Source organism: Carassius auratus, chromosome 35 (genome assembly GCF_003368295.1).
Source record: "Carassius auratus strain Wakin chromosome 35, ASM336829v1, whole genome shotgun sequence".
Classification (NCBI taxonomy): Eukaryota; Metazoa; Chordata; class Actinopteri; order Cypriniformes; family Cyprinidae; genus Carassius; species Carassius auratus.
In genome coordinates this window covers 5047767-5191945 of record NC_039277.1, presented here as the reverse complement: position 1 = coordinate 5191945, position 144179 = coordinate 5047767, and the positions used below count along the sequence as shown (strand labels likewise).

The 144179-nt window shown below is 38.1% G+C and overlaps 6 protein-coding genes and 1 pseudogene across 9 annotated transcripts; 4 read left to right on the top strand and 3 right to left on the bottom strand.

Annotated features, from left to right (window-relative positions):
• The first annotated feature begins 30479 nt into the window (after positions 1–30479).
• LOC113054111 (activated RNA polymerase II transcriptional coactivator p15-like) lies at positions 30480–32558 on the top strand. Of its 2 annotated transcripts, none has more exons than XM_026219431.1 (5): positions 30480–30626; positions 30921–30990; positions 31183–31305; positions 31457–31565; positions 32097–32558. In XM_026219431.1, exons 2-5 carry the CDS (start codon positions 30922–30924, stop codon positions 32174–32176), a joined length of 381 nt encoding a protein of 126 aa, XP_026075216.1. In that variant the 5' UTR covers positions 30480–30626; position 30921; the 3' UTR covers positions 32177–32558. The 2 variants fall into 2 exon arrangements, with proteins under 2 accessions (XP_026075216.1, XP_026075217.1); XM_026219432.1 differs by having other exon boundaries at positions 30487–30626; positions 30906–30990.
• A 4418-nt stretch (positions 32559–36976) lies between these two features.
• On the top strand, positions 36977–47955 carry LOC113054110 (proline-serine-threonine phosphatase-interacting protein 2-like). Its single transcript, XM_026219430.1, has 15 exons — positions 36977–37226; positions 37873–37973; positions 38893–38967; positions 39638–39672; positions 39749–39855; positions 40380–40442; positions 41278–41376; positions 42858–42903; positions 44883–44962; positions 45242–45340; positions 45415–45511; positions 46630–46705; positions 46826–46860; positions 46951–47021; positions 47181–47955. The coding sequence occupies exons 1-14, from the start codon at positions 37194–37196 to the stop codon at positions 47004–47006; spliced, it is 1002 nt and encodes a 333-aa protein (XP_026075215.1). The 5' UTR covers positions 36977–37193; the 3' UTR covers positions 47007–47021; positions 47181–47955.
• Positions 47956–54235: 6280 nt separating this feature from the next.
• Positions 54236–67450, bottom strand: LOC113054109 (ATP-dependent RNA helicase DHX29-like). Its single transcript, XM_026219429.1, has 27 exons — positions 67173–67450; positions 66893–66966; positions 66480–66593; positions 66252–66381; positions 66020–66162; positions 65761–65901; positions 65552–65678; positions 65305–65460; positions 64363–64534; positions 64160–64280; positions 63477–64079; positions 62335–62478; positions 62091–62267; positions 61792–61932; positions 61536–61680; positions 61247–61367; positions 60196–60280; positions 59983–60071; positions 59764–59892; positions 59160–59235; positions 57148–57372; positions 56873–57009; positions 56694–56784; positions 55028–55345; positions 54783–54914; positions 54512–54608; positions 54236–54396 (listed from the first exon to the last, which is right to left on the bottom strand). Exons 1-27 carry the CDS (start codon positions 67306–67308, stop codon positions 54341–54343), a joined length of 4080 nt encoding a protein of 1359 aa, XP_026075214.1. The 5' UTR covers positions 67309–67450; the 3' UTR covers positions 54236–54340.
• A 531-nt stretch (positions 67451–67981) lies between these two features.
• LOC113053893 (exosome RNA helicase MTR4-like) lies at positions 67982–91946 on the top strand (annotated as a pseudogene).
• On the top strand, positions 81203–87387 carry LOC113054107 (exosome RNA helicase MTR4-like). 2 transcript variants are annotated; one of them, XM_026219427.1, is made up of 4 exons: positions 81203–81242; positions 83213–83343; positions 86320–86483; positions 86569–87325. In XM_026219427.1, the coding sequence occupies exons 2-4, from the start codon at positions 83329–83331 to the stop codon at positions 86624–86626; spliced, it is 237 nt and encodes a 78-aa protein (XP_026075212.1). In that variant the 5' UTR covers positions 81203–81242; positions 83213–83328; the 3' UTR covers positions 86627–87325. The 2 variants fall into 2 exon arrangements, with proteins under 2 accessions (XP_026075212.1, XP_026075213.1); XM_026219428.1 differs by lacking the exon at positions 81203–81242 and having other exon boundaries at positions 82871–83343; positions 86569–87387.
• LOC113054106 (phospholipid phosphatase 1-like) lies at positions 91800–105924 on the bottom strand. Of its 2 annotated transcripts, none has more exons than XM_026219425.1 (6): positions 105546–105924; positions 100434–100588; positions 96446–96726; positions 94872–94929; positions 93189–93365; positions 91800–92310 (listed from the first exon to the last, which is right to left on the bottom strand). In XM_026219425.1, the coding sequence occupies exons 1-6, from the start codon at positions 105601–105603 to the stop codon at positions 92191–92193; spliced, it is 849 nt and encodes a 282-aa protein (XP_026075210.1). In that variant the 5' UTR covers positions 105604–105924; the 3' UTR covers positions 91800–92190. The 2 variants fall into 2 exon arrangements, with proteins under 2 accessions (XP_026075210.1, XP_026075211.1); XM_026219426.1 differs by lacking the exon at positions 100434–100588 and adding an exon at positions 98158–98309 and having other exon boundaries at positions 105546–105907.
• Positions 105925–110244: 4320 nt separating this feature from the next.
• Positions 110245–129188, bottom strand: LOC113054105 (chondroitin sulfate N-acetylgalactosaminyltransferase 1-like). The gene is made up of 7 exons (XM_026219424.1): positions 127875–129188; positions 123820–124036; positions 122581–122682; positions 114855–115033; positions 112819–112913; positions 112207–112288; positions 110245–110863 (listed from the first exon to the last, which is right to left on the bottom strand). The coding sequence occupies exons 1-7, from the start codon at positions 128650–128652 to the stop codon at positions 110574–110576; spliced, it is 1743 nt and encodes a 580-aa protein (XP_026075209.1). The 5' UTR covers positions 128653–129188; the 3' UTR covers positions 110245–110573.
• Positions 129189–144179: the final 14991 nt, after the last annotated feature.

The window sequence follows — 144179 nt, the reverse complement described above, 5'->3', positions numbered from 1 at the left end:
TGATACTTGAATGATACCATGATGTGGTCTCTTTGTGATTGGGCGTGTTCTCTCGTGTCTTCCAGGGCTGCTGCGGAATCGCGCGATATTTGAAAGGTCCAACAAAGCAATGTTTCAGAATTCGTCTTCCTCGTGTGGAGAGGCGAATAGATGAATAAATTTAGTAAGGAAAAGAAAACAAAAACAATGGAGATGAAAGCTCCCGAAGGAGCCATGAGAACTGTTCTCTCAGCCGCCGTGCTGAGATCAACGGCGATAGGAGAGTGGACCAAGACCGCGAAGATGGACAAGCAGGGTAAGAGAGGAAGAGAGCGGGAGGAACTTCCTGGGTCAGTTCTTATGGCTTGACTGGTTCACGCCTCTGTTTGCGTGAACAACCAATGAACGTCCGCGATCTGAAGCGGGAAAAAGTTCCTTTGTCTCTGGGGAAACACCCACTCTAATAAGTTCTGGCCTATCAGATTTCAGCAGTGATATTCTAGAAAGTTTGTAATTCCAGATTAATACATTTTACCTTAAATTCCTTTAGGTGCATAGTTGGTTCACAACATGATAATTCCTCAGATACCAAAAATTACATATATACCTGATAGAAACACGATGTTACATTCATATGCAGAATTACACACATCTAAAGTTTGATTGACACACAATAAAATTGTAGATACTCCAATTTTTTATTATGGAAAACATCTAATGCACCTAAAAGCAATTCTCAATACATTTAGAATACATTGAGAAAAGGTACCAGTGAGCTGACTTTTTCCTGTACTGTTTCCCAGTGGGATCATAACGTTTTATGAGCTGGTCAGGAGTAGGGTTACAGAATCATGACTTATTTGAGAACATTAAATTAGGAGAAGCATTTCCAATTTACAAGTTAGCAATTTATAATCCTCACATAACATGGATTAACCATTTTATGCAAAACACAAACCTATTCAAAATACATATTATTAAGGACTAGAGCCCGACCGATATATCGGCCGGCCGATATTATCGGCCGATATGAGCTAATTGCATTTAAATCGGCATAGGCGTTTATAACGGCCGATGAAACATGAGAAACGGAGTCTCATGCTTCACTCATGTTATGAGTGTTGCATAGTTTGCCCACCAGAGGGCGGTCTGCAACTCCAGAGTTGACAACAGCGCCAGAAATTCACTACAGAAGAAAGCGATCAGCCACCCAGGTGAGTCTGTCGTTCGTCATGTGAAATGATTGTAGATTTAGTTCATACACTGTATATAAAAACGGTGTGGTAGTTCTAGCTAACGGTCCTATCATTATCACTTCTAAATATTCTGCAACATCACTTACAGCCGCTAATGCATTGCTATATTAGATTAGCCACAAAGCTAATACCATGTTTATCAGTGGAAGAGCGCGAACGTTAATAAGAGGTCAAACTATAACGTTAGCATTTAACTTATTCTTATTCTATTGCGGTGTGTTTCCCACATAATGACTGCGTAATGGTCCTTTCACACAGGACGCGGTATGCGCGGCGCTTGGCTGCTGGGTTTAGCGTTGCCCTTCAGATACAACGCGATTTGCGCTGCGCTGCGCTATGGCGTTGGCGGAGTTTTAAAAACTTTTAGCGGGAGCTCTTTCATAGTCTGTTGTTCCTCCTTTCGGTCGGCAGCAAACATGTATCTGTCCCGTTGTAAGAAGCGAGCGATAACGCTAGTCCTGCTGATGAAAATTAAGAGAGAAGCAAGGAAGAAGAGGCTACCCTCAGGTCCAGAGCACAATTTGGTGAATTCAGGCTGGTTACGTTACTCTAACGCTAATATAGCTTCCTTTTTAGCAGGCCCCTTAAATGCTTGCTATTAACTTGTTTGAAGGTGGTTCTTCTCAAAATTGACAGCGGTGTGTTCATGGCACTAACGTTAACCATTCAACTTCGAATTGATTCCGTAATCTTCCGGTAACAGTAGGCTAACTTTACGTTCGCCAGCGCATGACGATGTTTTGATTCAGACTGCACAAAGAGAAGAGGAGAATATATACGGGTCCGTTGTGAATGTGTCTGTGAGAGCAAATGTAGTGTAGTTATAGTAACTACAGTAGGTGCGTCAGAAATGATTAAACCAGAGAGGACATGTAAATAAATGTGAGCTGAACACGCGCTTTTTTCTTTTTTTCTTTTTTTTTTTTTACATATTGTTTCAAAGCAGCTTTACAGACATAACAGGGAAATGTTGAAATAATATAGTTAAATATAAGTAGGTAATACCTATTGCTTGACAAATAAAAAAATATATATATTTTTCTCATTTTTGCCTATGTAGGAGATCCCTGTTTATTATTATTATAATTCTAATGATGACATGAGTAATGATACATGGTGATATTATTAATACACATGCTTATTCTTTCTCTGTCTCTCTTTCTGCCCTACAGATGGCTGAAAAAGGTGAATGCTGTAGCAGCAAAGTGTGGGACTACTTCTGCAAATACTTTAACTTTAGTATTATAATTTATTTACAGTACACACACAGACTGTTAAAACCAGCTTCAACTGGAAGAAAGTAAAAGTGTTAAATGTTTAAAACCGGACTGTTTTTTGATCATTAAAAAATATATACTTTTGATGTGCAATTGTTTAGTCATTGAGACTGTAATCTAAGGCTTTTTTTTTTTTTTTTTTTACATAAATCATTTCTGGAAAATGGTTTATACAGCCCACATACATAGAACAGGCAGATATTTTGCTATTGAATGTTTTGTAAGTGCAGTTTATAGGAAATGGGTCTAATATCCAGTTTATTTTCAAAATCAAAATATCGGCTTATAAATCGGCTCTTTTCGAGTTAATATCGGCATCGGCATCGGCCCCCAAAAATCCATATCGGTCGGGCTCTATTAAGGACTTACATAAAGAGCGTAAAGAAAAGTTTGTTTGTGTGTGCTTATGTGTGTGTGTGTGTTGTGGAATGTGTTTCGTTTCTCCTTTGAGGCTCGCACGGGTATCCCTAGACAGTCTCAATAGGTGTAATAACTGTCACCCACAGCAGGATGTTGCCGACATCGCTGCGCCCCAAATGGTGAATTATGTTGGAAGATGTTGTAAAACGAAGGTCCTTGGGAGTCAAGAGTACAAAGAGCTCACTAACATTACAGCAAAACTAGGAAACAGAATGTAGAACGCCTAACATTTACAATTAGGCGGGGAAATAAAATAAGAATGTCGCAACAACGGTAAACAAATTCAAAGAGAAAGAGTGAACTAAGTCATGGAAACATATATGATTGTTCTGCAGTCTGAAGAGCGGTAGGTAGATTGGGTAAAGGGATAAATCTGCAAGCCTTGGAGAAGCCTTGAAGATTCTCAGGAACGAAGGTTTTATTGGCTGGACAGGCTACTGGGTTTTCGTTCTGCTCCCTGTGTTGTTGGAGTAGAGTCATGATATCCCATTGAATGGGAGCAACCACCACCTGGAACGGTAGTATGGGTTCTGTGACAGATGGAACGTTCTCCTCCTCGTTTTGACGTGAAAGGGCATCAGCTTTAGTGTTCTTGGAGCCGGGTCGGTAGGTTACCGAGAAGTCGAAACATGTGAAGAACAGGGACCATCTGGCCTGACGGGGATTAAGGCGTTTGGCGGTGCGTAAGTACTCCAGGTTCTTGTGATCTGTTAGTACCGTGAATGGATGTGTGGCCCCCTCTAGCCAGTGCCTCCACTCCTCGAAAGCTGCCTTAATGGCCAGAAGTTCCCGATCCCCTGCACTGTAGTTGCGTTCTTCCGAATTGAGTTTCCTAGAATAGAAGGTACAGGGATGAAGTTTAGCGGCAGGATCTGGGCGTTGTGACAGAATGGCACCAATGCCTGTGCTGGATGCGTCTACCTCGACTATGAAAGGCAATGTGGGGTCAGGGTGACAGAAGATGGGTGCGTTACTAAACCGTTGTTTCAGGGTTTGGAATGCCTTGTGAGTGGACTCTGACCGTTGTAGTCAATGAGTCCCCTTCTTGACTAGTGAAGTAAGCGGGGCGACAACAGTACTGAAGTTTCTAATGAACCTTCTATAGAAGTTTGCGAATCCCAGAAATCGTTGCAGTTCCTTAAGGGTTGTGGGTTGTGGAAGATTTTTATTAGTAAGATTTTAATCAATCAAGAATAATCAATGTGAATCTAGCCATTTTTGTTGCTAGTTGTTTTTCCATTATAATCCTATGGGAAATGGATAGAAAGGAATATGCTTACGTGCAGGAATGTACAGGGCTAATGAATAACATATGGTTAGACATACATTAAGGACCTCAACCTCCCCTCCCTAGGGAAAAGTTTTACCATGTGAAACCGCCCCATATAGTGTATATAAGGAGAAACGAAATAACATTTCGGGAGATCTTCTCACAGAGGATCTCGGCTTTGTTTCTCTCTGAAATAAAGTCTATCTTCTGGAAACAAAACCCCGAGACTGCGTGATTCCTCAGATGCATGGCAGACAAAAATACACTACATTTGGCGACCCAGATGGGACTGGAAAGGAGCAGAGTGGACGACTGCTTTTGAGCTGACTGATGAGCAACACACACACACAGTGGTGGCCACCATAGAATAAGGTAAGCATCTTTGCTTATATAATTAGTGTGTGTTGTTGACTGGTCAGTTCTGAGCGGTAAGGTCACTTAAAATCTGCTCTAGCAAATTTAGAACTAATTAAATAAATACAAATGGGGGGTTTTGTTTCCAGAAGAAAACTGCATACACATATTTGGTTTACTGAAAGGTATTTTAGAAAGGGCCTGATTTTAATCTGGATAGTGTAGGCAGAAAGACATTGTATGCAATGGTCTGTGTTTATTGGATAGCTGTGCCGGGTAAGGACAGTGATAAACGGATAAGCAGATTAGTTAAGGAATCGCGAGGAAAAGTCCCATGGATACCGCTTTGAGAATGTATAAGTGAAATTCTCAAAGGACTGAATAGATGGGCCCTTAAGGACGCTCTAGGTAGAGCGAGCTCTAGGTAGAGCTGTGTTTTGTTGTGTGGATGTATTTGTGTCCGGACGAATGAATGTGTGAACAAAGAAATTCCGTGTTGGGTGGGTAAAGGTTGCGCACCATTCTTGGACAGTCACTTCAGGGTGGCTGGGTGGAGTTGGACGCAACTAGTAGCCACTTGAGAGGGATGAATGTATGATGAGCCTTGATAATAAAAGGACAATTAATGTCTGATTATCCCTTAGATAAAGGGAAAAAGTATGCAAGAATAAGCACTCTGGCTCAATAAAGAGTGTAGAAAGTATGGATGAGTTTAGGAAAATAGTATCAATAAAGATTGAACCAAGATCTATAATAGATTTTTGCATTTTGGATGTCTGTGTGAAAGGGGAGAAAATATTCTGAGCCCAGTGCAGTGGGAGTGAGAGCAAGGGAGGAGGAGAAGCCAGCTGTGAAAACACAGAGACGGGCGTGGCTGATGTTGAGAAAGGATAAGTGTAGGAGCCCTAAAACAATAAAGTTAACTATATGAAGGTGGTTTTAGAGAAAAATAAATACAATATTCCAAAAAATGGACTTATATAGAGATGGCAGATATGGTGGAATGTAGAAATAATAATAAATTAAGTAAAATAAGATATGCATTTATTATTTAATAATTTATATTAATAGATGAATTATAAAAGATGCACGTGCTTAAAACTCTATATTGAATATGAGAAGACATCTAAAATTTGTATCTTGTTATCCCTGGGACAGTATGAAAGTTAATCCATTACAGAGTTTCAAAGATTGGGCTTGTGTAAAAAATAAATAAATAAATAAAATACATAACTTGTGCAATGTGGAATGAAAGCAAGATTGGGTGACCAAGTTAATAGACATTTTGATTTAAAAGCCATAGGCATTTTATAATAGGAAGGGAACTAGCTGCTTAAAGAATTAAATTTAATTATTTTATTTACAATAATAGGGATTATTTTATGTTGGTTAGGAAACATTAATTCATCAATACCAGATTATTCTAAATCATGTATGCAAATATAGAAGAAAAATTATGATTGAAGTCTTTATTTTACCATACGCATGTCATGCTTTTATAAAAGGAAGGTTTATTTTGTTTTATTGCAGTATACTTAGATAATAAAGGTAGCTGATTCCTGCATCTTGCAAAGAAGAAAAAATGCTTGCTATTTTCCTGCAATGAAGAACTTGCTTTACTAACATAGAATAAGAGAACAGCTGTTATCAACCAGATGATTTTGTTTTTATTAAGGGACTACTGAAAGTGAAAATTAGAAAAAAAGCTGATTGCTCAGACACAGTTTGGTTAGAAGTTATATAGGTACATTTGATTAATGCAGTCTCTGAGTGTTAAACTTTCAGATGATTTCTGGAACAGTGCCTTGACAAAGGAGAGCAATGAACTGGAGAAGTGGCAACGCAGCAAACACAGCTACACAGAGAAGAAGAGGGAGGGGCTGATGGATGTTCCCCTCCCCTCCTGAAAGAGGAGAACACACTTCTGCAAGGAGAAAGACTGAAGCGAAGCAGGAAAAGGTGAATCTTTCACTTGAGACTTTTCCTGAGGGTGAAAAGAACATTGTGAACTGCAAAACTCTGGCAGAAAGCAACTAGAAGCCAGACTGAGAAGAAGCAGAGAAACAACGGAGACAGTACGCCACAACATCAGGTCTTTGAGTGCCATCACAGACTGACGACCCAGTACAACAGCCCAGGCTGATGCTGTAACCAGAAGGACTTCCATACCTTCAGTGCATAGGTCCTGCAGATTCAATGAACACATAGAGACTGCTTCAAATGTTAATTATTTTATTTCATTATCTTATTTACTATGTTTTAATCTTGATTATTCACTGGTCTCACAGCATTTCTTTAAATTCTGTGTTTTAACTAACTCTTTCAATCTGCTTTTCAATAGGTTCCAGTCCAGCCTTATGTCTTAAAGAAAAAAATAATTTTGACAGACAGAAGTGAGTACTTGACTCACCAATCAGATAAACATGGAGCTGGATTTGGCATAGTAAGGCTGTTTCATTAACCAACTAGGGGAAAATGCATAACTGAATACTTGACAACAATGCTGAGCTCTTTGAGAAAGAAGAAAGAAAAAAAAAAAAAAAAAAAAAAAAAATATCTTGATGAACAATAGAAAAAATATATTTGGTTGAAAAAATAGAAATATTGGTCACTCCATTTTGTAATTTTCTAAGGTAAAACTGAATAAAATAATAATGAATAAAAAAAAATATTCCAAAGATCCAAAATCATGAAATTACATATACTGTCATCACTGGGGATAACAAGATGGAAATGGATCCTAGATTTACAGAGATCTCCAATCCTCTTACCAGAGCTGCTCATGAGCAATAACAATAAAAAAAAGTATTTGACTAAACTTTAAATTAGACACATGACATTTGAGAAATTATAATTGGCTCTCTCAAATGCCCAATGCCTAGGCCTAATATTCTAAACAAATTAATCTATTAGATTTTGAAAAAAGGAAAGAAAGAAAAGAAAAGTTTTGGCAAAAAAAAAAAAAAAGGGGTGTGAAAGTGTGAAAAAGTATGTGTGAAAGTGTGTGAAAAAGTATGAATGATGGTGTTGTATGGCATGAAAGAGAGTGTCTGACGAGACACTGAGGCAATTCAATCAATTTGCCCAAACAGCTGTATACAAATTTGAATGTGGGCCCACAGGCCAAACTTATGCCCAGTAAAATAATGACCATGGATGAATTTGGTTAAGTTTCCTGGTCAGTACCTAGGTCTTTGTTGTGGCAGAAAGAAAAACAGTGCCACACATGCGCAGCGAATAACATGGGAAGGCAGAGCAAAGCAAGCTTGCTCTGTCCACCCCACATCTAACTTTCTTTTCAGCATATCATGATGGAGCTGATTCTGTGTCAAAAGGATGAAATATTGTCTTTCTAAATGTTGAAATAAATAAAGTGGGTTGAGTGTTTTCCAGGGCAAAAGGCATATGCTACGGAGCAACATAGGCCTAGATAAAATATCAAGTGATAAAGTGGAACTCAGTTTACAAAACAAAGAGATAACTAAATAAGCAAATTGCTGAGAATAAAATTGAAAGGAATTAAAAAATAGTAAAGACAGCACTGAAATTGTGAAAACTCAAAAAGGGGCCAAGACAGCCCTCAACCCACATTACATTTCCACAGGTCACACCAAGAAGGACGACTAGCAGATGAACAAATAAGCATGCTTGATAACATTAACAAAAAAATTCTTAAGGTTTCCATTTACAGGTGACAGCAGTTCCAGTAAAGCCAAGGAATGCTTCGCTCCGTCAAAGAGAACCAGTGAGGGGTGCAGTTATGATCTCAAGAGAGCCTTGCATTAATCAGTAAAACGGTTACAGAGTGACACCTGAGTTCACATCTCTAACCTTAAAATATGCCAACCAGCTTCAACAACTCCACACAGCATGAAGTGAGGGATGAAGGGCGTGCTAGTAACGACCCACCCTTGCCAACGAGGGAAAGACCATTGCAACGACTCGCAAAGAGTCTCCCTGGTGAAGATGGAATGAGAGAGTGATGGGACTGCTACTGAGATCAAAATACTCGGGAGCAGATATGAGTCAACAAATAGAAAAGAAAAAGTGGAAAGATAATGTCAAGAAATGTCAGATCAAGAATTTGGAGGTTATTAGAAGGGAAATATAGATGTAGGAAGATTTGAAGGGAGAATAGAATGAAAGGAGCAAAATAGAAAAGCTCAAGATTTGTAAACTGAAGAAGGAAAAGTATGTGTTATGTTTGGGGGAAAATGCTGTATTTATAGAAGGGAGCATTTAATGAAGAACTGATCAAATTGAAAAGGCTAAGAATGGTAGATAAAGAAAATGTTGGAAAAGATAATAAAATGTAAGACTATTTTGATTTACAGTTAGGAGCATGTGGAGCATAGTTTATAACTAAATTGGGAAAGTTTTTAGGAATTGCATTATTGACAGGAGATTTACTATTTTAATGTATACTTCCTATATTGAGGTCACAAGTCAAAGCCACAGCTAAGCAAATTAAATTCAAAGATGTCAAGAAAATGGGAAAATGATACATAAAGTATCTAAGCTGAAGATCAACTCTCATAATATTGTGATATTCAATGTGTGATGTGATGTATGTATTTGTATGCCTTTTATACATAACTGTGATAACCAGGCAAATGCTGAACCATTTGCACATTCATGCTTTTAACAATGTTTACTATTAAAAGAGGGGTTAGGGAGACTGGATCTTTTACTCACTCCTTGTCAAATTAGGAGAGAGATATTTGGTCCAGTAATCCCTCAGAGTGGAATTTCATAATCTAGTCACTGGTAATAATACAATGTGACTTATTTAGTCATTAGGTAGTGTAACTAATATGACTGGATTATGGAGTAGCACTCTGGATAAGAATAATCAAATGTGAGACTTATTAAGTCTCAAAGGGGAGAATGTGGAAGATTTTTATTAGTAAGATTTTAATCAATCAAGAATAATCAATGTGAATCTAGCCATTTTTGTTGCTAGTTGTTTTTCCATTATAATCCTATGGGAAATGGATAGAAAGGAATATGCTTACATGCAGGAATGTACAGGGCTAATGAATAACATATGGTTAGACATACATTAAGGACCTCGACCTCCCCTCCCTAGGGACTTAGGTAAAGTGTAATCTAAAGGAAAAGTTTTACCATTAAGGAGAAACGAAATAACATTTCGGGAGATCTTCTCACAGAGGATCTCGGCTTTGTTTCTCTCTGAAATAAAGTCTATCTTCTGGAAACAAAACCCCGAGACTGCGTGATTCCTCAGATGCATGGCAGAAAAAAATACACTACAGGGTTCAGGCCAGTTGAGCACGGCGCTAACCTTCTCGTCCATGGCTACCCCTTTGGGACTGATTATGTATCCTAGGAAGGTGGTGGAAGTTGTGTGGAACTGGCACTTCTCAGCCTTGGCGTATAGCTGGTATTGGATGAGGCGTTGGAGAACTGCTCGAACGTGTTGTACATGTTCAGGAAGGGTGTTAGAGTAGATCAGGATATCATCGATGTACACAATCACAGACATGTCTCTGAAAACCTCATTAATGAATGATTGAATCACAGATGGACTATTGGCTAGTCCGAACGGCATCACAAGATACTCATAGTGCCAAGTGGTGGTGGAGAAGGCGGTCTTCCATTCGTCTCCCTCCCTAATGCGGATGAGGTTGTAGGCGCACCTCAGGTCCAGTTTGGTGTAGTACTGGGCGGTACGAAGTTGTTCGAGGGCTGAAGAAACCAACGGGAGTGGGTATCTGAATTTTACGGTCATTTCACTTAGTCCATGATAATCGATGCAGGGACGGAGACCTCCATCCATCTTTTCAACCAGGGGCCCGTTCTTCGTACGTGATTTTATAAAATATCAACATCAGGCTTGGCAACTTTATGAACACTTACACTCTAAAAAAAGCTGGGTTGTTTTTTTCAACCCAAATGCTGGGTTGAGACCACTGTGTAGGACTTTGGGTTGTTTTAACCCAAGTTTGGGTTGAAAATTGGTCTCAAATTTAACCCTAGGTGGCTGGGTTGAGAACGTCTCCAGTGCGAGCAGCCGCCATTTTCTCAGCGTGAAAGAAGCATAGACAGTTAGGGTTGCCACCCGTCCCTTAAAATACGGAATCGTCCCATATTTGAGAATAAAATAGCGCTTCCCAGCAGCACCGGAATCGAGTAAGGCAGAGGTGAGAACTTGTCGGTCGTTAATCCAAAACTCAACAGGAATGCTTACACTCTGGGTATCACACATGGAAGTGAAGGGAGTACTCACCGAGCGCTGAGAGAAGGTTGATGTACGAGTAGGACAGTTATGGCGTTGATGGCCGGGTAGTCCACAATACATGCATAATCTATTGGAAATGCGTCGATCTCTCTCCTCCGTAGATAGATGGTAAGTGTTGACCTGCATGGGTTCAGTAGATTCCTGAGCAGGCAAGAATGCTGGGTGCACAGTGTGACGGGAATAGTATCGCCGGACACGTTGCAGGTTGTCAATGGATATGGTCAGCTCGATGAAGCTGTTGAGATCTCTGCCCTCATCTCGACAGGCTAGTTCCGTTTGTAGATCATAATTCAGTCCTTTACGGAAGAGGACCTTTAATGTGTCGCTCACCCAGTTAGTTTGTGCCGCCAGAGTGCGAAATCGTAGAGCGTAATCTGCCGCCGTCATCCTGCCTTGTGACAACTCCAGTAAGCGATCTCCAGCTCTCTTTCCCTCCTTAGGATGATCGAATACGGCCCGGAATTGTTGCAGGAAGCCCTGAAAGGAGGTAAATGTGGATCCATCGGCCCCCGCACACGGCCGTAATCCATTCGAGTGCCTTCTCAGTCAATAGAGAACAAACAAAGGCGATTTTCCCAGTATCCGTAGTATACAGTGAGGGTTGTTGTTCCACAAACAGAGAGCATTGCAATAGAAATCCCTTACACTTGCTGGCGTCACCGTTGTATTTATCCGGGAAAGCAAGACGGGGATTGGTCTGAGATGGCGTTCCTGCCGCGTGGGCAATGGCGGATGCTTCCGGCGTTGGTGGGACCGGGGGAGCGGTATGGAGATTCTGAATGGCCTTGACGAGCTACTCCGTGATCGTGGTTAGACGATTCAGCTGGAACTGATTGGCCGCTATCTGACTGGCTTGGGCCGCCATGGTGGTATGAAGACCTTCAAAAGCCACTGAATCTCGTTGTGGCGAAGTCTTCTGTAATGAACCAGAACTCGACATAAGATCCATAATGCAGGCTTTATTATAAAGGCTCGTAGTCGTACAGGCAATGGTCGGACCCAGCAATATCAACAGCGTGGGCAGAACAGAGAATCAGTAATCCAGTAACAAGCAAGGGGTCGGTAGGCAGGCAGCAGAGGTACGTAGAGATAACTGGCAGAATCGGTAACAGGAAATCAAACACGGGTAATAACGCTCAGAAATGACAGACACAGCAAATCAAGACTTTGCGTTTGAACTGTGGTGGAAGTCCAGCTTAAATACACAGTCTGATGACGATCACCTGTGAAGGTGATCAGAGTCCAAGGACGGGGCTTGTGGGGCTTTGTGTGTCAGTATTCAGGTGAGGGTGCCCTCCGCTGGCCAGCAGAGGGAATCACAGGGTTCGTCTCCGTGACACACACATGCTATACAGATAATAGAGTCATGCATTATTTTGAGTGATGACTGCTATTATAAGAGTGGCTTTATGGAGCAGAGGAGATCCAGATAACATGATATTGACCCTTAAGAAACTTTCATTAATGCTGTCACGTAACAAATCTGTCCAAATATAAAATTAAATGAATAGATAATTTCTACATTGAAATAAAAATGTAAAGACTGCACAACTATTATAAATTGCTTATCTAAATAATTGGGAATCATGAAAAAAAATATAATAAAATAAAAACATGTATCTATTATCTGTTTCATGTATCTATTATAACATTTATGTAGTTTTGTTTGCTTAGCTGTTTCCTTATGAAAGTCCAGAAATTTTTAAAAAGTTTTTCGTTGAGTGCCATTTTAAATTATATGACGTCATTACATTGCCGTCTTGCAACCAGCCAATCGCTGCACTGCTGATCATGGTTTCGAGTATCGATACATATCCCATTTTAAGCCAACACATGAACGCGCAATTATCTCAGATAACCAGTAGCGGTTTTAGGCACGGGCGAACCGGGCAGCTGCCCGGGGCGTCATTTTTTCGTGACACATTGGGGGCGGCAGCACGAGCAGATAAACAAAAAATCCTCTGTGTCGCGAAGCGGTTTTTCATCATTTATATAATTTCACTGTGTGTGGAATTGGCGCTCCCTGCAGCTGCCGGCGCCCCTGCTTGCTGAAAATGTACACTGAAAATGCACACATAAGCTTTGTGTTGTGAGAGAAGTGTAAGGGGGTGGGGCGAGAGGCGCGTGCGACACTTCACCTCTGGGTCTCTCTCAAATGGAACGGACAAGGCGGGGCTGGACGGGGACGGGGGATCCACACTAGTAATATAATTAATAATAGGCTAAAGTCAGTCACACACCTCGACTTTCTTCCAAATAACGCACATTTCATTCATAATGTTATAATACAGGCCTATAGTTCCTGCAAATGAAACTAGGTAATACAAAACGATTATGTGGTCATCAAGGTGAATTGGTTTAGTCTTGACTTCTGGTCCTGAGTGACAGTTGGGGGGATGGGAAATCTGTTGATTGTCCAGTGCCAAATCAACAGAGATGAAGAAAAGATCAGAGCCATCAGGTGCCCAATTTCGAAAAAAAAAAAAGAAGGGGAGAAACAAGCAAAAGATAAAGGTATGCAACTTGTCTCTGTATGATTACAGTATCCATTTCATGAATGAAGGGCTAATGTTAATTGGTGGTGGGTATAACTCTTTGTTAGCCTTTTTGCTATAATGCTTGCTATTCTTATACAACAATTATTTGGTTTCAACTCAATCACGAGATCTAATTTATAATATTGTGCTTTGCAATAAAACTGTTACAAGTTCAGTTATCATTTCCATCATTTTTTTAACGTTAGGCCCTGTAAGTAACCAACGGCATTTTCAAATCTGTAGGTTAAAGATGAACATTTGCTATTTATTTGCTACACAGTATGCTAAGTATAGTTTCCTAAGTATAGTTTTACAAGTCATAACTGAAAGTGTGTCCTGCGTATAATTTGAGGCAGTAACCTAATGGCTAATGGTACCTCCATGAAAGTTAAATTAATATACAAATTTTGGTTGAAAAATATCCTGAAACCCAAAAAGTTTTTGGTGATTAAAAAATAAAATCCCATTGTTTTTGCCTATACATATAATTTAAAGTCATTTTATTTTTTAAACAACTGAGTCCCAGTGACCATAGCATAACATGAATAAAATATAATTTTTCAATATATATATATATATATATATATATATTTTTTTACTATTTGTTTCTATGCTCTAAACAATGTGATGACATGGGGGGGGGGGGGGGGGGGGGGAATAAAATAAATAAATGTTTTTTTCCGGGTCTAGGAGGATATAGCGTGTAATGACAGACATTTATTGTGTAAGAGCATGTTTATGTAACCCTTCTATTATGTTTTGAGTCAATTTGACCCCAGGCTGTTTTAGCTTTATAAAACATTATCCTATGGTCTTTTGATTTCAAATGCAGTTCAATTGCAATTTCAGGGGCACTTCTAAAATATTTTGGAGCATCCTCTACCACTGGTCAGGATGAGCCAACCACCTCCTCCGCTACACATGTCTTCACAAATATCTGATATTGAGGATGAAGACCTCTTTTCCTCTACTTCTCCCCAGCATGAGCTTTCAGGTGTGCATATCGTGTGTGTTTGTGTGTGTGTGTGTGTGGGCTACAAGACAACTGGACAACTGCAATTTAATGTAACTTTAATATTTCTGATAATTTATGAGTAGGACTGTGTTTTTTCACTGCTATGTGTTTTGAGTAATATGCCAATATGCCGTCTGATAGAATTGCCTGGATCTGAACCCCCACTTAGCCCCACTGGTGAGGATGAGCCTCTGTCAACCGACCCTGCTAACTGGCCCTCACAGTGGGGGGTGGGGGGGAGGGGTAGGTGATGGGGGATTGCTCGAAAGGGGTCTCGCCCAGGGTGTATTTCAATGTAGAACCGACACTGCAGATAACTCAATCCAGCGATACTAATCATACACAACAGGTGTGTTCGAAGAACCCAATTAGCCGGATCATGATTAGCACGATGATATCATCTTGGATGTGTCATTTGATCTCAGATTTAATAAGTGACGTACGAAGAACGGGCCCCTGTTCTTCGTACGTCTGCCCGTTCTTCGTACGTCGCTAACTAAGTTAGCTGAATTTGAATGTTGACGATTTGGCGTGATCTTGGATCATTTGGTTCTTCGAAGCTCATCCCGGAGCTGCTGTCATAGCAACAGGTCCGTAAGCTCAAACCTGCTCTGGAGCAGGCTTATTTAATGTAAACAGGATTAGATTGCTTCTTTTCAACTAGGGGCCCGTTCTTCGTACGTGATTTTATAAAATATCAATGTAACAGATATGCAGGTCACCGATTCATGGGTTAAATTCTGTTTTACAAATAAACCCTGTTGGTACTAGATGCCTGGCCTGGCGCCAGCCTGGCTGGACTTAAATTATTTTACGACAAGAAATTCCAGAGTCACGTGGGCGAGCCTCAAAGAAGAAATGAAAACCCCCAACCCAAATTCCTCCAACACACTGGAGACAAAGGAAACCTTTCGTATAAGTTCCTTACTTTCATTTTATTATTAATATGTATTTTAAATATGTTTATGGATTGCATAAAATGGTTAATCCTTGTTATGTGAAGAGTATAAGTTGCTAAGCTATACTTTAGGAAATGTTGAATTCATTCTCAAATAGTCATGTGTATGTAACCCCCACTTTAACAGGTCGTAAAATAATTTACGACCACCCTGGACAAACAGGAGAGGAGAGAAGCCAAATCACTGGTTTCTTTTCCCCAATGCATTCTATGGAATGTATTCATTACCTTTTTGTTTTTATGTTTTATAAATGTATAACGTATTCCCTTTTGGTACATTTAGATGTTTCCCATATAAATTGGGACTATTTGCAGTGTTATCATGTGTTAATCAAATCTTTAAATATGTGTAATTCTGCATTTGAATGTAACTTCATGTTTTGATCATTTATACATATGTTTAGTATCGTTGTGATCGTCATGTTCTGACAAACCCATTTATCTAGAGCAGAGTAATGAAAAATGTATGTAATCTGAATTACAAACTTGCTAGAATAATCCCTTTACGAAATCTGACAAGTCCTAAATCATCCAGGGGGTTGGTTCCCGAGACAAAGGAACTTTCCCTCCACTTTAGATCGCGGATGTTCATTGGCTGTTTACGCAAAAAGGGGCGGGAACCATCTCAATCTATAAGGGTCGACCGAACAAGGCCCGCCTAGTTTTAGTTTTAGTTTTAGTTCTTACTTCTTCTTCTGATCTGCGTCGTTCTCGGACACGTCGCTCCGCGTGGCCTCGGGCCGCGCTTGGTTCTCCTCCCCCCTCAGCACACGGACTGAGGAGAGGAAAGCCATTTTCATGGCTCGTTTGGAAACTTTCATTTTCGTTGTTTTGTTTTCTTTTCTTTAAGTTTATTCAACTATTCGCCTCTCCACACAAGGAAGACGAATTCTGGAACATTGTTTGTTGAACCTTTCAAATACCGCGCGAAGATGAACGAACATCTCTTTGCAACAAAGGACCACGCCAAGATCCAGCGCAGCTTGCACGCGCGTCACACGGCCTCCGGCCCACGCGCGCAGTTTTCAAAGGACCACGTGACATCACACGTGCGTCGCCGGTACCACGCTCACCCACTGGGCCATGCAAGTATCGTTTTCTATGGAGATTTAAATGCTGCTTTAAAGTGTTGCTATGATCTGATCGTTGTTGGCTGCCAAAAAGGTTACTGACTGATTTTCATACCTGAGCTCATTCTGTGATCTCTCTCGCTTTCTCCATTTCTCTCTCTCTCTCTCTCTCTCTCTCTCTTTTATTTGGATTCCGTTATGTATTGTACGTTTATTGTCTGTATTTTCGTACGCATATTTACTCTGTGTGATTTGTAGTTTGATGTATTATTAGTTGAATTATTAAAAACCCATATATAAATGATTGGCTTGGACTCCACCCCACTCACATTACGAGTCACTGAAATGTTTTGGTCTTTAGCTACAAGCTTTAAATTTAGAAACTAAATTTATCATAATGATAGGATAATGTTTTCGTGGCCAGAGAATATTTTTTTCCTTGAATTATAAAAAGTGATATCTTTATTGAAAATTGATAGGTCAATCTGGCTTGCTGGACAATCCACTGTTTGATCTGCAGTAATTTACAGTAAGAGATATCACAACAATTGATATGAAGAATGGAATATTGACATATTAATGAGTAAATTACAGTGCCCTGTGATTAGTATTGGTATAGGCAATTGAGCTATTTTTCATGATCAATAAAATTTAATGTAACTGCCATCTGAGATATATATTAATCAAATTCCTGATTAATTATTCAAATTCCCTATATATCATTTGAGTTAATTACTACGTAAAACTCATTGTTGTTACATATTAATGGTGGAGATAACGCGGGCATTTCAAACTTCGTTTTGTGAGCAATCAATCTGTGTATATGGTTTTTAATAATTTCTGCACGTGCGCTATGAAATTATTTAACGTTACTTGTGAGATAAGTCGCAAGACGCGAACTCACTCCTAACTGACTGAGGCAAAAAGCTGGTCACTCAGCACGCTAGGTATTTATAGAAACTTAACAGTATAGTCACTGTTATTTTTAATGAAAGTAATCTGCAGTATAATGTTAAAAGTATCCTGTTAAGAAAGACCAAAATCTTTTTACAGTGAGAACATTTTAATATGAATAATTAAAAGATGAGGAAATCTTTTATTAGTTGCAACATGTAAATCTGAACATGAGCGATGTTCCTCTGATTCAGTTAAAAAGGCCTTACTTAAGTATCGTTATTGAATTTGTGGTGAACCACATGATATTCAAAAATAAAACGATAAAAACTCCTGGTCTAAAATTGGCTTAGCTACCCGATTTTTAAACCTAAAACATTTAAATCATAAGTGCTATTTTGATAAATGTTTATGGGATGTCAACAGATGGAAAATTCCTGTTTCGTTACATTTGTGTTTTGGAAGTGAACGGATCCTTCCTTCACCCTATGTTTAATATAGCACCACAGAATCAAAACTTTCTGTTTGTTACTTGTGATTTTTGATGCAGAAAATCAGCCAAACGAATGATCAGATAATTTTTAGATCATAGTGAAATTGTAATTCCGCTATCTAAACACCAGAGGGAAAGCGTGGTTCAGAAATTCCAGGTTACGCCCTGCTTTCTGATTCCAGCTTGCATGAGTGCAAAGTCGCCATCCCGTGGCCGTTTCAGATAATGCGCTCTGATTGCTAATTTCAAATCCCCTGTGATGTATTTGAATTAGATGTTTAAATTCTCGGTAATTATTTGCATTTACAGCTTTGCTAGTGCGAATATTATTACAGGGAACAAAACATTTTTCCCTGCCTTTGATTGTTTACATTTACTTTGAGTTTGGTTCAAACATGATTTGAATTAAAATGTAATTGTTTAATAGTGGAAATCTAGATGTTTCAGGTCAACTACTGATTGACCCACTTAGAAGGTAAGCCATCTAGTGGCAGTCCCCTGTTAAATCGACTAACAGACCTCTGTCTTTTCCATTCTGTTTTGAAGTGCATGTCCACTTTTACCCTTTTGATTAATCTCACTCTGTTTGATTAATTTCATAATTATTAATGATAACTTACAAGCTATCATGGGTTATTATAGGATATTATTCAGATTTTCCTTTTAATTCTTACATGCTTATTTTAAATTTTGATTTAAACCAGCTTTGAATTTTTAATTTGAATTAAGTTTTCTGCTCAGCAGGTTAAAGACAGAGAAGCAGTACTCCCCCCCCCCCCCCCCCCTTGTGGTGATAACCAGCTACTCCTTCTCCCTTGTTTCATTCCTGTCTTTTATTTTGATTTTTATCATTTTTCTTCTCTCTTTTGATTTAGGTTATTTTAATAATTACCATTATTATAATTCCCTTTCTTTGTTTTATCATTATTAGGTAAAGCTGTTACCTTTCCTTTCTACATAGTTACTCAATTGATGTTAAACAAACCAAACCTTAATTAACTTAAAGTTTCCTTTGTTCATCCTTTGTGTATTTGATTGTAGAACTCCCTTGTTGATTGGACAGTCATCTCCGGTTTCCAGTGAGCAAGGGGGCCGACCGGCGTTACCAACACTGGCTGTGAGTGAAACTCGGTCCCTCTTATCTCTGTTCGTTTGCGGCACGCAGTGGAGACATCAGCAATTTGGCACTCCAACGGTGATCAATCAGTCCAGCCGACACACGACGCAATCTCTGGGACCAGTACCTAAACCGGGGGCTAAATCGGGGCCCACTTTCTTTTCGAAGAGAGGGTTCTGGGGAACAGCCCAATTTTGTAGTGCTGTCTGGCGGTTGACATCTTGGTGTTGCCGGTTGTGTTAAAAGTCACAAGCTGTTTGAGAGGGCGCAGCGTCAGAGTAACGGAGGGCCAGGGACACTGCGGTTGAGTGTTTGGGAGCGCCAGGGAGGCTGACCGTGTTGCTGGATTCCACCCAGGTGAACCAAATGTGATAAAACCCATCCACTTATTATAAGCCACAGAATATTAGATATTCCCCCGGATATATTTTAAGTGTTTGACCCTTGTGCTTCTTTAAGCCACACCATATTTCTAGGTTTCCTACCCAGATAGCCCACTCACCTGTTAGCCCTATCTTAAAACCTAGCAGTAGGCTTAGGCCTCCTTATTCTCACTAACACATTGTGTTTCTATTGTTTTTATCTCATTTCAAGTGTTGTTTCACTTTGATCTTTTTCTATCCTCTGTTCTGTTGTGATTTGTTTCTTTCATTTCACATAGAGACAGTAACCTGTGAGCCACCAACGAAGTGAAATAGTAGAGCGACCACCAGCAGCCGGTGTCATCACACGACCCGCTAGGCTACTGCCTGTCAAATCTCCATTTCAGGTCCTTCGTTGACCCAAGTTAATTGGCTACTTAACTGTCTGACTGTTTGCATCAGTTAGCCCCAAAATTCTCATAAACGGCACAGCCCGTATGAGTATAGCTCGTTAAACGTAGAACGAACTTGCATTGGTCTTTTTGTGTGTGTGTGCTGTGCTTCTCTCACCGACAGAGAGTCAGGATGTTCCAGGCATCCAGTCCAGCAGTCCATGGGGGCCACCTCTCGACATGGTTGAAAGCAGTGACGACCCCCTTCCTGCCCAAGGACGCCAGTAACCTGCAGCACCCAGAGCAACTAGACACCGAGCTAGATGAACTGACGGCACACGATCCAACCCAAAGCGACTACTACAAAGAACTTGCCAGGATCTTCGGAAGCCTAGTTCACATTCTCGTCGCCCAGGCACGGCTCAGTGAATGGAGCAACATCGCGGAGGAGGCCTGGAAGGACCAGGCCCCAACCCAGAGTCATCTTGATCAGCTCCTCCTCGAGACCCAGAACCAGCGCGAGAAAGAGGACGACACAGATCCAGAGCTACAGAAAGGAGTTGAAAGACTTCACAATGCCCTGCAAGATCTTCGCCTCGACACAGACCAAAAAGAACAGCTGGAGAGAGAAGCCAGAAAAGAACTCAACAAAAAACTCCAGCAAGGTGACGCTCTCCTAAAAAGAGCAGAGAGTGAACTGAAAGAAAGAGACTATAAAACCTGGGCCTGCAAAACACACTTGCAAGTGGCCCGAGCTAAAATCAACGAGCTTACTCTGCAGAGAGATGAGCTCCAAGATGAACTTGACACTGTTCACACAGAACTGAGACAATCTCACAGATTACAGAGTGGCTGCATCGGAGAAACGCACACCACAAAGTTTCTCCCGGCCCGCCACTCCAACCCTTTCAGCCAAGAACCCAGAGCTGAAAAACGGGGTGTAAGCTCACTTCTAACGAAATCACCAGCCAGCTTACAAGAACACCTGTCAACAACGGAGGGGAGAGAACCCTTCCAGAGAACGCATGTCACTAAACCCTGCACTGCTCACAGAGAACTTCACAAGCTAGCCAGAAGCACCTCTACATTCAATCTAGATCCTGCAGGAGGACATGACGTTCATGCTTCTTTACAAGCCATTGACTTTCATTTGCAAACTGTCACGAACGTGACAGATGTGAACACATTGTACCTGTTAAAAATCACGTCCAGCCGTGATGTGCACTGTCTTCTGGATCGTCAACTAGAGACTGTCAAAGCGTACTACCAGCAACTGCTACAGACTTTGATTCTTGAATTCTCTGATCCAAACTCAGACCATGGGCTCCTTATTGCTATGGACCTCAAACAGGGCCGATTTGAAAACCCACAGACTTTCTGTAATCAACTACGAAAAGCCTACTTCGGAGCATGCAACGAACCAGGTATGGAGCAGGATGTCAACTTAAAAACTCTGTTCCCCCTAAACCTACATGCCAGTTGGAGTTTTCATCTCAGAGTCCCAGCGTGTCCACGTAACAGGACTACACAAGAGTTACGGAACTTAGCCCACAAAGCTTGCACCAAGCAAAAGACTATTTGTGAAAAGACTGTGAAAAACCCCAAAATCTCTGTCTCTGAACACTGCTTGGAGTTATCCCTAGATGGCGCCCTACAACACCACAGTCACATACATTTTCACAGAGAGTCAATACCGTTCCAAGCCAGCAGAGGGCAACACAATCGTGGTGGTGCTCATCCAACGCACCAGAGCGAGCGATTCCTACCAGCCAGGACACAAAGCCCCAACAGCTGGCAGTGGAACCACTCTCGACACGACACTGGTAAGCTCAACCCTGAGCCCAGGTCAGAAAAACACAGTGCAGCCACGTCTGAGACAGCAGAGATCCTGAGGGTGCTGAAAGAGCTTCTTCACATGAAAACTCACAAGGAAGATGAGCCAAGCACCCAGAACACTGCCTGTCATCTACAGACCACAGAGCTAACCGTCACAGCACAAGGTGACAACATCACCCAAGCTCCACAGCTGACAGCTGCACACCCTGAATGAAACAGCACAGGTCCTCACACCAGGTACCACAAACACAAGGTACCAGAAAATGCTGTTTTGACTACCTGCCTTCGCAGCGAGCTACACAAGACCGGTCCTCACCACCCACCGATCATCACACCTGCCCTGATGCCAACATTCCTGGGCAGCCTTGTCAAAAAGGGGGTGGGCCGAAAAGGAGTCAACAGGGAAGACCTGATCGACACAGGATTAAACCTGACGGTGATCTCATCTCACCTTTTCAAAAGACTCCAATTTGAAGCTAAGAGACAAGATCGAACTCTTACACCTCAAACTTATGAACTGAATGTACAGGCGTACAGACAGAATGACATCCCGTTTGAACAGGTTGTTTCCAGTCACCTGACAATCGTTCTGATGAGTCTAATACATCCCATGTATGTCCCACTAATGAACACTCATACATTTCTCATCAACAAAGACCTGCTAGAACACTTTGACCCTTTTCTGAACTTCAAACAGCTAAAAGACTTTGCTCAAGTGCGAGAACTTCTTTCTCTCCAGCCACACAGGTTGCTAGAGCCAGACGGTCAGGTCACAGAGGTCACGGGAACCCCAGCAGCCAGCCATGAGTACAACGCCCTAACGACAAGCTCAAGTTCATGCCTCTGTACCTTAATCAACAAACAGGGTACGGTGGTACCAGCTTACACCAAAGGGGTCACTGTTCGGCTTAACCTGCAATGTGTTCAAACCTTACACCACACGCTGGGTTTCTTCCAATCCTCACCTGAATGTGTGGAACTCGGACTCACACTTGCAAACAACAAGCATGTCAAACACCAACACCTGTTCCAGCAATGTGATAACATCACAAAAACACACAATGTGATCGTGTACTGGAAGAAGGCAAAAGGACACTCGAAGATACCAAGTCTAGACAAGGACTTTAAAGATCACACTGACACCCTTGCCAAAACTGGCACACTAAACAACATTCTGTGGTCACTCCCAACCCACCCACCCACATTCAAGGTTGAAGTGATTACACACAGCATAAGAACTTTGCTAGCTAAACTGCCTACCTCAGAATCGCTTACGCTGGCTCCTTTGTCTATACAGACCAACAAAGCGGACATGCGGGCTTCTGAAACCTCGATAATGACTTTGCTTTACCACCTCTTAGACCCCTCCATCCACCCTGGCAACAAGTCTACAGTCCCTGACAACCAAAGCCACAGACCACTGCAGGGTACACAAAACATGCTGCGTGCACAGAACAATATTGTGGGTTGTGCACCGTCTGACATCACAATGCTAGGGCTTGTAATGCCACGGAGCAAAAGGGGGATAATGCCAATATATTTCCATGACGCAGCATGTGCTGCACCACGCAGCACCAGAGCCACTGACAAAACACTGAAGCAAGCGTCATGCCAGCAGCAAAGAGGCTGCCCTGTCCAACCAAAGACAGCCCTCGTTTGTTTCTTTCTCCCCTTTCTCTCTCTCTCTCCCTATTATCTGTACCAGGATGCTGCTGTGGTTTGCCGTGCCGTACTGTCAGCCAAAGAGAGGACAGCTGCCACCGAGAAAACCGCTGAGACTCCTGATCACCGATGACAGGACACACTACCCCAGCACTGTAACGGAACAGCTGTACAGCTGTACAAGGTTCCGATGGAGAGAGGACTCCCTCACTCACACTGAGGCCGATGTCAAACACATGTTCAGCCAACATGAGAAAGAGACTGTTACACAAATGGAGTTAAGTGGACACCACCACCGCTCCAAACAGTTCCCGGGAGTTTTGCTTAGAGCCGCTGCTGCCGCCAGAATGTTTAACATTGTTATGTCCAGTGTCAATGCAGCGAACCAGACCGTAAACTCCTTGAAACCACTGTTTACTGTCTTCCAGAAGAACTTTACCCAGACTCAGCTGTTTACAGCGTTAACAACAGACATGCTGTGGGAGGTTAGCTCCTCCAATGACAGCCTAACCACGAGTAAAACCCCACCATACATGACACCTTTAAGCCTTGTGTCAACTGTGCTGTCTTACGCCAGCGCCATGCCAGCTGACCTGCTACACATACACCTGGCCAACTCTCTGGATTGCGCCTTCCTACGGCACGTCAACCCCAAACAGAGAGAAGTGAATGCGCTCCTGAACCAACCCATCAGCGAGTCAAGCCAAGTCTACAGACCTAAAGACATTGTCAGTGTCAGGTTTTGGAAAAGCAACCCCCACACCAAGACACACATTCCAAATGTGGTGGCCTACCACGACAGCGACACACAGCTGTACCTGGCCTCAAACATGTCCATGTGTACTTTGTCCAAAGACATTCATTATCTCTGCCTTAGCAAACCCTTCCTCAGACACAACTCTGAAGGAATCTGCGAGCTGCAACCCTGGGTCAGCGATACGCGCTGCCCTGCCGAAGCCAAGCCTCTTACACAAGTCACAGAAACGCAAGCAGAGATTGTGGGTAACAAATGGCTCGTCAACACTCCTGTGTGCTCAACTACACTGAGCTACAACCAGCATGACACCGCCACCCGCGCCAACCTGCTTGACCAAGTACTGAAGGATACCACCCAACACATTGACATCACTCCCGTCGACACAGCCCTCCAGGCACTGTCTCGACAGCCCGTTCTGAACCCGTCACCTGCGGTCCGAGCCTGGACTGCTGCCGACACTGCACGGTGCATCTCCACCGTCATTGGTCCCGCCCTTACTCTTGGCGTGACCTTCATCCTATACAGGATACTCAACGAGATGCAAACCTCTACAGCCAAACTCACGACAACTGTGGCTGGAGGTCTCCGATGGAATCCCCGGAAAAGGGGGTGCCAAGTCAAAGACAACACCGAACCTCATCAAGCTGAGTCCTCAGCTTCAGGAACCACCTGCCATCATGACCCACCTGCTACATGACCATCACGATTCACCTGTCATCTGCCCATCCTGATGATTGCCGTCCGATGATGTCCACACAGGGACTTCATCTGACGAAAGGGGGAGATGTAACAGATATGCAGGTCACCGATTCATGGGTTAAATTCTGTTTTACAAATAAACCCTGTTGGTACTAGATGCCTGGCCTGGCGCCAGCCTGGCTGGACTTAAATTATTTTACGACAAGAAATTCCAGAGTCACGTGGGCGAGCCTCAAAGAAGAAATGAAAACCCCCAACCCAAATTCCTCCAACACACTGGAGACAAAGGAAACCTTTCGTATAAGTTCCTTACTTTCATTTTATTATTAATATGTATTTTAAATATGTTTATGGATTGCATAAAATGGTTAATCCTTGTTATGTGAAGAGTATAAGTTGCTAAGCTATACTTTAGGAAATGTTGAATTCATTCTCAAATAGTCATGTGTATGTAACCCCCACTTTAACAGGTCGTAAAATAATTTACGACCACCCTGGACAAACAGGAGAGGAGAGAAGCCAAATCACTGGTTTCTTTTCCCCAATGCATTCTATGGAATGTATTCATTACCTTTTTGTTTTTATGTTTTATAAATGTATAACGTATTCCCTTTTGGTACATTTAGATGTTTCCCATATAAATTGGGACTATTTGCAGTGTTATCATGTGTTAATCAAATCTTTAAATATGTGTAATTCTGCATTTGAATGTAACTTCATGTTTTGATCATTTATACATATGTTTAGTATCGTTGTGATCGTCATGTTCTGACAAACCCATTTATCTAGAGCAGAGTAATGAAAAATGTATGTAATCTGAATTACAAACTTGCTAGAATAATCCCTTTACGAAATCTGACAAGTCCTAAATCATCCAGGGGGTTGGTTCCCGAGACAAAGGAACTTTCCCTCCACTTTAGATCGCGGATGTTCATTGGCTGTTTACGCAAAAAGGGGCGGGAACCATCTCAATCTATAAGGGTCGACCGAACAAGGCCCGCCTAGTTTTAGTTTTAGTTTTAGTTCTTACTTCTTCTTCTGATCTGCTTCGTTCTCGGACACGTCGCTCCGCGCGGCCTCGGGCCGCGCTTGGTTCTCCTCCCCCCTCAGCACACGGACTGAGGAGAGGAAAGCCATTTTCATGGCTCGTTTGGAAACTTTCATTTTCGTTGTTTTGTTTTCTTTTCTTTAAGTTTATTCAACTATTCGCCTCTCCACACAAGGAAGACGAATTCTGGAACATTGTTTGTTGAACCTTTCAAATACCGCGCGAAGATGAACGAACATCTCTTTGCAACAAAGGACCACGCCAAGATCCAGCGCAGCTTGCACGCGCGTCACACGGCCTCCGGCCCATGCGCGCAGTTTTCAAAGGACCGTGCGTCGCCGGTACCACGCTCACCCACTGGGCCATGCAAGTATCGTTTTCTATGGAGATTTAAATGCTGCTTTAAAGTGTTGCTATGATCTGATCGTTGTTGGCTGCCAAAAAGGTTACTGACTGATTTTCATACCTGAGCTCATTCTGTGATCTCTCTCGCTTTCTCCATTTCTCTCTCTCTCTCTCTCTCTCTCTCTCTTTTATTTGGATTCCGTTATGTATTGTAAGTTTATTGTCTGTATTTTCGTACGCATATTTACTCTGTGTGATTTGTAGTTTGATGTATTATTAGTTGAATTATTAAAAACCCATATATAAATGATTGGCTTGGACTCCACCCCACTCACATTACGAGTCACTGAAATGTTTTGGTCTTTAGCTACAAGCTTTAAATTTAGAAACTAAATTTATCATAATGATAGGATAATGTTTTCGTGGCCAGAGAATATTTTTTTCCTTGAATTATAAAAAGTGATATCTTTATTGAAAATTGATAGGTCAATCTGGCTTGCTGGACAATCCACTGTTTGATCTGCAGTAATTTACAGTAAGAGATATCACAACAATTGATATGAAGAATGGAATATTGACATATTAATGAGTAAATTACAGTGCCCTGTGATTAGTATTGGTATAGGCAATTGAGCTATTTTTCATGATCAATAAAATTTTATGTAACTGCCATCTGAGATATATATTAATCAAATTCCTGATTAATTATTCAAATTCCCTATATATCATTTGAGTTAATTACTACGTAAAACTCATTGTTGTTACATCAACATCAGGCTTGACAACTTTGTGAACACTTAAACTCTAAAAAAAGCTGGGTTGTTTTTTTCAGCCCAAATGCTGGGTTGAGACCGCTGCATAGGACTTTTGGTTGTTTTAACCCAAGTTTGGGTTGAAAATTGGTCTCGAGTTTAACCCTACGGGGCTGGGTTGAGAATGCGGACGTGAAGGTGAGCACACACGTCACGTTAAGATCGTACGTCTCCAGTGCGAGCAGCCGCCATTTTCTCAGCGTGAAAGAAGCATAGACAGTTAGGGTTGCCACCCGTCCCTTAAAATACGGAATTGTCCCGTATTTGAGAATAAAATAGCGCTTCCCATTTTGAATCAATACGGGACGGGGTTTGTCCTGTATTTTCTGAGTTGTCTTCAATGCAGCATCTCATACAAATCATCCCACCAGCATTCTGTGAAGACTCGTCCTATTCTGCCCCTGATTGGTTAAGACTCACTGCCATCGTTGGATTGATTGGTTTGTTTCAGTTTCACGGCCAATCAGAGTCAAAGGAGGGCGGGTCAATTTGTCGGCGAGTGTTCTCTGTTGCACACAGTGGCTTGTCAGATGTGCGACCGCATGCCTCGGGAGAACTCAATCATCTCCTGAGGCAGATAGTGTAATGACAGTTTTTTTTATCACCTCAATCATTTTCTGATTGATTACATTAGATTTCATAGGTTGCCTATTTGTTAAGAAATAATGTTAAAAATGTTAAAGAATCATGTTATGGAATGATTTGTTGGTAACACTTTACAATGAAGTTAATTTATTAAACATTAATGTATCAACTAACATGAACTAAGTGAGTAATAAGTAATACATTTGTTCCAGAATTACTTATGTTAATGTTAGTTAATAGAAATAAAGCTGTTCATTGTTTGTTCATGTTAGTTCACATTGCATTAACTAATATTAACAAGATTTTAATAAAGTATAATTAAATGTGGAAATTAACATGAACAAACATGAACAATTGCTGTATAAGTGCAGTTCATTATTAGTTAATGTTAATTAATGTAGTTAACTAATTAACCTTATTTCAAAGTGTTAAAGATTTATTAGGGTTAAGGTGTCAGACAAAGCATTATTTTAATAAGAGATAAGAGGGATATAGTTAATAATAAAAATATAGTGCCTATGTGAAGCAAATAAACAACTTGTCACGACCGTTGATACAAGGATACACGGTGAGAGATCCAATTGCAGGTAAGTCTTTATTTAAGGGGTAGTCCAGAGAGAATAAACAGTCCAAGCAGGGGTCGATACCAGACAAAACCAAATCAAACATAAACAAAACATGAACACAGGGCAAGAGCACTACAAGAAGATGGAACTGAATTAACAAGGACTCTGTGACACATACTAAGACAGACCGGGTTAAATACACAAGGAGAGACAAACGCTAATGGGAATTAGACCAAGTGTAATGATTAGTAACTAGTGACAGCTGGGTGCAAATTAAGCAGAGGATGTGAGGAATGTGATTAATAAAGTGACAGACACCGTGGGGAAGGAGGACACCTAGTGGATTCCCAGGGAATACAACCCAGACACTGTGACAATACCCCCCCTCTACGGAGCGGCTCCCAGACGCTCCACGACAAGACATAAAACAGAGACCAGGAGGGAGGCGGACAGGTGGAAGCTCAGGGGGAGGGACGGAGGGTCAGAAAAGAAACATGGGAAACAGACACCAGAAGTGTAAACACAAAACAGGTAGACCAGGAGGGTGGTGGACCGGAGGAGGATCAGGGGGAGGGACGGAGGGCCAGGCTAACAGAGGGGAACTGACAGAAAACACAACAGAAAACGAAAAACACAAAACATAAGTCCATGAAGGACATCACGTGGCGCCCACCAGGGCGGAGCAGAAGACCACCACAACCGTGTGGTCAGGGCGGACGCTCCCCAGGGCGGAGCAGAAGACCACCACAACCGTGTGGTCGGGGCGGATGCACCCCAGGGCGGAACAGAAGACCACCACCTCCTTGTGGATGAAGCCGGAGTCCCCCAGGGCGGAGCAGAAGACCACCACATCCTTGTGGTCAAGGCGGAAGCACCCCAGGGCGGAGCAGAAGACCACCATATCCTTGTAGTCAAGGCCGAAAGCCCCCAGGGCGGAGCAGAAGACCACCACAACCGTGTGGTCGGACCAACGGGAAGACGAAACTCTGGTAATCCCATGGTGTTTACACTGGATTCCAGAAGATCGGTGCTGACTTGACGCTGCTCATGAAGATTATTGGTGACTTGTATTTGTACATGAAGATCATTGGTGACTTGTATTTGTACATGAAGATCATTGGTGACTTGTATTTGCTCATGAAGATCAATGGTGACTTGCCTTTGTTCATGAAGATCACCGGTGACTTGAATCAGTCCTTGAAGATCACCAGTGACTTGACTCTGTCCTTGAAAATCACCAGTGACTTGACTCAGTCCTTGAAGATCACAAGTGACTTGACTTAGTCCTTGAAGATCACCAGTGACATGACTCTGTCCTTGAAGATCACCAGTGACTTGACTTGACTCTGAAAGGTCAATGGTGACTAGCCTTGTCTCTGGAAATTCCATGGTACCTAGCCCTGGCTCTGGAGGGTCATCGGTGACTAGCCCTGACTCTGGAGGGTCATTGGTGACTAGCCCTGACTCTGAAGGGTCCATGAACACCTGACTCGACTCTGGAAAGTTCACTGGAACCTGACTCGACTCTGGGGGTCAACAGGAACCTGACTCGACTCTGGGGGGTCAACAGGAACCTGACTCGACTCTGGAGAGTTCACTAGAACGGAGTCCTTCTGTCACGACCTGTGATACATCATAGTAAACTGCTTAATTTCCCATTGCATGATTTCTGAATTCTTAAGACTATGAAATAAATTAGTCATAATAAAGTTATAGCCATAGGTAAATGTTGAATGGTACAATTGTAATTAGTCAATAATACAATTTATTCTTTTACTTTTTTATTTGATTAAAGTTCTATTTTCACCCCTATAGTAGGTGTTTATTTTCCATCATCATATTTGAGGAAGGGGGGCACAACAATACAATCCTGCTGTCCTGTCATCAGTGACTTTGCCTCCTGAAAAGCTAGGAAGGAACAATTTTGAGGTCATTGTTGTACAACTGTCATTGTTGAATCCTAGCTGTTCTTATGTTTGCTTTCATTATTTAAGTTTTTAACTATTTGTAGCATTATATTTTTTATTATATTAATGTTTGTCTATTTTGGTTTCATTTAAAAGGTTGCACATTTAATGCACATTTGCATTTGGACATTTGCAAATTATTTATTTCATGTTTTGTGACAGTTTGTATTCAGAAGCTTAAGAGTGAAGTATGTTAAGTATTGATTTTTATTTATTTATTTTGTATTAATACATAACCTCACTGTATTCATTTATAATGTAACATTATAGTGTGACATTTGTGTCACTAATCTTGAAGCACAGGTGACTCCGCGTGGTGGGAGGGGGGCCCCCCAAATCAAATTCTGCTTAGGGCCCCCAAGAGGCTCGGGCCGGCACTGGAAAGACGTCATATAAGTAGCCAAGTGATCGATTGCAAAGACCGCAAGCGTGGGTCTTTGGACAAGGCAAGTAATTTTGATCCATACTCCATACCAGTTGGTGGCGGAAGTACTAAATTTTGTTATTTGTCAACCGCCAATAAAATTTAAAGAAGAAAAATAAAACTACACTTCCCATAATCCAATGCTTCAAGGATGCTTCCTGACCGCGTCCCCGCAAACGCGCGCTGCTCTGCACAGGCTTCGCAGAAACGGACGTTTCCAGCGCAATCGAATGAGCTTCTGTTTAAACTTGGTTAACTTACGACACCACGTAAGTCATTTCAAACATGCAGCTGTTTATTATTTTCGAGCAAGACTACAATATCAGCATTCATGTTGCAATAACAGATTGTTTCATTGAAACAATTTCGCTGCGCGTTCCTGCGTACGGCCTTTTTGGTTCTTGTAGTTATTAACGAGCGACGCTATTGATACTTTTCTGTTTAATACAAGCTAAATTTTTGCTTTAAGGAACGTAGGACTAACGTTATATGTATTAGCGTAAATGGGATTTTCACAATTGTGTTCTTTTTGTTTTGCGTTTAAACAGCATTGTCCTTTTCAGAATGCCAAAGTCAAAGGAAGTGTTGTCTTCCACCTCGGGCAGTGACTCCGACAGTGAAGTTGATACGAAGGTATGAAAACCTCACATTACACTTTTAGCTAGCTAAAAGCACTTCACAACCAAGAATATTTACCTCTCAAATTTGTACATTAATTGAGAATAACCAACAGTTTTGTGTTGCAAGAACGGTACGAATATCATGTAAAATCCACTGTTCCTTTGTTACTTGCTTTGCATTCAATGTAAAAATTATGAAATTCAGGCCAAGCGCAAGAAGCATGCAACACCCGAGAAGCCATCAAAGAAACAAAAAAGTGGAGAAACCTCAAAAGTATCATCTGCATCCAAAAGCAGCAGCAGCAGCAAAAATGACAATATGTTCCAGGTGAAGAATAATTTGACACGTTTATTTAGCATCATTTATTTGTATTTAGCATGACAACATACACACACACACACTTCTCGTTTCACAACCACCGTTCACTATATTGTGAATCTGTATTATTCAAATGATTATATTGTTTTCTTATTTTAAGATAGGAAAGATGAGGTATGTGAGTGTTCGGGATTTCAAGGGAAAAGTGCTGATTGATATCCGGGAATACTGGATGGACCAGGAAGGTGAAATGAAACCAGGCCGGAAAGGTAGGTGCTGTGGGTTCAGATGTGAAAAAAAAAAACTACAGTGTGAAATGTAATACACAAATTTAGAAGCACACGCACAATATACGGAGATGATCATGTGGTTAACCCATGTTTATGCTTCTGGTTGTCTAGGCATTTTTGGTAATATTCAATATCCAATTATAATTTTGATTGTTTATTCTTAAAACAGACTTGGGTTGCATGTATTATGACTAAATTGACTTTCCTGTAATCTACAGGGGAATACACACACACACACAAAATAAAATTGTATATATATATTCCATCTGAAGATGCACAAGCAAAAAAAGCAAGGAATAATTGTGAATCTTTTTCATATGCACCAGTATAACAATACCTTATCACAAACATTTTCATAAATACATTTGTTTACTAAAGCATTCTGTTTAATAAAAAATAATTAAAATTGAGTGCTGTAAACATAATTTAAGATTTTACCAACCCTAAATGTTCAAAAAAATGGATGTCTTGTGTCTAAATGAGTTCTTCTGTTTGATTTGCTTATTACAGGTATTTCACTGAACCCAGAGCAGTGGAACCAACTAAAAGAGCAGATGAGTGAGATTGACGACGCTGTGAGGAGAATATAAGACCTGCCTGTAGTTCACTAGTAACCTGGATGCATTTTAAACACAGATTGTTGCTCTGCAGTTCTGTTTCTGTTGCACCTCAAAGCCCAAACACAGTATCTACATCTTCTCTGAATCAGCCAAGGGACAGATCATAGACTTAGAGACCTGTCATAAGTCTGACAAATGTGTAATGTCTTTGTAGAGCGGCGTGCTTCACAAGGCAAATGTGACCAGGACACTTTGTATGTACATTTTAGATTAGGTTTTATTGAAGTAGTTGATCATTGTATTTGTCTTTTTATATTTGAGATTTTCATGGTTGGGATTTTGAAAGGGGTTGGCAAGAGACAGGGTGTTTGTGTCCTTAATTTTAAATAAAGATGATAGAAATGCACACAAAGACCTGATTTTGTTTTATTTTGTTACAAGTTTCTTGCAAACAACTATTAAAGTATAGAAAAACTAATAAAGTATGGAGAATATATAACTGTATGGTTTAAATTTATTTATTTATTATTATTATTTTTTTTTAAAAAGAAGCTAAACTAGACTGCAGTTTAGTGTTTTTTTTTATTTATTTATTTATTTTTTATAGATGTTGAGATTTATTATCCATATAGGCTGTATTTTTCTGATAGCCATGTCCATTAGAGCAGGTTAGATTTATTTATATATATATATATATATATATATATATATATATATATATATATATATATATAATATGATAGGTAAAAATTGGTAGCCTGAATGCACTGTAAGTCACTTTGGATAAAAGCATCTGCTAAATGCATACATTTAATTTAATATATATTATTTTAAATGTACCTTAATTTAAATAATTTGAAATCATTGAATCATTTGAAGGCAACAGTCAACACAAGTATTTAACAACACATCTGTTTTCAACCTGATCTATGAGACACATATTCTTTCACGACAACTCTTGGAGAGTTCAGCATATTAATTTACATGATCATGGCATGTTAATGGCAGGATTTGGTTAAAAAAAAAATTCTTATGCTGGTTTAAAGTCACTTCACACCCTGATAACAATCACTAAGTTAAGTGCATGTATTTATATCATCTGTGAAACATAGATAAAATATTTGTAAAATCATATCCCTCGGTCCAAGTGCTAAAATAGGTTGTCGTACCTGCCTGTCAATGTATGCATTTGCATGTCAAGGAGGCGTGGCTTTGGAGAGTGATTTGCTGGGAGGGTGTGATCTCATGCATTCAAGGCTAGTTTGGTATTGCTAGCCTCTCCAAAATCACCTACCCTATCTTTAATAAGCACGGCCTTGGCAGAATAGGTCTGCTTTTCTGCTGCTGTGGCAGAACAAGTACAAAGACTACTACCAACACATCCATAGGCATGCTGCTTCGAGCATGTAGGAAATAACTGCCCATATAACACATGAAGTAACCCCCATATATAACTACATGAATTTAACCCATAGTAAATCTATACAGTTGGAGCTGGGGAAGGTGGACTGTTTCTGAAGTGTACTGCAACTGCTACAGCTAGCACTAGCCTATTATTTGAATATCGAGCAGCAAGCTCATTGGTTGCTGATGCGAATACAAACCAATCAGTTACACCATGTGAATAATGTGATGATATCAGATTGAGTTAGAACCAATGAGCCTGCCCCATCTAGTTTCTTGACAGCACTGTGTATTTCTGTCATGACAATAGTCGGAGAGTTTGGTCATTTACATGACAATGTTAATGTGTTTGGCCTTGGCAGAATAGATCTGCTATGCTGCAGCAGAGCAAGTACTGAAGTTGCTACTGCAGTGAGCATGTAGGAATTACTGCTGCTGCACATATAACACATTTTGAAAGATGAACCTTCCCTTACTGTCTTTGGAGGGTTAGAAAGCTCTCATATCTCATAAAATTCTTAATTTGTGTTCGAAGATGAGCGAATGTCTTACAGGTTTGGAACGACATGAGTAATTAATGAGAGAATTTTATTTTTGGGAAGTGCACACCACGTGTAGTTAACAAATAGATAAATTGCAAGCTGATAAGAAACTCCACCAACCACCTGAAACAAAATAACTAGAAGTTATTTGAAAATGGTCACTAGCATAACTTTTAAATCCTTATTTGTATAGTAAAGTCGCTAGGAATAAAGAATGTGACTGCCACTGCATGCAGCTGAAATCTACCGCTCAGCAAAGCTGAAGATATCCAACATGCTTATTTCATTTAAACCTGTTTTCATCTCCATAGCTTGTGAGATATCCTCATGAAAAAAAAAAAAAAAAAAAAACAGTGGTTTTGACCACTTCCTTAGCTGGTCAGGCTGGGAGACCAGCTTTGCCAACTAAACCAATTAAGACCAACTTAGATACATAAGTTAGACTTCTTGTTGCTGCAGTCGCGTAAATGCTAATGCTTATAGTATTTTGCTCCTGCATATGAATGCAAGGCTGTTAAACACAATGCTTAAACTAGTTTGTGGTTGGTCAGTTTAGGCAACCACACAGTATGCACACTGAAAATGGAAATGTGAGCGTTCGCTTATCTTAGATGTTTGTTTTCTGAAGCTTTCTGAATCTGAAGCATGCAATAAGCACTAGCAGAGTATTTGAATATTGAGCAGTAAGCTCATTGGCTGCTGATGTGAAAAGAAATCAACCACCTGGGCCATGTGAATAATAATGTGATGATATCAGATTAAGTAAGAACCTATCAGCCTGCACCATCTAGAACTTTGTACAGTCATGGCCAAAAGTTCTGGCAGTGACAAAGTGTTTTGCAACGTTTGCTGCTTCAGCATTTGTAGATAATTTTTGCTTTGTTTCTATGGTATACTGAAAAACAGTGATGAGCATATAAGTCTTAAAGGCTTTTACTGGCAAAAATAAATAAAATTAGTCAATATTATTTACAGTGTTGACCCTTTTTAATAACCTCTGCAATTAACTCCTCAAAGCTGGATATTAGCTTCTGGGCCAAATCCTGACTAATGGCCGTCCATTCTTGCCTTATTAGTTCTCAGAGTTTAACACAATTTGTGGGCTTAGCTTGTACACTCATTTTTGTGGACTTCTTTGATGCCCTTCTTGACACCAGGCTGTTGTCCAAAAGTCTTGGCCTCACTGTGCTCTCACACCAACCTGCTGCCATTTCTGAGCCAGCTCTGCACTCCTGGAGACACGATTCTGTAACTTAGGGGGAGACGGTCCCGGTACTAACTGGACAATCTGGTACATCCTGAAGACTTCTTCACTGCAGTCAAACCTCTCGCCTTGAAGTTCTTGATGATTTGGTAAATGGTTCTATCAGGTTAAATATTCTTCAGGTTAGCAATTTCCTTGCATGTTAGGCCATTTTGATGCAAAGTGATAATTGCTGCAAGTGTTTCTTTGGCGGTAACCATTGCTAACAAGAACACAATGATTGGAAGTGCTTCTTCCCTCCTTATAGCTAGCAGTCTGCTCACACCCTGAGTATGATAGTGATTTCACCTGACTAGTACTAATTCACACTTTCACATGTGCTGCTGATATGATTAGTCAATTAATGTTAGCTGGTCATTTTTTGTCAGGATCAAAGAAACAGTAACTGTACTTGTTTATTTTGTGAAAAGTTCATTTTTTGGCCAATTAAGTTTTTAGCAATCATTTAAAATGCATCTGAACACTCAAAACAATAATCTAGAAACAATGTGAATGAACACCACAACACCTTAAGCAGCAAACTTTGCAAAACACAAAATTTATGTCATTGCCAAAAGTTTTGCCCATGACTGTATATCTACCAGTTTAGTCACCAAAGTCATTTAGTAGCAAGTTGCACAAAAATAAATTAGAATGTTGTGGAAAAAAAGACAATCATTGACACCCTTCAGGGTAAGCCACAAACATTCATTGCCAAAGAAGCTGGCTGTTCACAGAGTGCTGTATTAAAGCATGTTAACAGAAAGTTGAATGGAATGGAAAAAGTGTGGAAGAAAAAGATGCACAACCAACTGAGAGAACTGCAGCCTTATGAGGACTGTAATTTTTGATTTTCAAATTGATGAAATTGGGTGCACTGTCACCTGCTGGTGTTGGTCCATTGTGTTTTTGTAAACCAAAGTCACTGCAACCTTTTACCAAGACATTTTGGAGCACCTTCTGCTAACCAGCTTTTTGAAGAAGCTGATTTAATTTTCTAGCAGGATTTGGCACCTGTCCACACTGCCAAAAGCACCAAATGTTGGTTAAATGACCATGGTGTTGGTGTGCTTGACTGGCCAGCAAACTCACCAGACCTGAACCCCAGAGAGAATCAAACAATGCAGATGAGCTGAAGGCCACTGTCAAAGAAACCTGGGCTTCCAGACCACCTCAGCAGTGCCACAAACTGAACACCTCCATGCCTCCCTGAATTGAGGCAGTAATTAAAGCAAAAGTAGCCCCTACCAAGAATTGAGTACATGTACAGTAAATGAACATACTTTCCAGAAGGCCAACTATTCACTAAAAGTATTTTTTTATTGGTCTTATGGAGTATTCTAATTTGTTGATATAACGAATTGGTGGGGTTTTGTTAAATGTGATCCAAAATCATCACAATTAAAAGAACAAAAGACTTAAAAACTCCAGTCTGTGTGCACTGAATTTATTTAATACGCGAGTTTGTTGCATTACTGAAATAAATGAAGTTTTCAACGACATTCTAATTTATTGAGATGCATCTGTAGTATAGTATAGTATAGTAACACCGGTTGCACCGCCCTAGTTAAGGACGCCCAGGTTTATTTTCCTTCCTCACAAGAACTGCGCCTTCACCGTTCGCTCACTAGGTGGAGGGAAAGACAACTAAATCTTGCAGGTCCAGTTTTCTGTTCAACAATAACTTTCGCTCTTTGGACAGGCGTGAGAGATGCGCGTTTAGGACCCCGAGGCGTGTTATTTTAACGCTTGGCGTGCATCAGACCATCACGCCTGCGTGAAATCAGTCACAGTGTTATTTCAGCCTGATACGGAACTTCACAGTCACTTTCTGAGTGAGCAAACAGAAGCCGACACAATGAGAGAACTGCATTTCAAGGATCATTTTTGGGTGAGGTTTCCTTATTTTGATGGGCATACTGTCAATGATTAGAGAAATGTAGTGGGCATACTGTTGATTGTATAATACAAAATGATAACCAACATGCTCTGATTTGATATTAGTTTAATAAATAGTTAAAGCTTTTATTTGGAGCTCGTCTTTCACATTATCGAAACAGGGCTGATTTCCTTTAAAGGAAGTTTGGTCAGCACATACTGAATATCCAGGTCCTCCAGCAAACAACCTAAAGAAGTCACTTTCTTATAAAATCATAATAATTAAAAAGTTTATCTCAATGTGCTGAATTGTGTCTTCATGTTATTTGACTATTGGCCATGGCACCCTGAGAACTCATTAGGCAAAGCAAGATGCAATTTGGTTTTGTTTTCTTCGCTTTTATTTTGGGAGATATTCCATGTGAACTGTGGTTGTGGGTATGATGCTATGTCTGCCCCTCAGACTTCTAAATTACAGAGGTTGAGCTCTCATGGTTGATGATGGTCAACAGTCCACACCGTCATGTTTCTGAAGGCTGCAATGAGGAATTGGTGATACATGTGGCACTTTGTGGATTACTGGCTTGCGCTTTCAGATTACTAAAAAAACTTGTTTTGTGTATTGCTTCTTCTACATTATTCTTCAATTGTGATACCAGAACACAGATGTGACCAGCACAGTTGGATATGACAGCATCATCCAGCACTTGAATGACGGCAAGAGGACGTGCAAAGAAATCGAGGACTTCTTGAAGGCCAGGTGAGACGTAGAGTCACTACCTAGTTTGCCACTTTCACCTCAAGCGCTTGATGGTTTCACAGCAAAAATTCATGTGAAACCTCCTTAGTGCATTCGTATATAACTGAAGGAAAGTAACAGAAAGTGAAGTCTTTAAAAAAAAAAAAGAGAAATAATGCCTCATGACGTGCATTGTTGCAAGATTTCCTGTCATTGGTGTGAAAATGATTTACATTTGTTACTTTTCCCATGCGTAACTGTTTTAAATCAACAAGTTACAGCAACAAATAATGAAAGTTAAACTCAGCATTAAATGAAAATGGACCATTGTACTTTCTTAAAGGGATAGTTTGCCTGAAAATTAAACCTCTGTCTGTATTAACTCACCCTTAAGTTGGTCCAAACCTGTATGAGTTTCTTCCTTCTGTTGAACATAAAGATATTTTGACGCATGCTGGTAGCCAAACAGTTGATTTATACGGAAAGTCAACGGGGACCAGAAACCGATTGATTTCCAAAATTCTATTAAATACATTTTTTTGTGTTCATCAGAAGAAAGAAACTCATACAGGAATGGAACAACTTTAGGGTGAGTAAATAATGATAGGATTTCCATTTTTGGGTGAACTATCCTTTTAATGCATGATTAAAAATGATCAAATCATGTCAATGCCCTGAATACAGTTGATTTATGATCTAATTTCTTAAATCTTATAATACTACCAGACTGGGAGGGATACTCAAACAAACAATTAAGCGTCTTGATGGTGTTAACTTATAGAAAAATTTTACAAATCTCAATACTCAAGCCTTACACAATTAGTTTAATATTTGATTTAAAAAACTAATACATTTCAGGCATGCAAATCGGCAGATTAACTCAATAACATGTCATTGTGTACGAAACATTGATCTAAAATATAAGAACACTTATTTTCAGAGCTGCGATAGAAGAAAAGTATGCCAAGGAGCTGCTGGCTTTGTCCAAGAAAGTGTGTGGAAGCAGTGAAATGAAGTAAGTACCGATGTATGATTACAGTTATTTCAGTTAACATTATGGATATATTTTACAAACTGCTGTTTCTTGAAAGGATTTTAAAGGTGCATCGTGTGGTCTCTAGTTGAGAGGTGTGCCATAAATATTTGAAGCAATCAGACTATAAACAGAAGAATCTAAACCATATCAGATACTTGGAGGCTGTCAGTTTTGGGTTAAGCCAGTAAACGATAACCAAGTAACCACAATTACTGTGTTTTAAAAACACATTAGCAAATGTGTAGAAAGGCCGTGTAACCACCCACAACAACTTGGGCAAGCATTACTTACATTTCTAATGCATCTTCATAGAGGTTCAATTCTTTGATTTCTTTAGCAAGAAGGTTCTTTAGTGAATATGACATGTTATTGTGTTGTTCTGGTTGGACACTGAGCCCCCTTAAAAAGATAGCATTTAAAAAATGCGGTATTGATATGGTATATTAGATCATTTCAAAGTACTAACCTAAACAGTCCCTGGGTTGGTCACATGTTTGTAGTTGGTCTGTGGTTAGTGCTTTTCCTCTTACTATGGGGTGAGAAAAAGAAAAAGAAAAAAAGAGTTTAACTGAGTCCTATACCAGTGACTGATGTCAGCAATTTTACAATGGTTTTATTGTTTATAACGTTTTTGTTTTTCTGTGTTTAGCACCCTGAAACGGTCGCTTGATGTTTTCAAATTACGTAAGTAAATACTGCAAACGATTAATGATCGCAGTTTATTGTGGATGGAAATTTTATGGTTAAAATGTGTGTTTAGAAACAGAAAATGTGAGTTTGTCCCATATGCATTTGGCCCAAACCATGAGAGAAGAAGCAAAAAAGTTAGAAGACTTCAAAGAGAAACAGAAAGAGGCCCGAAAGAAGGTAAGACATACAAACAGCATTTCATACTTTATTTACTGATTGAAATGTGGTGTTGCCGACTTTTCAATCTTTTCATACCTGGTTATCGGTTAGCATTCGATTCAATGGTAGTTGCTCGGCTGATGCAGGACCTTTCGGAAAGTATGCGATCTGAAATCTCCTGCCTTTGCTTATGGGTGTTCAGTTTTGGACACTGTTGTGTTCGTGTAGGTGTAAATGTGGCCGATTGCAAGGAAATGACAACACTGAATTGCTGATAGCACTACAAAATCACACGCCATCTCCAAAACTTAACTTTTTGAAAAGCTGTGACATAAAAAATAACTGACAGGGAAGAGTATATCCGAAACATCTGCGCCAGTAAATCATCTACTGTAGTAAAATTAATTATTAGCAATATATTGAGTAGGTTTTTTGAACAAAACTCGGTCATACGGACACACCATTGGTTGAGCCTGTGTTGTTATGCTGTCTGGTAGGAATTCTCAAAACATGTAGCTTCTTAAAGCTGTGCTTTTTTTCAGGTAGAACAGCAAATGGATGCTCTTCATAAGCAGAAGGCCGCTCAATATAAGAAAACGGCTGAGGTATGTATGAAAGAGAGAGCAAGGTCTCTCAGTTGTCAGTGCTGTTGCTATAAAAGGTGGTTTAGCTGCCCACTTTTCTATGGCACCTTATTTTCTTTATGGGAAGTATATGGTCTGATTCAGTGGCAGGAGGGAAGTGAATAAGTGCACCTGATTTTAGCTGCACAAAATGGGAAGTGATCTGTGCTGAATGGCTTTGTTCATTAAAAAGACAGATTCTCATTCAAGCTTAAATAAAGCATTCTTGAAAGTGGTGATTTCAGGTTGGCAAATAAACCGTTTCCCTTAAGTTTATTAGCATCAAGGTGTCCCATGCTGCATCAGTATTTATTAGTTAGGAACTGAAACTTTGTAGTACCACATCTGTTGTTGCACACAACTCTTGTAGAAACAAATATATCTGTGCACCAGTTATCTGAAATAAATGTTTACAATTACAACTTTCCACAGTTAAAGTAATAGTAATTTCAGCAAAAGGATGAAATCATACAGATTGAAGTTGTGACCAAAATGTTTTTAAGGAGTTGGGCACTTGCTTTTTCTTCAGTATCTGCTCATATGTTTAAATAAATAAGAAAGAGGTTAATAGCTATGGATGAATTATAATTATAAGAGTCTTTAAATTAGTGTTTTTGAGGGAAATGTTCAGTGAAATGTGTGCACTTTTAGCCGGTTGTGTAGTAGTGTGTGATTCTATATACACTATAACATCAGTAGCATATGTATATTGACTTTTGTAGCTCATAAAGAATATATATTATAGTTACATTTAGGCACAAGTTGTGTTGGTCACACCTTAAATGCCAACGGGTTTTTTTTTTTTTTTTTTTCTAAGGCGAAGAAGGCGTATGAGCAAAAGTGTCGAGATAAAGAGGAAGCAGAACAGAATATGAACAGAAACGCTACCACTAGCAGTTCCAAGCAGCAAGAAAAGGTACGCAAGTAAAACTGGGACATCGCATCTGTTTATTTTTCTTCTGTACTGCATGAAATGACCTTTAACTGCCCTTCACATTCAGCCTCAACTGATTTACATATAGACGTTTTGTAAATTTCATACATTTAAAGAACTTTAAGATTACAGTTGAAAAATCTTCCAATCACATAGATTGATAAAATGTCAGTCCACAAATAGTACTACCAGACACATGCACTTATCCATAGACTACAATGGTTATTACACATGGAGACACATTTTGTATGTTTTAAAACACTCTTGAAAGAAAAAGTTCAGCCAAAAATTTACATTTTGTCTACATTTACTCACCTTCGAGTTGTTTTGAACCTGTGTGAGCTTCTTATGTTGAGCACAAACTAAGATATTTTGAAGAATGTTGGTAACCAAACGGATGCCGGTAGCCATTAACTTTCATTGTATGGAAAAAAATACTATGGAAGTCAGTGGCTACCGGCAACCGCTTGGTCACTAAAATTCTTCAAAATATCTTTTGTCTTCAACAGATGGAAGAAACTCACACTGAGGGTGAGTTAATGACAGAATTGACCTTTTTTGGTGAACTATCCCTTTAAGACTTTGCTATGCTTAATCTTTAAGACTTTTTAATGTTTAATGTTCATTAATGTTCTACGAATGGTAAAGCTTTGTTTAACTACTAAAAATAAATAGTGCTTACACACTGCTATTAGGAAATGTTGACCTTTTTAAGTAAGGAATCTAATTGATAGATTTGCAGGGCAGTGCTGATATGATCTGTGTGTATGAGTGTGTGGGGGCGAGTGTCAAAACGGAAATAAAGCGTGCTTCTGTAGATGTTAAAAGGTGATTATTTGATTGTTATGTTGTAGCAAGAATAGATTGGGGATTTAAACCTAACTGGAACTATCTGTGCAATAAAGCACACATTCCAGCCAATCAGAATAAAGCATTCTGGAATGACGCGGTAGAATCAAAGTGTAAAGCTATAACACTATTCTTTCGCTGCCTTGCATGCACATTATAGATTTTTTTTTTTTTTTTTTTTTTTTTTAACCTGAAACACTTTCTTTTATAAATGGAGAAAAAAGCAAATAATTCAGGCACAAATTCCATAGAGATGCACCTCTTGAGAGGAGGCAAATGAGTTACAGAAAAGCAGCATGCAAAACAAACCACGAAGGCCACGAATGGGTACGGATGACTGCCAGAGCATGTACAGTGCTGTCAATCATTGTAAAACATGTCAGCAATGTTGGAAGTATTGTAATCCCCCGAGGACAAGACTCTGGAGCTGTTGAAAGCCTGTAAACCTTTTGTAGCGAGTTAACTATCAATCTTCATCTCTTCAGAGACAGTGCTGGTTTTAGAGTATGTACATACTCTTTAGCTGTTTTTATTATGTATTATTCTTGTAAGATGTGAATGACCGTACAAAGAGATTCTGTTGTATAAATAATGTCCCTCCCTTATACTTCAAGCTGTACGCCAAAACACAGCAAGCCAAGCAGACAGCAGAGGAAGCTGGTAAGAATGTCAGCAGACACACATACAATATGCTCACTTATAATAATATACTTTAACTAGGACTGGACAATATATTGAATATTTAAGATGATTCTGTTGGCAATATACAACTAAGCAATATTAAATATGATAGACTTATATAGTTAGTTCAGGCGAAATTAATCTGCTGAGATTTGGCCATTTTGAACACTGCTACTAAATTTACAGCGAAAAATGTACAGATCTGTCAGTGTAGTCTGATTCCTGATTGATTCTTGATTGAGTCTTGTGAGTTGGTTCTCTTTAGTAAATCAACAACTTACTGCTCAATTAGGGTGGTCTGATTCCCAAACGATTAAGCCATATGAGTCCGCTATTTTTAGTGAACAAAACACATCAGGGTAGTCTGATTCCCAAACAACTGAGCCATATGAGTCGGCTCTTTCTAGTGAACCAAGCGCATCAGGGTAATCTGATTCCCAAACGATAATGAGTCGGCTCTTTTCCAAACGATAATGAGTCTGCTCTTTTTAGTGAAACAAACGCATCAGGGTAATCTGATTCCCAAACGATAATGAGTCTGCTCTTTTTAGTGAAACAAACGCATCAGGGTAATCTGATTCCCAAACTATAATGAGTCGGCTCTTTCTAGTGAACCAAACGCATGAGGGTAATCTGATTCCCAAACTATAATGAGTCGGCTCTTTTTAGTGAACCAAACGCATCAGGGTAATCTGATTCCCAAACTATAATGAGTCGGCTCTTTTTAGTGAACCAAACGCATCAGGGTAATCTGATTCCCAAACGATAATGAGTCGGCTCTTTTTAGTGAACCAAACGCATCAGGGTAATCTGATTCCCAAACGATAATGAGTCTGCTCTTTTTAGTGAAACAAACGCATCAGGGTAATCTGATTCCCAAACGATAATGAGTCGGCTCTTTCTAGTGAACCAAACGCATGAGGGTAATCTGATTCCCAAACTATAATGAGTCGGCTCTTTCTAGTGAACCAAACGCATCAGGGTAAACTGATTCCCAAACGATAATGAGTCGGCTCTTTTTAGTGAACCAAACGCATCAGGGTAATCTGATTCCCAAACGATAATGAGTCGGCTCTTTTTAGTGAAACAAACGCATCAGGGTAATCTGATTCCCAAACGATAATGAGTCGGCTCTTTTTAGTGAACCAAACGCATCAGGGTAATCTGATTCCCAAACTATAATGAGTCGGCTCTTTTTAGTGAAACAAACGCATCAGGGTAATCTGATTCCCAAACGATAATGAGTCGGCTCTTTTTAGTGAACCAAACGCATCAGGGTAATCTGATTCCCAAACGATAATGAGTCGGCTCTTTTTAGTGAAACAAACGCATCAGGGTAATCTGATTCCCAAACGATAATGAGTCGGCTCTTTTTAGTGAAACAAACGCATCAGGGTAATCTGATTCCCAAACGATAATGAGTCGGCTCTTTTTAGTGAAACAAACGCATCAGGGTAATCTGATTCCCAAACGATAATGAGTCGGCTCTTTCTAGTGAACCAAACGCATCAGGGTAATCTGATTCCCAAACGATAATGAGTCGGCTCTTTTTAGTGAACCAAACGCATCAGGGTAATCTGATTCCTAAATGACTGAGTTTTTATGGGTTGGCTCTTTATAATGAATCAAACACATACTTCTCAATCAGTAATGTCTGATTCCCAATCGAAGGACTCTTATGGCTCATGTAGTCAGGGACTGGCTGCTCACATGTCAATATGAGTAGTACCAGATAGGCTTTATCAGTTTTGTCAGTAAATTAATTAATGAAATACAGTTGTTTAGTCTTATTAGTATTGTTTAATATATATTTAAGGTGAATTATTGGACTGTATTCAAAAGGTTTAAAGAAAAATGTTATGTGACCATTTAGCTGTATTGCCCAGCCCTAAACACCACATAACTCTTCTATTCCATTTCTAATTTTAACGTCCTTTGTATGTTCAACTCCAAAATAGACAGGCTTTATAGTCAGAATGTGTCCTTGTTGGGCAAGATGAGAGAGGAGTGGCTGAACGAGCATGTCAAAGCCTGTGAGGTGAGCTCTGCGCCCCAGCCTGCATCACACACCCCAGCACCAATGATGATGACAAAACAAACTTGATCATGTCAGGTCATGTGATGCTCATGCACCTCTTTAAAATGGGTTGTAAATGGCTTTTCATGTAAATTTGAATAACCATTAAAGGTCAAACAAAACTAGTCAATTACACATACAATGCCTGAATTAAAACATGCTTTAACAAGTTGAACTGAATAAGTTTATGGGGCTATTTTGATCTTTCTACTTTGACATCTCATGTGCATGTTGCCACAGTTTCTTGAGAAACAGGAAGTGGAGAGGATCAACAACCTGAGAAACGTGGTGTGGACCCATCTCAACCATCTCTCCCAGCAGTGTGTCACCAGCGATGAGGTAACCTGACTGTGTGGCACCATGTAGGATGCTCATGTGGAACCCGCCTAACTATGTGTGTCTGTGTCACGCAGCTCTATGAGGAAGTGAGGAAGTCACTGGAGCAATGTAACATTCAAGAAGACATCGAGCATTTTATCAACCTCAGAAGAACCGGAGACAAACCACCAGGTACTCCCGGCAGCAGGTTAAGCTGTGGTCACGTTCACTGATGAAATCCAGCCTTTTTAAATGGAATCCTTGCAACAAACTTTGAATGAGGGGGAAAGATTTCCCAACGCAGATTTTGCATGAAGCTGGTCACATGAACCAACAGTGTTGACCAGCAGAAAGTTCCTTGGTATGAAAGTGCAGTTTTTGTGTGCTGTGCTATATTGCAATACTACTGACAATGGATCTTTACAGTGCAAAATTTGGCAGAAACTACTCTGTGAACACACCTTTTACTGTGCATTTAGCTCTAATTTCAATTGGAATAGAAATACAGTTCATTTTATTATAAAAGGTTTCTTTTTCTTTCTGAAATGACAAAAAGCATCATAAAAGCACTGTACAATTAGTCCATATGGCTTTGTCCATGAATAGTTCGATGGTATTATTAACTGAAATTCTCATTTATGATTCCACATGTTCTAATTTTATGCATTGTGTGCATTAAAGTTCTGAAAACCTAGACTACTCCAAACTAAAATATGCTCATGGACAAATTAAATTTGAGGTTTACATTTCTTTCTTAAAAAAAAAAAAACTATCATACATCTTCTGTCATATGGTCTACTTCTATGCAGTGTAATTTTAGCATCATAGAGGTACTATTATATAGTTTTTATTAATATTTTTAATCCGTTTTAATATTTGTTTTCCATTTTCATTTTAAAGTTTTAGACATTTTTAGTAGTTTTTTTATGTTTACATTTTTTTTATTCATTTTATTCCAGTTTTAGTATTTTAGTAAATCAATGCAAAGTAAATTAAAATAAGAAATGTTGCCTTGGCATTTAGCTAAAAAAATATATATATATATATATAATTTTTAACTTTTTTTTTTATTATGGTCAAAGCTTTATTTTAAGTAAAAAAAATATGAATGGTTCCATTTTTTAGTTTTAGTTTAATAATAACCCTGCTTTTATGTTGCCTTTTTGTCCTTATCAGAGCTTGACGGTCTGTTGTAAAGAAATTAAATGCATGAACTTTCTGTCTTGAGTTCCACTCAGATATGAGTCTAATGACATTTTACAGTGGGTCGAACTGTCCTGTAAACGTTTATTAAAATGATCTCTTCTCAGCACCTGTTCCCTATGAAAACTTCTACAACAATCACAGATCGGCTCCCACTCGTTCACTTCCCACAACATCTGGCAGGTGAGCCCTCACTCCTTACAGATGGAGCTCGCCGATTTATCATTCAATTATTAGTTTATTTCATTTGAATATGACCATCAGCTTTTCTATTACCTTACATCTTGCTGTGTATTATTTCAGGAGAGCAGCAGCAACTCCACCATCAACTGCAGAAAGTATGAAAATATTCTAAGCAATGTGTTTTTTCTTCCTAGTCTGCATGTTTTTTTCAATTCTTAATTCTTGTTGTATCTTTCACCGTTCAGATGATCCTTTATACTCAACCGTAGCAGAACCAGGGTACAGCCTAATACGATACTAATAAGATCATGACTCGGTAAGAATTCTCGCAGGAATGTAACCTTGACTTAGAATTTACAAACAGTAATATTAATGTCGGCCCCAAGTATTACACGGTTAATAATGTTGTTTATAAATCCCTTGAATGCTTCCTTGACGAAATGGTGTTCATTTGTTTTTGTTTTTTCTTTTTCAGACTTTGCAAGCCCTTCTGCTGCTCAGTAGGAATATAGTGAAGGCATTAGAAACTTTTGTTTTTTTTGCCTGCTTCCTCATACCATGTGGTGAGAATATACTGTTGCCTGACATGAAGGGTGTCCTTGTCTCTTAATAAAAAAACATCGGTGTGATGAGGTGGGCGGGGCCGAGAGCTGTGGGAACGGCGCGAGTTTGGTGATGCTCATTATCGCTCCGCCCCCCTCGTCACAATCATTAACTTGCTAACCTAAAATCCACCTTTGCAAACACCGTGAGCTTTGACACTATTGCGTAGTCCTAAGTCAAATCCTGAAGTTCTCACTACACTGATGACATCAACAAAACAACATTGTATAAATATTTGTATTTTATTTAGTTAAAAAAAAAAGTTTGAGTAATATAGATAAAGAAGTTTAAAGGTGAAATGTACAATTTTGCACCACTCATGGCACCAAATGGAATTGCAGTGTGTTTGAGCAGCCTGATTGGGCTCAACCAATGAGTAGAGTTTGGGGGTGGGGCTACACATTTGGCCACCCAATGGAAAACAAGAGAGGTCTTATATATATATATATATATTTAAATTTTAATGAAATTTTTTAATTCTGTTTGGTGCAGCTAGTTGTCTAGAATTGACACGCTTCACTTTTAAATCCGCTTAATAAAGGCTACAAAGGTATAATTTATTTCTAGTGTAAAATTCTGCACACTGTCAATATACAGTCCTTCATCACTGGATATATTGCTTAAATAAATGTGTATATATTATTTGATCTCCTCGTCCTGTGATTAACATTGTGGTATGTCCGCTTTCTCCCTCTGTTGAGGAGTGCCCGTTTAAGACATTCAGAGAAAACCATTTCCCAGATGACTTTAGAGATTTGAAATCTTTAAGTGAAACGTGAAAAATTTTGTCTTGCTGTTCTGCTATAAAGAACCTTTTGTGCATTGGAATGGTCAATGGTTGTTAAAGGTTCTTCACGGAAGCCAATAAAGAACCTTTTTTTTATGGGCTTTTTATGCCTTTATTTGGACAGACAGTATAGAGCTGACAGGAAAGCATTGGGTGGAAAGAGAAGGTTGGGATCGACAAGACGGGATTCGAACTCGGGTCGCCGCTAGCACAGTTGCACTGTATTTCAGCGCACTAACCATGTTCAGATCGGTTATGATGGATGGGGTTTCTGTAATCACCTGAAGCCCATTGAACGCACCAAATATATTCCCCCTCTGAGAGCACTCAAGGCTTTGATTCTGGGTCAGGCCTGAATCTTCTCTCAGTTGCTGGGGAACCCGTTCATCCTGGTCCAGCTGGACCTTCAGATGCTCCAAGTCTATCTGTACAAGTTGATTTTCAAGCCTGGGCTGCTTGGAAGCAGATGGACAGCTCAGCTTCTTCACACAGAAGGTCATTCCCAGCTGGACCAGAGCTGTGCCAGCGGTGGAGTTAGTGAAAGCTGTGGAAGATGGTTCTGATGGCTCTTCTTCTGTCAGCAGAGAGATCCCCTGTTGGCCTCACAGGAGTGCAGTGAGTTCATCCTGTTCCCTCGATGTTGTCAGGGCCTAGTAGACAGGAAGTGAAACTGACAAACGGTCATTCGAGGGTGTGACGCTGAAAATGTGGAGGTCTTACTGCCCTCTGGCTGCTGAAGTTTCACAGATTGATGTGGATTGTAATGTAACCGTTAATAAAACTGATAGTTTGCAGTCCTGACTTCAGAATGGTCAATTCAGCATTTATGTCTCAATTCTAATATCAAAGACATAGTAATATTTATAATGCGAAACCTGCATATAATTCCCATTTCACCCATAAACTATTTTATATATATAAATATATTATAAGTATATAAATTCTGTATTTTAATAAAAATGCTTTTTTCAATGCATTTTATTTCAAAATATGGCAAATTCAGGGTGGAACAAACAGAGTTTCATACTGTAGTGGGGCAAAGACAATCATATTTTTTCCTTTATTTTTCTCCGACATAAACTCACAATTCTGAGAAAAGGTCAGAATTGTGAGATGGGGATATATGGAATTCTGATGTATTTTCTGAAAAAAGAAAAAAAAAAAATCTCAACTGGTCATTCGTCTCCTTAAGGGCATATATTTCCTCTTGCTTTCTCCGGAGAGAGACCTGATTATTATTCACTAATAGATTTAGTCAAGTATGTGAGCATCAGAGAGAATGTGATTCACATGGTGATCTAGTCAAACATGTGCCCTCTAAACCTCATGCACAGAATGAGCTCATTCACAGTCATTCAGTTTGCATGCCTGAACAAGTGAAGAATCATTATCACGCTCATGCATTTCCATAAGATACAATGTATCGGACCACATGCAGCAGAATCGGAATAGATTGCTCCGTTATTTGAATTACAAATATAGGGATGCATTGACAAACTGTGTTCTGAACAGCACTTGAGAAGACAAAATAATCATTTCTGAGTCACAAAGCACTATAACGCAGCAAAAAGAGAAGTGGTCAACATTTATGTCACATAGAATTTTTTTTATGTGGAAATCAGCAGCTGCAGTTGTTTTTCATCTAGTTCTTGAAAATGTTTTATTCCCACGGGTTACATTTGCGGGCGAAACTTGGAAGAAAGCGATTTAATTCCAGTCTGCCTCTGAACAATTTTGTTACGATTTAAAAAAAACAGTCAAATGTAACAGAAATATTATTTTTTGTTTTACAAACATTTGGCTTTTTAAAATATTACGTTACTTTAGTGTGTGCAGCTTTGTAGATTTATTTGGGTTTTGTTGAGAAACTGAGCATATGTTGGCTCTGTAGTTTCCCACTGGTTACAACTGTGACCAAAAAAAAAAAAAAACAACACACTTTGACTTACTTCTAAGAAGCTTCTTTTTTTCTTTTTTAGAAAAGCCTAGCAGTTTCAGTTTCAAATGTTGCATTGGCAAATCCAAGGAGTAAAATACATGTAGTAGTCTATCTGAGGACGATTTGGGAATAAATGAGCTCTTAAGTGGAGTACTTTGGCTGATTCTTGGGATAGGGCTGTTTTTGACATCAATGAAAGGAAATCTATGTTCATTTATCACATATCTTGGAATAAATAATGAATCATGGCATTGAAGAACCTTCAGTCGAACTTTGGTATTATGTGTGACTTTCTTTCTTCCATTTTTGGTCAAACGTTTGGATAAACCTTGGAAACGTGGCCCAGCAAGTCTGCAGTCAGTCAATGACCTATAAATTTGTCACAGAAATGAACTGCTTCTGTCTGTTCAGAACTAGAGAGAGATCCAGATCTGTGTGGTCTTCATGTGTCCGTGGATTGATACTCTCCTGTGAACAAGAGTGTTTTCACACTTGGTCCTTTTAAGGGTTATCATTTTTGGCCCATATGTGAAGACTCCAAATGATCTCGGACCCCTTAGAAGGGAACCGTTGAAATTAAAATAAACGAGTGTATGTTGTGAACAAATAATTAGTAGAGATCTGGCAGACGCAGTAGCCACTATGAACAGCTGATCTGTATAGAGACATCTGACGACCAAACTACACTGGAATTCGTGAATGTTAAAAATCAAGTGAGCCCGGGCCGATTTGCACTTTTTTTAGCTGACCGTACTCAGACCACCTTCCGAGATGGTCTCAGCTTGTCAACAGTTTCCACCTATTCTTTCTATTCTATTCAACAAACAATATACAGCCAAACACCACCAGGGTGGTAAGAAGGTTTTGTAGTTGCATTTATTTTTGCTAAAATTATCTTACGCATCTTCTTACCAAATAAACAAAATGTTGATTCGAGTTGAGGACCAGAGTTATTTTATTATTATCAGTATGCTTGTATAGTATTTATTAACATTTAAAGTTAGCTTATATATTTAAAATTTCATTCCATTTTCATTTAAAGGGGAGGTGAAATGCTATTTCATGCATACTGAGTTTTTTACACTGTTAAAGAGTTGGATTCCCCTGCTAAACATGGACAAAGTTTCAAAAATTAAGTTGTACGTTTGTTCCAAAAATACCTCTTCCAGTTTGTCACAAGTTTCGGAAAGTTTTTTTCGAGTATGGCTCTGTGTGACGTTAGATGGAGCTGAATTTCCTTATATGGGTCCTAAGGGCACTTCTGCCGGAAGAGCGCACGCTCCCGTATAGCAGAGCAGAGCGAGAGCGAAATGTCACAAAAGGAGTGTGTTTTTGGTTGCCAGGGCAAGACAACCCTGCACAGATTACCAAAAAAAAAAAAACAGCATTAAGGGACCAGTGGATGGAGTTTATTTTTACAGAGCATCAACGGAGTTGTGCAAGTGTTTTTGTTTGTTCCCTGCATTTCGAAGATGCTTGTTTTACAAACAAGGCCCAGTTTGACGCCGGATTTGCACATCGTTTATTTCTTAAGGATAATGCAGTCCCAACGAAAAAGGGTCACGATCCTGTGTTGAAACTGCAGGCGGTGAGTAAAACTGCTTCAAATATCTCTGTGTTGTTAACTTAGCTATCGGTGCGTAAGCACACCAAGTAAACAACATGCGATGTTGTCATCAAACTGCACTTTCCACATGTACAGCTTAAAAAAAAAAAAAGACGACATAAAGTGGAAATTTCAGTCTCTGGATCTGATTCTGGATCATAAATAAACGGCTGAATCTGACTATTAGCCATGGTTTGTTTTGGATGATGTTTTTCCTCACGGTAATGTCACAGCTTCCAAACGCTCTCAACGCAAAAGCTTACTGGCGCTCGTGATTCTTTAGCTCCACCCACACGTCACGCCTCCAGCCGGTCGTGTTTTTCCGGGAAAAATCGGTACAGACTATCTTTCTCTTATGAATATAATAAAACCAAAGACTTTTTGGAGTTATGAAGGATGCAGTACTACTCTATAGGTACTCAAGATTAACAGGATATTGAGTGAAAACGAGCATTTCACCCCCCCTTTAAGTTTTTGATTAGTTAAAAATATTTTATTTAGCTTTCAAATTTCACTTAGCTTTTTAGTACTTCAGACATAATTAATAAACAAATATTTAGTTTAGTTTACTAACTAAATATCACTGTACAGTAGTTTACTAATATACAGTCTTGTTCAAAATAATAGCAGTACAATGTGACTAACCAGAATAATCAAGGTTTTTAGTATATTTTTTATTGCTACGTGGCAAACAAGTTACCAGTAGGTTCAGTAGATTGTCAGAAAACAAACAAGACCCAGCATTCATGATATGCACGCTCTTAAGGCTGTGCAATTGGGCAATTAGTTGAAAGGGGTGTGTTCAAAAAAATAGCAGTGTCTACCTTTGACTGTACAAACTCAAAACTATTTTGTACAAACATTTTTTTTTCTGGGATTTAGCAATCCTGTGAATCACTAAACTAATATTTAGTTGTATGACCACAGTTTTTTAAAACTGCTTGACATCTGTGTGGCATGGAGTCAACCAACTTGTGGCACCTCTCAGCTGTTATTCCACTCCATGATTCTTTAACAACATTCCACAATTCATTCACATTTCTTGGTTTTGCTTCAGAAACAGCATTTTTGATATCACCCCACAAGTTCTCAATTGGATTAAGGTCTGGAGATTGGGCTGGCCACTCCATAACATTAATTTTGTTGGTTTGGAACCAAGACTTTGCCCGTTTACTAGTGTGTTTTGGGTCTTTGTCTTGTTGAAACAACCATTTCAAGGGCATGTCCTCTTCAGCATAGGGCAACATGACCTCTTCAAGTATTTTAACATATGCAAACTGATCCATGATCCCTGGTATGCGATAAATAGGCCCAACACCATAGTAGGAGAAACATGCCCATATCATGATGCTTGCACCTCCATGCTTCACTGTCTTCACTGTGTACTGTGGCTTGAATTCAGAGTTTGGGGGTCGTCTCACAAACTGCCTGTGGCCCTTGGACCCAAAAAGAACAATTTTACTCTCATCAGTCCACAAAATGTTCCTCCATTTCTCTTTAGGCCAGTTGATGTGTTCTTTGGCAAATTGTAACCTCTTCTGCACATGCCTTTTTTTTAACAGAGGGACTTTGCGGGGGATTCTTGAAAATAGATTAGCTTCACACAGACGTCTTCTAACTGTCACAGTACTTACAGGTAACTCCAGACTGTCTTTGATCATCCTGGAGGTGATCATTGGCTGAGCCTTTGCCATTCTGGTTATTCTTCTATCCATTTTGATGGTTGTCTTCCGTTTTCTTCCACGTCTCTCTGGTTTTGCTCTCCATTTTAAGGCATTGGAGATCATTTTAGCTGAACAGCCTATCATTTTTTGCACCTCTTTATAGGTTTTCCCCTCTCTAATCAACTTTTTAATCAAAGTACGCTGTTCTTCTGAACAATGTCTTGAACGACCCATTTTCCTCAGCTTTCAAATGCATGTTCAACAAGTGTTGGCTTCATCCTTAAATAGGGGCCACCTGATTCACACCTGTTTCTTCACAAAATTGATGACCTCAGTGATTGAATGCCACACTGCTATTTTTTTGAACACACCCCTTTCAACTAATTCAACTAATTGCCCAATTGCACAGCCTTAAGAGCGTGCATATCATGAATGCTGGGTCTCATTTGTTTTCTGAGAATCTACTGAACCTACTGGTAACTTGTTTGCCACGTAGCAATAAAAAATATACTAAAAACCTTGATTATTCTGGTTAGTCACATTGTACTGCTATTATTTTGAACAAGACTGTATATATATATATAGTTGTATTAAATTACCAAGGCAACATTTTTTATTTTTTTCCATCTGTTTATTTCATATCTAAATGTTCATAATTATATTTATTTTAGAGCCTTTATTTCAATTACCAAAACATATTTTTGTAGCACAAAATGATGCTTATTCCATTCCATTCTATTCCATTCTATTCTATTCTATTCTATTCTATTCTAGCTTAGCCTAGCCTAGCCTAGCCTAGCGGTGAAGTACTGATCCCTTTGTGGTTGAAGATCTTTCCCTGCTGGAAACAACCATGCTGTAAATGGGTTTGTCAGTATGTACACTAATATAGTTATTGATTTAACAAATACCACAAACTTTTTTACTTTTTTCTTTGTCATAAAATAACTTTAATTTTGCTTTGGCATGATACTTTACATTTTCAGGCCTCAGTGAGGTTTGTCAGCGTTTCAGTAATTCATGATTGAGCACTTCCTCAGAGCATGTTTTCTGACTTGATCAGTTCTGTGATCATTTGTATGGTTTTCTCATCTGAAAGGGATAAAAAAAAAAGGCATCATGTGTGTTCACAGCACAAAAACGGCACCATTAGTCTACAAATATATAATGATGAAATATAACAAAGATTTATTCAACAATAAGTTACCTTCCAAATTCATTTTGGGGTTGGCCAGTTTCCTCTCCAGGAGGGAGTCGATTAGTTTGCGAAGGTGTTTGAAGATCACGCCAATTCTGACCGGAGCCTGATGGGAAATTAAACTGTTATCTTACTGCTAGTTGAGTTATCTTACAGTTTGACAACCATTTTCTGATGCACCAGTGCTCTCGCCAATGAAGCGATCAATGCAAATCAGGCAACTAACCATGCATGGATAACCAATGAGAAACAAGACACGCATTCAAGAGCTTCCCCTCACCTGGAAACAGATCCATCCATCCAGAGAGATGAGTCTCTCCTTGTGCTGCACGTCAATATCACCTCCAAACAGCAGCATTGATAACGGAGAGATCAATGTAGTGTCTCTCAGAAACACTTTAGTGTACTTCACCTGCAGAGAGGAAGAGGAAACAGTGCTAGTATGAATGATCAGGGTAATAAGAGACTTCTTTCAGAAAGTGTCATGAAAGGTCACAGTAATGTATTAAAGCGAGTCCAACACACCTTCTCCTGGAAGAGCAGCCAACCGTGGGTCTGTAGGAAGCGGTTGACTGAGGAGGGGTGAACGTGGGCCTTTCCCTGAGCCGTCTCAGCCACACACACCACCCGCTCCTGAACGTCCAGAGAGGGGCTGCAGAGGATCCGCCCCACGCTGTCATACAGACCCGCGGTCAACACGGCTTTGAGGACAGAGACGTCCTGCGGCGAGAGCGAGCCGAGGGCTTTGGGTTCAGCGCCGGGCCGAGAGCGAGGGGTTCGGCTGGGCTTGGAGGAAACGAAACCGGCCTGCTCCACCATCCTGATGAGCTCCTGCTTCACATCCTGAGGGGGTTACATACCTTGTTAAACACCACATGGTAATGAGTCGGTTTGATGTACTGCGGCTACTCCCTATTCTAAAATGCATTCAAAATTCCTACATTTACTTGAACACACTTGAATTTGTGAATTCAGTCATTTTGATATATAAAAAAAAGCTGTGAATTTTTCTAGAGATCACAAAAAAGTCAAATTTTTGTTTTAGTATTATTAGCATTTGAAAACTGTTCTCCAACAATGACTGACTGCAACATAGGAAAAACACAAAGAAATAGGATATTTTAAAAATGTGTATTCTAAACGTTTCACTTGATGGATAAACTAAATCTAAAAATAATACAAAATGTTTGCTGGAATTGCAATAAAGCTGAGAAATAAAAAATAGAAATAATAGATCAAGATTAGAAATGTAAAAATATAGTTAAGTTCAAATGCTAAATTTAACTCAAGTATTAAAACAAAAAGTGGAATCAAAATAAAGCAATATAGAAATATCTATTAAAAAAAAACAATTAAAAATGACAGAAGAATGTATAAAATGACCAAAAAACTAATTAAAATTAAAAAGACTGACACACACACACATATATATTTATATATTACACACATATGTAATATATACAAATTCTTAAAAAGTATATAAATATACTATAATAACACTATGGTTACACCACATGACATTTTAGAGACACTGATCCAATTTTGCTGATAAAAGACTCAACAAACAACAAAGACTACATTAATTGATTATTGATTATATTAATTATTAAAAATCTGTTAGATCCGCTTATTATTTTAAAAAACACTTTTTACCTGGACAAATATGGTTAAAAAACCTTTTACCACAATAACAAAAAAAAGTTTTAGCTAAGTGAAAGAAACATAAAACAATCTAAATATTAGAAAACTGAAAATGCAACTAAATACGTTTAAGTACCAAATTACTGAACTAAATAAAATAAATTGAAAATAAATTGAAGATAGAAAAAAAAAAAAAAGATTACGAAAATTACAGAAACATGTAACAAAATGACTATAAAAAAAGTTATACTGCAATAACTCTGGATAGTTACCCCACATGACATTTTAGAGACATGAATCTAAAATCTCTATTGGTAAAAATGATATAATAGTATTTAAAATATGTATGCAACCAACAAGAATACATTTTTTAAAAGTCACTTTAAACTAATTTTTTTTTAAAGCTTTCTCCTTTTATTCTTTTCAATTTATCATCACCCCTTAAAATAAACATTTAAAAAACTCCTTTTTGCCCCCATGCAGTACATTCATCACTGAATCATCATGACTGTTAATGAATCAGTAAGTGTGTTAGGATCTGTGATGTCACCTCGATGGTCATGAGAGCGGTGCAGTTCAGGAAGTGTCTCCGGCAGAAAGTCATCTCAGCACGCCTTCCCTCGCTCCGAGACCTCTTCCACCTGTGACCAGAAACTTCATTACAACGACTTCACTTCCTTTCTACACATACAGCCATGCAGTGCTGCTCTGATGAACATGTGTGATTACCCGAGGTAGGCATTGTAGATGGTCATGTGATCTGAGCTGGCGACTGCTAGAGCAGATTTAGCCAGATTGGCCTCCTCCTTCCTGTTCATAGGAGTCACAAAGGGGGACTTCTCAGACATGGCCGCTGCGATGGTGGCCTGGATATAAACAAAACAAACTAAGATTAGCTGTTGTTCAGTACATCCTTCAACAATATTACACAGAAGTAAGTCAGTATGCTTGGAACGACATGAGGGTGGGAAATGATGACAGAAATTAAGCAAAAAAATGCTTACAATGGGTTCCAGGCAGCCAAAGATGGCGCCAAAGATGAGCATTTTGCCGATCTTGACATTGACGGGAAGGGCGGCCAAGTGATGTCCGAGTGGTGTGAGGGCGTAGCTATCTTGTTGACAGGCGCCGATCTTCCTCAGCAGACTGACAGCGTTACACACGGCCTGCTGCTGAGGCGGATCGAGAGCTCGACACAGGAAATCTTCTGGAGAACCATATTCACACTTCTGTTCACACACAGAGAGAGGTGACAGAAGTCAGCTTGATACCAGTGGAAAACAGACGCGTCATGTACACCAACACTATCATTCAAAAGTTTGGTGTCAGACTTTTTTAAATGTGTTACATTTATTAAAATGCTTTAATAATGTTAAAAAGATTTCTTTTTCAAGTGAGTCCTATTTAGAAGATCGCTTCTATTGTCCTCATTTGTAAGTCGCTTTGGATAAAAAAAGTGTCTGCTAAACGACAACATTTTTATATAAATGTAAATAAGACTAAACTGAAATTTTAAAACAAGCCCCAAATCAAGTAAATAAGTAACACAAATAGAAGAAACCTCTTCGTATAAACAAAATAAGACTTTGTTGGTGCTCTTTCCATTTAAAATGAGAGGCAACCACTGCATTTTAATCATGATCCAGACAAAGATGCTGCATGCATGCAACATGAGCAGTTTTTAATCTTAATTAGATTGTATAATTTTGAAATTTGAAGCAAAAACTGAATTATTGAAACATAAACATCAGACGAGCTGAACGAGTCGCAGATTCACTCTCTGCCAGCAGGTGGAGCTTAAAGTATTTCCTTGGTTTCCGCTGTAAACAAAGCAGCGCTGCACTTATGAACTTTAATGTGAATTATACAGAGGCAAGATACAAGGAAAAAAATACCGTCTAAACTTTTCTAAAGACAGTAAGTTCCCTTCAGACATACATTCATATAAACTCCTACCTCTAATTTGAAACAATTTGTTTAGCATCTCATCCGATTTGAATCGTCACATATTTGAATCAATTTTCAACTGGTTTTAGTTAATCATTACCTCTCTAATCCCAGGAATAAATTACATTTAAAAATATATTCACATAGAAAACAGTTATTTTATAATGTAATAGTATTTCACAGTATTACTGCTTTTTACTGTTTCTGATCAAATAAATACAGCCTTGGTGAGTCTAACTGTGCGTTCACACTGCCACCGTCGAGAGCGTCAAAGTGGACAGAAGTCATTCATTTTCAATGTGAGCCGGCGTCGATCAGCGGCGCGACTTGGCCGTTGAGAGCGCCGAGGAGAGTTGAAATCAAGGCAACTTTATGTTAATGAGCTATGACGCGGTTCGGCAGCAACCAATCGGAACGTAGAAGTCCACCGCTTGAGACGATTCCAGAGAACCCAGCTCCGACCACATTAGTTCCCAAGCAAAAGGTTGATTATTGCTGTGGTGGGTTTGCAATAATCTATGATGTAAAAAATTTAATAATGATACATGGACCAAGGTGTCTTAGATTGTTCATGTTCCTGGTGAGTTGCTGATGTGCAGTAATTATAAAGGAATAATAATCTAATGATATAATAAATAATAGTACAGTAGTCCCAGTTTACTTTTAAACACATTTCCCTGATTATACGTACATTAAGTAATGTTTATACTTGATTATATTTACTTGAGTAACATTTTCAATGCAGGACTTTTACTTGCATCAGAGTATTTCTACAGTGCTTAATAAAAAGGATCTTAATACTTCATCCACAACAATATTTAATGAGGTTAACTTATAACGTTACCCTCATTGTGGTTAGTCTGCACAAGATCAACAGACTTGTTTGCTCTGCGGCCGCTTTAAATACAAGATAAGCTTTCGATCTACGTCAGAGCGCTCACGAGTCTTTCTGCAGGGTAGTTTTAGCAGAGCACAGTTAGAGACCTCTTGTGAAAAACAGTAAAACTAAATCTTATCGACCACAAACTTTCACAGTAAAGTAGTTTCAAAAGACAAAGTTGGTACTTAACATAATATGAAGGCAGAGCTCCTCCAAAGGCACTCGGAGAATCTCAGGAATGGAGTAATCAATGAAGCTCTGAAATCTGGTGTGGGGAAAACAGACATGTGCGGCATGACCGTATATACACTGTACATTTATAAAATTTAGAAGTCTATCAATTTTTGCACTCTAAATACTTTTAACATTTAACCCTAAGGACACATAAAGAAAGCAATACATTTGTAACAGTATTTCTTTATTAATCTTTGTTCAATGTTGAAATTGCAGATGTTCTTTGCTAGTTCATGTTAATTCAGATCCATAATATAATATTAAAAGATACATGCATTTTGCAATTTTTGGTTTTAATTATGTATTAATAAATGTTAAAATTGTAGGACTAGGACTAAAATGGTTTAGAAATATTTTCCACCGTTAGTTCAGACATTCTTTTTTTTAAGTTGAAACCAATGTAGTTAACGAATGACAAGTAAAAGCATATTGTAAATTGTTACCAAATAACTATATAGTGATCAAAATTTACTCTTACTAAATCTCCTCCCTATAAATATCTTTGTTGACCAACCAAATGGAAGGCTGCGACTCTGTGTGCACCTCAGTGGCTTTGTACCTGAATTTGGGGTAAAGGCGGAAACAGAAGCCCCCTCGGACACGTCCTGCCCTCCCCTGCCTCTGCAGAGCGCTGGCTTTACTCACAAACGTCTCCACCAGAGAGCTCATCTGACTGCTTTCGTGATACCTGAAACCAGAAACAGAAGATCAGCGCTAACATTCAAAACCATCAGATCATAGACAGATTAGATTTCAGACGTGATCTGGCCCGGCTCACCGATTCTCTTTAGTTTTTCCTGTGTCGATGACGAAGACCACATCAGGAATAGTGACACCAGTCTCAGCGATGTTTGTGGACAGAACGATCTTCAAGAGAATATCAAGATGTGAGAGTGATATATACATATTACATACTGCAGAAATAGTAATAGTATGTACAGTAGTATGCTGTTCTGAATGAAGCCCCATTAACAGTGATATAGTGCAGTACCTTTCTGACTCCAGGAGGGGGCACTGTGAAAGCAGAAGACTGGTCCTGAGAGGACAGTGTGGAGTGGAGGGCAACCAGCTTATATCTAGAGCAAACAAACACAGTATAAATAAACTAATATTAAAAAAGCTTTATGCCATATCTATTAAACAAAAATGATAAAATATGAATTTTGCCAGAAAATCAAGGACACTCAGGTTGAATGGACAGTATTTCTGTCCCTCAGTATGTTTTGTTCTTGTCAACTTGAAAATGAATGAAAGTATTGAAAAGTGAAACATTTGCCGCTTTCAGGCCATCCAAAAATAGATGTGGAGAAATGTGGCTTTACATCGCTTGCTCACCAGTGGATTCACTGCAGTGAATGGGTGCCGTCAGAATGAGAGTCCAAATGTTCACTTTATTTATAATACAACAAATGTTGACCACAGTGCTGTACTTGAGACAACGCAGAATAATAATAGAATCCCTTTTTAAATTCTATATCATTACAGCACACAAACATAAATAAAACCTCAGTTTCAATGAGCCAAAAAAAAAAGACACTGCACTCATGAATGCTCACAATAGAAAAATATGATTTTAAATGTTGTTTAAACTCTCTTACATCAAAAGTTCAGAACAGTTTTGGACTGTTTTATAATGTAAAAGATGCTTGATTTGTTCAGATTTCTCTCCTGATTCAGATCAGACGACCTTTTCACTGTAGAAAGCTTCAGTGAGGAATCATATCTTAGCCAGAGGAAACAGCTCGAAGTTGAAACGTACAAACACGCAGCTTTCCACTACACAAGACGTTCACTGATGGATTGAGTCGTGGTTTACTTCTGGATTATTGTGATGTTTTTATCAGCTGTTCGGACTCTCATTCTGACGGCACCCATTCACTGCAGAGGATCCACCACTGGTGAACAGGTGATGTAATGCCACATTTCCCAAATCTGTTGTGATGAAGACACAAACTCATCTACAGTACGTCTTGTATGTCCTGAGAACACATGTTCTTTTTTGGGTGAACTATTTCTTTTAAGTATATTTAGGCAGGAGTTACCGGTCCTTTGAGCTGAACCTCTTGTCGGTGGTCAGCAGATCATACAGCTGCTGAATATGAGCCAGGCCTGGGAGGAAGATCAGAACCGCACCGTCCACATCACGAAACTGAGGCGATTTATCTGAGAAGAAGAAACAGAGATACTTCATTTACTCATTAAAACCGTTAACAAGTAGATTTCTTTGAGGAAATCATAAGTAGTGTTTGCATTAGCTAATAATACAGTATAAATCCTCAGTCACTATAGTTCTGACTCTGTGTTTACAGTACAGTATGTGTCTTATATTACCCAGGTATTCCAGTAGGTCTAATATCAGATCCATATTGATCTTATTGGGGTTCATATACTGCAGGACGTGTCTCGTCCGCTTGCTGAAGTGATCCAGCTCAGGGCTCAGATCCCAGCCTGGGCCAGAGTCCCTCAAGATCAGCTCCTGAACACAGCAAAAGAACAAACATTTACAAAACAGCACATGCCTGCAGTGAAGCGCCGCAGGACAGCCTTACGCAGATACAGACAGATTCTTCTGGATGTCTGTCCTGACCTGGTGCTGAACAGTCTGTCCTCCTTTCTGTGTGATGTTGATGCTGACCTCCTCTTCCTCCTCCACAAACTTCTGACTGTACTCCGAGTCCTGCTCCAGAACGTAACCCGTCTCCTCCACGATATCCTCCAGGTGAAACACCTGCCACCACAGCGTGTCATTATTACTGCTCATTTGCATTACATCAAATAAAAGCATTTATAACAAATGATGCATATACAAATATCAAACAATGAAAATACTAATGTTAGTATCTATTTAGTTACAGTATGTTAGTATATGTTTAGATATAATCTTGCCTCCACAGGGAAGGCTCTGCCAGGTATGGTGACCACAGGACAGCGGCTGAAGTAGTTGGCAAACTTCTGAGAGTCGACTGTAGCGCTCATCAAGATCAACCGCAGATCCGAGCGCTTGTGGACCACTTCTTTTAGTATGGTGAGGAGGAAGTCTGACTGGACGCTCCGCTCATGAACCTATGATATTGAGACGGTTTTGGGGTTAAACGGTCCAGGGTTAAGTGTGCGCTGTAGGTGTACTGACCTCGTCCACGATGATGTGTGTGAGGGAGCTGAGGAGCCGGTCCTGCTGTAGTTTGCGCAGCAGGACTCCTGTGGTACAGTACAGCAGTCGTGTGGCGTCCCCGGAGCGGTTCTCCATTCGGATTTGGTATCCACACAGTGAGCTCTGGAACACAAATATTCCATGATGTTATTACTATGGTGTCTCTGCCTTCAACTACCATTATGACACTTCTACTGCAATTCTTTTGACTTCTTTTGCACATTCTTCAAGTTCTTAGAAATGGTTTTGAAAAAACTAAAATAAAAATATAAATTTAACTAAAGTAATATTTTCCTTTTCTTATTTTTACTTGCACTCTAAATTTTATGTTCCCAAATATCATTCGTTATTAATTCATAAATGTCATTATGTTTTTGGAGGGTCGCACCAGATTTTTAGATTCTATCTGACCTTGATAGTCTATGATATAATTTAATATTAAATTCTGTATAAATTCCATATAATGTTTCCCCCTTCATTTTTTTTTTTTTTTTGATTTAAATTTGGTGGACATAATTAGTTCAGATATAATTATTTTTATTTTATATATCCCAATGCTTAAAAAGGATTTCATTAGATAAAAAACTAAGTAGTTTTTTAAAACTCTATATAAATAACAATAATAATAATAATAATACAAATAATAAAGGATCATGCCAAAATTTTCAGCATAAAACTAAAAAATATATAAAATGTAAACATTAAAACAACAACAACATACAATTCAAAATAAAACAAAATCATGCAAAATAACAATATATTATGTTGTTATATTTGTCACAAACTAAAGTATTATTATTAATAATAAGCGTAGCCAGCCACTGACCCATTCATGAAATGATTACTTAATAAAAAGAAATACATATATTATTAATACTCAACTTTACATTTATTACCAAAAAAAAAAAAAAAAAAAAAAATCATAGATTATTTTCCTTTTCACTTGAGAGAAAAATATCTTAAACTTAATTTTGAGTCTTAAAGAATGTTAGCGTAAGCCTCGTGCATCTCTTTTGTAGTTATCAGCCCAGAAGTTTGACTACTATCTCATACCACCTCACATATTAGGATGAGGTTTTTCCTCATAAACGGTTTCAGAAGTGAACTTCCTGAGATCTAACCTTGGCTCCCGGCCCGTCCTCGCTGCCCAGCTCCTGTGACACCCTGCTGGCCAGACTCATGGCTGAAATCCTCCTGGGCTGCGTCACCACCACATTACAAGGCTGCGCGGCCTCCCCGTTAGCTAGGAGCTCCTCCAGGATGAACTGAGGAATCTGTGTGCTCTTCCCGCTTCCCGTCTCTCCGGCGATCACCAGCACACGGTGGCGCCGCAGAGCCTCGAGCACCTGCTGACGGTGCTGGAAGACGGGCAGCTGCTCCCTCTCAGACAGCAGCCTGCGAGCCAGAGCCGAGCTCCGCAGTCTGAGAAACAGCCTCCGGGACGCTTCCTCCGCCTCCAGGCCTCCTCCGCGCTGGGGCTCGTGGTCCTCCTGCGTGTCTAGGTTCTCCCAGGAGTCCTCCGCTTCAGCGTCCTGAAGACGTTCCTGCTGCTCGCCCTCCGGTTGAAGGGACTGCTGCTGTTTGAGGCGGGCGAGAAGATGTGCGATGAACGTGTCGCGTGGTTTGTTGATGGCGGAGCGGATTTGCTCTTCTTCTTTTTGTTCACTGTCTCGCCATTCAAACCACACCTCACGGTAGGTGAGCGGGAGAAGCTGATGCACCGACTAATGGAGATCAAAGAAATGTAATGCATAAAGCAAGGAAAAATTTGTCTGATATGCGAATGTAGTTCTTAAAAACTCACCTGTCCTTTGACTAGGTTATAAAGAGCAAGCGTGGCTCCTAAGTGCTGGGCCTGCATGCCGTCCTCAGTCAGGATAGTGGGACAAACCTCCAAAACATCATTAGGCCTCTGGATACGAACTCTGACAGCAATGGCACATGATCAGACAATCAAATCGGCATTCACTATACAATCAGAATCAATGCAATTTTAATGCAACGTACCTGCATTTCCAATATCTTCCGACTGCAACTTTCTGGAAGGATGGTGGAGGGCTCTTCGGGAGGTTCTTCCTGCACCAATCAATCAGAAACTGTTTTGGCGACTTGCCAGTCCAGCTCCTTGACGTGTAGTCAAAGTTACGAATGTCTTTGGGCTCTTGCTCCTCTTTCTCAGCTAGAGCATCAACAATGACAAATCAGACTGACACGGTTAAAAATAACTGTCAAGACATTAGAATATCTGGCAACGCACTACATTCAGCACAAAACAAAACAATTATTCAATTTAATGATATAAAACAAAACAAATATCATAAAATAAACTAATGAAAAACATGAAAAATCATGACATATAACATAAAATAACCCAAATGAACTAAACAAAGTAGTAAAATATTAAAACAACATAATAAATGTACATTAAAAAGGTGTAAAAAAAAACAGCACAAAAAAACAGACTACAAATAATTGCAAAAATAACAATACAAAATAACAAAATAAAATGAATAAATAAAACCCTACATAAACAATAATATTAAAATAGAATCATAAAACATCATAAAAAAAGTTTAAAATAAAAATGTTTATGTATAAAACATTATTAAAAAACAATGACAAAATAAAACAAAGTGAACTGAAAATATCAGCATAAAATTAAAAAATATATAAAATGTTAAACACTGAAATAATAAAAACATACAATAAAATTAAAAAATAATAAAATACAATCATGCAAAATAACAATACATTACTTTATGTTGTTATATTTGTCACAAACAACAAAAAAAATTAAACAGCATAAAGCATAAACTAAAAAACAACAACACCAAAAAAAAAAAACACATGCCAGAAATATCATAAAATAATAATAACATCATAAAAAAAATGTAATAAAAGAATTTTTTTAAATGATACATTGTAATAATTATACAAAAAGTCCCTTACTTTTTTCTGCTGGCGGTGTGTCTGCTTGCTCAAAGAGGCTGAAGTTGAGTTCGTCCTTGCCATCAGTGAGTGTCACTGGCTTCTTCTGCTCTTTGGGAGTGTCTTTAACTTTGATAGCGGAGTTAAACATCGGATGACTCTCCAAAGGCTTCATTTCTGTAATGCAGAAACACACTGTTGAGAAACAGATTCATGACAACATTTTCTCAAGTTCTACAGTGAACAGACACCGTGCAGGCACTGAGACCTTGCTGGATGACTCTGATCCGGTCTTGTGCAGTCCTCTGCCCTGCTTTGTCTTTCTTGGCTTTAGATTCAGCAGCCATCTCCTTCGCATCATACAGCTGAGCGCTGAGCCGCAGGTATCTGTCATTCTGCAGGAAGAGCAGGAGAACGTACAGGAAGCTGCCGATATAACAGTGACGTAATGTGGAGACCAGACTGAGTGAAACTCACAGGATCAAACTCCTCCTCCAGCTCTGGGTTAAACACACGCGAGTCCTTGTTTTCCTCTTCTTCACTGCTCTGATCTTCAGACTGTTCTGCGTAGCGCAGTATCCACTCCTTCATACTGTCCCCGCTGTCTTTTACAGAAGTCTGTCATTAAAGAAAACATTTTTGAACATTTTTAAAACTCAAAAGATTAAGTGAAGTTTAATTTTTGGGTGAACTATTCCTTTAAGCAAAATGAGTTTCTCATGACACTTTAACACACCTTTGCCTTTGGTTTCTCGTCCTCTTTAGATGCTTCTTTTTCTGCAACCGTTTGTTTCTCGTCCTCTTTAGGAGCCTGAAACTTGGGGCGGGTCTTCTGTTTCTCCTCCTGCATCTTTTGGCTGAATCCTTCCGGTAGCTCATCTTTAATTACGGAAAAGCGAAAATCAAAACCAGGGTTTATGCTTAAGGAGCAGAACTTCAATTTTCTGACTGCAATCTGAACCTTTTACCGTCTCTGAGATTCAGACAGAGCCAGTCGAGCGCGGAGGTCAGGTCTCCTCCGTACAGCACACTGCTCTTCATGGCCTGCTCGATGTGCTCGGCCTTAAACCGGAACATCTGCAGAGCTGTGTACAGATCCTGACAAACAATATATGACAGATGGCCATCTTAGATTATTAATAACATACTATATTATTGTGTTTTTTGCAATTAAAGAGGAAACACAAAAGACTTACCAGCAACTTTTTGGAGGTGAGTCTGCCAGATATCGGTCCTTTATCAGCATGTTCTTGTCTGTAGTCATTAATTAACTTGATCACCTTCTTCTCCAGTTCTGGTTGGATAACAACCTTCAAACACATATATAAAAAAAAACAATGTTTAATAAGGCAAGGCGTATTGTCACATTTGATCAATTGAATGAGTCCGTGCTACGTAAGAGTATTAATTTATTTTTTAAGTTTTTCTCAATGGTAGTGTACATTTGAACTTTTATGTACATTCATTTGTCAGAAAGTTACACAACCACATAAATTAAAAGCTGTGTATGAAGGTCCATTTTTTAACAAATGTTGTTTTTAGACTGGATGATAGAGTATGGTTTCATTGAACAATGAATCCTATGTGATCTCTTTAATGTGAGACTTACCTTCAGTATTGATTTATCAGACACACCGCTAGAGTCAGTCTGTGCATTTGTGTTAAGACTGTATGTTTTAGGAGCTAAAAGAAAAAAAAAATTAAATATTAAAGACAGTTGCAGCTCAACTGTCAAGACGTGAAACATGTGCAACACTTACTGAATAATAATACATTGATTATTACGTTACACCGTGTATCTGAATTCAAAATAAGTAGGAAAATTGTATTCGAATATAGTCATATTTCATCACATAACGTGTCTTTGCACACACTGGAAGCAGTCTGACCTCTGGGTTTGTTGTCCTTCGAGGCTGGTTTCTCGTGGTCTGGTCTATGAGTCTGGTTCTTGCCGGTGGATTCAGATGCTGCTTTGGTTGCATTAACATTGAGAACTGCTGCAGACTTCTTCTTCTTCCCACCCATTGCGAAAACAGTCCGTTCACGTTTTTGTTGCTGATCAATACACACAATAATCCACGTGACTATGAACAACAACACGTATAATGTAAATGTTAGATGCTGAGAAATGAAGAAGACTCAGCAGCACTCTCTTAGAGGCCGTGAAGCCTGAAACCACCACTGAAGCGTCCTTCAAAATAAAAGTTCAGAGGATACTTCTGAAAACTTCGGATTTTTACTCCGTGCATGAGTACAGTGTTATGTTATTATGATGTATATAAATTCTGAAAACATAATGACTTTTTAAGTCGATTAGGATTTATTTTGGAAATAACAATAGATTGTTAGAACGATTCCTTTAAACACTATTTAGACTAAATAATTGTTGATTTTAAGAACGACTGAACCCATCTATTCGTTTTACAAACAAAGTAAATGTACAACGTATAACAACTATAAACAACAATCGTAAAGTTTATTTACTAAAAAAAAAAAAAAACAGTAATAAAACCAGTCGCTTGAAAATATTTTGAATTCAATTGCAAACTCAAATAATGTCAGTTTCCTTAAATAAATTATGGATTTTTTTACATTTATATTTGTATTATTATTATTATTATTGTACTTTTGTTCGTCTGTCTTTTACCGTCGCTCATTTCACACGTTTGATGCGCCACACGTAATTTCCGCCGCGCTGATGAAGAACAGTCCGGTTTTAGGAAAAAAGCCAAAGTCAGCCGCTCAGACAGGGTAGGTGAACGAACGGGATATTTGATTGTTTCGCAGAACTAATCTTCAGATGATGCAGTATTGGTCTGGCTGCACTGAACACACGTGACGCGCGCTCACAGAAACTCAGGAATCAATTACAGCTCAACAGACCTCCACAGACTTGGACAGTTTCTTTCTTTTAAGATGCAGTGGTTTTTGTGTGCAAGTTTTAATAAACGAACTTGCCTCACTTAAACGCAATAAACTTACAGGTGCATCTCAATAAATAGAATGTAGTGGAAAATTTCCTTTATTCCAGTAATTCAACTAAAATTGCAAAACTCGTGTCAATTTGCTGAACCACAGACAACGTCAGAGGCATCTTACCTGGAATAAGGAGAAGAAGAACTGGTCTGTTGCCCAGTGGTCCAAAGTCCTCTTTTCAGATGAGAGCTGGTTTTGTATTTCATTTGGAAACCGACTGCCCACACTGCCAAAAGCACCAAAAGTTGGTTAAATGACCATGATGTTGGTAAGAGGAAGATGAGAGACAAGAGACCAAAAAATGCAGATGAGCTGAATGCTACTGTCAAATAAACCTGGGCTTCCAGACCACCTCAGCAGTGCCACAAACTGATCTCCTCCATGCCACGCTGAATTGAGGCAGTAATTAAAGCAAAAGGAGCCACTGCCAAGTATTGAGTACATGTACAGTAAATCAACATACTTTCCAGAAGACCAACAATTCACTGAATTATTATTATTATTTTATTGGTCTTATGGAGTATTCTAATTTGTTGAGATTTGTTGTTGGGCTTTTGTTAAATGTGAGCCAAAATCATCACAATTAAAAGAACCAAAAACTTAAACTACTTCAGTCTGTGTGCATTTAATTTGTTTAATACATGAATTTCACAACTTGAGTTGAATTAATGAAATAAATTAACTTTTCCATGACATTCTAATTTATTGAGATGCACCTGTAATATGTTAAAAAAAACTCAAATGTAAACACACCTTTATTCGTCTGTCTGTCTGATTACTCTAGAAATCGCTTCTCACTGTCCTGGAGAGCACCTGATGGTGGTATGGTGATGTCCAGATGTCGAGTGAATCGTTGTTGTCTTTTCCTCTAGCAGTAAGAGTCCTGATATAGCAAGGAAACAGCAGGTTGATTCAGCAGCTGTGCGCAAAAGAGATGCTGACAATGATGGTCCAGATGAGCTGGTGCTTGAGAAAAGACAGAAGCTGGAAACCGTGTCAGCTGAGGAGATCAGGTAAGATTTCTTTACTTCTGTTTACATGCTGCTTCTGATGAATGTCTGAAATACTTCTTAGTGTGCTTGTACAGGTGGATTGATTGATTGGTTTTACAGATTAATCTGCACCAATAGTTGCTTTTCGAAACTGCCAGTTATTGGCATTAATCTCTCTCTCTGTATATATATTCATTTTGTTTTGGAGGGTTTTATGCTTGAAATGGGAGAAGCCTGTTTTACTGTTTTTCAACTGAACTTTTTGAAGCTATAAGAAACATAATAGCATGGTAAAATATACAAATTTTATTAAATTAAAATAAATTTGTTGGTAACTGACAGACATTTTTATTTACAAAAATATTTAATTATACATGTTTCATTATTTAAAAAAATTATGTGTGTGTATATATTCATTCGGCAGGAAGGATTTACAATCCACAAGAACAGCCTGTTTCAGTTTTTCTGAAAAATAAAATGGTAAATTATAATTTAAAAAGGTCAGTTGTTTTGTTTTTATTTAACATTTCCAAAATTATTATTATTATTTTACTTTAAGAAGCCAAAAAAACATTAGCACGAGATATAAAAATATTATAAAAAATAAATGTCCTTTGTCAGTAGTTCATGAAACAGCTATTTTAATTTATTTTAATATATTAGACAATTGATAAAAACCTTTTTTTGTCGTCATTATTATTATTATTATTGTTGTTAATTTTGTAATAAAGATTGAGTGAATTTTTTAAAAATAATTTCATTAAACGATCAGTTGAGTTTTTGGTATTCCAGCCTTAGTTATCTCTATGGACACAGTGCACTCTTGGTTGACCTGTAGTGATTGCCATCATCTCTATCTGTGTCGTCCTTCAGAGCTCATGCCTAGAGTGAAGGCGGAGCAGGTGGAGACCGTGGAGGGCTGCACTCATGAGGTACACACAAACACAGTGGAGAAAACCCCATCTCTGTTTAATGTTCATGTTGTGACCCAGTCTTTCTTTCTCAGGTGGTTCTTCCTGCAGACGAGGAATACACTCCACTGAAACCACGTGTTGGAAAAGCAGCTAAGGTAATAAAAAAAAAAACCTTACTGAACATCCTCTGACAACCACTGTTGGGAACGTTACTTTAAAAAAGTAATTAGTTATAGTTACTCAACTACTTGTTCCAAAAAGTAACCGAGTTAGTAACTGAATTACTCTGTAATCAAAGTAAGTCTTTACCAGGGAAAGTTACTATTTGCGTTACTGTAAAAAAAAAAAAAAAGTTGCTAAATTTCAAAGAATTTTTTTTTTTTTTTTTTTTAGCAGTTTTGACAATTATTATTATTTTTTTTTTAGCAGTTTTCACAAGTCAGTTGAAATGAGTAGAACAGACAGGTGTTCGTACATAACTTTGGATATTTATTGCACGTCAACAGACAGCAAGAGTTTTATCCTGCACTTCAAGTATCTTTGACTCCATAAACTGGATAGTTTTAAGAGACGGGTCTAAACAACAAGACCAAAGACACTTAAAAAGGGTTGCTTCTGTTAGGTGGACATGGCAACCCTTCAAGGGCACGCTCTGCCAAGCAGCCTTTCAAACATAGACAAAACTCAATGGATCTCTTTGTTTGCTTTAATTTGACTTTGGTCAATAACAGAAGGTACCAAACACTGAAGATGCTATGGTTACAACGATTTTGTTCAGCTGTCATTGACTCTGTGTCTTTCTGGTCACATGACCTGCAGAGCGTGGCATGGTCTGGGAGGAAACCATCATCCTGCTGCCAGACAACGTGCATCATGTGTTCCTGTCAGCCACCATTCCCGACGCTCGGCAGTTTGCTGAGTGGATCTGTCACCTCCACAAACAGGTGGATCATCACCTTAGCACCCACTCCGAACACTTCAGCGATCACCTAACAACAGCCTAGAATGCCTTCGCAAATGCTCAGAAGACTCTAGCAACCACTACCTTTACCAACGTCCAGTCAGAAGTTCAGAACATGTTAACAATCACCCCCGAGTGCTCTATCAACACCTCGGCACAACCTCCTGTCCCGTGTTGTTATCATTGTTAACTAAAACTTGATTTTGGGAATTAAAGCTAAATGTAAACATAAGATTAAAAATGTTGAAATAAGTTTAAGTTTAAATACCAAAATGACTAAATGGTACAAATAAATGACAGCTATATCGATATATAAAAACAGAAATTAATGATCAAATGCACATAACATTATTAAAATGAAAATTGAAGATATGTATACATGTATTATTACCTAAAGTAGTATATAAATAGTAATACTATGTGCAGTTTAAGGTACATCTGATGTAAGGGCTATAATGCATCCATAATAGTTGCTTGTGTTTACTTGCAGCCCTGCCACGTGGTGTACTCAGACTACCGCCCCACTCCACTGCAGCTCTACATCTTTCCAGCAGGAGGAGACGCACTCCACCTTGTGGTGGATGAGAACGTGAGTGGCTGAATGCTTTGGAGAGCTGCATTAACGCCTTTATTCCGTCATCAGAAATGAAAGTTATGCACGCTCGTATGATCTCGGGTGTGTGCCGTCCTCTGTGTTACTGAATGGAATTTGTGTCCTATTATCTGTCATGGGTGTGGTATTGAGCTGTCATTTCAAGAGTGGTACGTCTAGATGTGTGTGTGTGTGTGTTGCATAACTTCAAAGCCACAAGCAGCAACAAGCTTAAGAAAATATGCCTATTACCATTGCAGTTATATAATCATATTTTTTTTATCCTTGACAGGGAGAGTTCAGAGAAGACTATTTTAACACTGCAATGCTGGTCCTGAGGGATGCAGGGGATACGGGGGGCAGTGTTGGAGGCAAATGGGACCCGAAAGGTGGAACCAAAGGTTAGTATTCAACAGCCAGCATCATAATAAATCAGAAATAACAGTGATTTCCAAGGAGAAAAGTTGTTAAATCCAGCAACTGACACCCACTTTCAAGATCCAATCCATTTCTGAGGATTAAAAGTAAATTTGACCTAGCATTTTGTTCTTTTAATTTAATATCCTGTTTTACATGAAAATATCATTTTATGTAATCTGATATTATTCATGTTCATTTTAGGGTTGTATTGTGTATTATTGTGCAGTGAGGGGCCCAAACCCTCAATCCAGTCACTAGTTCGGATAAATAGTTAACCTCACATGAACTCCCATTTGCTGTGAATCTTGCATATTGATTATATGGCACTGTTTACACCAAATATTAACATCTGTTTTGCGTCATCTGGTCACAAATAGCCAGCTGAGACAGATTGTTGTTGACAGCTTGTGCTTAAATAAACCGCACAAAACAATCTGAAACATTACTCCCAAACTTCATCTCAACTCACCACAAATATGATGTTTTGAGCATAACCCTCATCATTTCAATGAATCTGAAGTTCAGCTTGATTAAAGTTAAATTAACTTCCTGTCACTGCAATTTGAGGTTATGCTGGAACTGAAGTTCAGCTTGATTTTAAAATGTACTTCCTCTTCTGGTCAGGCGTATCAACAAATCACAGTGGTTATTTAAAAAAAAACAACAACACACAAAAGCGTTTTCAATTAAATGTATTTTAAATGTAACATGAATTTATAAGCAGTACTTAATTGAATATTCCTTTTGAGATCACATTTAACTGTGAATAAACTATTAGTGTTCAGTGTCACACATTTATGCTTTTATTTTTGGCACTGTCCACTTCTGATCGTATTGCCTGATGGATATTATTATTAAGTGTTGGGAACATGCAGGCTGATGTATTTCAGAATTGTTTGTTGGTTTTTCCCTCGATTAGTTTTTTCGCTCAGGTCCATCCAATGTCTTTAAGATTGTGAAGATGATCATGAAAAGGAACTTCCAGCCGGTGATCATCTTTAGCTTCAGTAAGAAAGAATGAGAGGCTTACGCACTGCAGGTGTCCAAACTGGATTTCAACACAGGTATTAATGATATAATAATTAATAATGCTTCTTGCTTAATGTTGTTCTTACTTAATTTAAAGGTTCTAGATTGATATCTTGCAGTCACAGCTTCAAGGACTGATTCTTAGGTTCAGGATTAATGTCATTTTTGTTCTTTGAAGAAATATTTCTTTGTTTTTCATTTTAGAACTCGAAGGTGATCTCGCTCTTATTGCTCAAATATGGGAGCAATGACGATTTATCTCTCCTATTAATTACAAAGAAAGAATGCAAATCATGTCCAAAAAAGTCCGTAAAAGAAATGAGCTCAGCTTTGGGATGCTTTTTGGAGAATTTTTCGTTTCTGAAACTGTTACGGGAGTTCTTTATCGAGTACTCATTTGTTTGAAACAGAAGCCAAACACATGAACATGGCCCTGTTGACGTGTCGGGTCTTCTGTTCTCTCTTGTGGGAAAACGGACAGCATGCACAACTTTTAACAATCTTCAAAAGGGTTACCACTTCCCATACTGCTTCGATTTGCAAGACCTAATTGGATTTAGTTTTTAAGGTGACTGATGTGATGCACCTAGAAGTGTTGCGTGTTTTGAAATAGCGTGGACTTAAGACTTGAAGTCTTTGGGCTTTGATGGTGTATGGGTGAGCACTTCGGCCTGCACTAGCAGTCATCCGCACAGCTGTTACTGTTTTGCGAGTCTTGCTTGAGGTGGGGAGAGGGTTTTCATTGGCTCTGTCAGAGCACACATCATCAGAGCTTTCCAGCTCAAGTGTGATTTTATAGAGGGTTTCCAGCACATTTTCATCATTTCCAGCATGCACAAGTGAAGTTGCGTTTCTAATCTTTTGAGGAGTTGTTTATGCAGAGATATTGTGGTCTGAAGTAATGTTGTGGCCATGTTGGGATATTCAGACACTTGTATTGGTCTACATGTAGGTTCTCAACTGGCTGGTCTGCTGTTTTGTTGACGTAACAGAAAAAATAATGCTAAATGCAAACAATAAAATGCACCTGACCGTATGGTCATGCATAAAACAGCTAAATAATTATAGGAGGAGAATGATGTCAAAAATGTCCAGGTGTCATGTGGTGCAACCAGTGTGCAGAAACGATAGGAAATAAAGAGGAACCCTGTAGACCCTCATGAGCTCATTCAGTCTCTTAAAATATCAGACAGTTTGACTTTGTTACTTTGTGACTTGGAAAAGTTAAGTCATTTGGTACAACTTCCCAAAAATCTATTATTTGTGAAGTAATAAATACATAAAATGTTAAGAATTCACGAAATTAGTTTAAAAATGCTTTTGATAAATTATGTGTTGAAGGGCTCGACATTATTGCTTTTCCGCTTGTCCGGGACAAGTGGATTTTGTGAAGGGGCAAGTAACCTGATCAAAATTTTAATAACAAACAATTACTAGGGCAGCACCGAAACTTCGGCAAAAATGATTCAGATTATATTACTTTCAGTGTAAACCGGAGACTAATAATAACGGATGATGTATTGACAGTATTGACTCGAGGTCTCGTCAGTTGAGGCGCATGCATCCGGTCTGACTCGCAGAGAAATCAACACTATCCACCTTTTTCCTCAACGCGGAAGTAAGCCTATGGGTGAGACTTCAGTTTCATTAGCCGTGAGGAGAATAACAACGTGCAGTTAACAGTAAAAAAAAAGTTTGCGGTACAAACCAGTGTGTTCTTAATTAAGATAACAGATTAAAATATGATAGGACCCATCAATTGTCAATATCAAGCAGCAAAATGAACTGTTTTGTACAGCTAAAAATAGAAGACCGGAAGCTTTACCCAGAGAATTTACAAATGGCGGTGCCCATTTTTACATCAGGAGAAAGGTGGATAATCACAGCAGAAACAAACATACTGCGGTAGAAAAAAAGATAAATATTCTATATAAAATATGCAACATTACACGAGCAGGAGTGTTTTCCTGACTTTCAACTCGATTGCAAATGTGATATTGATTTTATACAACTTTATTTAAATAAACAAGTAATATTAACTGACATTTTAGACACATTATGGATCATTTTTGCTCCATTTCGGTAAAGAAAAATAGTTCTACAACACATAACATTTAGTCTTTCGTTACTAAATGATTCATTTTTGAATGAGTCAATGATTCAGTGAGCCATTTATAAAAACGACCATTTATAACGAACCGGTTGATTCAACGGTTTACTCATTAAAGGGATAGTTCACCCAAAAATCAAAATTTTGTCATTAACTCGCCCTCATGCTGTTCCCGTGAGACGTCCGTTTATCTTCGGAACACAGTTTAAGATATTTTAGATTTAGTCCGAGAGCTCTCAGTCCCTCCATTGAAGCTGTGTGTACGGTCTACTGTCCATGTCCAGAAAGGTAAGAAAAACATCATCAAAGTAGTCCATGTGACATCAGAGGGTCAGTTAGAATTTGTTGAAGCATCGGAAATACATTTTGGTCCAAAAATAACAAAAACTACGACTTTATTCAGCATTGTCTTCTCTTCCGTGTCTGTTGTGAGAGAGTTCAAAACAAAGCAGTCTGTCATATCCGGTTCACGAACAAATCATTCGATGTAACCGGATCTTCAGTTCTGCCGCACATGCACCTCGCACAGCCGCTCTTCAGTTCTGCCGCGCACATGCAAAGCACACACGCACACACAGAGACAGTTTCAGACAGAGCATGTTTGTATGTTCACATTGATGTTAAAATGAAATTTTCTGATTTGTGACATTTACTTTTTATGTAATGCTAAACCAATGCTGGTCACTTTCAAAAGTTATAGTGATTCTTTTCCAAGAAAGAGTGTGAATCAAATTAGTTATAGAATTTTCACTTTTAAATATAATTGAAATTTTACACACTTTAATCTATATAGTATTGCATATCGAATATCACATTTTTTAACAAGGTATCGTAAATCACATTTTTCTTCAATATTGCACAGTTTCTTCACAGGAACTGTTTTGGAGAAAAAATGTATTCACATCACTTGCTCACCAATGTATCTTCTACAGTGAGTGGGTGCCGTCAAAATGAGAATCCAAACAGCTAATAAAAACATCTCAGTAATCCACAAATAATCCACACCAATCCAGTCATTAAGATGTTTATAACTTCAAACCCCTGCTTCTTTCTAAAATATGAGTCCTCTCTCCATAATGTTACTTTCTCCGTAATCCAGAGAGATATGCACAGGTCAAGCACAGCTTACAAGTGAAAACAGTTCAGTTCTAAACAAATATGTGGGCAGATTTTGTCACCGTTTAAAGTTAAAATGCCTTGATTTGTTTCTTACCAACATGCTGCTTTACAACAAGCTAACTTCAACAGCCCATGCTTTCCTTTAAAATAAATTATGAAAATGTTTCAAGTCTTTTAACAGCAGCACAGGGACACTGTGAAATGCAAGTCATTGTCCAGTGGGATGTATTTTAACAAGCCAGATATATTAATAAGAATTGAAATTTTTGGGTGACATTTAGTAGTAAATTACACCAAACACAAAATTGCTTATAAATCTATTTTCATATGGTTGAATACCCTAAAATGTTTTTCACATGTACCACCTTAAGCTTTAAATATGTTAAAGAGTTTACCATTATTAACATCCAAATTTGTGAGGTTTACTCTTTTAGCAAAATATTCACTTAAACTTGTAAGCGGTTGCTTTGTTAATTGAAGGTCTGCTGCACAAACCACAGTAAAGTCAGGCAGAACGTGTTAAACTTGTTTGAGGTGTCTGGCTGTTTTAGCAAATCCCAAAATGGTTTCAAGAGGCTCGTAAAACGTTGCACTCTCTCTTTGGGTTCTCCTGTTACTCCTCCACTTCTGCATCTCAACAGTGCCGTCATCCATTCCCACATTGCAGGACAGCAGTGTTTGGCTCGTACTCATGCAGTAGAGGTGCTGGTCTCAGATCACGCTGCTCTGTCAGTGTGAAGATAAACCGATCCTCCATCAGAACTCCTGCTGTTGGAGGATGAGCGATTACAGGACTAGTTCAGATATGCTGTTTGTGTAAATGTTGCCTTTATGAGGAACAGCCCATCCTTCAACTTGACCCTTTGTTCTCAATGACTTATTCTGGGCTCCTTATGCTTCTGACCCAGATTTGTCTTTGTGGGTATTTCTACTTCCCTGATACACAAATTATTCCATCTTGTTTTTGAAAAATATGTAATTTATGAAAATTATTATCATCTAATTAATTTTTAATATCGAAGTTATGTAATTAATAAGTCATAATAACATTTTATTAGTACTAGTAATAGTGATTATAAATGTATTCTAATTATTATAGCTGGATATATGTAGATAAAATGTAACCACATGACGCTAACCACTACATTCATTAATCTGCTTTTTTTTATGGAATATGTAATTTTTCAAATCCATATATTCTCATTTAGATTCATTAATTGTTTGTAAAGGTGTATATTATTATAAAATGAAATAAAGAAAATAAAAAGCATCTTATTTTGGAGAAAGGAGAACGTCAAAGCTGCTCTTTTCCACAGATTGAAAGCACGGGAGGCCCGAAACAACACAGCTGTGAATTACCATTATCTCTCATTATATGGTTGAGATCGGCTCAGACTGTTTGAGTTCCATTCAAGGAAGTAAGTGCGAGTAAACCGAGACTGACGTTTCATTTTTAGGTGACCCATTGCTTGAAAATGTTGTACTTTTTGTTCATGGTCTTGGTGTTAATAGGGTTTAAGCTGGTCTTGATTAGCTACACTATGCTAATCTGCCTGAGCTGTGATTAAACGCAGTGCTAACGTGACCTGGAAGAGTCCTGAAGCAGTGTGTGATTAATTGGGATCGTTTCCCAACAGGTGGAGCATGTTCTGCCGTTGCTGAAGAGAGGAATTGGTATTCATCATGGCGGCCTGCTCCCGATCCCGAAAGAGACCATTGAGATCCTGTTCTCTGAGGGGCTGATAAAGGTGAGACCCTTCAAGTGACTGGAAGCACCTTTGTGTAATGTTGGTGTAATAATATTACCTTCGTAATCATCGGGAAGGAGGAGGCGGGAACCGGCGGACAAACAAAATGAAACTTTAATTACAAAAATAAACACAAAACAGCGCATCAGCCCCTCACAGACGACTGATGCGCACAAATAAAAAGCAAACACAACTAAAAGCCCAGGCCTGGTCCTCTCTCGTCCTTCACTGTCGTCGCTCCAGTTTTTCATCCTTCCATCTCCTCTGTGGGACTCGAAACCGGTGGTGGGTCGCAGGTGTCGCTCATTTCCCAATCACTCCACCGGCCTCGCTCTTTCCCACATCCCTCGGCCCCGCCCCACTTGTCACATACCCCCATCGCCCCTCGCAGGCCGGGGGGTACTCCTACTATGCCAAAGTTTTCAACATCTATCTTTCTGTCCTTCTGTAGGCCTTGTTTGCAACAGAAACGTTTGCCATGGGAATCAACATGCCTGCAAGAACCGTGCTCTTCACCAGTGCCCGCAAGTTTGACGGCAAAGACTTCCGCTGGGTAAACCACGAAAGTTATCCTCTGTCCTGCTTCTCACAGTAATCACTAATCAATTTTCCAAATGCATTTCCTTGCCTCTTCGTCCACCGCTGCACAGAGAGGACACGGGGTCGAGGAACAGTGCCGTCCAAGCTGCCACGTATTGTTTGCGTGAGTGTGAGGCAATGACTCAAGCTGTCGTGAATAAAAGAGGCCCTTGGGTTTTAGACTTCGGCAGAGAGCGAGTGAGCGATGGAAGCTGCCATCAAAAACGTTTTGTAAGAAACATCTGGTATCCATGAGTCTGCCAGAAAACAAACACTCGAGGTTTTGGTTAACTGTTCGCAGGCACTGAACCCCTCTCTGGGACGTTTAGCAGTTAATAGAAGATGAAACTGATCTGGGGTCAGCGGTGGGTTGCTGTAATATAGCAGAGGAAGGTTAGGAGGGGTTATCAGGCAAAAACAATGTTTGCCAAACGAATGTGCTGATACGTTACATGGTGCCAGATTGATGTATCAGTGCCGTATATACTGAATATAATTGAGCACCAAATCTGCATATTTGAATGATTTCTGGAGGATCATGGGACACTGAAAACTGGAAAACTTGTAATTATATTTCACTAATACTATTTTAATGTATTTCTGTATCAAATTGCAGTCAGAAGACATCTTTTAAAAACCTTTATTTTTAAATGTAGGGCAAGTGACTTTAAATAGATTTAGCGTGAAATAAAATAATCTCTTGTTAACGTATCCCTGGTCATTTTAGAGTTTCATAGCCATATGTTTCATTAACTACAAGATTTATATAAACACTAAACATAAAATGGAAAAAAACGGGAATAATCGATAACAAAAATAAGTGAATGTGATGCACCACACTTTTGGGTTTGTTCTTTTACAGTTGGTTTACTGTAAATAACTCAATTTTACTATTAACTGCATACATTGCCTTGTTCAGTATAATTAGATTTTGTAGACAATGTTCAAAAATTATGTTTACTGTAAAATGATGCATACTATACTGCTAAAGAATTATATGCTAAGGTATGTTTAACCAATTAACATGTTTTTGCAGGTTTTTTTATTTTTATCCTTTTTAAAGTACAAACAGTTTTTCATTATTTGTTTCCCCCCACACACTGCAGTAAAGTAATTTTTTTTTCCTCAAACCCTGCACATTAGATCACCTCTGGAGAGTATATCCAGATGTCAGGACGTGCCGGCAGAAGAGGAATGGACGAGAGGGGAATAGTCACATTCATGGTGGATGAGAAGATCAGCCCAGCGGTGGGCAAACAGTTACTGAAGGTAACACACTGTAATGAAAATGATGACTGATTAAAATTTTGCGTGAGCTGCATGAGTAAAGCATTTCTCCAGACGTTTTTGTTCAGGTGACAGCCAACACACTGACGCAAAAACCCTCTGATCCTAAACCCATTATCCCCGTCGAAGCCTTGGCACCCTCTGTAAGGGGCTGTTATTACAGCACTCTTTAACATGAAGTCCATAAGTGCTGTTGGTCTCACACTCCTGCCTGCCAAGATTCGTCCCTGTGGACTCCCGATCCCTCCTCTGAAGCATCCCATCTCTGCTTGGGTCCTTTAAAGTATTGCTCAATGCTTCCTGACTGAATTCAAATTGTATTTCATCATGGTTTTGCTGTAAAGTTTCCAGGAGAATACTAGGAAAGCAGGGTCATTAAAATGAATAGACTAGTAGCGCCTTCTCAGTTTTAATGGGTGTCATTGGATTGTGTTGGATTCATGTCATATTCATGATTTATTCAGTAGCATCTTTTATTCTTGTAGGGTTCTGCGGATCCTCTGGACAGTGCGTTTCACCTGACCTACAACCGATTCCAGCACTACAGAGCCGTGCCTGGTGTTGTGGAGAGTAAGAACTGTCGTGATTCAAAGCAATGTTTCTCATAGTTACAGTTCTGTAATCTTTTATTCACCATTGTGTAGTCATCTGTGGAAAAGAGCAGCAGGAGCATTCTTCAGAATGTCATCTTCTTCATTTAGTCGAAAAGCCTGTTAGTCGTGCGTTTAGAACAACACAACTTTTGGTTAAAACTAGCTTTGCTTGTACATGTGAGTGAGTGGGTTGTCACAGCTTTCAGAACTACTTGGAAATTATTATTTTTTTCATTCTTTTCTTCATTTCTTTTTGTGTGATTGCCACAGAGATGAAAAAGCTTGAGGAGTAGTATAATGCAATACGAATCCCTAATGAAGAGAGCGTGGTGACCTACTACAAGATCCGTCAGCAGCTGGCCAAACTAGGCAAAGAAATCGAGGAGATTATTCACAAGCCTAGATATTGCCTGCCCTTCCTGCAGTCGGGCAGACTGGTCAGGGTACGTGTCCATACTCTTAATGTTTCATCCAATTCAAAATAGCAAGTTGTAGTGGTCACAGACTTGCTCTTGTTGGTTTGTTGAGACGCTGAATATGCTAAACACTCTTTGGGTTTTTCATATCCAGGTGAAAAAAGAAGATCTGGATTTCTGTAGGGGTTAAGTCGTCAATTTCAATAAGAAGAAAAATGTCAAGGTATTAACGTACAGTATTGTTCAAAATAATAGCAGTACAATGTGACTAACCAGAATAATCAAGGTTTTTAGTATATTTTTTATTGCTACGTGGCAAACAAGTTACCAGTAGGTTCAGTAGATTGTCAGAAAACAAACAAGACCCAGCATTCATGATATGCACACTCTTAAGGCTGTGCAATTGGGCAATTAGTTGAAAGGGGTGTGTTCAAAAAAATAGCAGTGTCTACCTTTGACTGTACAAACTCAAAACTATTTTGTACAAACATTTTTTTTTCTGGGATTTAGCAGTCCTGTGAATCACTAAACTAATATTTAGTTGTATGACCACAGTTTTTTAAAACTGCTTGACATCTGTGTGGCATGGAGTCAACCAACTTGTGGCACCTCTCAGCTGTTATTCCACTCCATGATTCTTTAACAACATTCCACAATTCATTCACATTTCTTGGTTTTGCTTCAGAAACAGCATTTTTGATATCACCCCACAAGTTCTCAATTGGATTAAGGTCTGGAGATTGGGCTGGCCACTCCATAACATTAATTTTGTTGGTTTGGAACCAAGACTTTGCCCGTTTACTAGTGTGTTTTGGGTCATTGTCTTGTTGAAACAACCATTTCAAGGGCATGTCCTCTTCAGCATAGGGCAACATGACCTCTTCAAGTATTTTAACATATGCAAACTGATCCATGATCCCTGGTATGCGATAAATAGGCCCAACACCATAGTAGGAGAAACATGCCCATATCATGATGCTTGCACCTCCATGCTTCACTGTCTTCACTGTGTACTGTGGCTTGAATTCAGAGTTTGGGGGTCGTCTCACAAACTGCCTGTGGCCCTTGGACCCAAAAAGAACAATTTTACTCTCATCAGTCCACAAAATGTTCCTCCATTTCTCTTTAGGCCAGTTGATGTGTTCTTTGGCAAATTGTAACCTCTTCTGCACATGCCTTTTTTTTAACAGAGGGACTTTGCGGGGGATTCTTGAAAATAGATTAGCTTCACACAGACGTCTTCTAACTGTCACAGTACTTACAGGTAACTCCAGACTGTCTTTGATCATCCTGGAGGTGATCATTGGCTGAGCCTTTGCCATTCTGGTTATTCTTCTATCCATTTTGATGGTTGTCTTCCGTTTTCTTCCACGTCTCTCTGGTTTTGCTCTCCTTTTTTAGGCATTGGAGATCATTTTAGCTGAACAGCCTATCATTTTTTGCACCTCTTTATAGGTTTTCCCCTCTCTAATCAACTTTTTAATCAAAGTACGCTGTTCTTTTGAACAATGTCTTGAACGACCCATTTTCCTCAGCTTTCAAATGCATGTTCAACAAGTGTTGGCTTCATCCTTAAATAGGGGCCACCTGATTCACACCTGTTTCTTCACAAAATTGATGACCTCAGTGATTGAATGCCACACTGCTATTTTTTTGAACACACCCCTTTCAACTAATTCAACTAATTGCCCAATTGCACAGCCTTAAGAGCGTGCATATCATGAATGCTGGGTCTCATTTGTTTTCTGAGAATCTACTGAACCTACTGGTAACTTGTTTGCCACGTAGCAATAAAAAAATATACGAAAAACCTTGATTATTCTGGTTAGTCACATTGTACTGCTATTATTTTGAACAATACTGTATGCTCGCACAGCCCAACTCAAATACAAGAGGTCATTTATCACGAGGAATCAAATTTGACTTGATCTTATGAGATGGATGTTCCTGTATAAACATTGTGACTTTGAGAACTAGTGACTGGCAAGTGAGGAAATAGTTTTTTTATGAAACTAAGCTGCAAAAATGACAGCTTTCTGACATCAGTCATGATGACACATACATCAACACATCAACGCTTTTCTCTCAAATGGCCAGCAGCAACAAAAAAAAAAAAAAACTGAAATACTTTATTTATAAACATCATAGACAGAGTTTTTGGTGGTGAAAAACAGTGTAATGTCTGTGTTGTAGTAGTCTGGAGGTGGTGATGCTGCCCCATTGTTTGTGGTGGAGGTTCTGCTTCACTGCAGCAAAGACAGTGTGAAAAATGCAGCCACGGAGGCAGCCAAACCGGCAGCCCAGGAGAAATGGGTGAGATGCAGGTGAGAGAGTGACTCAGAAACGTGACCCTGAAACGCCACACCAGATTAGATTTTAAGTAGAAACGCCCTCACCCACCATGATTTAAAACACAGTGTAAACATACTGTAAAACTATGGGTGGAACGGTTCAACTTTGGGGGGCGATGCGCAGCTTTCAACAACTTTAACAACAGGAGGATGGAGGACACTGTGATCAGAGCTGTGTTTTTATTGTCTCTCACGGGCTTCAAAATAATGGACATGGAATGTCAACGTATACGAAAAGCGACTGAAAGAACGGAAAAGAGGACTTATATTTTATTATATTAAGAATCTCCAACGACAATGGCAGTGCTACATTTGCCACAAGTGCCTGCACTTCTGCATCCGTCCATCTATTGTTGTTCATCATACTTGTGAAATAAGTTGACGCAATGTTTGGAAAAAAAAAAGTGGACAAACCATGATAGTGATCACAGATGAGACCTGAACAGCACACGTTGATATCCGTGTTTAAACTAAACTCATTTAAGCTTTGTCAGTTTAAACATTTAAGTGCCAAAGAGCACAATAAGATTTGTGCGTGGGCTCATCTGAAGCACGCAAATATTAAGCTCTCTCTGAATTATTGTGTTTAAATGGACAAATTCACACAAAAATTGTCAAAATGTCAGTCTTGGTAAGTATCCTACAGAAGACATCCTAATATCCGGCAGAACGTAGGCCAATGTATCAGTGCATTCTCTTAAAGTGACAGTCTTTATATTAATCGAACCGCAACAACACAGAAATCACTCACTGCTCTTAATTGAAAAGCTTTTGTAGCTCTAATAAAGAATAGTATTTAATTTATACAGTCAGCTCTTCTATGCGATGGTGTTTTACATTTGATTACTTTAATTTCTTTACTTAAAAACTAATGCTAGACCTCCCTAAAAAAAACTGAAAATCACTGTTTACTTTATCTGTATCTTTACTCTGTTGTATTTATTTGTGCTGTTACTCGTAGTTAGACATATTTTTTTTTATTTTTAAGTATAATTTTTCTATAAACATAGCACATACCGAACTGTACCGACACCGTGACTCTAAAACCGTGAAGCAAACCGAACCGTGAAAAAGTTGAACCGTTCCACCCATAGTTTTACAGTATGTTTACACTGTGTTTTAAATCATGGCGGGTGAGGGCGTTTTCGAGTGTGTCTGGCCAGTCAATGTCTACTTGAGCTGGTTAGACCATGCTCTGGAATAGGAGCTAATTTGGTTCTCAGAAAAGTCAGTCCAGTACTAAAATCGCACCCAGTTCTGGTGGTGCGAAAATGCCCGAAAGTGGGTAGTTCCACAATTAGTCCAGGTACTTTGAAAGGCACTATTAGTGCAGGGAGAATGGGTGCTCAAATCGGATCACAAACAATCATCTGGCCCCAAAGTCGCTCATATTGTGCAACGGCTTTAAGGGGATAAGTGTTTTTGTTTTAATATGTACCCTGCAGACGTTGTGCGTGGCTTATTTATTTGTTGTTGAGTGTGCATGTTATGGAATGAAATGGTCAGATGCATTATGGGGACTTGGGGACATCTCTCCAAACCAGATAAGACCTTTGGTTAGATCAACCCTGTCTTATAAAGATCTATTGGGATTAACCTAGAACTAACCCTTCAAAGCAGCCAGGAGATACTAGACATTGCCTAATGCAGACAAGATGGGCTTGCAAAGTATAAAATGTTTAATTAAATTTTTTATTGTGAATAAATTAGTTTTTTTAAGCTTTAATGTTTAAAATACTGTAAAAATACTATGATACTTAAAATATATACTGTTTTAATTATATTACTTATGAAATATTTAAAATATACTTTGTAATTATTTGCACACACATATATTTTTAGAAATTATTATTTCTAATATTAATTTTATACTTATTCTTTAATACTTAAATATCATAAAAAAACTGTAATTCTGGACATTTACTGTGTATTTTACATTGCTTATTATATTATTATTTATCTTATTTTGCTTTATATTTAAAATATTAGTAACACTTTACAATAAGGTTCACTCATGTCCTAGTTTGCATGAATGTAGGTCATGGCATTTAGAGCACACATTAGCTTTAGTAATATACATTACAGCATGATTATTTAATGCTGAAGTATGTATTGTTGATCGTTGGATGTGGTTTTTGGAAGAGTGAGAGATTCTTGCCTTTTTTATTGAAAACAATTCAGCTCTTCTCAGTGTCCTGTTTTCAGTCTGTGTCTGAATCACTTTAGAAAGATCTCAGATAAGCCTTAAAGTGGATAATAGCATTAGAGCCACTCAGACGATGAGTCTTGTAACGACTGAATCAGCTGCAGCATAGCGGACCAACACCATTAACCTTTCTGATTCAACTTTTAGTGAAATTATTTAGTTTTAGCTAGCTAGTTTTGACATAATTTAGTCAGATATATAATCCTCTCTGTCAGTACAGGTCAGTGGTGTCATTCTGAATAATGCATTTGTCATTACTCCAGTTAAAGAAATGATACAAATATATAGCACACCACTGATAATGGGACTAAGTAGTTCTGAAGAAGTTGTGAATAAATGCAGCATTTGTAATTTTTTGACTAGTACTGAATTGCCGGTGCTGTTATACAATAAGACTAGTTACGTTTTTTTTTTTAAAGAAAGAGTAGTAATTTCTCATGAATCCACTCTAAATGACTTTAAGGATGATGAATGATCTTGAGTAAAAACAGTACTGTGCAGTTTATTATTCCTAAATTAGACTACTTTTTGCCATGTTTTGTGCTCTTTAGACAGATGGTGGAGATCTGCATACACTGGCATTGTAAGATGTTTTGACAGTGTAAATTCAGTGCGTTAATACATTACACTTACATGTTTACACATGTCATTTGTTTGTGGAGACCTGAAAGGGTGTATGTGTGTGTGAAATTTAAAACAGGAAGTGTGTCTTTTCTCACTGTCAGTGTGCTTGTGTGATTCAGATTGCAGGCGACATTAAAACAGCGAAGCGTGAGCTAAAGAAAGCACGTACCGTTCTGCAGATAGATGAGCTGAAGTGCAGGAAGTGTGTGATACGGCGCCTGGGATTCGCCACTTCCTCTGACGTCATCGAGATGAAAGGCCGTGTGGCCTGTGAGATCAGCAGGTTGGTTACCAAAAAAAAAATAATAATAAGCACGAAGGTCGTTCTCTTAGATTTTGCGTTCATGACTCTTGTCCTTGTTCTATAGAATTCTAGGTCACAGACATGCATCAAACTGGGTTCCCACGCTTTTTGAGAGTGCTTGAAAGTACTTGAATATCAGACACATGGATTCAAGGCCTGGAAAGTACAAGATATTGTATGATATAGAAACAATATGATCATTTTTAGCCGTATTGCCAAATGGTTTGTTTGGGTGAGACTATCTGTTATGATTAATAGCATTTTACTTACACTTTTTGGTGGCACAGGTGTTATATTCTTCACCTTAGTGGCCATTTTCTGTGCAAACAGACCATTTGTTGACCCAGTGTTATGTCTGACTGTTGTGACATTTGCCGTGCAAGCTGTTTGAGATGCGTGTGGATTGTGATTGTCAAAGTTAAGCTGTTTTTTCTCTTTAGTCAACTGTCAGTTTAGAGCCATTAAACCTTATCCCCTTAAAGATTAAAAACAGACACTTTCACAATCCAAAGTCATAAAAATATGGATGTTAAAAGAATGGTGGTGGAAAGAGTGGTTTGGACAAAACTAAAACAAATGCGGTTTTCAACTATTAGAGATTTAGCTTGTAGAAATAGAGAGATGATGATTGAAATAACTAGTTTCATCTGTTTATGGTCACCAACAATGTCAATAATTATGCATCATTACCAGAAAATACTGGTTGCACTTTTGTTCAGAAGTCGGAAAACATTTTTAAGTTATTTGACGTCATCCGTGATGACTTTAATGTTCACAACTTAAAAGTCTCTTCCATGAAGCCTGCCAGATCTTATTCCCTTTACACATGGTTTAGAGATGTGCAATCTTGTATGTTCAGTTGTGTGTTGTTTTATTAGCTTCTCTCCATCCACAGGCTAACAAGATGCCCAAACTGATGGAGAAGCTGGCCGGACCGCTGCGACAGATGCAGGTACTGTGTTTGGGAGGAAGACTTACTCAGCCACCTTGAAATTATTCACATTACAGGTTCACTATCACACGCACAGTTTACCAAACAACACTTAAACTGCTGCCTCTGTTTGCATTCAGGGGTTAAGCGGATAGGTTAGCCTGATCCTCCAAAGATGCGGTTTGACCGTGTTTTAACTATGTGTCAAGTGTTTGTGTAGGTCAGTTTGATGGCCTCATTCAACAGCTTCAGGTGCAGTGACTGTAAACTGTTCACAGTTAGACCAAACCACTACTTAACAAGCATATATCCAAGAAAAAATACTGTTTTTGAACCTGTATAGGACCAGAGGAGATATTTGGCAGATTGTCCATGGTGCCTTTTTCTTTCTCTTGTTTCTCATAAATCTTCTGAAGCAATGTGTTTTCTGAGAGATGATCGATCTCTAAGCATCTTGTAAGGGAAACAGGTCAGTTTAGCTCAAAGGGAATCATTTAAGATTTTAAAGGGAATTTGAAAAGAATAACTTTCACGGCTGATCACTGAGACGGCCAGCGACTCACTGAACGAGCCGTTTAACATCAAATCTGCGCTGGATATTAATATCCAAAGTATAGTGAAAACACTATTAATTAGCACAGTAACAAGATCGGCAGTTTAAGACGTTAACTTGTAAGCACAAAGCACAAGATACTTCTCTTTTCAATATGAATAAGGCTTTATTAGATAAATCTAAGACATATAAACTTATATAACACATAAACGCACGCACACACACATTCACACAAGTTGCAGGAAGATCGAAAGTTAGGAAAAGATGAGTTTAAGAGAATGGAAATATGTAATCCCAAGTTTACAGCAATACGTTAAATTGCATAGACATGAACAGCCATCAATCACGTAATTAAAGGGTTAGTTCACCCAAAAATGAAAATAATGTCATTAATAACTCACCCGTTCACATATCGCGCCTAAAACGCGTGGAAAACGCTAGGTGCGCTGCTTTCCCTTTCTTTCCAAAGCGCTCGGGCAGTTGCGCCCCTGAGGCATCTGTCTGTTGCTAAAGCAACCATGACCCCGCTCTCTCCGCGAAGACGCGGAAATTTCAGCAAAGGAAAAATGGATTTGCAGCACTAAAAATCTCTTGCAGTGGCTCTGCTACTAAATTTATTTGAAAATGGCAATCCATATATAGCTATGGTTAGCTGTTCCTTCATCTTGGCTGAGCTTTCAGCGTTGTTACGGGAAAGGATGAAGCTGACTGGTTGGTTCTTGTCACATGACCCGCGGTGCGCTTGCGGCATTCTGAAAAGTTGAGATGTTTTTAACTCGATGCGGTGCGGTGCAGTTCAGTCAGTGTACTGTTTGAGTGCATGCATTACTCCGGGATATTGGTTTGTTTGAACTCAGAGGGAGTGTCAGCCACATTAAAAAAAAGTTAACATCTTAAGTCATTTGTGGATTAATGCGTATTGGAGATGCGAACCGTTTAAAACGATTCAGTTCGTTTTGGTGAACAGAATGATTCGTTCGCGAACCGGATATCCAGACTGCTTTGATTTGAACTATCTCTCACACAGACACGGAAGAGAAGACAATGCTGAATAAAGTCGTCGTTTTTGCTATTTTTGGACCAAAATGTATTTTCGATGCTTCAGAAAATTCTAACTGACCCTCTGATGTCACATGGACTACTTTGATGATGTTTTTCTTACCTTTCTGGACATGGACAGTAGACCGTACACACAGCTTCAATGGAGGGACTGAGAGCTCTCTGACTAAATCTAAAATATCTTAAACTGTGTTCCGAAGATAAAAGGAGGCCTTACATGTTTGGAACAGCATAAGGGTGAGTTATTAATGACATAATTTTCATTTTTGGGCGAACTAACCCTTTAAACCTTGCATTGAGTTCCTCAATGAGGTTAAAATTATATTAGATACACCAGTACAAATGTCAGGAGGAGCTACTTGCATCTCCTGTGTAAAGGTGTCCCTTTGTTGTCGTTGAAAGGGGGTTTCCCGATGTCGCTGATTGGCTGGAAGTTCAGTGGTTGCTGAAGTGATGTCTTGGGAAGCCTGTGGTTGGGCGTTAGCTGAAGAGTTGTGTGGGCTGGTTGAAGTTAAACGGGCACTCGAGGTCAGACTCGGAGACACGGCGTTACAAAACTTAACTCAGAACAAGAAACTGTCAAACAGACAAGAAACTAAAGTAAAAGAACAGAAGTAAAGTTTGACGAGACTAGGTGGTGCTTCTTCTTATCGTGGCTAAGTAGCAGCAGGCGTGCAGACTGAAGCACATTGGAACCGCGCTCAAAGAACGCCAGTCCAACGATCTGGTTTCCTCTCATGGGTTTACATGTGATTGTCAGGCTGTGCATCTCTTTGACCACCAGTCTTGATAACTTGCCCCAAATTTGACAATATCTTTTTCGTATTAAAATTGTCAATAATTGTTCTAATGGTGTTAATGTTGAAAGCTGTTCTGTGAAAGGGTTGGTTGGTTGGTTATCTTGCTTCTGACTTGTGGCACTAGGAATGATTTACAATGTCCTGTTGCCTTTCTAAGGAATTTGGCTCATGTTTCAACCATGGTCCTGGTCGACTCTTTAATTTGTCTGGTTCGGGTCCGATACGCTACAATGTAGAATCTAACTTTAACTGATCCCGTATCGTCACGAATGACTCACGCTCTGCTGTGGTTGTAGGAATGTGCCAAGCGTATTGATAAGGTGTCCGCGGAGGCCAAGCTGGACGTGGATGAGGACACTTACCTGAACCAGTTCTGCCCGCACCTGATGGATGTGGTCTACACCTGGGCCAACGGCTCCACCTTCTCTCAGATATGCAAAATGACAGACGTGTTTGAAGGTACTAGTTCTCGCGCAATACATATCATATAGATAGATGGATGATTGATGTTTTTCTCCCTTATCTCCCAGTCCTAATTCCTGACAATGGCTTCTATTTAATTCTACTATAAAAAGTCTATTTTCATATCATTCCTGTTTCCCAGAAATGAGCGAATGTAATTAGTTTGTGAAACTATCGGGAATCAGTGATGATGTATTTGGTCCTGACTTCAGAAGTGCAGCATGGGGCCTGTTGTGAAATAAAATGATTTAAAATGTATTTTCAGCACATCTTCTCCCAGAAGCCTCTGCTCTTAAGCATTGAGGGTTACAAGCATTGAAAATGACCATATGTGGTAAGTGCAGGGAGGACTAACTCTCTCTCTCTCTCTCTCTCTCTCTCTCTCTCTCTCTCAGGCAGTATTATCCACTGCATGCGCAGATTGGAGGAGCTCTTGAGGCAGATGTGCCAGGCAGCTAAGGCCATTGGAAACACAGAGCTGGAGAATAAGTTTGCCACGGGTAAGACCTGCTCTAGACTCGTGGTGTGACTCATTCGGCTGAATAGAGCCACGTGCAAAGAGTATCCAGTTTATTGTGGGCAGCTTTGAGCACTTGACTGGTAAAGATTCTGAGAAGCTGTGGATGAGAGACATAAGATAACAAACAAATCCACTATACCAATATCTTAATCTCAGTGGTTTTGTATTTTGACTCAAGAATTGTTTAATTAACAGTAAAAATTAAAATAAAGTTTGGTTTTTCCATTTAAAACCCTAGGGAGCTGCCTTCCTAGACCAGAAAGAAGTATGTGGTCTTGAACAAGCTGAATGATTGTTTTTCATTATTGTTGCTATAACAGACCTCCGTACTCAAGGGGGCGCTATAGTTCAGTTCAAATGTCTGTTCCGTTAAATCAAGTGTTGTGTTTTTTCAAGTAACTGGTTTCAAAATGTGCGTTTCAACTAAATGCTCATAGTTACCACACAGGGGGAAAACCATCGATTTACGTTTGTCTCATTCCATCGTACACTTGTAACATTACGATTTGCCAGCTAACGCTTTTTGTAATGAAACAACGCATGGAACAAAGCTTGCGAACTCTTTAGCTTGTTGCTAAGCTAATAACATGGTGTTTTAATAAGCATAAACATACAATGATCAAAACTGATTCCAACAGACTTCAATCTAATTGCACCGTATTCGATTAGCTAACAAACACGAAAATCGATTCCGATGGATGTCGGCATTTTGCTGAGCTCCTTATACAGTATTTGATTCGCTAACAAAATCACTGAATCTAGAGCAAGACAGCACACTAGATTTTGGAACACAGCTTTGAGGTTGACAGGGTTTTATTTTACTAATAAAACTAATTTTCTTGTTTTTCGCAGGTATAACGAAGATTAAGAGGGATATTGTGTTTGCTGCCAGTCTTAACCTATGAATCCAGAGGTTTATTCATTTATTTTTAATTTTTTTTTGCATCAAAACACTGAAGGACAAAATTTAAATGAAACATAATTGTTTTATTTGTTTGTCAACGAGCATAATAGGTTTTTGTTTCCATCATAATAGCGCAACATTTTGTACATAGTTTAAACAATTTTATTAAAAAATGTTTTTTTAAAGAAGTCTGTATAGCAATTTTTTTTTTTTATACGTATAAAAAAAAAAATTATTTTGTGGCTTAATAGAGGTACACTTATATTAGTTTTTGGAGATACAGAGGAAGCTGTGGTAGCAGCAGAAGCAGTCCAGCCAAGGCATCGTGGGACTGCATCCATAGAGAGTCTGGAGAACATAGAAAGCAGGTTACATTCACAGGTTTCCACCGTAGTGGTCTGCCCTCATAGTGGGTGCACGCTGAAACCCCTTCCCATCCACAGAGGCTCATGACAGTTCAGTTTGGGTTTTCATAATGATTTCCATTCGTAGGCGTCTCTTGTAAGGTGGTGTGTGGGATCTCTGCCTCTCTCTGTGGTTCAACTTTCTTTTTGAAGAAATCCGACACACAGAAAACCTGTAGGAAGTGAGAGGAGGATATATATTAGAGGTTTATAGTCACAGAGGCCAGCCTCAAATGTCAGTGTTTTTCATATTTAGCAACTTTAGTGTTCATACTGTACAGAAGAAAATATGTCCCTACCTCATTCTTATGTGGAACATGAACATAAATGTTTATTAAAAGAGACTGTCTGATGCTGATGGGAGGGGGGAAATCCAGAAATCTGTCACTGATTTTTAAAAGATTTTAATCTTGTTTTTGGTGTAAATGAGTTTAAGTTTGGCTGAAGAATATCAAACTGACAATTATTTTTCAATTTAAAACATTCTGTTCACAATTCTGTTGTGTGCTGTCAACTTAAACTATTAAAATATTTGTTTACATTTAAATCAAGTTTTTTATTTATATTTAAGCTTTAAGTAGCCTACCAATGATTAAAACTGAAAAAATATATATAAAAAATTAATGAATACCAGTGTTAGTTTAGTATTTATATACTATTAGTTTGACTAACATTAAAATATATATATATATATATTTTCATATTAAAATTACATAAATCTGTGTGTTTTTTTTTTCCATGTCTATAGTTCTTATTACTTTGTATTTAAATTTTAGTACTTCAAGTTAATCTTAAAGGAAATTACACATTAAAAATTAAAATAAACATTAACTGAAATAACTTATGCACTTAAAAACACTATTTTAATTTTAGTTCTAAAGGTAATCCCGATGAGCACTATAGTTAAATTCCATGAACATCAGACAGTCATATGGGTTTGGACTGAAAAGGAAGTAAGGACAAGTAAATGACTTCTTTTTGGGTGAAATTCCTTTTCATCAGACTTTCTGCGAGCATACATGATCTGTGTGCTGTTGAATGCATAACTCACCACTAGTAAAGCCATGATGGCTCCTTGTATTAGTCCTGTGAGAACATCGCTCCAGTGGTGTTTGTAGTCTGAGACACGTGACAGTCCTGTATAAATGGAGGCGGCGATCAGGAAGAACTGGAGCATGGGGCGAAGGAGCCTTGCCCATTCAGCTTGCATTCTTGCTTGAAGATAAAGCTTTGAGAAAGGAAAAGCCTGTTCATACTCATTGTATATGAGAGCGGTTTAAAATATGCTGCCTGCTGAACTTGTACCGCACATGTGACTCAGCTGATCCTCAGGTCACGAACACACGTCATGTTGACTTCAGTACACTCTAAATGTGTCTACAGGGTTTAATGTTACTACAGATCCCATTCTACCTAATTCTTCCTGTTTACAAAGTGGCTCATTTTTCTTATCTCATGCTTGAGGAAATGCACCAAAAATATGAAATGAAAGTTCTGGCTTGATGCGTCAAAGCCGCCACAAGCAACCGCTCCACATTCCCAACAATGTAGAGACTTCCTTTTACAGCAACCAACTGAAGTTCATTTAGTTGACACTCTGCTGGGCCTCTGAGAAAAACTAAATTATGCTTAAATATTAATCATCATGCTATCACCTTACAGCTCTTGTTGTCAAAATCATTACTCATTTAAAGCCCAGGAGAAGGAGAGTTTGCAACAAGGAATCAATGTGGGCAAAACAAGTTCTGTTTAACATCCACTACGTGTTAGACGTGTGCTTGTTGCAACAGTATGAAACCCTAAAATCAAAGCTGACATTTGTTTTGAATTTTTGTAAACACAAAGAATTACTTTGGCAAGCTGATGGGAAGAAATCCTAACACTCAGCACGCTGGGCAAAGATTCCCAGAAATCATTGGAAGTCCCTCAAAATACCCACTCTCTAAAAGCACACAAACTCAAGAATCATGACTTGGTTATATTTATCTGGTTAATGCTTCGAACAAGTTATTTCAACATCAGGAGTCAAATAAATTAAATCAGAGTTTGTTGAACACTTTCTCCAGGTCTGATGTGTTTATTTCAGGGTCCAAATGTGCTGTGAACTTTAGCCACATGTCATTAAAGCTTGTGCCCTCGTGATAAGATTATGGTAGGTTGTGTTTGCTAACAAGACTGGAATGACATTAGACTCCTTAAGATTACTCTGCTGTTGAGTCAATATACCTCAGCGTGACAGATAATGGGTATTTTCCAATGGAAAATCAAAGAAGTAAAGTGTATAAATCTACAGTTATTTATCCCGTTTCCTTATCACTTAGAAACATTGATTGTATTCACCAGATCAGTTTGCTTCCAGCGTGTTATTAGTTTATGGAATGCTATGCTAATTGTTACTTTGTTAACTGATTATTGAAGAACATCAGTACTGTATATAGTACACAATTACCTTAAAATGGAAAGGGAAAGTACATTTCAAAATTAAGTGTCTTATCATTTACTCACCCTCATGACTATAACAGAAGAATCAGTTCTTCCAAAAATTAACTGTTTAAGGTCCAAAACAAACATTGGTCCCCAATGACTTTCAATGTATGAAAATATTTGTTTTTCCACAAACAAGTATGTCAGGTTTGGGACGTAATGGTAAGTAAATGGCAAAAGAATATTGTATTTTATGTGGGCTGTCCCCTTAACAAATGGGGTAAAGCAAGCATAAATAAAACACACTTACTGCCAGGAACAGCATACAGTACATGGAGAATGACGAGTGTCCCGAGTAGAACGAGAGTCTGCAACCAAAAACAAATCAAAGAATCAATGTGGGCAACACAGAAGGGCTGCGTAATTACTTACTACATGCAGACGTCCACTTAAGCCTTCGGTTAAAGCTGACATTTGTTTTGCAAATCTGTAAACAAACTTGGACAAATTGGCACTGAACCCCACGCAAGGCAAATATTTGCATTGTGTGTTCCTGTTTACTTAAGCTTAGGCCACTTGTCGGCTAGTAGCATACACCTAGTGTTTAACGCCAAATAAAACTTGAATCATTCAAGCAGCACAACCGCCAAACACTCGACCACTGCGAACATGCTCTTTTCATATCAATCTACTTAAAAGCAGAGTTGAACCAGATCTGGGCAGTGTGTCAATTATAATGAGGCCTAGATCTTCATGTTCTTGTTTGCTGATTGAATTACAGATCCGGTCATGATACAAGAGACAAAGCAGAGCTGAAGTGAATTAACTGCGAGGTAGAGAAGCTCAAATGAAGCACTGCAGATGCATATTCTGAGTGTGCCCGAACTACGTAAGGATAAAACCAATGAAAGGCCAACACGGACTCAAAGCATTGAAGACCTACTACAGATGTTTAAATTATTTATGACTGGACTGTTTGAACTAGACCTGGATGACTCTCTCACCCTGTAACAAGCAAATACACTTGCTTACCTATCAAAAAGACTACATTTTCCTGAGGAGAACACTTGTGTGAAAGGTTATCTGGGTTATTCTGGGCTCAAACCCCCAACTGCTCTTTATTTGTTGCATCGTCTCCAAGCCAAACACAAGACTACCACCAAAGAGGTGCTCTTCCGAGAGAGAGACGGGAACCACACCTATGTTAAATGAGAGCATTCTGAGAGGGCCTGGGATACTGCTGGCCTTGAGTCTGGCTCAAGAACCCAAACGGCTAACCGCAGGATTAGAGACCACTACTGCGTGTGAACCACAGATTGCCACCAAGAGCCTGGGTGGCCAACAGTGTGGACAACTGAGCCAAAAAAGGGTTTACATTGGAAGAATCCATCATTGTAATGTTAATTAGGGAGTTTCCTAAGTCAGTGCCAGATATATAGTATTTATGACACACTTTAGGTCAAAATAGAACTGGTTCTGCTAATTGGACACCTTCTTGTAAATCACTAGAACTATATGAAAAGGTTCTGAAGCAAAGTTATTCCGAGGGACAAGCTTGTCTAATAATGAATGCAGATGGAGGCTAGATTGGGTAGGAAGTTTCCAGGATGGAACCACATTTAAGAACAAATTTAAGGGATTCCTATTTCCACCTCCATCCATCGAGAGCAGGACACCCAGTAGTGTAGGGTGTCCAATTCTGATCCTTGAGCACCTGTAGAGTTCAGCACCACACCAACCTAGAAATTTTGAGTGGCCCCGAGAGCCCTGATTTAGGGCTAGAGCTAAACTCTGCAGGGCAGTGGCCCTTTAGGAGCTAGTTTGGGCACCCATGTGTTATGGTAAAGAGTAAAAACTAGTGACCTATAAGGGAGTTTTACCTACCTTGCCTCATTGACCTTGTCTGCATCCCCAGTGCAGATGATGTCCTCAATGTAAGCCCCTCCTGTGCAGTTGATCCGAGTCCAGTCCGGTTTGCACACATTCAGGAAGTGTGGCCGCAGCCGGCCGATGGAATACTTGGCGATGTCAGTGAGTGATTGGCTCATGGTGGCACCAAACAAGAAGGTACCAACGGCCTTATAGACACAGGCCACATAACTGTTACAGAAAGACTTTGATTTGAGACGGTTTAGATAGACTGAAAGGCACTCCCCTATGATCATCTGTGATGGAAGAGGAAGCATAGAAAAATAATGGTCAAAACATTTGTTACAGCCAGGCATGTGTTTGTGATATGAAAATATCTGAGGACTGTTTCTGAATCTAATAAGGATGTCCACAAGTACAAGTACAGAAGACAAGATCAAACAGTAGAAGCACTTGACAATGCAGCCATCACAAGGATTTCCCTGAAATATCCCAAACATCACAGTAACCCATGTTTGCATTACCTCCTTTAGAGTGGATCCCTAATGGCCTAAAGCAGAGTAGACTCCATATTTTGACATCAACTACATTTCATGCCATAAGTCGTAGGATCCCAGGTTTATGTCAAGTTTCAACAAGCTTTTTTTTTTTTTTTACTTGGGTTTTTTTCCTTCTGATGACTTTTTATTTCAACTGAACAATTGAGAATGAAGAACACACCAGTACAACATACTGAATGGACTGTACTTCCATTTCTAATCTCATAATTGGAGGTATATGTGGTTCGAGCACACATGGGTGACTGTGAGGTTATATAGATCTGTATGTCTGTGTGTGTGTGTGTGTGTATATATATATACTCTTGAAAGGATAGTGCTGAATTGTAGATGCTATCACACAAGATAAAAAGCCAGCATTAAAGAAACAGTTACGAGATGTAACCACAGAGAGAGACTCCTACTTTAGTCTAAACGTCTCACCACAAGAGTGTCTGTGGTATATGGGCTTTTATGGGAAAATATATGTGGGTAGAAGACCAGAAGACATTGTTTCCACTCCATTGGTTGCTGTATCTCTTAAAAGGTCTGTAAGAGCTGACTGCTGTTCAAATAAGTTCAAAGACTGACAAAATTTACATTTTTAAAGATTAGTTCACCCCCCCCCAAAAAAAAAAAAAATTCTGTCTATGTCATTTCAACACAACTGACTTCTTTTCTTCTCTTTTCAAAAATGTTTGTTAATCTTTTCCAACACTTAAAGCACATGGAAACTGGCAAGACTCAACAAGTACCATAAAAGTAGTCCACAAGACTCTATATTCCAAGATTTTAATTTGCGCATAAATTAACAACTTCTCATTACAAATGTGTCCAATTGTTGGAACATGTGGAAGTTCAAAAGAGATTTGACAGTAATGACAGTATGAATTTTTTTCCCAAGGCTTCTCCTTTTGTGTTTAACAGAAGAACGTACATCTGAAACAGCATAACGGAGCATGAATAATAACAGAACGTTCAGATTTGATTTGAGTGAACTATCTCTTTAAACATCTATCTATAGGACCGTATCTCTTTGAACTGTGGTTAGATCTCAAAGTCCTGTTTCTCAAGCTGGCATGAGAACAGACGTACTGAGCAGAGAAGCACGTGACAAGGCATAATGAGAGAAGGAAAGAGATACAGGACGGGGGTGAGAGCTGCTAGTGTAACAAACGGACGGGCACTTACAGTAAGCACAGTGACAGGAATCATTACTCCTCCTAATAATGGATAAGAAATGGTGTCTTCTTTATATGGGTAGTTGATAGAGTCATCATTACAGAAAAATCCTCGTTTGAATGATTTGTGTTGTATTGTGAGTATTGCAAATGGGAGTCCAACTAGCGAAAAAAGCAATGTGAGAAAAAAAACAGAGGTTAACAAAGTGTCTCAAACCCTATTCTCCCCCAATTCAAGTAAAGGTTGTTCTCCTCTGGGAAGTGCTCATACAGAAAGAAAAGCTTTGAGATAAAGAAAAAGATTTAAATGTCTAACACATAATGAACAAAGATTTAGCAATTAAGTGGTGTGGCAACCAGGGCTGAATTTAGGGCTGACATGGTTTACCATCATCTTTTCAATCTGGTTTTGCGTCATTTTATTATATCATTATATCTGGGAATCATATAGAACACTGTAAACATTCCCAGTAACATTAACTTTTCAGGAAACGCCACATTTGCTGAACACATCCTTATTGGATAGTCAACTCTCATCGATTTTGGTCTGTGTGAACAAGGCTTTATAGTAAAAAAAAAATGCATTTTCCCTTTTTTTCACACCGTTATGTTATAAAATAGCTCTTCACCACACTTAGAAACATTAAAGTGGCAATATAAACATCACAAAGGTGCAGGAAAGGTCACTATTGTAAGCTGCCACCAGTAAAAACTCCTCAAGCCTGTTGGGGACAAGAAGGTTACTCAAGCGAGGCAGCGAAGCATGTGGTAGGGATTACCCAAGGCTTTACCCAACATGCAGGGAAAATGGTCTGCTGAGATGTTTGTGTGTGTGTAAAGTCCATGAACCGCTCAATCCGCTGAGAGCTGATGTCAGCCATGTGGACCCAAGCAGGTTACCCAGCGCCAACCGAAAAAAGCGAAAGCTGCATTGTCATGGTCTGTGTGTGCTGACTGAACGTATGGGATTTCAGAGCCATCGGGAACACTAGTGTAACACGATCATCACTTGCACGATGCCTGGGCTGGACAGGCAAGTGGAAGCTAAGGGTCGCTTACATAGAGGTCAAACTCAAATTTTGCACTGTGGGAAGTTTGAGGTTTTGTCAGGCCTGTAGGTTATGGGATAGAAATCATATAGGGTTATTCATGGAAAGGAATGTTAGAACTTTTGGAGAGATGTCTAAGATTGGAGTGTATGCCATCTGTGCTCCAGAAGATATCAACTATCCACTCTATCTACAATATCCTAGATATGCCTTCCATCAGGTCTAGATTTATTTTTTGCCAAATTTTGTGTTAAAACCATTTTGACACAAATATTTATGCAATTAACTATGCCAATAAGCAGGCCGCCTGAACATGGGTGTTTGAGTTGTGACCAAACCATGACTCTTCCTTAACATATTCAGGAAGTTTCTGTGGTTTAGTTGGTAAACCCAAGAATCCTCTCATGATGAAAACCACAAACTTTGACCAATTTGCAGTTGCTTTAAAAAAAAAAAAAAAGCAGCAGGAGCAGATTTAAGGTGGGTGCTTTTAAATACATTCCCAGCATGAAATACCTCAAATCTGAGCTAATCTAAAGCAGCTATTAAGGACATTTCTTGTACTTGGTGGACATCCTTGCTGAAGAAGTCAATGAAAAGCAACATGCCCAGAGTATCCCTACACAAAGAAACAAAAACACAAAGAAACAAAAATGCTATCAGTGTAACTTTGCTTTCCATTCATTACTTTACGTACTTCTTCAAAAACAAAGCAAGACTAAGCGCGTATAAATTACAAACTTTCACTCCATGATGGTTAAACTTTGCAGTTAATCCACGAATCACATGCGTGCCGAACCGTGGATCAATTGTGATCCGTTGAACCCCTAGTATGTGTATAATTATTTTATAAACACTTAAATAACTTCTGACTGTTGCATCAAAGACAGCTTGATCTTTGGTCTCTGACGACAGTGGTCTCTTCCAGTGTAGACAATGTCAGACAGCCTTATGTGATCCCAGATGAAGTGACTTAGACAGCTGCTTTCAGTCCGCCTAATAAAGCTCTTTTGAAATTGCATCTTGCACCTGTTCAGTGGTCAGGAGTCGTGTTGAAACAGCTGCTCTTCTGTGTCTATTTGTCTGTTCATTCAATCAAAATAAAGGGTCACTTCCTGTGACTGCAACAGACCATTAAACTCTCGAGATGAATTGCCAAATAGCCTTTAGCGCACTACAGACTTGTGAGGGAAGACGCTGGGCATGTCTTGTGTGGATGCTATCTAGGATTACTTACACTACATATGGGAAGTGTGAAGCCCACTGTGTAGAGAACAGTGGAGGTGATTGTGCCGGTGTGGAAGGGATAGCTGATGCTCTCATCATTACAGAAAAAGCCCCGCTGATACGGTTTGATTTTACCCAGGTTAAACACTGCAAGCGGGAGGCCAGCTGTGGGTGAAGAAGGGTTAACAACGGGTTAACAACTTGATAAAGGGGTCTACCAACCAATCAAATGCAAGGACTGGTTTCCAATGTTGATGAATGGCTGCTGCCACCTAAGAGATAAAAATGACATAGCGGCTGTGGGTTTATAATAGCAATGCATGTTCAGAAGGACACCTGACAGGTGCTGCCACATAATTATACCATTAACTGTTACTTTAAAGTGACATATGTGAAGTGTACGGTGTCTGACGACAGTTTTACAATGGGCCCATGACACTTGAGTGTCCGTGATAAAGAGAAAGAAAAATCTAGTTTAAAACGTGTCAAGTTCTTAGAAACGTACTCTTTGGTTTCATATTGCTTTTATGTGGTTTTGAAAAACCCAGAAAGAGTTTAATAACTCATGTGGCATAATCATCAAGCAAAATAACATTTTAAAATTACATATATATAAATATATATATATATATATATATATATATATATATATAATAACAAAATATAATAATAGCAATAAAAGGTTACAAAAATATTACAAAATATTGTAATTATTATTATTATTATGTTGGTTCCTGTTTTGGGGGTTTTATGTTTCTACATGGTCACAAATTTTTTTTTTTCAAATATTAAAAAGCAGTGAGGCAGTTTTGTTAAAATCTTTCCAAAAAAAAAAAAAACTTTATTATAAATTATTAAAGATTATTATTTTTATTATTACTTTTTAAATTATTATTATGATATCAAAACAGTTGACTTTTTTACTTTTTTCTTCTTCATGCCATTTAAAAAAAAATATCAAAATGAATTTTAATTCAGAAGGGGTGTCTTCAAATCATTGTATGTATGAATGCAATTTTAATATGTTTTTTAATTAACTAATAAATAGGACTAAAGAAATAAGCACCATATCATCATCCATCTCCCCAAATCAAGGGCTGATTTAATCACGCTTAAAAACATTTAATTATACTTATTGTCATCCTTTCTTATTGCTTTTGCCTCTTAAATTTTAGCTGACACTAATGTGTCTTTCTCTATCCCGTATTGCACTAATGTGACCTGATGGTTTCAAGTAGGGCTGTGCGATATGGACAAAAAAAACCTATCACGGTTTTTTGATCAATTTTGGGATTTCGATTTTAATCACGATTTTGACACACACAGACATGCTTTACAGTCATAAATGCCTTCAGTATAATTTTGAAACATATTTCCAAAAGAAAACCAATGAGAGCTTTATCAAAAAGTTGTAACATGTCTCTAGAACAGATTTAAGTCAAAATAATCACCAAGTAAAGATGTCAAACAAAATCTAGACAAATGGCAAAAAATAATAAAATAAAAACAGTGTTCAGGGATTTTTTTTTTTTTTTTGCTGCCATGCATCGGTCATAAAGCTCACTGTAGCGGTGCCTCAGGTGTTATATATGTTTTGCCCAAGGTTCACACGTACTCCGTCTGCAGTGCGTATACGGTAAGTTACGTGGTTCAGAAGCAGCAATGAGAGCACATTATTGTAACACGAAAGCACATTAAAATAATGCACGAGCGCGAATCTATCCGCTCGCACGCAGATTTCCTTTGCTTTGTAAACAAAACCAGATGCGCATGCTCAGATCATTGACTGTATAAGGCTCAGATACAGGCTGCCTTACAACGTGTCTCCTCTCGCTCAACCTGTGTCCTGTGCACTCACAACTCTCTCTGTGCTCATGCGCAAGATATTAAATCTTTTCGCACCTTTCTATTTATAAGCTTTTCTGTTCTCTTCTTTTACCGCGTGCAGTGTGAACGTTCTGTTCCGTTAACATGGGCTCGAAAGAAAAAAAAGGCTACGCATCACAGACAGAGTGTGTGAACCTGGAGTTAGGCATATGCCCAGTCTGCTCTGTTCTCCCGCTCCACTTAGGTGCGCTGCATCCTGATTAGGGCTGCACGATATTGGGAAAAAATGACATTGCGATATTTATTTTTCTGCGATATATATTGCGATATTTTTTCCATACAAAAAATGGGGTGAGCACACTTACATTCTCATTTTAAATGATTTAAACATCGACACCATCGTGTCAATTGATTAATATGCGCGAGAAAGAGAGAGCAAGACAGCGCTTGTGTTGTTTGAAGACGGATCGCTCTCTCTCTGTCTCTCTCGCGCGCGCTCTCTCTCTGTCAATCTCACGTCCTGTCAATGATAAACTTTCCCTCTATGATGGTTAAGATGTGCAATTAATCCGTGAATCACATTCGTCAAGGGCCGGGGAGCAGCTGGCCCGTACAGTTAATGAATAACGGATCAACTACGACAGCCTACATCGCACATCCTGCGATGTGACTATCCTGGATTCCTACATCGCGATATCGATGCTTAAACGACACATCGTGCAGCCCTAATCCTGATTGGTTCAGATAACATACTGCGGGAGGTCGGGGCTGCAGAAAATCGTGGTATAAAGCGATTTAGAAATTGCGCACACTCAAATCGCGATTTTATTTCGATTTCGATTAATCGCACAGCCCTAGTTTCAAGTCTAAAATGAGAGCTCGTATGTAAACTTTGAATCCTCTATAGCCTCAGCCTATTGTTGCTGATGTTGCAAAGCATTACGGAAAAACAACACAAACCCTCATTCATAGAGCCTGAGGCTCTTCTCCCAGGAAAAGACTACGGGTCTGTTACTCACGCAGAGTGCATGTGACATACTTCATTAAAATACTTCCTGAAAGAAGGAAGAGCTGGGCTGGGGTGATGCTGAATCACTCTTCGCTCCAATGAAGCCCCATGTAATAGAAAAATGGAAAAACAAACACAAAACACTCTTTGGGGTTCAAACCGTCAGTATGGCTCTACTCTTCTGTGTATTCTCATAGTTTGACTTTAGGTGGTAACAGTGGTATGCAAATATGCATTTGTAAATGAAAATCAAGGATGGCCTCCCAGTAAAACACAGAAAGGCCCGTGACATATGAGTATCAGCTTGACAGTCATGGTTGTGAACTACTTTTGAATATGAGAGAAATTACCAGCATGTGTGTTACATTGCCAATACTACCACAATACAAACTCTAGGTAGGGTGTTATACTTCATTAGATTTAAAATACTAAAATACTAAAGGTACTAAAATAATTCCTCCATCTTGGCACATTTATCAAAGAACAAGAACAAATAGCCAAGTGACTCAGATGGTAACTTTGTGGAAAGTCCAATCTGTTTGTTCCCCGTGTAAAAACATGAAAACATTAAAAACATTAAAAACATTCCCCCAGTGCACAGAACATTCCAAGATGAATACAGATCCAGATTCTGAATAGAACCCTTAACCCCTTAACTGTCACTCATATTTTTGAACATTGACTTTGTAGTGCACGATCCAAACTTACATTTTTATTATTCATGAATGAAAACATTTTGTAACATGATATTGATGTACCATTTACATGGTAATGCAATGTCTGATTTTAAAATGAGTTTTAAAGGATGAATTTTGAGATTTTAAGTTTTCAGTTGATATATAATTTCTCATGATTTCTAAAATGTGATAGAGAAAAAGGCAACAAAGAAGTCTTGTTTTTTTAACAAAGGTCAAAATTCCTGTTATAATGTAGATTTTTGAGGGTGCACTCTTGTCATAAATTAATCTATTACTTTTCCTACATAATTTTTAACAAAAAACATTGATAAAATATATATTTGGGAGTCTTAGACCTTTCCAACAATATATAGTTTGTCAAGATTAGATTAGATTTAATTGTAATATAGTGAAGTAAATCTAGGCGTCCCACAGATCGGACAGGTGACAATTAACAGGTTAATTAAACTACAGGGTTCCCACATACTTTGTCCAAAGAGTTTCCTTGACTTCTTCAGTCATTTCTGATGATTTGGATAAGGATTTTATAATAAAAATTATTATTATTTCATAGGAATAAATCACATTATGCATTATAAAGGAGAGTGGGGCTAGTTGTCACATTGGGATATTTTTGTAAATGCCCCAAGGAAGTTGTCACATGTATTTTGAATGTCATAAATTCCTACAACCGACTAATATCAGTAAGCTGAAACAATTATATCATCATTTTGTTGCCTTTTATTTATTTTTTCAGACAGGTTGCATTGTGACAACTTACCCCATATCGTGTGACAACAAGCTCCACTGTTGGGGCATGTTGTCACAGCCACAGCAGGTGTGTTCAATGAATTGTATCTTTGTTCTTTAACAAAGATACAATTCTTTAATGTATGATATTATACAGAAACACACATTTTAAATTAAATTAATCAATCCTAAAAAGAATTGCAGGGTTAACACTGTGACAACTAGCCCCACGTATATATTTTTACAAATGAGGACAATGGAAGATATCTAAATCAGCAAAAGAGAAATGATATGCAAGTGCTATAACAAGTATCAGTTAGCTCAATGCAGTACACATAAAAAAAGTTATTTGTAAATCACATAAGAAATAAAAATAAAACGATATTTATATATATATAATATATGTATAGGCTATATGTGTGTGTGTGTGTGTGTGTGTGTGTGTGTGTGTGTGTTTCTTCTGGGATTTTTTATGATTTTCCCTTAAACCCTGACTCATTGTTTGGTCTTACAGTCTCTCTGCATAAAGGTAACGCCCTGTAATTACGGAAATTTTGATAACGCATAATGAATTCAAAGTCGGCTCCAGTACGCACTATATGACGCACACTATGGCTGTATGAGGTTCAAATGTGAGTACCATTGTGGCTACTCTGAATACCATTCAATTAAATAACGTGCATGGCAACAAACATCTAAAAAAAAACGTTTAGGTTTATATATTAATATCTTTCCGTATATATTAACACCTGCGTTAAAATTAGTCTCCCTTCGTTTTAAGACTCATTACAATCAAGGTAATATCTATTTATATAAATTCATAAAATACTACTGATAGATTATTTAAAATAATGCTTACCGAGTATTAGGCACGCGAGGTCAAGCACAATAAATGGGATTCCTCTGTTTTCAAACATCGTGCCAGTGTCCTTCTGAGGCTCGGTAATGGAGATAAAGGCTTTATTTCAGGCGTCCTCACTGTATACAGTCTGACGGAGCGTCCACCTCTAGTGCTCTACACGGAGAGAAATGAGCTGCGGGGACGCGCACCAACGCGAGCGCAAACACTCTTAATAACATTGACCGCGTAAAGAAAACTAATCATCAGCCGGAGAGGAGACGAAGCGAGCCGCTGGGTTGTAACTCCTTGGATAAGATCACCATTTCAATGCACGAGGTTAAGAATAAGCGATCCGGTGTAACTAGATTTTCTGTATCAGTGGGCGGGGCATATATGAATATTCATGAGTTTCCCGGACGTGCGCGTGGAACCGGGAGGAACTGAGAATTTCAGTTCACGCTTCTTGTGTCTCAACAGCTTTAATGGACTATTTTTTTTATAAAGGTAAATATATTCACAGCGTTTTACAAACCTGTGCTTAAACAACATTTGTTCATGATTTTGTAAAAGGTCATAATGTTTTATTAGTTTTGTGCAGTCGTCACTGACTGAACGAGACATCCAGCACACTTAAGCTAACGTTAATTGTATAAATTACTTTGATTTCATTTCGTTGTGCTGTAACTTGCAATGCTTTAAAACCATGTCTGTTGTATAAAACCATGTCTGTAGTCCACGTGTATTTGTGGACTAATTGTTTTTCATCTGCTGGTGTGATTGTTATTAAACTGTTGGGTTTAAGCTATATTTACACATTGAACAGGAATCTAAGGCCACACTCAGTCTCAAGCATGGAAGTGTTCCTTTAATAAGTACATTTTGGATTAGACAAAAGTGTATGGACAAAAATTGAAAAATAGTCTAAACTGTAAATCAGAAACCAAATACTTCACTGCATTTTATGGAATATGGAATAAGCAATTTCATAAGTGTGTTTGTGTTTGTTTTGATGTGATACAATACTGTTCTAAGGATTTGTGTTATTAAGGTTCTTTGTTCATGTTCAGATTAAAAACGTGATTAAAAAGATTTGTTCAGGATCCGATTAAAATTTTTGAAAAACATTAATATTGTGAAATAATATAACAATTTAAGATAAAAAAATTCCCTCTGTGATGTCAGATCTCAACTTCTCTTCAGTATCTCATGATCCTTCAAAAATAATTTTAAAACTTCAGAAAAACAACATTTATTTGAAATAGAAATCTTTTTTTACATGATAAATGCCTATCATTTTTATTAAATTAATGCATCCTTGAAGAATGAAAGTATACATCACTTTTATATACTAAAAGTATACATATTTTTATACTACAGATTCTACAAGGACGTTAACATTACACTTTCCTCTCTCATCTTGTCTTGTTTTGTTTTGGTGCATAAATCTTTTTAGTTTCTAGGATTCAGTAGTGATTCATGCTTAAAATTCAGGAATACTTCACTTTATTAATCGCATCCTTCATGAGTATCATTTTCCTGGAAAAGAAAACAAGTAGTTGGAAAACGAATACAGAGTGCAAATGTTAGGGGGTCAAGTCAACAAACAGATAAAATATAATAATATATACCTATATATATATATATATATATATATATATATATATATATACACGTTTCTATTTGATTTATTGCAGGCAGTGATGTATTCATTCATTCATATTTATTAAATAACAGAAAGTTTTCTAACATCACAAGCTACAAATGAAGAGCACAAAGAACTGAAATCAATGTATTCAACTAGCTGAAGTTTGCTGTGATTTATCCTAACATTACACCAAGAATCTCTTCAGTCATTCACTTTAGGCTAAACTAAAAAAACATTATAAATGGTTGCGAAATGATAAAATGTATGGAGTTGGAAATGTATTAACTTTGTTGGGTTTTTTTAATAACCCATTTAACCTGCTGACACACAAGGAGCGTGAACTGAAATTCTCAGTTCCACCTGGTTCCACGCGCACTTCCGGGAAACTCATGAATATTCATGTACGATCTGAAACCGAAAACATCGTAATACCGGAATAGCATTCGCAGACTGGAGTGTCTACGGACTTCACACACCTCTGAGCTCCATTAAAAGCTGGCTGTCGTGAAGGACAACAGCTGAGGCACATTACAGCCAATCGCGTGTCTCTCTGCATAAGCCACGCCCACCACGCACATGACAATGACTTTCTGAAAAAAAAAAAAAAAGATCTCAAACAAATAGTTATGGATAAACAGTTCGTTGTTGTTGTGAATCTATAAAAATATGGGGTGGAAAGTATTTAATTTTAGCATGTATCATATATTTGTAATATATACGTATTTATACTTATACTTGAATTAGCATTTTTCTTTCTTTATCTTTCTAGTTAATGGAGTCGGCCACTGAAAAATCCACTAATAATAATAACAACAATAATAATAGTTTATTGTAACGAGTGTAAAAGTTTGAAAGAAGTATAAATAGAGAGCAGTAAGATCTTATGTTTACAATGTTTAAAGTAGTCTATGTAACAATAAATAATGTAGTAATGATTTAATAACAGGATAACAGGAAAATTAGTTTATATATTGAGAATATGTAATTTCTGAACACTCAAATAGCATTCATAAAACAACTTGAGTGTGCTATCAAAATGAAGCATCGATGTATGCTTACTCTTTAAGACTTATTCTAAAATCCGATTTTAGTTTTTTGAGCCATTAAGTGGTGTCCTTCACAAACAATGTCATATAAAATCAATAAAAAAGATTATATTAAAAACTTGTTTTCAAATTTTCAAAAATCACAATACACTTCATCACATGGCAAGCCATATAGATACAAAATATTAAGAGTGCATGACGGTTTAAATTAATTATGCAATACTGCCATCTTGTGGTAATATCGGGAAATAATTTTCAATGGAGTTATTAGCAAATAACGACATATGAAAATCAGTGAGTTTTTACCTTTCATTTTATTCTGCTTTGTCCTCAAAAAAAATCTAAATGACTTCTCATTTACAATAGATTTTTTTTTTTTTTTTTTTTTTTTTTTACATCGGAGCGAATTCGTGCCTAAACAAAATATTTAAAGAACACATGACATATAACTATATATTATGGGGTGAAAAAGGTCATACTTAAAAATCAAATAAAAATCTTGTCCGCCAGAAAATAATAAATTTCAACTACTGTACACAGCACTAGGAGAAAAACAGAGTGCGTTGCACCCTGAAGTCTTTGATATACCTGACAGACTTGTATTCTGCCTGAACTTCAATCAAATTCAGCTAAATCTGAAGATTATAAATTGTGCACAAACATGTATTTGGAAAGGTCACTTAAATAAACCTTCTATCAAATACTGTTAATATTCAGCACTCACAATACTCTTTACAAACAAAAATTTGTATCATAGAAAATATCACTAAAATATTACAATTCTTGGTGTCTTTGAAATCAAAATTAGAATTAGATTTTCTTTTAAAATGAATACATTTGTTTTGTTTGAGTATATAATGAAGCTCCTCTGTAAAACCCATAGCTCACTGACCATTTTAATAAATGGCACCACAAGGTGGCACCACAAGATTAATAAATCAAGAACAAGCTGAACTGAATTGTCTACATAACGTACATTAGCCCTCAGTCTTCTTCTCACTCATCGCGTCACTATTTAGAATTTATGTACCCACATTATACATTAATAGCAATAAAGCATTTTTCTCACTTGCATCCCCCCCAAAAAAAAAGTTGAAACAAAGTGTCTCATCTAAATGTCATCTGCATAACCCACTCACTGCAATACAGACACATCATGTGCTGCATCTCTAAAATACTGTGATCATACTGTATCACTCCAAAGAGACTTGAAGGTCCTTTACAGCACACCCACACATGACTATCTCATCTTAAGGGAATGTCTGTCTGTTATCTCAGTGTTTGCATGTGTGTGTGCGTCCGTTTGGCTAAAACCGGCTCTTCACTGAAGGCAGTACTGTATAATTTCTTCACTTCCCCTCTCATGCATAACATAATTCTGTTTTCATTTACTCGCCCTAGTGTCATGTTGAACCAAATGATTGTTTCCTCTGTGGAATATAAAAGGAGAACTTCTGAAAAATGGACAGGATGCTCTTTTCCATGCAATTTACAATCAAACAATTGGGAATAAATAAGATATAAAAATTATGTTCAACAAGGCTGAATTTGTTAGATCAAAAATACAGTAAAATTTTAATATTGTGAAATATTATTACAATTCAGAATACCTGTTTTCTTTTTTAATATATTTAAAAATGTAATTTATTCCTGTGATCAAAGCTGTATTTTCAGCATCATTACTCCAGTCTTCAGTGTCACAGGATCCTTCAGAATTCATTCTGAAATGATTATTTGGTTTTCAGTTTTTAGCAATTATTATTGGTGCTCAATTATTAATAATGTGTCTTATTATTATTCATGTTGAAAGCAGTTTTTGCTGCTTAATATATTTTTTGTGTGGATTTCTTTCCAGGATATTTTAATGAATAAAAAGTTCAATGACCAGCATTTATTTGAAATATAAATCTTTTGTAACCTTACAAATGTATTTTACTGTATTTTTATCAAATAAATGGAGCCTTGGTGAGCACAAAAGTCTTCATTCAAAAACATAAAAAAATCTAAATTATTTCAAACATTTGGATGGCAGTGTAATTATTTTTATACTACATTTCAAGACTTCTAAAGCAATACAACAAGAAACAGGAGAGAAAAAAATTACAGATCAGTCTGAATAATGAGTAAATCGTTCAAACTGGTTCTGCGATGTGATTCAATAAAAATATTCAATTCTTTACAATTTTTATCATAAACATAGGTTGCTCCCTTTTAAAATGATTTTATAAGCTTCAGTCAGTATTCACTGTAAAAACAGCAAAAAGAAGAACCAGAGCTCTGCTTCCACGAGGCTCAGTAAATAAGGACAGAACGTTCCTGTCTCTTTAAGAGCATGTATACATGCGATAACGTCCATCAGGATTTTTTAGCTCCGCTCCGCTGCTTCTGTTTGCGGAGGTGTGCCTCGATCTCGTGTCTGAAGAGCAGCATGCCCAGCTGGCCGTGCGAGGCCTCGTTCATGGCTTTGGACTGCATGCACATCTTGTACTGGTCCGGAGGCAGTTCGTCAGCGCAGTGCTTCTCATGCCACAGGTGGAAGAGACCTCGTGACGGGGCGCGCACCACCAGCAGGTTACTGTGGAGGTACTTCCTGTACAGGTGGACGTCCTCACCGCCCCAGCCTTTAATGTCCACATCGAAACCACCTGGAAGAGGAGGAGACAGTCAAAATGAGTGCAATGACCATGAGCATTAGGAAGTTTCATGGAAGTGGAGCTTAAGCATTTAATGACAGTTTTTCTCAAGATACTGAAATCATTATGTTTTCCAGAAAGAAGGCCTTACAGGTTTGGAACAACATGGGGTTGAGTAAATGATCAGATTTCTTATTTTCGAGCGAACTATCCCTTTAAAAATATTTTGTGAATCCAGCACCATATAGTGCAAAAATAGCTCCTATTTATTTAAAGCAACAACAGCACATTTAAAATTTGACCACTGTATTTTTAATGCGACCAGCTGCTGTATTAATAATGTAAACACTGTTTACACACATCTTCTGTTGTTGTTAAAGGACAAAGAGCTGTTCCTCTAGATTTGTCCAGGAAGGTGTGTATCTGTGTATTTTATATTTCCTTTGCACCTACACTACTGGCCAAAAGTCTGAGGTCAGTAACATTTTTTTTTTTTTTTACAAATAAACTAATTAATATTTTTTATTCAGCAGGGATGCATTAAATTGACCGTAAAGACATTTACCAAAAACTTTCTTTTTTTATGTAACAGTTTCACAGTTTCCATAAAAATATGAAGCAGCACAACTGTTTTCAACATTGATAATAATCAGAAAAGTTTCTTGATCAGCATATTTTAACGATTTCTGAAGGATCACATGACACTGAAGTCTGGATCACAGGAAAAAATTACATTTTACAATATTTTCAAAAAGAAAAGAGTTTAAATTGCGATATTCACAATATTACTGTCTTTCCTGCATTTCTGATCAAATAAATGCAGCCTGGGTGATCATAAGAGACAAAAATCGTACTGATGCCAAGCATGATATAGCTTTCTAAGTGGAGCTTTGTTTAATTGTCTAAGTGAAGTATTGACTTTTCTTAATGGAGCATGTTGAGCATATGGGTTTTTGCCATCTGTCTGCTGAAATGTCTATGGTCATGTGTTTCCTGAAATGCGTATACTCTCCTAAACTAATCTACTCTATTGAAGTATCAGTATCAGGCTTTGTTGTAGAATCGCGTGACGTTACACATGTCTAGACAGGAGATCGGTTAAGTCATGGGAACTGCTCGATTCTCACAGGTGGGACTGCGCTAGCATATGATTATGATTCTTGCTAGTCCAGTGTTTTACATTCGAAGTGACCTTAAGCTGGATATTTAGATTTGACTATAGATCAGAATACATGAGCAACTTGGTCCTTTATTTCTAAAACAATGCTACCAATGGCTGCCTACATCTAAATCAGTTTGTAAAGCTGTATAAATTCATGTAAATTCAGCCAACAGCTTCTAGAGAGGATGTGTACCTATACTGATGAAATCTGATCTGTACTGGCAGGTCATTCCGAAGCCAAAGTCCCTCCAAAAGCCTGTGTCTTTCTTAATGGTCTGTAAAAGAATGAATCCTAAATTAATAACACAAACATACTCTTTTATAGTCTTTTTCAGTGTTCAGAATTAACACTTGCCAAGCACCAAATGTGTGTGAAATAGCTTTTGGCGAGTAAATAAAACTGCTAGTTGCTAGTGAATAAATACATAACAAACAGAAGAAAAATAATACTGATGTGATAGAAGCATTTAAAATTAGTGTTCTTATCATTAATGAAAAATAAACTTTATCATTTACTCAAAGAATAAAAACGAACACAACTGGAAAAACAAATACAAATATTGCTTAATATATTGTCATGACCAATAAGAGATCTTTCTCAATTCAGTTAGCATTGGCAGGTGTGGCCCCTGTTTTCACATCAGCTTTCTGCTTTATCAGTATTTAATCAGGCTCTTTATCATCTATGCATTCAGAATATTAATGCCAAATGACTGAGATGATTTTGTTCCATCACAATGTGGCAACTAATCACATCAAACTTGATGAAGCATTTTAATCTCCTCATGAAAATGAGTTGTATTACCAGCTGCTGTTCCACAGGGGGCATGTGATCATGACTGCCGTAGATTACAGCTGGGTTGTACTGGCTGAAGAGAATGGGGTAAAACACTTTCTTTCCTAAAACAGAGTCAGATCACATAGCTGCGTATGATATGAGCACATCATATATTCCTCATTTGAATACTTCATTAGATAGTCATTCAAAAGTTTGGGGTCGGTAAGATTTTTATGTTTTTGAAACAAGGCTGCATTCATTTGATCAACAGATTTCTATTTAAATATGCTTTAAATAGAGCTGTTGATTTAATTTGGTGAGATTAACTATGGGAAAAATAACAATGATAAAATGATTAATGCATTTAATGCCCCCTGCCCAGACCTGTATCTTATTGCATGTAGTTGCTGACGGACATGAAGAGGTGCAACAACGTGGCATGATGTTTCTCTGTTTCCTTCTCTTTGTGGTTTTTGAGTCCTGGACTGTTCCTTGTTTTCTGATTGTTTGCTGTCTGCCCTGACCTTCGCCAGTTTATTGGATTACTCTTTTGTCTCGCCCTGGGTTGTACCTGGATTGTACCTGACCCTGCCTGTTTGACCACTGAATAATTAACTAAATTTTGAATAAAGCCTGCACTTGGATCCACTACTGTGTTTACATGCCCTAAAATTCAAGATTTGAAGGCAAAAAATGCATCTGAACTGATATCATATGATATCGCAACGTCACATTTGCTAGGGTGCCTGTTTTGCCCTTAAAAGCATGAATGCAAATTTTATGCTTATAAATATAATATTTTATAAATAGGATGTTAATACTGTGTGACATTTTAGACACAATATTGTTTATTTTTGCTCAATTTTGCCAAACAAAGCCTCAGCAGAACTGAATGACCGTGACACATTACTGAATTAATCCACCTTTTTGAACAAATCAAGTGAATCAATGATTCAGTGAGCAGTTCATAAGGAAAGTCTCTTGCTGAATTTCTGAAGGAATCAGCAGTTCGAATGAATCGGTTGAATGAATGAATGACTCTCTCTCATTAAGATGGTGACTAGTCTTCAACTAGTGGTGGTTTTAGTTTTTTTTTACTGAAAACACTGTAGCCTTACAAGTTTATGTTTAATAAATTCAATGTTCAATCAAAAAAAAAATTCTTAAGCTATTTAAAAAAAAATGTTTATTCAATGCTTTTCTCATTTACCACAACAATGACTTTAAAGTGTATTTTGGGGAGAAATTTCTCAGCAGATTCTGATGTGTGATTAATATGCAAATAATTTGATTAATTGATCAGAGATCATGTAATTGATTAGATTAAACACTGTAATAACTCGACAGCCCTAGTTTTAAAATGTAATTTATTTCTGCAATTCAAATCTAAATTTCCAACATCATTTTTCAGTGTAACACGATACTTCAGAAACCATTCTAATTATAAATAAAAAGAAATGTCACTTTTGATCAATTTAATGTGCCCTTGCTGAATAAAAGTGTCCATTACTTTAAAAAAAATTATTACAGACCACAAACTTTTGAATGGCAGCACATACGATGGTGGTAACAAATAGTAATTGTACATTAAAGCCACACTTAATGTATTATATAACAAATTATTTAAGCAAGTGTCATTTATTTTAAATAATATTAGCACAAGTGCACTATTCAAGCAAAAATTCCACAATGAGAAGGTTTTTAATCATAGAACAGAGTATTTGAACACCTAAACAACATGCTTGTGATGATGTTGATAGTTAATGTGATTCTCTACATCTGTGGTTCGTCTATTATGCCACACTTGGAGAAGTAACTTCATATGTCTACTGTACAAAAAAACTGTTTAAATGTCAGTGCAGAAGTGGTTCAGAAAAAGTAAGTTCTTTCTGAGAAACACTAGCAGCATTTGAGTCAGATGCCAATTGGTTCAATATTTTTTTCTAATGCAAAGTCATTTTTGAAGTGTCTAAATGGCCAAATTGGCTCAGCTGTGTACGCATATATATATATATATATATATATATATATATATATATATAGCGACTCCTCTCTTCTCTCACCTGGCTGGGCATTCAGACGGCAAGTGTTCAGGAAGTCAGCTGTGAAGAAGATGTCCACGTCACAGAAGAAGAGCAGCACATTGCCTCCCTTCCAGGCACGAGCGCCCACATCCAGCCCTCGACCCCGAGAAAACTCCTCATTCAGCTGAATCAGAGTAAAGTTACGGAAATTCAGCTCCCTGAAACCAGATACATGAAAAAAAATCACAGGACGTTCTCTCATCAAAAACAATTAAGAACGGAACAAAATGATACATTACTCATCAAACACATCTTTGAGATATAACTGCTGTTATCCTAATGCAGAAAATAATAGTTAAATAGTTTAGCATAGTTCTTTATTATACAGAGATGGGCATAAATACATGAAAATGTATTTAAAATAAAAATACAAAATACTGTGTGAAAAAAAAATGTATTTAAATACAAATACAAAAACAGTATTTTGTATTTTAAAAATACATTTAAAAAATGGCCATCCAATGCAGGCATCCCTATAGTTTGGGAATCCATATGAACCTATTCCGAATGCAAAAAAAAGAGAAAAACAATTATATATATACATATATATATATATATATATATATATATATATATATATATATATATATATATATATATATATATATATATATATATATTAAAACGGCTTAGAAACTTCTGTTTCCATTTTCCATTCCTCTTCCCTTCCTCTGCCCTGTAGGAGATACAAACTAAAAAAAAAATCATTTTTGACAGCAGAGTAAGATGTGCTGTGATTGATGGCGGGTGCAGATTTTACAGCATGACCCACATCAGTTCTCATGGATAGAGAAGATAACAGGCATCCTCAGACACAGCTGAGTGTATGTGACTATGAATACAATCAGCCACACACACACACACACACACACACACACACATACACACACACACACACACACACACACACACACATAAAAAGATGATTAAAGTGTAATGTGCTGGTTTGGAGCCAAGCTGCTATATGAAAGCACAATGCAATCACACACAGTGCAGATAATACCTGCTACTGATGCCATACAGCTGTTTTAGCAGGAACAGAAAGAGCTGCTTCCTTTAAATGAGTGAATCACTAACAAAGCAGCACCACACTCTCAAACATACATGATGTATAGAACTCTCCATAAGCTTACTGTTATTTATATTTAGGCATAATTTTCATAGTCATGAAAATAAAGAAAACTCTTTGAATGAGAAGGTGTGTCCAAACTTTTGGTCTGTACTGTATATATATATATATATATATATATATATATATATATATATATATATATATATATACACACACACACACACACACACACACACACACACACACACACATATATATATATATATATATATATATATATATATATACATACATATAAACCGACTTAATGCGGATAGTATACAAAAATGAAAGAAACATGAAATACTGAAGCCAGAAGCATTCTCTCACTGCTCTTATTGGCCCAATACAAAATATAGGCCAGAATGTATGACAGAAATAAAAAAAGCACCTACTTTCTCTGACCGAGATTCATAAACCACTATAACATTGCTGCAACCCATGGGAGTTGTACCACACTGAATAAATACATTCAAAAGCAGACATTGTTAAAATATCCAGCCCAAAAAATGTGCGAGAGCCACTAGTCGGTGCTGATTTAGAGCAGTTACAAATAGCAGGCAAACATGATTAGATTTAAGACACATTAGCGGAACGGATTTGGAACAGAGGCTGAAGTGTTTCATCACGCTTGCATGTGATATTCAGTTTGCCATCGGCCAGAAAAACATTCTAAATCTTTCTTTCTGTGATACAGACTTTTGTTTTCAAAGCCTGGGAAATGTTTAGGATACTTTTCATTCCAGCAGTCGAGTCATTGCAGTTTTTCAGTTTTCTTCAGCATTTTATATTAGGCTAACTATAATCAGACTATAGAAGTTACCCCACTTTTGCAAATCTAAAATGAATATAATGATATATATATATATATATATATATATATATGTGTGTGTGTGTGTGTGTTTGTGTGTACTTTTACAAACTATATTTCTATATATACTTTGCACATCCCAAAAATATTATATGGAGATAAATTTGTCCCCAAGATATATATCTACATTAATCCACACAGAGTTACAGGCATGTCTGATCAGATCAGTTTGATTGGTGGTTATATCATAAGGAGTCCTTACACTGTTAAATGTATGCAAGGCGTCATCATCAATATTAATGTCAACCAGGTTTGTATAATGCAGTGTTAGTTACAATCTCTTCTCTCCTCTCCTTCTCAAATGAACACAAATTATTGATGTGCATCGATTGACTTTGCCCAGCAGATATGGATATCACATACCTACTTTGCTCCGTGAGGACTGACACTGATGGTCTTGCAGGGAAGCATCTAAGGATTTTTGAAGAAGTAGTTCACACAAAATTGAAAACCGGCTGAACTCTCATGACAACCATTATGTAGATTAGTTTATTTCTTCATGTGAAAAGATTTGGGGAAATTATGTAACTTGTAAACTAATTTTCACTGCATAAGGTATCTGTACTTTTACTCAAATAGGATTTTCAGGAACTTTTCACACCTCTGTTTCATGGCTTCCTTAGTCAAACTCTCACATAATCATGACAACAACTAAAAGAGAATTTAAAGAACATATAAGCAGAAGCAGTAATACTTGATGTTTAGTTGATTAACGGTTGCTAAATATAATATCGCAGCGCAGAAAGTAACATAGTGACATCAGAAACAAATGAAGAGGCTAAAAGTTCCTTTTAGTTTAGTTGAACCAAAGGCTAAAGTATTTAATCTTTACAAAACATTTTAAAAGACTTTATTCAACATCAATAGTCTAGCAGCTGTGAGGATGTCCCTAAAACTATTCAAGAGCTGAGATTTTGCAGCTTTAAACTATTTGTTTCATTTTGTTAAAAGAGCTGTTAATGTCTGGACTAAAAATAGTTTTTGAGGAATTGAAATGGGTAGCACTTGATTTAGGTTTATCAGACTACTGGGAAAATATTTTGCATTGGTTACAGGACATCACAATAAACCACAAGTAATCCACATCACTCCAGTCTATTAATGTGTGTCCCGTGAAGCCAAAAAGTGCATGTTTGTTAAATAATAAAAATTATTAACTTCAGACTTTGAGGTTTGAAGCTTCCAGCTACAATAAAAATCCATAATAATCCATAATGCTACAGTGCAGAAGTCATCTCATCTGAATCGGGAGAGAAATCTGCACAGATCAAGCACCATTTATGAGCAAAAAGAATCCAATACAGATCTAGACAAATATGTGGGGATGGACTTTGTCACTGGAGGAAATGTTATTATGGACTGGTATTGTAGACAGAAGTAATGGTTTAAATTTAAAACATCTTGTATCTTTTCGCTTCACAAGATGTTGTTGGAGTCACAGAGATGAGCGGGTTACCTGTGGATTATTGTGATGTTATTATCAGCTGTTTGGACTCTCATTCTGACGGCACCCATTCACTCCAGAGGGTCCACTGGTGAGAAAGTGATGTAATGTTACATATCTCCAAATCTGTTCCAAAGGAGAAACAAGCTCATCTACATCTTGGATGGCCTGAGGGTGATTAAATCATGCAAATCAATGAAACAAATGTTCAAGTAGAAATAACTCATCACAACAGCACTTTTTAATAGTGTGGAGTGATTAAGAGACACTCACACTGACAGTGATTTGCAGTGACACATCAATCTGTTGTTGGTGCTGGTGATTCGAGGCTACAAAAGCAAAAGCGACTTTTGGACCCTTGATTTTTCAGCTATTGTTTAGCAAACTCAAGCTCAACTTTATGCAAATGACCAAATCAGTATTAAGTTTCAGCCACTGTCAGATTCAGCAGGGGAGTGTGTGCAAAATGATGTTAATAGCAACTGTGAGCAATTTTCTTCTTCTCATTAATTTTTCCCTGCCTACATACAGGGACATAAATCACAAAAATGATGTGTGGAAAACTGTTTCAAAACTTGTGGGCATTCCAAGTGGGTTTGATTCATGATAATTCAACAAGATAATTCATCTTATTTATGATGTGATGCATAATCTACTGCAGCAATACATTTGCAAATGCTTTTCCTATTTAGATTGAAATTTTCTTCTGAAAGACACTTTAATTGATTAATTGACAAAAGAAAATGTAATTATTAACCACCAAACTGAATATGCTTGGTCAGATGCTTGATGGCTTTCACTAGTTGTGAAACTCACCAGTAGAAATACTCAGTAAGGATGAAATCAGGTAAAGGTTAACCTGGTGGTACTGAAAATTAGTGGAGAAACATTCACCGGGTTATCATAGTTAACTAAAACTAAAGCTAAAAGGAAAACAATTAAAACACCTTTTTGTTACTTAAACTGAAACTATATGTATGCAACATAACTATATAACTATAACTATATATGCAATATAACTATATACACACTGAACAAAATTATAAATGCAACACATTTGTTTTTGACCCCAATTTTCATGAGCTAAACTGAGAGATATTTTTCTATGTACACAAAAGGCCTGTTTCTCTCAAATATTGTTCACAAATCTGTCTAAATCTGTGTTCGTGAGCACTTCTCCTTTGCTGAGATAATCCATCCACCTCACAGGTGTGACATATCAAGATGTTGATTAGACAGCATGATTATTGCACAGGTGTGTCTTAGGCTGGCCACAATAACAGGCCATTTTAAAATGTGCAGTTTTACTGTATTGGGGGGGACCATCATTTGCCTCACACAGTGCAAAGCATTTCACCTTCACAGAGCTGGAACACGCTGTCATATAGACCGATCCAGAGCATCCCAAACATGCTCAATGGGTGACATGTCCGGTGAGTATGCTGCCATGCAAGAACTGGGATGATTTCAGCTTCCAGGAATTGTGTACAGATCCTTGCAACATGTGGCTGTGCATTATCATGCTGCAACATGAGGTGATGGTCGTGGATGAATGGCTCAGCAATGGGCCTCAGGATCTCATCACAGTATCTCTGTGCATTCAAAATGCCATCAATAAAATGCACCTGTGTTCGTTGTCCATAACATACGCCTGTCCATACCATAAGCCCACTGCCAATCGATCCAATCGATCCAAAACGCTGACATCAGCAAACTGCTCACCCTCACGACGCCATACACACTGTCTGCTATCTGCCCTGTACAGTGAAAACCGGGATTCATCCGTGAAGAGTTCACCTCTCCAAAGTGCCAGACGCCATCGAATTTGAGCATTTGCCCACTCAATTCTGTTACGATGACAAACTGCAGTCAGGTCGAGACCCCGATGAGGAAGATGAGGAGATGAGCTTCCCTGAGACGGTTTCATACAGTTTGTGCAGAAATTCTTTAGTTATGCAAACCGATTGTTGCAGCAGCTCTCTGTGTGGCTGGTCTCAGACGAACTTGGAGGTGAAGATGCTGGACGTGGAGATCTATCTATCTATCTATCTATATATATATATATGTTATAACTACTAAAACTGAAAAACCTTTAACTGAAATGTAAATAAAAACTGAAAATATAAAATTAAAAACTGATTCAAAATATGAATAAAAATAGTATATAGTACAATAGTATATAGTATAGTATAATAATATATCAACGATACAAAAATTACACTGGTTTCTGTTTAGTTCCCGTCTGTCCTCATTTGGTTAATTTCCTGTTCTAACCAGCTGATCTTCATTCATTAGTTTCCACCTGTGTTATATTAATCATCTCCTTTATTAGCCCTCTGTTTCTGTTTCTTCTTTGTCTTGAATTGATGTTATATTAAAATTGTGGTGTGTTTAAGTTCATTAAAAGAGTCCTTTATCTCCACTCCTTCGTGTGCGTTACTAAAACCACGACCGCCTGACACTGTTCACTGCCAGATTTGTATACTTTCTATATACATTTTTCTATTGCTAATTTATTATTATTAGTGTTTCATGAGTTATATATATATATATATATATATATATATATATATATATATGTGTGTGTGTGTATATATATAAATGTTGAAATAATTTTATTTTATGGTAATTATGGAATAATTGCAATAGAACTTAACTCGACCTAACCCTAAAGAAATAAAGATACAAGCATTCAGGACCATTGGAAAAATCACACAATTAGCTCTCGACATTCAGAAGAGATCTGAAATGAATATTCAGGAAATTGTGGAGAATCCACTTAGGAAGTAGTACAGAACGAATGAAGCTCCCTTGACTTCTGGTCCACAGAGAAACCAAAGAAGTCCCACAGAACGAACAAGAGCTGTGCTGATTATTGGCCCTCCAATATAATCATTTCATTTCAGAAAGCTACAAGGCCATGATTGCATTCCCATTTCTCAAACAAATCCTCTCCAAAAGTGTCCCTCAGTGTGGGAACAACCTGCTCAGGCAAGACAGATCTGAAAACCACTGAATCCAGTCACAGCTGAATGTCTCTGCGTAAGGGAAAAGGCATTTTTTCTCCCTCTGAATCGAGAGATATGATATCCGCTGCAATGCAGGGAGGTTTCCAGCATGACCCTGGCTGGATCCCACACAATCTACTGCTCCACTGATTTCATCTGCCTCCGAGCCGCATCTGAAGTGACCTGTTATTTTCACACTGGCTGGAGGTCAGAGTCACTGCAGTCTAACAGTGCAGATTCACTGACCTCCAATCAGAAATCACCAGAGCGCAGCTCTATATCATTTCTATATATGTTTCTATTAAATTATTAATATATCTAAAATTTAATTGTAAACATTAATATAGTATAACATTAGTTATTTACTCCTTGTTTTATTATTATTATATATTATTTTATCTATATATTATTTATTATTATTTATTAAAGAATTGCACTATTGTACTATTCTATATACACACATACACACACACATACACACACACACACACACACACACATACATACATACACACATACAAACATTTGTATACTTTCTATATACATTTTTCTATAAAATACATTTTTCTATTACAAATTTATTATTATTAGTCTATCATTAGTTATCATTAGTTATTATATTTCATATTATTATATTTCATATTATTTTTATATAATATAATATATTTACATTTAGTTTAATACAGCAGTTATTAACTTCCTGTTTATAAAATTCCTGAAATTACGGGACTGCTATTAATCACTTATTCATTTAATATATTTAATTAACATGTCTTTATTTATATATTTATTACAATATATTATATATTACATATATTTAACATCATTCACAAATGTATGCATATACCTCATTTATGCATGTAACTCAAATTCAAGTTGCCTCTGATTATTACTCAGTATATCACCATCATCTTTTATTAATAAAACTCATTCAGCATTTTAATATATTCATGAAGATATGCATCTTAAGTTTGCTTGATCTATAAATTAAAGGAATTATTAATGCTGGTTTAAACTGGTTTCTGTCTATGTACTGAAGAGTTTCTGATTGCGTGTCCAGTTTGAAGACCTACAGTTTGGATAAAAACCATAATGCATTGGGAAAGAGATCACTGGAAGGAACTTAAGACACCCCTTTGCTTCCTTTTTGTTTAACTGTGAATTTCTCAGTCTTAACCTCAGCCTTCTGTTCCTTTGTGTGGGTACACACACTTCTGCGTGCACACACACACACACACACACACACACACAAACATATAAACGTGCCATACCTCGATGTGTTCTCCAAGGTTCCTTTGACCTCATTCATCTGGTCCTTTCCAAAGTAAACCACGGTAAGGTGCACCCGGCCGTCCTGCTTCACACACACCTCTCTGCAGACATGCACAGTGACAGAAACACACACACACACACACACACAAACAGAGCTTAGCACTCTCCAGCTGCAGTACCTCAAAAGAAACATTTGTGAACTATTTTTACTGTCTGTAAACTGAGAAAGAGAACAAACATGCAAAACGTGTAAAATTGATTTTTTATCTTTACATATCCAAGGCACGTTCTCATTAAAACCAATTCATTAAACTTAACATTTCTACTATGATGCCAAATCAAAATAGTTTGCATTACTGCAACAAAAACTGCAAAGCATTGTGGGGCATCATAAAACTACAGGGTAGCATCATTATGACCATTATAAATCCCAGAATAATGGTCTAGTGGTTGAAGAAAGACTGGCAGATTTAGAGGAAAAAAACTTTTCACATGCATTTTTGGTTATTTATTTATTTGTTATTTTTGCTAGTACCAAAATCCTGATTTGTGTAATTTTGTTATTGTCTAGCTATACATAAACATTGAAATTGAATATACAAAATATACAATATACTACAGACTCAGTAGGGACAAGCTGGCCTGGGACTAGATGTTAATGGTAAATTCATATTTTCCATAAATTAAAGAAATAAAAGGGTCCAAACTTGTTGATGCTTTACACTTTTTATAATGAGGTAAATCATGCAATAACAGGACTGCATGCAAAATGCAAACTCTATGCGAAAATGAACTAAATATAGCAAATAAAGATGACAATTGCTACATGATTTTAATCGACACTGACACTGACTAAAGTATTGATGCCGAAAATTCAGCTTTGCCATCATAAAAAATAAATAACATTTTGAAATATATTAGCATAGAACACAGTTATTTAAAAAATCACTGTTTTTACTGTATTTCTGATCAAGTAAATGCAGGCTTTGAGTTACAAATACTGCAATATACTATAAAATACAATACTGATATTTTCATAACATATTCCATAACTTGGCACATAAACACAAATATGATATATCAACCGAGACCAATTTTATCATTACTGGGCCAGAAAAGCACATGGAAAAACTCTGTCATAGAAGACAGAGAGTTTGAATTGTGGAAAAGGAAAACAAGTAAGTGTTCAGAGAACTATAAACAACAGATAATAATAAGAAGAATGACAGTGGAGTCACCTGAAGTTGTGCATGAACTGTCTGAATTTGTCGGCTCTCTGGGACAGAGGCAGCACGATGTTAATGGCCATGTTGGCCGACTCCACCAGCTCACTCTTCACTTTCATGAGGGGGCCGAAGGGGCGGAAGAGGAGCAGCCGGCGAAACTCCTGCTTCTGCTCTCCACGGAAGGTCAGCTCGTACAGCGTGCCCTTGTCCTTCTCAGTGCGCGCTAGGCCTGCCGTGATCAGAAGACATTGAGAACAGTGGAGAAAAGAAACAGTTTACCAAAACACCCACATGGACACGCACAAGCAAAGCAACATTTCTAAGAAATCTAAAGCTCAAGGACAAACACTACAAAGATAAACACACAAACGTACAAAGACACACACACACATCAAGACTATGAAGGCAGGCATTCAAAAGCCTGTCACAAATATCTCGATGGAAAAACCAAGAGGAAAGTAACGTTTTATTGCTCTGTGGTTAATGAGACGTGGAGTTCTCAGTTAGGCTGACATACAATAAGAGTCAAGTGTGATCAAATGAACGTGAATATTACAGCTCAAAATGAAAAATAGTTGAGTTTATATTCAAATCTCTGACTTTTGAAAGAGGGTCTCATTAACTAACAATTGTGTGGATTATTTCATATTTGCATCCACAGGAGAACTTCTCACAAAAATGTATAATCTAATTCACAGCACATGTGTACTCAAATTAGCTGTTAACCTCATTCTAATGTTAATGAATCTGGAGTTTTCTAAATGAGCGTCTGTGTGCTGGACGTCAGTCATTTGCCCAAACCATCTCCATATAAGTGCTTTCTGGACAATCTTTTGTTACTCTCAGCAAACACATGATGTTCTCTAAAGTCACACACATGCAGCAAAATCCCCAAGCTATTGCAAGTATGTGTGCTCAAACGCTTTAAACACCTTTTATACAAACCCAGATTACAGACTCTTTATCTAGCTGTACATAAGCGTATAGTTGTATACAGAGCAGCCTAACTTACTCTTTTACTGTATATGATATCATAAATATGTCTAAAATTTCATCTTAACATGATTATAAGGCCACCCAGAGTTTGTAATTTTTGTGTATGTGTGGTTTCAGTTACTACATTTTATCAAAGACTTAGAACAAATTTTAGTACGAAGGTACTGGTGAATCGAGATTTGTTCATAAAAATTTTCATATTCAGATTTCACACACAAATTTGTGCATACAAATACTTAGTAAATGAGAACCACTCTGGTTAATTTAATATTTTCTTCATTTTTTCTTTCCTATTATACAATACGAAAATTCATCATTTACAACCATCATACAAAATCAAATGTTGGCATTAAAGCTGCAGTAGGTAACTTTTGACGATCTAGTGGTTAATAAACAGAACTGCTTGCGTCTTGCGGAAGAACATCGTAGCCGGAACTACTTCTCTCTGTTTATGTCTATGAAGAATCACAAAGGTACTGGGTTACTCCGCCGCTGTACCCCCGAAGCAATCTAAAATAGTCCGAATATAAACACTTATTATAGGTGCACCCTAGTGATTCAGGACAAGCGAAAAACACGGTTTGGAAAATGGATTCATGGTGTACTCACTTATTATATACATTTTTCTACATTTTGAACACAAACATAGTTACAGACCGCAGCTCTGATTGGTTGTTTCTCTTACCGCTTCCGGTAAGAAACAACCAATCAGAGCTGCGGTCTGTAACTTTTTTTTGTGTTCAAAGTATACAAAATGAGAAATTAGATAATTTTAACCGTAAATTATCAAAGGGGAAAAAAATTAGTATGAATAAACACAAGGCCATGTCACAGATAATAATGCTTAATTAATCCAGATAAGCAGAAAATGTGATCACAATTAAAATACAACGAATAGTGCAGCCCTAATCTTAGTTGTTTCTCTCAGACAGCAATGGATTGAATGAAGAACCTATAGAACATATATTTCTCAAAATCTGCAATCAGAAAGTCAGATTTCAATTTGAACTCAACACATTTCTCATGTAATTCTTTGAAGATCATATGATCTAAGTTATGCTGAGACATGGAAGCATGATAAGGGATTTCTTAAAATATACTAAACGTATCCGGAAGTTGTTCAGTACTTTCATGCTTCTGAAAAAAAAAAGAGATCTGTACTGTACAGCATCAAATGTGTATTGTTCAGGTCCCATATCAGTGTTTTGCTGGTGTTACAAAGGCGCAAAGATAATATCATACAGGAAAAACATTCTCACGCACGAAACACTGGCATTTGCTTAAGGTTCATGATGAGGATACAAAAGAAAAACATCCTTCACAGCTTCATACTCCATTAGCTTTGGTAGCACAGTGTGGAAAAACTGCACCATGATCTACACTAGGAAATATGTGCATCTAATTTCTCAGACATTTATGAGAAAGTTGCTATGGTGTTCTATGCAGTTTTTACAATGTTTCTGTACAAGCTAGTCCAAATCCTTACCCTGAGCAGAAACAGAAGTGATGCTTGCCTTCACTAACTAGCAAACTGCTATCATGTCCAGTCCTTTCCATCCCACACATAAGATGCATTCATGGGGAAAGCAGGGCCATTAGGGAAGCCATCTGAATCAATACAAGCTACTAACGGCAAAGACATCAAAGCATAACCCACAGGCTAGTCTAGCTACGGTAAATTAGACGCAACAGTTCTGCGCACAACACAATCACGTGAGTTTCTGAACACTGGCCACATTAGCTCAGGGTAAAATTGCACTTTTAGCATGAACTGTGATCTTTTTTTCCTCTCTAAATTGAATTGTGTCACCACAAAATTGGTCTGGTAAAGAAGCACTATATACAGTTAGCCAACAGAGATAACATGCACAGGATAATGAGAGAGATACATGTATCCCTTGAGGGACGGGTGCGAGAGTTATTTTGTGGGAAGAAAAGACAGGCTTTCTGTAAACATTACCTAATAGTCGAGCTTCCCGTGTTGTTTCAGGGCCGAATATTTGTAGTCTCATTCAGTGTTAGCAAGACGGCTGGGTAAACTGACATTGTGTCTGGGCACCGACTCGTAAGTTATCACAGACATGGCCTTGGCTTTTTTTGAATTCTTCACAAGCTCTCCACTGTTGATGTGAAGTAGAGTAGGCTTTTTTGGTTATACGGTTGAAAAAGAGCTTAAAGCAGGCTTGAATTATGAGGAAAAGTTCTTCTATTTAAAGATGCACCAAACAACAACTAACCCAGGACGATTAGTGTATCAGACAGTGAGAAATACGTATAATTTAGGACTCCTCCAAATTTATTCCTGCTCAAAAGATCAGGATTTCTGTCCAAGGGTTTATGTTGTGTTTTGGAAGCTTTTTTTTTGCTAGTAAACACTAACTAGTTATCATTGCAGGCACCAGGTGTTGGGAAATTTTTACATGCAAATTTCACCATAGCTAATTTCTAACATTTCAGTTTCTGGTGCTGGTAACAGTTATTTATGACTAATCAAGGTGGATAGCAACAGGAATAATGTATTGCCTGTTATGCCTATAACCACTGAGATGTGCCATTTCTCTCCTGAGGAAATAGATGAGACAACTCTGAACATGAAACAGCTGTGTACTGTCCGTTTTCTAGTCATCACAGGATATCCTGGCTTTAGAGTATTAACATACGGCTACAGGATGCTCTATTGTTGGTTCGGAGGATTGTATAACTCTTTCCACGTGCCTCACGAGATTATTTTGAGAGATTTTCTCTAAAATTGTCAGACAAACTACAAACTAAAGACTTGGGCTTTATTGATGGTCCAGAGAGGTGCAGAGGAGTTTTCCTGTGGTGCCATAGAGGGGAAGTTTGTCACTAATTCATATAATTCATATTCAGTGTGTCATTAATTATTAATAAGCAGAAAATTTGGAGTTTACTGCAGCAAACGTCATAGTTAATAGTGAGTTAATAGTGAGAATAGGACCTTTAAATAACATGTGACTGTAGCTTCTGCATGGTCCTTACACTGGGTAGCACCATTATTTTGCAGAGTAGATGAAGAAAACACAAGCTAACTGCATTATTGTTAATCTTACCTTCTATAAAGTCTGATGGTGTGTAGACTTTGCTAGCTTTTGTTTGGTCTCCACCTTGATTGGGTGCATTGAGGGCGTGCAGTGCACTCTCCACCACCTCCCCCAGCTCATCCCTGCGGTCCTTCCTCACCGGCTTCTCCTCAGGGTGACGGGTCAACCCCATTTCCAGCTGGTAGACACGTTGTAAGGTGAAACTCTCAAAGGGCACTACAGCGTACTCGCTTGGCAGTCGAACGCCAGAATGCACCTCCGCCCGGCTCAGCTGGCTGCGTAGGAACTCCTGCAGGTCGCTGCGACTGTGGTCGTCAGCCATGTCACCCACCGTCCCCTTCCCAGGTGTCTTCTCCACAGAGTCCTGCAGGCCTTTAAGTTGTTTGCTCCGTTCCTGGAGAGCCTCTTTAAGTTGAGCAATTTGTTTTTTCAAGCTGGTAATATGCTGCCGGTGCTGCTCTTCACGCTCTTGGAGAAGGGCTTGGAACCTTTCCCGTCCAGCAGGGCCTACGGGGGCACCTCCAACCCCACCTTGCCTGCTTGGTCCTCCTGGCATAGCCATCCCTCCAGCCCTGGGCAAGGGCTGCCCAGCCATGAGCTCATCAGCATGGGGGCTGCAGGTGATGGCATAAAGCAGGGAAAGACAACAGCACACCACCACTAACACAACACCCACACGTGAGAGCCAGGCCAGAAGACCCCTGCGCAGCATCACAGCTGACATCCTCAACAACAAGTTGGGTAGGATGACGTAGTTCAATAAAGTTGGGGCATCTCTGCGTACCATCAAAAACAAGACATAAAGATCAGCCAAAGGCCGCCCATGCCAGAACCACTTGTTGAAGTCACTAGGGTATGTCTTTGATTAAAATGAAGAAGAACTGTTTGTGTTTTGTCTGTCAACTAAAGTCTCATATTTCCCAGGTGTAGAACACAAAGAAAATTTTGTTTAAAACTTTACTGTTGAGTCCCATTTCACCCGCTCTTTTAACTTCAGCCTGGCTCTTCATGCACATACTTTCTCATGGGTCAAGTTACGGCCACTTCCTCTTCTTCAGTGTCCTATTAGTTCTCTGTCCAGACAAATGAACCATTGGACCAGTTCAGTAGCAACATGTGCTTATCTCCATCTGGTGAAAATTGCTCATTCTTCTTTGAGGTAGCATGACAGACCCTTGAGAGAATGTCTGGAATGGATCCTCCATTCTTCAGCGCTCCCAGTGACCCAAAAGACAAAACCATTCATTGAAGGTTTAGCCATTAGACGTCCATGGCTACGGTCCATAAAAGTAGTCTGGAAGCTGAACTTCATACAACGGTCCGGTGTTGTTGAAAAGCCCAGTATGTTATTTCCCAAAGAGTTTCAGGCCTTCTGCATGACTTCCTTAATCTATTCAGAGTCCTCTACATGTATCATCATGTGTTGCTTCTGATCTTCACAGGTCTACCTAGAAACAGGTAGAGAAAATAAGATTAAACCGATTATGTTCTGTAGAACCAGATCTGGAGGCGTATGAAGGTCTCCTATATGTTAATAAGTCAGACGTCAAAGTACTTCAGTACTGATAGCTTGGTGTTATCATACCATTAAAAAGACAAAATAGAGCTTGTACAAGATGATGACGTGAGGGCATAGGGTTCAAGTCAGTCTATCTAGTTTGCAAACACACTGGGCCCTATTTTAACGATCTGAAACGCAAGTGTCAAAGCGCTAAGTGCAAGTAACTTTGTGGGCGGGTCTCGGCGCTGTTGCTATTTTCCCGGCGGGATAAATGGCTCTTGCGCCCGGCGCAAATCTAAAGTGGGTTGGTCTGAAGTAGCTTCATTATTCATAGGTGTGGTTTGGGCGTAACGTGAAATAAACCAATCAGAGCGTCATCCAACATTCCCTTTAAAAGCAGGTGCGCAAGTTCCATTATGGATTGCTATTATTATGGCGTATTTACCAGGCGCACGCCAGGAGCGGTTCACAGCCGAGGAGACTGATGTTCTTGTAAGAGCAGTGAAAGACAGAGAAGTTGTGTTGTATGGGGATGGGAGAAACCCACCCAAAATACACCACAATGATTTCCGTCATCTCATGTGTTAATATTTTTTTTAGTGTAACAATTTATGATTTGCAAAAATAACTGTTGCATCTGTGTAGATTACATGAGCAAAGTGTATGCGCGTTGTGCACGCTATACATTATGGTCAAGCATGCGCCCTTAAAATACCATAATGAACAACGCGCAACGCGCCACTGACTTTAGACTAGGTTTTTTCTGGTTAGTGGCGCAATTGTTTAATGGAACAGCAAAATAGCACCAGGGATTGTTTGCGCCGGAACACGCCTCCTTTTTTGCGCTGAACCGCCCAGGGAGCGCAAGTTCATTCACTAGTTTAGCGACGTGCTTCTGTGGAGGGAAAAGCGCGCTTTGCGCGGGTGCAAAATAGGAATGACACATGCGTCGGTGTACAAAGTCAATTGCGCTGGGTGCAAGATAGGGCCCACTGTATTTCATTTAAAGTGACCTACAGGTCTAAATTCAGGACCTACGCAGCCAAGCAAAGCATTTTGGGATGGCTCCAGTGCAGGAGAACAGTGCTGTCACTGATGTGTGAAAATAAGAGATGTGTGTTAAAAGCAGTCTAATGGCATGACGGCTCACACTGGGGATGAACAGCAGCACTGTAAGTTCGAGCAAACACACACGAGAGGCCGAGCATTCATTGGCGCACACACATGCAAACACGCACATATGCACACAGTCACAAACACATGTGTATCTGTGAACGAGGGAAAACACAGCAACACCGTGTTAGCAAGCTGGAAAGCTGCGGTGCTAAAAGATACTAGGTGGGAAAAAAGAGCGTAAAGAGATTCTCTCAATAAGTGTGTGTGTGTGTGTGTGTGTGTGTGCTAACTCACCACACAATTAGTTCTTTATAGGTTAGTGGGAGGGTGGATTTAATGAAAGGATTAGTTATGTTAGTGGTGAATACTGGACTGTATCAAGGAGAGTTGGCCATGGACCAGCACTGAGGAGGGGGATGTCTATTTATCTGAGACTGGCACTCAAATATAGACTCATTCAATTATTAAAACACTCCATCCACCCATCTGCTGACTCACCTATTCATCCAATCACTTTTGCATTCATTCACTCACTCACCCAATAATTCATCCATTCATTCACTTTCTCCTTCAATCATTCATTCACTTACTCACTGATTCTTGGATTCATTCATTCTTTCACTCACTCTTTCACCAATTTACTAAATTAGTTTGGAGATGTTTCTTTCCACCCTAAGTGCCCTGTGCAGTGGACTATAATGTGTATTCCTTCATCTTAAGGGAGATTCCAATCTGATGGGTGCATACATGTTCAGTTCGAGGATGCTACGAACATAATAAGGAATAAGGGAACATCGATACATCACTTTACAGGAAGCGAAGAGGGAAATTTACTCACAAGTAATTGTGCTGTTGCTTCCAGCACTACCAGAAGTCTGACTAAAATAAACCCAATGAAAAGGAGTGGAGACATTTTTATGAAGTTTAATTAGTCCCAGGTGTGGGTTGTACATGACTGTTTCTCTGTATTAATGCGAGAAATCCAACAGTTACAAGGCAACTATGTAAAACTAATATAAAAAAAAAAACACATCCAGTTTTTTTCTGGGAGTCCAGTTCATTGTCAATTTACTTAAAGTTAGTGAAGTCCAAATGTCTTTCGTGTAGAATATCTCACGTATATAAATACAGTTATGGATTAATTGAACGTGAACAAATGAGTGAAAACTGAACATGTGTCAGTATTACATTCATGCCTTCCGTTTTAAAGGGACAGCATTCCTAATTTCCTACCTATCCTTGTCATTATAATGTTAACCAACAAAAGACGTTAAATAAATATTTTAAGTAAACCTACTGTATCTGAAAAATAAGTTTAATTTGTATCTCTTTCGTGTTTGTCTTGCCGTCTTGTTCTGCTTTTTTTTTTAATAAATTCTAAGGGATAGTTCACCCAAAAATTCAAATTGTCATTATTTATCCAAGTTTTTCCAAATTCAATACTTGATTCAAATTTATCATAAGCTTCATTGATTTGATCTAAAGAGAGAAGAATTAATGACTATTTTTGTTTGAAGACATAGAAAATAACTACCAAAATAAATGTTAACTGCAGCTTGACTAAAAGTAGTAATAACTAAAAGTTGACAAAAATGCAATTACTTTTCGTCAACTAAAACTATATAAAACTCATATGACTAAAATGTGACTAAGCATTTTAGTCTCAAGATAAAGACTACGACTAACTCAAAAATCTCTGTCAAAATTAACACTGATTCATTCATTCAATTACCGATTGATTCATTTTTTCACTCACTGACAGATTCATTTAAATACTGATTCATGCATTCTTTCACTCACTGACTGATTATTTCAATTACTGATTAATTCAATTACTGATTCATTCAATTACTGATTTATTCATTATTTCACTCACTGACTGATTCATTCAATTACTGATTCATTCATTATTTCACTCACTGAAAGATTAATTCAATTACTGATTCATTCATTCTTTCACTCACTGACTTATTCATTCAATTATTCATTCATTCATTCTTTCACTCATTGACTGATTCATTCAATTACTGATTCATTCATTCTTTCACTCACTGACTTATTCATTCAATTATTCATTCATTCATTCTTTCACTCACTGGTTTATTCATTCAATTACTGATTCATTCATTCTTTCACCCATTGACTGATTCATTCAATTACTGATTCATTCATTCTTTCACCCATTGACTGATTCATTCAATTACTGATTCATTCATTCTTTCACTCACTGACTGATTCATTCAATTACTGATTCATTCATTCTTTCAATCACTGACTGATTCATTCAATTGCTGATTCATTCAATTACTGATTCATTCATTATTTCACTCACTAAAAGATTAATTCAGGTACTGATTCATTCATTCTTTCACTCACTGGCTGATTCATTCATTCTTTCACTCACTAGCTGATTCATTCAATTACTGATTCATTCATTCTTTCACCCATTGACTGATTCATTCAATTATTGATTCATTCATTATTTCACTCATTGACTGATTCATTCAATTACTGATTCATTCATTCTTTCACCCATTGACTGATTCATTCAATTATTCATTCATTCATTCTTTCACTCACTGGCTGATTCATTCAATTACTGATTCATTCATTCTTTCACCCATTGACTGATTCATTCAATTATTGATTCATTCATTCTTTCACTCATTGACTGATTCATTCAATTATTGATTCATTCATTCTTTCACTCATTGACTGATTCATTCAATTATTGATTCATTCATTCTTTCACTCATTGACTGATTCATTCAATTACTGATTCATTCATTCTTTCACTCACTGACTTATTCATTCAATTACTTAATTTATTCTTTCACTCACTTATCAACTCACTCCACCACTCAATCATCCATCCATCCAATTACAAATCGATTCATTTGTTCACTCGCTCACTAAATTATTCACACATTTATCCAGTACTTTCCTGACTTATTCACTCAATTACCCAGTCTCTCTTTCGATCACTCACTCGTTTACACCCCTATTCACTTTCATTTAATTATCCACTTACTTATTAATTCATTTAGTCACATGCTCACTGATTCATTCATTCAAGCCCTTACACATCACTTTAAATTTTTATTAATTTCCTCTTCCAACCTTTTAGATATTGTATATGACAGCAAGGAGCCATCTTTTACTGCATAACAAGAGTAGATGACACTCAGTGACTAAATCTCTCTCAATGTGGTTATACAAAATGACTAATCTTTTCATTTCTTCTTGTCTCGTTTAAGAGCTCACACATGACTGAGAGAAAAGATGCCTCACACCGTGTTACGCTATTCCAGCTCACTCATAAAGCTGCCAGGACGAGCACAGCACGAGTCTGCCAGCTATTCATTCTCCCTGCTGTGACTACGCCATACAACACCAGAGCCAAGACCACGAACCAAACACACGGCTGAACAACACTGAGGAAAGTTACAACCTTAAACAAATGAGAAAGAGATACTTCAATTTTCTCTTCTGAAACAGAGTGTTGTTGTTTAGCTGTGATTAGCCTTCTTGTGAAGGGCTGTTCTTTAGAGGGTTATTCTGTGTTTATGCCAGTAAAATGTTATCATCACAGATGGAAAATCCAGCTGTGTTTTGGAACATGCTAGCTGGTTTCTAACTGGTCTACGCTGGTCATTTGTTGACTTACCAGCCACCATGCTCCAAAAATCAGCCTGAACTCCTTGAGCTAGTATGAAAACTTGTTCCAAAACACACCAACCAGTTAAACATGGATTTCCTAGCAGAAACAGAGTTTAATACTATTACACAAACAATATTTTGCAAAAAGGCTGTTAATGCCTTGATGAAACTTCAGAATCAGGTCACTTTAACTTCCTGACAACTTCCTCAAAGATCTTAATCAGAGTAAAAGCTCTTGTGTGGGAATGAGCAATGGCTGGTTTATGAACCAAACGCATTTACATTAGTTCAATTACTTTCACAAGCCCTGATCTGTAGGCTCAGCTGCAGTTATACTATCTGGCTGTGGTGGGCAGTCAGGAAATGGTGAGTGTGTTTTTCCTCCTTTTGCAATTTTCATTTTTGGATGCTTTTGCTGACACTTGTGCCTGGCTGCTTAAGAGTCTCACACCCAGTGATGTTCACACATCTAATATAGAAATATTTCAGACTTTAACACAGAGACTTTAAGCATGCCTGTGTCTCACATATTCACATACGTATATGATGTTCCTGAATTAATTTTAAGACTTTTGAGGGGATATAAAGATGAAAGAGATCCGCACTCATCCAAATTCAGCCAAAAAGGCTTATTACATTTATTGCGGTCATAAATAAATAAAACATACAAAACCTCTGACTAATAAATTAAATAAGCCATTTTGGCTGAATTTGGATGAGTGTGGATCTCTTTAATCTCTATATGTTTGTATAAGCTGGATCTACTGTATGCACCTTACATTATTTTCCTACTGGATTTTTGGATGAGTGTTTGGCGCTACAGCCTTTTCTAATTGTGGATAATATTTTGGGGGGTGCATAAAGTCAAAAATCACAGTGTGATACAACTCAAAATATCACAAATTGGGGCAGGGGGGGGGCTTCATTAAATGAATGAAATAACAAAACACTTGACTGAAAAATCTAAGTCATATGATGTGTGTTTGTCAAGGTCAATAGGTTTCACAACTATCAGATTTGGCCTTTTTAGGCAAAACTAACTCACGTCATACGGTGTGACTCCCCAAAAATAAATTATATTGATGAATTAATAATTTACATTATCCGTTAAAAAATACTTTTACCTTGAAAAATTGATTGAAAAACTTTTTGAAAATAATAATTAAGATATACATGCATTCAAGGTATAAGGAAAATATTTTACAGTTTTTTAATTTATGGTTACACCACATTACATTTTTAGTGCCAATTAAATGAAAATGACGTTACCATACACACATTACATTTCTAATACACATGTAGCATTTCTAAGAATTTGACACTTTTTAACTAGTCTCTGCTGAAATTAAAAGACTACAATATCTGCACTACTTTCCTAACATGATGGTATGAAAATAGACTCTACTGTCAGACAAAAAGATGAAAGACATTGAAGGAAATAAAGAAAACCCTCAGCATCCCTTCTCACAGTTGCCATTCATCACAGCAACTTCTCTCGTAATCAAACCACTTCCTGTCTCCACAGGGCATGGGTGCCTGACATGGGCTTCCTGTGGGTCTCTCATTAAATTAGACAGAACCAGCTGCATGTCCACATCCCTGTGCAAGTACAGCTCCCACCATCAAAGACAAGGCTGATGCAAAAAAAAGAATAAAAAAAAACCAGGATGAACATAAAAGCGCTTCACATTTTTCTTAATAAATGAATTATCTAAAACCCTGATCCACCACTTTCCTTTAAACTGTCAATGCTTATATAAATAATGGATGCTTCGGATTGTGTAACATTTTCATGATTCTTGTATCTGCTTTCCTCTTCTTCACCAGTGAAAGAAGTCCTCAGCATTCCCCGGAGGGTTGCACAGATGTCTTTGAAGAGGAACTGTCTGAACCGGCTAATTTAACAATGCGGGACAACCAAATCGAGAAAAAGAGAGTCCACAGATGCACAAGCCAAGTCCTGCTGTATCACTGCTGAGTTAGAGGGACAACTCCAGGTGTTGCTCGTGTTCGGAGAATAACGCGGAGAAACAGGGAATGTGGGAGTGTTAGAGAGAGAAACATCAGAAGAGAGAGAAAAGCCTCTTTGATGTCCTTCTGGGCCTCAGGTGATTCTCATTCCCCCTAATTAAGCTGCGACCCAAATCATACCTACCATATGGCCTGCCTTAAAAATCATCAGGAAACAGTTTTCACAACCCATTTTATGACTGTTTGTGACACATTTCTGAGCGAAACAGTATGTTTAATGAGATAAAAAAAATAGTGTGGGGTTTTTTGATCAGGAATTGATTCCTCTGGACAATAGAGATTCAATTGGACAATATTGATTTATAGCTTATTCCAATGGTTAAAATGGCAAGACAGCTTACACTGTTATCTGTGTAGTGCCCAAATGTGTTTTTATAGGCTAGTTAAATTGTGTTGTTAGCTTAGCAATATGTTAATTCTAAACATGAGTCAAATAATTCCATTGCTTTTGAAGATACAGCATTTGGTCATAGTCTAATTATTGTCAGGTATATGTCATATAATTTTTTTTTTGTTTAATAGTTAGTATCTCATTATTAGCTTAGCGACATGCTAACTCCGAACTCAGTCTGAACTGAATTATTCCACCTTCTAACATACCATATGTTGGCTTGTAATTAGTGACTAAAATTAATTTTTATACAGGGTTAAGTGTGTCTTTGCTGACAAGCTTACCTGTTGTTGTTGATTCATTTTCTGTGAATGTAATATATGCTAAAACAGTCAAAATGTGTCATTCGAGAAGCACTGATTAAACATCACTCTTTCAGTTCATGATTTTGTCCCTCCAAAACTATTTCTTACAAATATTTTCAAATGAATTGCCAATCATTACTTCTCATGACACTTAAGCTACTTGTCCTTTAAAATCATACAAATAAAGAATCTAACTACTGACTATTTTATCCAACATTTGTGTTTTATGTATTTTAATACTTATCAGGGTAGCACATTATTAGCTTTACAACATGCTAATACAAAATTGAGGGTCAAATATGATGATAAAGTTGTTGTCTGTGAATAGAGTTTCTAATTGTCAGTTTGGAGGTTTAATTTTACCAAGGATGCTGTCTTAAAAGGCGGCTATGTATGCAATAGAAAGAAAGCACTAATGAATCATTGACAATAAGACCAGGAATTTGAGTTAGGAATATAAATTTAGATTTAATTTTGAGTTAAACACAACCCTGTCCCTTCATACACAAGCATCATTCATACTCCTTCTGTAACCAACACACAACAAATCACATCTCAAATTATGTCAGCACTTTAAAAACACACCACGGCCTCTCATTATATATCAAAATATCTGCACCTCCTTCAATTAAAGGTTTCCGGGATCCAGCTCCAGCTGCCTCTTAATTCAAGCCACTTCATATTTACTGTGTCAACCTCAGACAGAATAAAATATGAACAATACGCCCTCAAGTCACTTACAGAGGAGGAAAATTAGAGGACACCTGTCTTAATTCCATGCAGTCTTAGAAGGATGAAGTTATGGATCAGTTATTCAGCCCAAAAAGTGTTTTAATACAGCATATAATGGGTTGCGATATACATAACCGATTTGGTGCATGGAAGAATGCATTGTAAAAATATGTATTTAAATGTCTAGAATGAGTGCAGACAGATTATGGTTATGGTAGCCAGTAGCCACACACCATGTTTCCCACATTTGAGCCACAATTGGAGGGCACTTGTTCACAAAAAAAATGTTCTCAACCCTGAAATCTTATAAAAACAAAAACAAATATGCTCTTGAACAGATCTAGAAAAGCAAATCCTGCCCATTTGTCCAAGAAGTGGTCCTTGTTTCAGCCAGAGGACAGATCTGGCAACGGATCAATCCAGTCTAACACTAGAGTCTAGATTTTATTCTTTAGCTTGGGTTAAACTAGTTTTACTTTGTTGGAACAGCAGCTATGCTAATGAGAAGAGATGATGCTGACCCTCAGAGGACCTCAGATGATGCTAGTCCTGAATCAACAAACAGGACTAACAAATATTGCTACAAGTGTGACTGCATCATATAATAACTCCTGTTAATAATCTTCATCGTCTGACTGACTACGTCTTATATTCTGAAAAATCAGTCACCACTTATAATCTACTACTAAATATTGTAGAAACGTAATTTTCTGTAAAGTTGCTTTGTAGTGATTTGTGTCGTAAAAAGCGTTATACCTATAAACTTGAATTGAATGTTAATAGAATGTACAATATAAACAACGGCTGTGTTCACAATTGCATACTGTTTTCTCATTTCTGCAGAACTAAGTATGTTTATTGTGCACCATCTGCAAATTTTTGATATGTATTGAATACTTGAATGGCCACAATGTGCAGTATACAACTGTGAGGAATACTGTATCCCACAATGCATTGCTCTTGACTTGATCCTCCATTACCTGCATGATGCATGAACATAATATCTTTTGTGATTTTATTATATTTCACTACTTGATAAGAATGCCAAATGTTAAGACTTCCTTGGATTAACATGCCATATTAATTTCCAAGATGATTCATTATGCCAAACCTGTATGACTTTCTTCTGAGGAAAGAAAAGATTTTCTGAGAAATGTTTATTTATCTTTATCTTTATATATATATATATATATATATATATATATATATATAAAGCAATTGTACAGTAAAAATTTAATTATTATTATTTTATTTTATTGTTTTTATTTTACAGTGTTTATTTAAAAAGTATTATTACAATATTCTTTCTTTTATAAATTCATAATATCACAATATCACAGATGCACTCTGCAAAGGAAGCTCATACCCAATAACTCTAGAATTATTAATTATTTATAGATAGCTATTCAGGTATTCTGGTGAGCATTCCTGGATTATTTCATTTCGCAATATCAATTGTAAAAAATAATCTCTGTTTGAACAAGTTACAGATGCTCTGCCTGTGGAAAAACAGGCCTTTCTTCCCCAAACTCACACTACTGGCTGAGCCAGTCTTGTTATGTATGATTTCTTGGTGTTAGTGCTGCAGAAATCGCACTCTTTCACCTTCAGTCTCCATTTAGATTAGAAGATTTGTATAAGCCTTTGAATTTGCAATGCCAGTATTGTCAGAGAATTAGCACTGATTTGTTTCAGTGCCGCATAATGTATAATAAACACCTACAGACTGCTGCAAACGCTCCGGATATTCCAAGCCCAGGATAGACCAGGAAATTGTTGAACATATTAATAAGCTTGTGCGTGTGTGTGTGTGTATGTGTGTGTGTGAGAAAGTGGCATTAGAGCCCAGAAAAAAATTAATAATCAAAGGCAGACATTATTATTACAAACTCATCATCAGTAAGGTAAAGTGAGCAGAGACTGAAATTAAAATTGAGTTTTGATTTAAAGCTGCCATTTTCCTAAGAGTCTGAGGTCTACATGGAGTTACTGAACTCACCCAGTATCTATTACGAATGAAATTACTACTTTAACTAATGTTACAAGCCATGCTTTGAGCAATACCCATTATTCTGTTAGTGTAGAGGAAGCAGATTCAGTTTGGCAGACAGCCCTACTGTAAAAATTAAAACTGTGTTTACATTCCGGGGAAGTTTTAAAAGGTGTCTTAAGTTGCATTTCCTTTTTCAGAACAACTGATTTAATCAAATTTGATTTAACCAGCTACTGTACTTTTTAGTGTGCGAAAATCATGTTTGGCAAAAATAAAAGGCACTCAGTAACATAGTTTTCCCTGCACACACACACACACACACACACACACACACTACAGTACAAAAGTTTGAGGTCTGTATGATTGTATCTGTTTTTTTTTATGAAACTATTCATTTTATAGCATAATGATGCATTAAATTGTTTAAAAGTGTCATTAAAGATATGAATAATGTTGTTTTGATTCTGTTTGAACTTTCTATTCTTCAAAGAATTCTGAAACAGGAGTACAACAGTTTCCACTAATTATGCTTTTCAGCATTCATAATCATCGGAAATGTTTCTTGAGCAGCAAATCAGCATATTAGAATAATTTCTGTAGGGTCATTTGAGACTGGAGGAGTTATGCTGAAAACTCAGCTTTGCATCACAGGAATAAATTACATTTTAAAATATATTATCATAGAAAACAGTTATTTTAAATTGTACATTTTTCTTTGTCAAATAAATGAAGTATTGGTGAGCATTAAGGACTCCAAAAACATTAAAAAAAAAAAAAAAAATAAATAAAAATTACAAAAAATATTCCTGAGACCACACCTTTGAACAGATACTGAATAAACTTCACTTAGATACGTTCCTGAGATATCAGAATGACCTTCCAAGACTTTTCACATTTCTCTCTTTATGACTCAGTTAACTCGCCTAAACAAACTGATACTATACAAGTGCACATTCAATATTAGAAAGTCAGTTTCTGTTTAGTCATATACACTTGGGTACAAAAAGCTGCACATTTCCACTGTTATTGCCCTGGAAGAAAGATACAGTTCATTTACCACACTACTGGTCCTATACTGGAACATGCTGTCGCACTATATGGGGTAAGTCGTCACAAATGCCTATATACAGCCTTTAGAGGCTTTACTAAAACAGTTATGAAACACCAAACATGAATCAGCAAAATAATCATAAAAATATATGTTATACATGTGTGACACTAGTTTAACTTTTCATCATTTACATAGGCTGACTTGTCTGAACGTTGATTTAACGGAATAATTAACTGAATCATTTTTAGTTCGGAGGACAGAATTGGAACAATAAATGCCAATGGAAGATGGTTTACATCAACTATTGAAACTAAAACCTCTACTTAAAAAAAAGCGTTTGATTTACTAGACTTTGACTCAAATATCTTAAGATACGATCCTTGTAACAAAACTTCATGTGACAACTAGCCCCAAGTGTTCTCTCTCATATACAGTAGGCTACCATTCAATAACTGTTAATAACAATATTCCAGAATGCCTGAAAGGATGATTATAAATGCATTTAGTCAGCATCTGATGCCATGAGTGTGGCTTACCAGCATCACAGAGCAGAAGAGATGTCTCGCCCCAGCGTGTCTCAGGGTCCAGAGTCTCCGGGACATCGCGCTCTGTGCTGCAGCAGCATGCGGTTGCCAGTGAGCGGAGGAGCGGTGAAGCACGGTGTTTCTCTCCCTCCCGGTGCAACCGGATCCTCCGGTCCACCCCGCCCCAGAGCTGCCTCCGCCTCTAGCGCGCGCATAAAGACCGCGTTGTTACCTGCAGCCGAATCCGACACACTCCTGACGCCACGCACGCGAGGAGAAACTTAGTTATCTGAAGGATTTGTTCCGTGGAGCGACAGTTTTTGTCGTTTTGGCTGTATCGGTTTATTAATTTCTGCCCTGTACTCTTTTATTGCGTCTGGTTAAAAAGTAAACCCAGATAGCCCACGCGCGATTATGCAGAATCACACGCGCGAGAGCGGTGTTGCACTCAATATAATCGCAATTGCAGCCTTGCTGGTATTCAGTGATGTGTTTTTATATAGCAGTAGTATAAAAAGTACTCTATTTGTCAAATGGTGATATGTAGAACCATAAGAGGAACCCCATTCTCCTCCTTAGATTTTACATATGTAACTCCATTGTTTGCTGTGAATGGGAATTTCAGAAGGGAAGGTCAGAAAATCTCATGTGTGGGGGGCCATGGAATATTTCTAAACGGGGGACCTTGGGGGGCAGAAAGTTTGACAACCACATTATCTTCAGGAAATACACTGTATGTTGTTTTTAATCCTTTCCTCAATTAGACTTAGAGAAAGTTAGAGAACCTTTAAAGAGCTATACAGAGGACTAATGGGTTCTGTGTATGGCAGTCGGGCTGAAGAACCACATTTGTGTGTGTGTGTGTGTGTGTGTGTGTGTGTGTGCAAGTAGTAGTCTATTCATGAATTCAGTTTCTGACAAAATTGCCAAGTTAGCTGGTATATTTCTTCTAATGAATATAGTTCGGTAGCATAGATCTTTTTGTGTGGACTGGAATATACGAGTGGAACGGATTTCCTCACCCCAGGTGTGCTCACGTTTACCAATTTTTGGCAAGTTTTTGTGGCCAAAATGCATTCATTTCCATGCAATAGGGAATTTTAAGTGAATGAAAAACATTTCTTCACTCAGATTCCGCTACGAGTTTATATATTTTTTAAATGTGTTAATCAAAAGAAAGCTGCTTTGTTTGAAATTGACTTTTGTGCAAGCTGTGCATCACACATTGCCATGCTACTGACAACAAACAATTGATTTTTTTCCACTAATGTGACCATAACTTAAAGGGACAGTCCACACAAAAATCTTCAGATCTCTGTGAGCGCACATGATTCCCACATTGTGAATTGTAACATAAGCACATTGTGAAAACTGACAGTCTGAGTTTCCACATCACTTCTCACGTAAATTTCACAACATGCTTAGGCCTACATCATGCTTTACAATGTGCTGACATTCGGTGTGCTAACAGTTTGCCAGAAGTGAGGATTATAGTTTAAAAAATGTCAAGTTCTTACACACACCTATTGTTTCACCTTAGAAGATCTTATGAACTGGAGCCGTATGTATCCTTATTCTATCAAGTAGCCAAGTAAGTAACAGTTTTCTTTATAGTAAGAGATTCACTGAGTTCAGGTGTCTGGACTGCTCTGTATGCGCCCCATTCATACCAGTTAAGGAACAGTTGAAGCTATTCATCCCATACTGTTGAGGTCTATTTTGGGTTTAACCCTGTTTGGATTAAGTTGCTAGTGGTTTTTCTTGGACTAATAGATATAGATCTGTAGATAGACCTGTATTTATAAACCAAATAATTGGCAGTAAAATTAGTATGCCCTTTTGTTTTTGAAAATGCTACACTGATTAAACTGGAAACAATTCACAATTTTTCTCAAACCAATAGCTAAACAGCGCCTCCTACTGGCCAGCAAATGTGACAAATCCTTAAATATTTTCAACCATAAACTTTGAAAATAAAAATAGACTGTAAACGTGGTCTGTTAAAGGGATCATTTGAGTTGGTTAGTTATTGTAATGAGTTTCTGTCCTTTCAGTTCAAATATTACTTGACTGACATTGTTTTAATATACCACCAACTAACAACAAAAATATTTATGCTCATGGTGTGCAAATCAAGTGCACAATGCTTTTCTCATCCTGGAGATACAGAGGGAACTCAGACTGAAGCTGAAAAAAGTGTTGACAGGCTTTAAAGGGTTTCAAAGGTCAACCACAGAATTGGCTAATTTATGTTACTCGATCTCCGGCCGGTGCGTTTGTTACAGAATGTGAGCTATGGGAGCCGTGGCATTTTCAGAGGCAAACACTAGTTGGTTCATTTGGTTAGTGTTGTAACTTGGTTGCAAGCATTCTTAAACAGGGAACACAGGCCAGTTAAATCTGAATCAAAGTTACAATATTGGACCCCACTGACTCTCATTGTATGGACAAAAACAATACAGAACAACATTGAGGCCTTTTTCAAAGCACTTTCTTTGAGTTCAGTGGAATAAAACTGCATACAGGTTTGAAACAAACAAAGATGGGCTCTAAATTAAATGAAGAATGTCCGTGGACTATTTTTACGTCATACCAGAAATCCCACTTTGGATTTAAGTCATTTTCTCTCTATATTTGGTGCTTTGGGTCAACGTCCTGCTGGCCTATACATAATTTCTCCTAAAATTACACCTTTTTTGTCGCTCAATTTTTTGGGACGACCTGATCTCAGCAGTGTCTATGCTGTTTAATGTATTTCGCAAACCCTATATCTATCCATCTATATCTCTTTCTATCTATCTAGATATCTGCCCAGGGATTCAGTGCCTTGCTCAAGGACACTTCAGCCATGGGTATTGAGGGTGGAAGAGAGTGCTGTTCATTCACTATCTATCTATATACCAACTTGAAACCTTTCCATTTAGATATTTAATTTCCATTAAATCATCATGCATGTTAAAATGGTCCCGTGCAAATTCCTGTATTATGTCCAAAGATTTGGGAAAGATCT

Bases quoted from the DNA above. Each gene is read 5' to 3' on its own strand.
- LOC113054111 (XM_026219431.1), top strand. From the start codon at position 30,922: ATGCCAAAGTCAAAGGAAGTGTTGTCTTCCACCTCGGGCAGTGACTCC. The intron at 30,991-31,182 runs GTATGAAAACCT...TATGAAATTCAG, and splicing joins ACAGTGAAGTTGATACGAAG to GCCAAGCGCAAGAAGCATGC. The intron at 31,306-31,456 runs GTGAAGAATAAT...TCTTATTTTAAG, and splicing joins AAAATGACAATATGTTCCAG to ATAGGAAAGATGAGGTATGT.
- LOC113054110 (XM_026219430.1), top strand. From the start codon at position 37,194: ATGAGAGAACTGCATTTCAAGGATCATTTTTGG. The intron at 40,443-41,277 runs GTATGTATGAAA...TTTTTTTCTAAG, and splicing joins AATATAAGAAAACGGCTGAG to GCGAAGAAGGCGTATGAGCA. The intron at 45,341-45,414 runs GTAACCTGACTG...TGTGTCACGCAG, and splicing joins AGTGTGTCACCAGCGATGAG to CTCTATGAGGAAGTGAGGAA.
- LOC113054109 (XM_026219429.1), bottom strand. From the start codon at position 67,308: ATGGGTGGGAAGAAGAAGAAGTCTGCAGCAGTTCTCAATGTTAATGCA. The intron at 61,681-61,791 runs GTCAGGACAGAC...TGCTGTGTTCAG, and splicing joins GACAGACTGTTCAGCACCAG to GAGCTGATCTTGAGGGACTC. The intron at 60,072-60,195 runs GTACTGCACTAT...ATTCTCTTGAAG, and splicing joins CCCCTCCTGGAGTCAGAAAG to ATCGTTCTGTCCACAAACAT.
- LOC113054107 (XM_026219428.1), top strand. The intron at 86,484-86,568 runs GTTGGTTACCAA...CTTGTTCTATAG, and splicing joins GTGGCCTGTGAGATCAGCAG to AATTCTAGGTCACAGACATG.
- LOC113054106 (XM_026219425.1), bottom strand. From the start codon at position 105,603: ATGTTTGAAAACAGAGGAATCCCATTTATTGTGCTTGACCTCGCGTGC. The intron at 93,366-94,871 runs GTAAGTGTGTTT...CCTTTCTCAAAG, and splicing joins ACTGTATGCTGTTCCTGGCA to CTTTATCTTCAAGCAAGAAT. The intron at 92,311-93,188 runs GTGAGTTATGCA...CACTTCCTACAG, and splicing joins CCATCATGGCTTTACTAGTG to GTTTTCTGTGTGTCGGATTT.
- LOC113054105 (XM_026219424.1), bottom strand. From the start codon at position 128,652: ATGGTACGCAGAGATGCCCCAACTTTATTGAACTACGTCATCCTACCC. The intron at 122,683-123,819 runs GTGACTCCACTG...GCATGTCTGCAG, and splicing joins CAGTTCATGCACAACTTCAG to AGAGGTGTGTGTGAAGCAGG. The intron at 112,914-114,854 runs GTGAGAGAAGAG...ACTCTGTTTTAG, and splicing joins CCGTCTGAATGCCCAGCCAG to GAAAGAAAGTGTTTTACCCC.